We start from the raw sequence: 120370 nt of genomic DNA, 5'->3' as shown, positions 1-120370 counted from the left end.
ATTTTTCTTTTTTTCTAAGAATTTTTCTATAACTTTCCAAAAGTAGCAGTTTGTAGTTACTATAAATCAAGCATGGGAAGTCTAAAAGAGAAAGAGAAAAAAGACAACTACAATTTTCTGGCCACAAGTTCACTGGCATGTGGGTATAAGTTATAGTCGGTCTCCTGTCTCTCCTGTAAAAGGTGCCGTTAGGTAAACCAGGTTTTCTAAATAGTTGCTCTTAAAAAGTCAGGCTTATAAAGTTGATAGTAGAATTGTATTTCAAGGCCTTAGGTATCGATTTTTTTGTATGAGTGCATTAACTTAAAACACATTGGAAAGGAATGCCTGGGTGGCTCAGTGGCTGAGCATCTGCCTTTGGCTCAGGGCATGATCCTGGGGTCTTGGGATCGAGTTCCACATTGGGCTCCCCACAGGGAGCCTGCTTCTCCCTCTGCCTGTGTCTCTGCCACTCTCTGTGTCTCTCATGAATAAATAAATAAAATCTTAAAAACACACACACACACACACATTAGGAAGAGCTGCCATGTAGTCCCACAGTCCCACATGTGATTTTTTTTTTTTTTTAAAGTTAGTAAAGGCAGTCTACTCAATTAGTTGAAGCTGATTAGTTGAAGTTGATTAGTTGAAGTTGGGTCTTTCCCTATGCCGGTGATGCATTTGTGAGCCATGAAGAAAGGGAGGCTAGAAGCAAGTCAGCTGATAACAGTAGTGGTTGCTGATGTTTGAGATTATTACTAAACTGCGATGAGCAATTTGGATGGCAACACCTCGCTCCTTGTTGGAAACTCTCACAGCTGAATTGCTTAAGTGCAATTTATAGAATTTCAGGGCAGTTAATTTCTAATGGCAACTCTGAAACCCTAATTGCAGATTTAAGAGGTACTATACAACCACTGTATCTGTAAATAACTTCACTTAGCACCTCTTTGTCACTTAGAATAGTACGCGCTACTATTGGAGTGAGCTGTTTGGGAAGTAATACCAAGTTCTAGCATTTGCTTTTTTACAGCTCTGTCCTGGATATTTTGGACTAGTCAACTCCATTCTTTTTTTTTTTTTATTAAGATTTTTTTATTTATTCATGAGAGACACAGAGACATAGGCAGAGGAAGAAGCAGGTCCCTGTGGGGAGCCCAGTGGAGGACTTGGTCTGGGATCCCAGATCCCAGGTTCATGCCCTGACCCTAAGGCAGACACCCAACCGTTGAGCCACTCAGGCATCCCAGTTGAATCCATTCCTGTGTCTTATTGTTACTGTGCTCTGTACCACTGGTGAACGGTCCTTGGTTTCCCTACCGGCTCCTACAGAAAGTTCTTGCACATCCCAATGGCTATTGCCAAGACTATAAAAAAGAAAAGTTGTATTTGTGTGCAACACCAACCCTTTGACTGCTAATGTATGTTTCTGCTTGCTGTGCCTTATTACAGCTGCTTTTTTGTGCTAACAAAGTATGTTTGGTGTAAAAAATGAATAAATAAATAAATTGAATTAAATTAAACTGATACCTGGAAAAGCAAAGGAACCAGAATCATTGAAACAGTTTTGAAAACGAGCAAGAGGAGGGGAACCAGTCCACATGATTTATCAAAAACCTGATATATAAAGCGTGTAAGACTTCTTACATTCCTACAGTAAGCAAGGCTGTGTAATATTGGCAGAGCAAGTGACACACAGATCAATGGAAGGAATTAGAGCACCCAGAGACAGACCACACAAATATTTGCGTTACAATAATGCAAACACAGTTAAATGAAGGAAAGACAGACTTTTAAGCAAATAGTGTTGGAGCAATTAAACATCTATAGGTGGGCAGCCCTGGTGGCTCAGCAGTTTAGCGCTGCTTTCAGCCCAGGGTGTGATCCTGGAGCCCCAGGATCGAGTCCCACATCGGGCTTCCTGCATAGAGCCTGCTTCTCCCTCTGTCTGTGTTTATGCCTCTCTCTCTCTCTGTGTGTCTCTCATGAATAAATAAATAAAATCTAAAAAAAAAAAAATAAACATCTATAGGTAAGAAAAAGAAAAACCCATAGAAATAAAGACATCTCAATCTAAGTCTCACACCTTAATTAATTCAAAATGGATCATAAAGTTAAGTGTAAAACTAGAAAACTTTTAGAAAAAAACACAGGAGAAAAAGTTGGGGATCGAGGGCTAAGCAACCAGTGCTCATACCGAGCACCAAAAGCATGAGCTGTAAAAGACTGATAAATTGGACTTACATCAAAATTCAAAATTTTCCCTTGGTGGAAGAGTCTCTTTAAAAAAAAAAAATTATTTATTTAGGGGGAGGGTGCAGAGGGGGAGAGGGAGAAAGAGAGAGAATCTCAAGCAGATTCCTCCCTGAGGGCAGAGCCCACCCCGGGGCTTGATCTCATGACCTTGAGATCATAAACTGAGTTGAAATCAAGAGTCAGATACTTAACTGACTGAAGCACCCAGGCACCCCCATGGAAGAGTCTCTGAAAAAGCTGAAGAGCCAAAAGCTCTTGATTTCAGTTTGGGTCTAGATCTCAGGGTCGTGGGATTGAGCACTGTGATGGTTCGGCACTCTGTGGGCAGTCTGCTTGGGATTCGCTTCCTCTGCCCTTTCCCCTGCACTCTTTCCCTCTCCCTCTCTCTCTCTCTCTCTCTCTCAAATAAGTAAATAAATCTTTTTTAAAAAATGGCTGAAGAGAAATTACAGACTGGGAGGAAATATTTGCAAACCACCTCTCAGACCAAGGACCAGTGTCTAGAACCTACAAAGAACCTTCAAAATTCGGGATCCCTGGGTGGCGCAGCGGTTTGGCGCCTGCCTTTGGCCCAGGGCGTGATCCTGGAGACCCGGGATCGAATCCCACATCGGGCTCCTGGTGCATGGAGCCTGCTTCTCCCTCTGCCTGTGTCTCTGCCTCTCTCTCTCTCTCTCTCTCTCTCTGTGTGACTATCATAAATAAAAAAATAAAAAAAAAAAAAAACCTTCAAAATTCGACATCAAAAAGAAAAAAAAAAAGAAAGAAAAAATCCAGTTAGAAAATGAGCAAAACACAAGAAGAGACATTTCACCAAAGAGGGTATGCAGATGGCAGATAAGCACATGCAAATATGTTCAACATCATTAACCAGGAGTGAAATGCAAATTAAACCCCAATGAGCTATCATTGTACACCGATCAGAATGGCTAAAATTAAAAAATGGTGACAAGACCAAATGTTGGAGAGGGTACAGAGAAACCGAATCACTCACACACTGCTGGTGGGAACATGAAAAGGTACAGCCACTCTGGAAAATGGTTTGGCAGTTTCTTTAAAAATTAAACATGCAAGTGTCATTCAACCCAGCAATTGCACTCCTGGGCATTTGTCCCAGAGAAATGAAGACTTATGTTCACACCAAAACCTGTACGGGGATGCTTATAGCAACTTTATTCATCATAGCCCAAATCTGGAAACAACCCAGATGTCCTTCGACAAATGAATGGCTAAGCAAACTTCGTGTATCTATATCATGGGAAACGACTCAGTAACCGAAAGGAATGAACCGGTGACCTACACAGCAACCTGGCTGGCTGACTCCCCAGGAGTTATGCTGAGTCAGAAAAGCCAATCCCAAAAGGTTACATACAGTATGACTCCATTTATTTTTTATTATTTTTTTTAAAGATTTATTTATTTATGATAGAGAGAGAGAGAGGCAGAGACACAGGAGGGGGGAGAAGCAGGCTTCATGCTGGGAGCCTGACATGGGACTTGATCCTGGGACTCCAGGATCACACCCTGGGCCAAAGGCAGGCGCTAAACCGCTGAGCCACCCAGGGATCCCCCGTATGACTCCATTTATATAATATTCTTGAAACGACAAAAATTACAAAAATGGAAAACAGCGGGGATCCCTGTGTGGCTCAGAGGTTTAGCACCTGCCTTTGGCCCAGGGCATGATCCTGGGGTTCCGGGATCGAGTCCCGCATCAGGCTCCCTGCATGGAGCCTGCTTCTCCCTCTGCCTGTGTCTCTGCCTCTCTGTGTCTCTCATGAATAAATAAATAAAATCTTTAATTAAAAAATATGGAAAACAGCTTAGTGCTTGCTGGGAGTTCAGGTGGGGGCGAGGATTGAGGGGAGTGGGCGTGGCCATAAAGGGGCAACAGGAGGATCCCTGTGGCCTTGGAAACCTGTGGTACCTTGACTGCATCCTGGTTGTGACATTGTCCTACGATATAGTTTTTGTAGGATGCTGTCATCGGGGGAAACCAGGGAAAGGCTGCAGGGGGACTCTCTGCATTATTTCTTTAAACTGCATGTGAATCTACAGTTATCTCAAAATTAAAAAGTTAAATTTGCCAAAGATGTTAGCCAGGATCACCTCCCTGCTCGTCTCCCCAAGCGCCCACTGCATGAGAGGTGGTGGCTGGTGCTCGGTTTCCGGGGACCAAGCTGCCATCAAGAGTTCAGCTGCGGCTGGGGAGCTGGGGCACCAGCACCACAGCCACTGCCACCCAGGGAACTCAGAGAGCAGAGCTGGAGCCAGATGCAGGCAAATGTTGTTTTACACGTTGACACGAAGGGAAGTGTGGCTGCCATAATCCCTGGCAGCCCTCCAGGGTGGCCAAGGACAGAGATGGTGTGCAAGGCCTAAAGAGGAACTGCGAGCTCACAGGAGCCAATGCGGGTGCCCCGAGGAATAGTCGTGTTGGCTGGCCAAGTGTTTGGGTTTGTCCAGACCCCAGCTGGCTGGGGGGGACTCCTGGGGAAAGCCAGGGACCCAACATGTGGAGATGGCACGCAGTGAACGTCCCGCCGAGACATCCTTGTGCTCAGTGGCGCTGGGCTGGGCCGGGCCTCACTGCTGGGGTGGGGGAGTCGGTTCCTAGGTGGTAGGTAGCAGTGCACAGGTGCGGTGGTCTGCGCGGACCGCACACCTGCTTCGGCCGTGGATCGTCACTATGCTTCGTTTGGTCATGTTTTCTTTTTATTTTTCATGAAGATTTTTAAGGATTTATTTATTCATGACAGACACAGAAAGAGAGGCAGAGATATAGGCAAAGAGGGACGATGTGGGACTTGATCCTAGGACCCTGGGATCACACCCTGAGCTGAAGACAGATGCTTAACCACTGAGCCACCCAGGTGCCTGGGATGCTTTGTATTTTTGTATCTCTCTACCCCTTCGGAATCTGTGCCTCCGCATCCCCCTCTCCAACTATTTCCAGAATTCTCCTTTCCCAAACCTTTCCAAAGGAAGAAGGGACATCAAAGTTGTCTGATGCTGCCTTGAGACCTGCAGGTGTCACATGGTGAACCCCTATTCTACAGTCCCAGGTGCTGTCGCTTCGAGATGGGAGCTGCTTGTCCTACCACAGAGGAGGCCGGGATCAGACCTCAGGCATCCGGCTCTCTGCCCAGCTTCACTTGGTCAGGGCTGGGGAAAAAGAAAGCCCCGCCCCGTGCACCTGCAGAAATGATGCCTCAGCGCCTCTCTCCACTCCCACGGCCACGCCACGGCTCCGTCGCAGTCATGCAGCAGTGCACGGTGACAGTCTGCTGTATGTCAGGCACTCCTACAGACTCCGAGAGTGCCGGTGAACAAAACAGACACAGATATCCTTGCCCCCTGAGCTCACATTCACACCTCCACTTCTAGTCCCTCCATCCATCCTCCATCCTTCATCCACAGCCACCTGGAGGCACTCAGGGGACATTGTCACCGGTGGGAGCCTGGAGGCTTTTGAGCTTTGGCTCCATATGCAGGTAAGACCTATATTGACTTTTGAGGTTATTTCCAAATAGATCAGCATACAGTCATTGAATGGTATGTTGTTATGTTAATTTGATCAATGTAAGATATCTAAAATAGCACAAATTTAACTAACCCTATTTAGATCTTTCTTCCTGCTTTCAATATAACCAAAAACCTCAACAAAATGGTAGTTTCTGGGCCTTTCTGGGCATGCATGAGGTTCAGGGACACCAGCCCCCTCCCGATCGGTCCCACAACCTCCCCTGACATAGGCCCCTTTTCCTTCCGTATGGTCCTTTCTGGAATAGGGAGCATAAGAATCTTGCTCCAAAAGTAAGATGGTAAGGGTTCGAGTCCTGATCCCACCAGTTACTCATAAGACTTTGAGTCAGTTCCCTCTCCCTTTGTGGCTTCAGTTTCCCCATCTGTGAAATGGGAGCAGGGGGATGACCTTCAGGGTCCCTTTCAGCACCAATGGCACGATCTCTCCTACTCGACTTCTGCTCCCCAACATCTGTGTCTCTCCCCAACTCACGTTCCTGGTGTGCACATGGTAAATCTTCAGATACAGGACACAGTTTCCAGGTCACCCACGCTGTGGCCATCAGGACCTGGCCATAGAACAAGCTGATTGTCTCCAGGAAGTCTGGCCACCTTCACGGCTGCTGGGCCAGGACCCCTGAACTACAGGCATGGGCTGAGTGACCCCATCACACAGGTCTGGTCCAGGGCCTGCCCAGAAGTTTCACAACTGGCTCAGGACCAGGACCTTTCCTGAGCCGACCCCGAGCTTTTCCTTCCAAACACTCTTCTGTTAGCCTAGAGCTTGTTAAAACACAGAGAACCCGCATTGGCTTTGACAATTTAAGTATTCCTCCTTTAGTCCTCACTGAAGGACACTGTCTGTGTCCTTGTCCACCCTGGAGCTCTGCCAGGGTTTATGTCCAGCTGTCCAGTTTATATTTTCTGGTAGCCACTTTTCCCTTCTTACTAATACACGAAACATTTGCCTGCCATTCGTATCTGGCTCCAATTCCCTAGGAGGTGAGGTCTGTGGTTCTGATGCCCTGGCTGAGCCAGAATAAGTTTTTTTTTTTTTTTAAGACCTCATTTATTTATTCACAAGAAACCAGAGAGAGTGGCAGAGATACAGGAAGAGGGAAAAGCAGGCTCCACGTGGGAAGCCTGATGTGAGACTCGATCCCAGGACCACAAGATCATGACCTGAGTCAAAGGCAGATACTCAACCACTGAGCCACCCAGGCAGCCCCAGAATCGGCATTCTCACAAGATCCCTAGGGTATTTTGCACATTAAGGTTCAAGAAGTTCTCGTAGCCAAGAATCCCAAATTCCCCTACCCAGCCAGATATGCTTCTTCAGTCACTTAATTCATCCATCAGTGATATGTTTGCTAACTGAATTCCAGTACCTTTCACTGCAGGGGTGTCCTACTAGGGAGGAATTTCCTATTCCCAGGTAAGCATCCAAGTAGCCACTGAGCTCCCATGTTCGCAGGGTCAGCCCTCACATGGTCAGCACCTAGAACCCAGGCCCTACCCATCTGTTCCAGGTGACTGTCCCAACCTGGCTGCGACCAAGGGGTCCCATCAGTTGGGGTCTGGCTGCAATGAGCTCAAATTATTATTTTATATTTTTAAATTAAATTTTATTATTATTATTTAAAGATTTTATTTATCCACAAGAAACACACAGAGAGGGGGAGAGAGAGAGAGAGAGAGAGGCAGAGACACGGGCAGAGGGAGAAGCAGGCTCCATGCAGGGAGCCCAACGTGGGACTCGATCCCAGGTCTCCAGGATCACACCCTGGGCTGAAGGCAGCGCTAAACTGCTGAGCCACCCGGGCTGCCCTATTTTATTATTATTATTTTTAAAGATTTTATTTATTTACTCATGAGAGACAGAGAGAGAGGCAGAGACGGGGCAGAGGGAGAAGCAGGTTCCATGCAGGGAGCCCGATGTGGGACTGAATCCAGGGTCCCCGGGATCAAACCCCGGGCTGCAGGCGGCGCTAAACCGCTGCGCCACGGGGGCTGCCCGATTTTATACTTTTTAAAGATTGTATGTATTTATTTGAGAGAGAAGAAGGGAGAGAGAGAGTAGGAGCAGGAGCAGAGGGAGAAGTAGGCTCCCCACTGAGCAGGGAGCCCAAGGCAGGGCCCGATCCCAGGACCCTGGGATCATGACCTGAGCTGAAGGCAGATGCTTAATGGATTGAGCCACCCAGGCACCCTGAGCTCAAACTTTTAAAGGCCAGAAAGCCAAGGCCCACCTCCCCATCTCAGCTCAGGCTCCTCTCCCTAACATAGGAACACACACGTGCACACATTCACACACCAGGCCCTGGCTCTGTCTCCTGTGAGTCATGGGGTGACTCACAGGCATGTCCCTCCTCCCCTGATCGTCAAGGAGGAGATGGGGAAAGTGGGAGGGGGAAAGAGATGTGTCAGAGCCAAACCTGAGAAAAGTGGCTTCAGACCCATCTTGGCTGAGGAACTGCCAGGGCCAGGGTTGGGGGCCTGGGCGCCCTGCCTGTGCGGGTTTGGGAAACAAGGCAAGTCATGGAGTCAGCACATCCTTCCTGGCCCACAAGCCCCACAGGATTGTGTTGGGGAAGTCACTGCAGTGCAGGGCTGGGGTGGGGAGGTGGGGGATGACATCGCCCCAGCTTCACAGGGAATTCTTGGAGTGGGAGCCATTCTGACCGGCAGCCAACCCCCTCCAATAAACCCCTGGGCACCCCCCAACCCTGACCTCAGTTACAGAGTCCTCACATAAGGGCCCATATCCACGCAGGCGGATGTTTGCAGACAGGGCAGGGAGTCTCTGGATCTCATGAGATGAGTGGATGAAGCTTAGACCAGGCCAAGTCCAGACCACACTGGCTGGTTTGGGTGTCATGCTATCTGCCACTTGTCCCTGCCCTACCTCTCCCAGGACGTGGGCTTCCTATGGGACTAGAGCAGGTGAGCAATGCGCTGGGGGAATGTGGGGCCGGGGGATGGGACAGCCAAGCCACCCACACCCTTGAGACCTGGGGCCCACCTCGGTTTTCCAATTTGGGTTATTTCCTGCCATCACTGGTGCTTCTGGGGGTATTAAACTGTGACTCAGAAAAGAAAAGTGGGGGGAGTTACCCTGAGACGGCCCCTGGCAGGGCTAGCTGGAGACAGGGGTCAGGAGGAGGAACCTTGGAGAAATGGACCCTTCCTCTTCCTGCCCACCCCCCAATCTGCTGGGACAGATGCCCAAAGTCCCACTCCTCCACTCCAAATCCCCTCTGGGTTAAACCCTGGACCCCATTCTCACACCTCCCTGGGTGTATTTGGGGAGCAGGTGAGCCGTGCCTGACCAAAGACTCCCGGAGAGGCAGAGGTGGACAGTGGGGTCGCCTGGGTGTGGGAGCTTCTCCCTAGCATTGCCCAACTGTTTCCCAGGCCCCCGACAGGTGGCCACGGCGCAGGGCTGGGGGAGGCCTCAGGCGGCCCCCACGCCCCTGCTTTCCGCTTTGATTAGCAGAAACATTCCTACATCTGTCTCAGGAAGACAGCCTGCTCCCATCGTCAATCACCCAGGAAACGCAAACACATTCCGGCTGCGCCCTGACCTTCTTCCCACAAAGTCATGGGCACCCTCAGGGCTCCCCACCCCCAGCCTGGAGCCAAGGGGACAGGTGTGAGGGAGAAGCCCCCCCAGCTCCCGCCCCACCAGACCTCAGCTTCTGCTACTGCAGAGGAAGGTCTGGATCACAGCCCTCACCACCTCGCCTCCCTCCTTATACACACACACACACACACACACACACACACACTCAGGAAAACACAGAGCTGCCAGTAAAACACGGATACACTCATAACCACACCCACAGACAGCTGTGCACACATGCACACAGACACAGGCCACTGGCCACGAACCAGAGAGCAGGGGACAAATGCACACACACGGTTTGGCCCCTACGAGGCTGAGCGACTAGAGGGCAGAGATCCCAGCTCTCAGCTCACAGTAGGTCTGCAGCACACGGCACTGGTCACCTTGGACCTCCCCTGCGTCACACCTATTTCTTCCATTGTCCTCTCTCCCTACTCGGATATGAGCTCTGCAAGGACAGGATCTTTCTCCCGTTCACAGCTGCACCCCAGCAACCAGCACGGGGCTTGGCACACAGTAGGTGCTCGGTGAACGTTTGTGAATGCCTGGGCAGCCTCCCACCCTGACCCTGTCCTGCAGTCACCACGCTCATCCCCACAGCCAGGCTCCCAGATAGTTGCCCGCTTCCCATGACCTTACCATGTTCCCGGGACCCAGGGGACCCAGGTCCTTCTCCATCGCCTGACTCAGAAGTGCCATCATCTGACCGTATCTCCCCTGCCAGCTCCTGACCCCTGTCCTAGGACGTGATCCTGTCCACCCCACCCCCCGCGCCTGGCCTTACTCACTTCCCTGATCCACCTGCCACAGGCTAGCCTCCCTCAAGTTCAGGTTCAGTCCTCCCTCCCTTTAAGGCATCCTCCAGAATCATCCGGGGCCATGCCAGTCTCTCCTGACCTGTGCGAGGAACAGGATGCCCTCAGTCCCTGTCTTGGGGGCCTAGGGTAAATGTGCAATGAAACACAGGGGACAGATTAGTACTGTGATGGGGGGGCGTGCAGGCGGCTGCGGTGGGGGGACCCAAGGAGGTGACGGCCAGCAGAGTCAGCTCCCTGCAGTTACCTTTGGCTCTTCCGGTGGACTGAGGCCCTGGCATGCCCGGCAGCGTCGCCGCGCCTCCCACCTCTTCGCCAGCCATGCGGAACTCTGTGTTCCCACGTTCAGGCCCGTGAGGGAGAAATCCGTGCTTGTTGTTCTATGCCGCTGAGTTTGGAGTTTGCACCATAGGGTGAGGGGGGCCGTCGCTGACTGAACATCCCTACCGTGTGCTAAGCTCCTCCATGCACTTTTTATATTTGATGCCCTATGATCATTGCCCCCTTTTTTCAAGTGAGGAAACTGAGGCACAGAGAGCCTACCACGTGTCTGAGGGAGAGACAGAGGCATCTGGGCTCCAGGGCTCAAGAGCTTAAGCACCCAGTCACGCTGCTCCTCGGTAATCACACTTCCTTCCCCAGAAATGGGGGCGAGGCCCATCCACCTGCTGGGGCTGGGGCTGGGGCTCTGCTTGCAGGCATGTCCTCTTGCTTTCTTCTCTCTGGCTGCAGTTAACTTGTTCCTCACCTGGGGAGCCCTGGTCTCCAGGAGAGAGGCTCACAACAGCCCCCCCCCCCTTCCCAGCCGAAGCTCTCACGGTCCACAGAGCAATTGCACAGGCTGTCTTTCATTTAATCCTCCCAAGAGCCTGGGGAGACAGTTGTCTCTCCCTCCATCTTATCCATCATGGGACATTCAGAGAGTCGCACATCTTGCCCCCGGGTGGAAAAGCATATGAGGTCAGATAAAAGTTAATATTTATTGGGCTACGTGACATTGTATTCTATAGGAATGCATTCAGTTGCAAGGACAAGAAACAAAAATCTGACTGATATTGGCTGAGGGAAGAAAGATTGAGGTTTAATTTTCTTCCACCCCAAGATTTTAGGAACTATCCTAATTAGGAACAACCCTGGTGTTGTCAGGTGGCTTGACAACGTCAGGGCTGGGGCTTTCTTTAGCATCCTTATCACCTCATGACTTCAAAGTGGCAGCTGATCCTCCAAGCATCATGTCTGCATCCAAAGCAGGAAGAAGGGACAAAAGGGAAGGGCTATGTTCCTGTAAGTATCTGTCTTTTTATTGAGGAGGGGTCTTCACTGTGACCGTCCTTCCATATGCGACAGACCTACATCCCATTAGTCAGAATTAGTCAGAATAGGGTCACATGGCCCTACTTAGACCAACCACAGGTCCAAGGCAATCAGGTCCACGAATGGGTTAGGCCAACCACAGCCCATCCTCTGATGCTAAGATCACAGCATTTCTGCTGGCCCCATGAGCAGAGGGGGGTTCTGTTCATCAGGAAAACAGAGGACAGCCACCGGCCAGGTGAGGCAACGGGCAAGGTGTGCTTCCCCAGATACCATGCCAAGTAGTTTAATACATCATCTTGCTTGGGCCTCACACAACCTTATAAAGTCAGGACTGGGGCAGCCCTGGTGGTGCAGCAGTTTGGTGCTGCCTGCAGCCTGGGGTATGATCCTGGAGACCCGGGACCGAGTCCCACGTCAGGCTCCCTGCGTGGAGCCTGCTTCTCCCTCTGCCTGTGTCTCTGCCTCTCTCTGTATGTTTATGAATAAATAAATAAAATTTAAAAAAATAAAGTCAGGACTATTTTATGCCAACTTTGCGAATGAGGAGACAAAGCTAGTGAGCACGGAGCTGTTTTGCGTTCTTAACCATTATACCAGGGTGCTGGGTCATGAAGGACTCAGATACCCCAAAGCAGGAAACAGTCCAAAGGGACCACTGGCCAGGCCCCGCTCACCATCAACCTCGCCACGCACCTGCCGGCCATGGGCTATGAGGGTGCAGGGCCAGGCTACCTGACGGCGCCACTGTCTGGGGAGGGCAGGCGTGCATTCCCACGGTGCTCACTATGGCTGTTGTGCTCTCAGGGGGCTTTGGCCAGAGGCGAGGGCTGCGCCCCTACTTCTTTTTCCTTCATCCATCCAATGTCTGCCGATGCCAGGCACCCAGTCAGGCCTGGGAGGGAGAGGGTGGGTACACATGGGTGGCTCAGGCACAGATCCTGCCCTCGAAGACAGATCTTGCCACCCAGCGTCTCCTAATTCAGGGAAATCTAGGGTGGGATGTTTGAAGGGGTTCGGAGGACAGAAAGCTCATTTCTGGCCAGGGGAGCTCCAAGGGCAGTCGTTTTTGGCTCCCCCTCTTTCATCGTGGTAAAAAACACATAACATAAAATTTACCATCTTAACCATTTTCAAGTGTACGGTTCAGTAGTCTTAAGTACGTTGATATCTTTGTGCAACCATCACCGCCATCCATTCCAGAACTGTTCATCTTGAGAAACTGAAACTACGCCCATTAAACATGAACTCCCCATTTTTCCCTCCTCCCCCAGCCTCCCGGTGGCCATTCCACTTCCTGTCTCTATGAACAGGACTATTCCAGGGACCTCAGATAAATGAGATCGGACAATACATGTCTTTTTGTGTCTGGCTTATTTCACTGAGCACAATGTTTCCAAGGTTTACCCATGTTGTAACAGGTGTCAGATTTTCCTTCCCTTTTAAGGCTGAATAATATTCCATTATAAGAAAATGCTACATTTTGCTCATTCACTCATCTCTCAGTGCATACTTGGGGTGCTTCCGCTTTTGGCTACTGCAAATAATGCTGCTATGAACGTGGGTGTACAAATAAATCTCTGAGACGTTGATTTCAATTATTTTGTGGATATACCCAGAAGTGGAAGGGCTGGGTCATATGGTAATTCTGTTTAACTTTTTGAGGAACTGCTGAATTGTTGTTCATAGCAGCCACACCATTTTACATTCCTGCTGGGGTGGCTGTAAAGCGAATATGAGTTTGACTTTGAAGAGGGACAGAGACCTGGGAGGTCAACACACTCTGTGTTAGCCTAGAAGAGACGAAAGAAGCATGCTACAGGGGTGCCTGGGTGGCTCTCTTGGTTAAGTGTCTGCCTTTGGCTCAGGTCATGATCTTAGGGTCCTGGGATAGAGCCCTGCATCAGGCTCCTGCTCAGCAAGGAGCCTGCTTCTCCCTCTCCCTCTGCCCTCTGCCCCTGCCCTTGCTTGTGCTTTCTCTCAAATGAATAAATAAAATCTAAAAAAGGTTAAAAATAAAAAAAATTAAAAATAATACAATCTTTTTTTAAAGCATGCTACAGAATGAGACAGGCATTTGGCTTTTGTTTGGGGTCATTATTTTGCCCACCCACTCTCTAAACCCACTTCATGGGTCTCAGACTCATGGATCACCCTCCTGTACAGCAACTAGAAGTGTCAGCCACCCATGTTCTCAGACTTCTTTGCAGATGGGGCCTTCGAAACTCACCAACCCAAGAATTGAAAACAAAACTCAAGCTGGAAGGAAGCAGAGTACTTCCCCGCTGAGCTGCTAGGACGGTGGTGCCCAGGGCTGGGTGTCGGGTGTGGGGCATGCTGGCTGCAGGGTGGCAAGCGTCAGAGTGTTAACCTCACGGGGTGTCTGAGAGTATTGGTTCTGTTTGCAGACCACAAGCCCGGGTCTTCAGCTCTTAGGATTTATGAGTCACCCAACATCCTTTGAATATCTATTCTTTGAACATCCTTTCCTGCCTAAGTTAACCAGAGTTGGTTTCTTTTGCCCACAACGAAAAACAGTGCCTTATATAGAAACTGGTGCCCAGGGTGGTTGTAGGCAACAGATGTTGAAGAAATTCAGAGAAGCTGGGATTGGTTATCTGGACTGCTTGGGACCAAAGACAGTAAAAATTCGCACATCAGAAGTGATCAGCCCTAGAATCCTGCGGCATGTCAAGGGAAATAGGAATTCAGAGTCACCACTAAGAATCACCTGGAATGAAGAGCCTGTCGAAAGCAAGGCTCAGACTGAGGCTCTGTTGCCTTAGAAGAGTGAGGATGAGACTGTGGGTGGAGGCTGCTGCTTCTCACAGGGCTGGACTGCTGAAGAACCAGAAGATAATCTCCTAAATCCTAGATTCATGGTTCAAGATCCAGATAAAAAACTGAGGACTTCTGTCCTAAAAGGAGCACTGGCTTCTTGCAGCCACCAGGCTGAGATAGCAAAAACCAAAACCTAAGGTCTTGAGCCTGCAGAAGGGTGAGCTACCTCAGTGGCTGCTGCCGCGGCCTCACCAGCTGTGCTCTGTGGAGGTCAGACCCTTGCCTGGGAAAGAGTGAACTTGACGTTTGCATGGAGCCACGTGGGAGTGTTTGGGGTGATGCTGAACCCCTGGAGCCCCCGATCCCCACCGAGCCCCCTTGCAGGCTGAAGGAATCTGTCCTCACTGTCTGATAACACTGATCCTGCCTTCACGGGGTCCCTTCAATGACCCTCCCCCCAAGGCCCCCGTGCCCTCATGTTTTCAGACCACAGTCGGGTCCCCAGACTAGGGCAGGACTGAATATTGTCTCCAAATCAAAATCTGAGCAAAACTTTGCTGTTTCATATGATCAAAAATCTGGAGACAATGTGTGAATGGGTCAGTTGAGCTGAGCTTATTAATCTGGCCTTATCGACCAGCAATTCTGGATTCAGGGTGTGGGTCTCAGCTGGAGGTGGTTCTAATTGTTTCCAGGGCTGGTTTGGGGGTTGGCAAGTATGATGCTGAAGGCTGACTCAGGGGTGGCCCATGGTCACTGAGATGGAGGTGACAAACAGCCAGGTATAATAGACAGAGTTGTGAATCAACCATGGATGACCCACCACACCTAACACCTTCACCAAGACAGCACGAACCACCTTGTTGATACAGCCCAACAGCTTTCAGAAGGCCTCAGTGTCCCGGTGGGGATCCTGCCAGTGGCCTGACTCCCGATTTCTGGGGTAGAAACCAAGACCCTGTGGTCTGACCTTTGGGGGACTCATGGGACAAATGGATCACAAGGTCCCTAGAGCAAGAATGGATCAGTGACCCACAAGGACACGTGGCTTTTATAACCAGAGAGACCTGGATCTGGCAAACAGAAGCCCGACCTGAGCCCCTCCTCCCAGCACCCCTCCCACTGCAGACATCCCTTCTCCAGCCTCAGACTGAGTCTGTCCACTGAGATCTCCTTACACTGTCCCAAGGGGACTATAGCCATTTATAGGAGAACCAGGCTCTGGGGAGCAGGGGGAGGGAGTTGGAGCCTGAGTCCTTGTTTCCTCATCTGTGACATGAGGACAATAATATCTGCCTGAAAGGATTGTCGGGTTAATTGAGCAGAATAACGGGACAGTGGCAGGAATATAAACTCGCATTGCCTGCAGCTAAATTTTAATCCCTCTGTGATTTGTGTTCATTCTTTCATTGGTTTCCATCTTCACTCCACTGCACTATCATCAGTCTTGTGCTGCGCACTGAGGGCTCAAAACTAACAGCCCCTACTATTGACTCCAGGTTAAGTATGTGTCAGGGGCAGTGTGCAGCCTCTGTGTCTCTAACCTGGGAAAAAACTCTGCAAGGTCATGCAGCAGGAGGTATCAATGCTGGGCTGGGGACCTAGTTGTGTTGTGTTCTCTCCACTGTGGCACCAGCCTCCTCAGAAGTTAATTAAATGAGGCAGCAAATACAGAACTTGGGACATGGTGAGGGTGATAAATAGAGAAAGAGGGATATGGCTCAATGAGTGGGTGGATGGACAGATGGATAGATGGATGAATGGATGGATGCACAGGTGAGTGCATGGATGGATGGGTAGGGGAGGGATGGATGAGTGGATAGACAAATGGATGGATGAGTGAGTGAGTGGATGGGCGGGGAACGGATGGGTGGCGGTAGGTTGATGGATGGCTGGGTGGTTAAGTGGATGGATGGATGGATGGATGGATGGATGGATGGATGGATGGATGGATGGATAAACATAGACACACAGAGAGATAATGACTAAATAGACTTAGAAGATGGGTTTGACATGACCTTTAACCCTCCAGGATCTTCCAATCAAGGAAGATGCAATGCTAAGCATGGACCTAGCTGAGAAATAGAAAAATCTTATCTGCAGTTAGTGACACTGCCAAAGTCTGCAATTTTCTAGCCCAACATAGTGTGTGATAAAGATCAGCCAGGCAAGCTGTGACTTGAGACAGACACACTTGGCCACCCCAATAACACACTTTTTTGTTCATTTGTTCAACAGGCATTGATTGAGCACCTAGTGCCAGGCAGTATCCTAGGCTCTGGGTATAGCGTCATGCACAAAATACCTCCATGTGACGGTTCCAATATGTGGTGGGAAGGGGGACAAGGATGATGTACGTGTAGAATGAGCCAGATGAGGATAAGCATCATGAAGATGAACAAAGCAAGCAAGAAAGGGGGGCTCTGGAGGCTGGGGGCAATTCCGTCAGAAAGGTTGATACCTACAGGGAGGCCCAAAGGGAGGGAAGCACACAGGGTTGAGGCCCAGATCTGGAGGGAGCAGGGCTTTCCCAGGATCACGCAGCTGAATGAGACTATAACCCAGGCGACGCACGGGTGTTGGGGTTCCTCTGATGCTACAGAATGGTGGAGACACACCAGATATGATGTCAGCAGAGGAAAGTGTTGTTGGGATCCAGCCAGTGAGGAGCTACGTGATCTCAATGCCCTAAGCCCCTTCACCATAATGTCCCTGTTCGTTTTCCCCTCTGCTCGTTAAAACAACCCTGTATTTTCACAGATATTTTACTTTATACGCTGTCAGTGTTCACTATTTTGTTATTTTCTGGAGGCAGTAAACGCTAACCCTTTAAAGAGGGCTCCAGTTTGGCTCTGGCTGAGGGAGGACAGCTGCCGGCTAGGGCAGGGAAGGCTCCTCAGGGGGAAATGAGATCTGAGCAGGCCTCAAATGGAGAAGAGTTCATAAGGTGATGCCAAATGCCCAGACCAGCCTGGTGGCCACATCTTCTCTTTCTCAGAAAGAAGGAGGCTATTATCAGGATTTGATCCTTTTACAGAGGGCAGAAAACTCAAGATAAAAGTAGCTCAAACAGAAAGAAATTTCTTCCTTTTTTTTTTTTTTAATTTCTTCCTTTCTTATGTAAAAACTCCTGGGGTGCCTGGCTGGCCCAGTTAGTATAGCATGTGACTCTTGATCTCAAGGTCATGGGTTCAAGGCCCAAGTTGGGTATAGAGCCTACTTGGAAAAAAAAAAAAAGGAATAAAAACTCCTAATCTAGGTAGTGAGGTGTGTCAGGGACCCAGTCCCTTCCATCTTGCTCCACCAATCTCAGTATTTGGCTTTCACCTCCTGGCTCAACATGGCTGCTGAGTACCAGACGTCATGTCTATATCACAGTCAAGGACAGAGAAAGGGATGAAGAAGGGAATGCCTTCTCACGAGCAGCGGGGTATCTAGAAGAATGCCATTTTAGGTTGGCAGTTCTAAGACCCAGAGAGAGCCCCCCAGGTCCCCGAAAAGCACACAGGGTTGGCACTGTTGCTACTGGAGATGGCATCGGGGAGCGGGGTGGTGTAGGGAAGTTCCGTTCCACATTCCCCGGAGAAGTTCCTGCAGCTGTACGTGGAACAGCATAGCAGTTGGCCGCTTTCAAGATGCCAGCCCTCCAGCGGCCCCCTAACTTCCACCTCCTACCGGATTTATTCCCCCGTCCTTCCAGCCAGAGATTTCTCTGGTGCCCTGGGAACCCAGGACATTGGGGGTTTGGGGGAGAGGGAGGGTCCTACAGAGCTGTGCAGGCAGGCTCAGTCTCCAGCTAAACCCCTCTGACCTGTGCCTCCCACCACCACAGATGGAGTCCAATTTCCCAAGTGTAGGACCAGGAGATTGCTAGAAAAGCCCTTGCTAGAGAAAGACACAAGGCAGGGGCTCAAGAAGGTGAGTGAATGAATGAATGAGTCACTCAGTTAACCAATCACTCAATCAGGTGTCATTCAGTCTAAGCTCAGCCAAGTCGTCACCCAGCTTCCATTTACATACTTCCAGTGACAGGGAGATCACTACTTATGGGGGCAAAATGGTTTCAGTTTTAGATTGTGCTTAGGATGAGTCAGACCCCCCACCTCCTGGGGCTCCCCATCAGCCCCAGTCTGCCCACAAGCGGGACCCAGAATACATTTAGATTCCTTTTCATGGGCTGGTGCCCAAGTCTCTGCAGGCAAGGGAAAGCACAGAATCTGGTCATCTTCTTGTGTTTCAGAGGAAGCTCTGACCAGAGAGGGGCTATGACTCACCCAAGGCCACACAGCTGGGTAAGAGCTGAGCTCAGATCCACCTTTCAGCTATGCTTCCTCTGAAATCCACAGCTCCTCCAGCCTTCCCCACATTGGGGACCCCCTCACCACAGCCGGCCCCACTACCTGCCGAAGATCTGCTGCCCTTATGGGGATCCTCACGCTGGAGAAAACCCATCTTTTGTCACTGCCAGCGACAGGCACAGGGCTGAGACCTGTGGTCTGGTGTGAGGAGCTGCTGCAGGACCAAGATTTATAGGACAAGCTGTATGGCTCTTACCCACCCCCCGACAGGGGCCCACATGTGTATGCACACACGTGTGAGCATGTACATGAGCATGTGCCTGAACTTCCCAGAGCCAGGGGAACACATAATAGGCTGTGGGTAAATCCTGCCAATAAGGGAAGTGTAACTGTCACGCACGAGGCCAACAGACAGAACTCCGGTGGATTCACTTGGTTTTGTTTTGTGGTTATCTTTTTTTTTTACAACTTTAAATACGGAATATAAATAAATTTACATTTAAAAAATAAAAGGAAAGCCCCCAAAAATATAATCACCGACTTTACAAACTGAAGGAAGCAGATTTTGGACGTGGGGTAGGGAGGAAAGTGCAGTAGAAGGTGGGGGGGAAGGTGGGAGCTCAGACCCCACCCCAGGGAGACCTGGGGATCATTTCTCTTTTCTCCCCCACTCCCAGACCATGAGCTGGTTTCCTGGAAGAAGCCACCAGAAGTGGAAATCAAAAGAATCTAATATGGGGGGGGGAGTGTGTAGGGGAAAGCAGGAGCTACCCCCTCCCTTGGAGACTTTCTCCTGGGTTTTTCACACCTGCCTGGAAGGGGAACCGCTTGAGCTGGGGACCCAGGAACACGGAGGCCAGCTGGACAATAGTGTTGCCTCCCCACCCAACATGGGCTCGCTCCCATCCGACCACTCCAAGCCACTGGTTAAGTCAGGGCGCAGCTGGTCCACACAGAGCCTTGCTGTCAGTTAGGAAAAGGATCCCTTTCTCCAGACAGGTTTTCTCCATCTGCCAGAAAACTGTCCTAATAAATACACAAATTGGCCACGTTCTATGGTATGAACAATGATCCCTGTAGGCAGGGCCCTTGTGCAGTGTGCAGCCTGCACAAACCTACATGGCAGTCTTGGCTGGGTTGGGATAGGATGGGCAGCCCCCGTGCTGCCCTGACCCCGGGTCTTCTGCCTAACGGAGCATGAGTGGGGTTATTCATGGCCTCAGAATGGAGTCCAAGAGTCCCTCGGTGGAGCAGACTGAGGGCCAGGACAAGAGGAAGATACAGGGTGGAGGTAGAGAGAAAAAAACAGAGGAAGTGAAGGTCGGGGGTGGGGGGAGTGAAAGGAGGCAGTGAATGCCCAGGTCACCATCCACGGCGGCTCCAGAGCAAACTTCATCTCTAACCCACCTGCGGGGGCACCTGGCTGCCTGGTGCTGAGGCCACGCCCACCCAGAGGAGTCCACGTCTTCAGAGATTTCATAAATGAAAGGAAGCCACTGTGAGTGGACGGGACCGGGGAGAAGTTTCTGGGCCTGGGCGCTGTGGGAGGGCTTCTCTCCAGTCTGCACTCCCCTCCCCGTGGTCTCAGCCACCTGGCCCATCTGCAGGTGTCCCTTCGGAGCTGGCCTGGGGTCCCGGGTCCAGGCAGGCCCTCCATGCCTCGAGGGCCTCGTGGCCACCTGCAAGGCTTTGGGCCAGCCCACGGTACTCAGGTGGGACCCGAGCCGGGAGCTGGGGAGCAGCGAGCCTGTGGGTCTCTCTTGAGCATCTATCCCAGATCCTTGGGGTCAGCGGAGGAAGCCAGCAGTGGAGTTCGGGTCCTCCGTTTCCTTCTCGAGCTTCTGGGCAAGGTGCTGGCGGCCAGTGAGGGGACCCGCTGGTGGGCGGATGGACGCGCGGAAGAGGGGAAGCACCATTGGCCGTCCGAATCAGGCATCGAGACAGACGGACGAGGGGAACAATATTATCACTCCAAGGACCCCATGGGGGCGATACAGCAAATACCATATTAAATAACCCTGTTGGGCAAGCAGAGGGGACACAGGGGGTCAGACACAGCCCAGGGGCTCCATCCCATGCTCACACACCTCCCTTGCCAGGGTCGGGGAGCCGATTTCCATCATCGCTCAGGGCTGGGGAAGTTGAGGGTTTGATTTCCCATTCTCTTAGGGCATGCTGTGACACAGCTGGACTGGGGTCCCCAAAGCCCCTCACACCTGCCCACTCCGTGGGAAAATTCAGTTGAAACTGGGTGGGAGGGGATCCAGGCTTAGAGCCCGGATTCTGTGTTTGTGGGATCACCTGTCCCCAGCCCCTTCATGGCCCAGGCCACAAGCCAGGGAGAAGAAACACCAGGGGCCTGGGCCTCAGGGTCCCCCTCAGGCCTCACCTGCCCTCAATCTCCTCCAGATGCCCCTAGGCTCCGAGGGTCTCCTTCAGTGCCTTCTTGTCATGTGTGTGCTTGAACTTCCGGTGCTTCCCCTTGGGGGGCCGGCGGACTCGCACTGTCCGAATGGTCACCCGAGTTTGGGGTGTCTTGGCTGCTTGAGAGAAAGAAAGGTCTTGTCAGCAGGTGGGCAGCCTCCAGAAAGGGTGTATCGCTCTCCACCAACACCTGCCGGAGACCTCTCCAGACCTCCTGGGCTGAAAGAAGGGGTGGGAGTCTGAGCCAGCCCTCCTGGGGTGCAAATCCCAACTCCACTGCTTACCAGCTGCACGTGCCTTAGGGACCATTATTGAACCACTCTGTGCCTCAGTTTCCCCATTTGTGAAATGCGGGGGATAAGACTGCCTACCCTGTAGGACTGGTAAGATGAACAAATGGCAGTCTACCAGCGTACACACAGGGGAGTAGATTCACTCTGGCTCTAAGTTCCTTGGCCTTACCCCACCGACCTTCCTGATTTCCATTCCCCTTGAGCCTGGCGTGGACTCGGATCTGTTAACCAATAAAATGAGGCAGAGTGGTGCTGTGCCAGTTCCAGGCAAAACCCTTAAGAAGGGTTGGCAGCTCTTAGAGCGCCTGGGTGGCTCATTCAGTTGAGCGGCCGACTCTTGATTTCAGCTTAGGTCATGATCTTGGGGTCCTGGGATCGAGCCCTGCATCAGGCTCTGCATTCAGCAGGGAGTCTGCTTGAGATTCTCTCTCCCTCTCCCTCTGCCCCTCCCCTTGCTGATGTTCTCTCTCTCTCTCTCTCTCTCAAGTAAAACTTCAAAGGGCACTTGGATGGCTCAGTGGTTGAGCATCGGCCTTTGGCTCAGGGCATGATCCCGGGGTCCACATCGGGCTCCCCACAGGGAGCCTGCTTCTCCCTCTGCCTGTGTCTCTGCCTCTCTCTGTCTCTCTCATGAATAAATAAAATCTTCTTAAAAATCAATCAATCAATCTTTAAAAAAGAAGGCAGCGGCTTGGCAGCTCCTCCCACTTTGCTTTGGGGAGCCCCGTGCAGGAGAAGTCTAGCTACTCCTCCAGGGAAGCCACGTGGGGAGGAGACGACGTGGATGGCAGGAGAGGGACCAGGGCCCAGCAGCCCCCGCAGCCCATGGACGGTGACCCCAGGAGACACGGGCAGAACCGCCAGGCGGAGCCCAGTCCCCCCATGAATCAAGGAAGAGGATAAAATCGTGTTGTCTTACGCCAAAGATCAGACTAAGAAGTGATCAGCAGACGGGAGCTCCTCTTACTCACTTTCGTATTTCCTCCCTGGCCCTCCTGTCGAGGTTTCCTCCTGCCAGCCTCTCAGCCCCCTGCCATCCTGCGATGGGGGAGCACTGGGCAGGGGCTGGACCCACGGAACCACACACTTTCACCGTGGGGCGAGGCCCCCCGTCCCCGTGCCTGTCATCGCCCGACCCTCGCCACTCCAAGGAGCAGTTCAGTGGACGGGCCAGAGCTCAAACTGTGGGCCAGACCCCCCGGGGTTCAAAGTTGGGCTCTCCCAGGTGTTAGTGGGGTGCTTTGGGGCAAGTCATATAAACTCTCTGTGCCTCCATTTCTGTATCGTTAAAACTGAGCCAGCAACAGCCCTGGACCTCGGGTTAGATGATAACACATGGAAACAGCCAGAAACCCTTGGCTAGCGCTTCCGTTACACCTGGAATCGTTCTAAGCTCCTTTATTCTCATAGCAGGTACAAGTATCTACATTTAACAGATAAGGAAACTGAGGCAGAGAGACTGGACCTTGAACCTAGGAGTCGGCCTCTGGAGTCCATACTTCCAACCACTGGCCTGTACATCACAGTGCTCGTGAGCCTCAGTCAAGGTTACCACTTAGGTCTCTTCCTCCTGAGCTCCCAGGTGGACATCCTGGCCATGAAAGCTCTCTCTGCCAAGCTCAAGGCCCAGCTCGCCCTGGGAGCCTGCCCTGGCCCCCTCAGCTCTTTGGGGCCAATGCTGACTTCCCACCTTACAGACATAAGCTCCCATGGGGCAGTTAGCTCATCTCTGCAAACGGGCAGTGTAAGGACGCAGGCAGGTCTCAGATCTCCCTCAAGGGAGGACACCTAGAAGGGCCCGCAGTTTGGGCTCCAGAGAAGGGGTCATCAGCAGGACCCCAGGCTGCACAAAGCCTGGGAAAGCTCAAGGTCCTCATGCAGCTCATGAGTGACAGAGCAGAGTCTCGAGCCCAGGAGGTCTGACACTGGCATCACAGAGGCCACAGGAGCAAGCCTTATTAGCCGGGCTGTGGATAGCTGCCCGCGGGACTGTCATGCAGGGCCAAATGGCTGAGCTGACGTGGCAAGCCTTTATGTAATCTACATATTAATCAGTTGACCATGCCTTCCAAAATCTGCTTGGAAAATCACATGAAGCAAAAGCACATAAAAGAACCCTATCTTAAACATAAAGAAGAATATCTGTCCTGACTAGAAATCTGTGTTAATTATTATTACTATTCCATGCTATTCGATTATTCCACGTTGTCTCATGTTAACTTTTTTTATACAATTTTTTAAAGATTTTATTTTATTTATTCATGAGAGACATACAGAGAGAGGCAGAGACACAGGCAGAGGGAGAAACAGGCTCCCTGTGGGGAGCCTGATGTGGGACTCGATCCCGGGACCCGGGGATCCTGACCCGAGTCAAAGGCAGACGCTCAACCACTGAGCCTCCCAGGCACCCATCATGTCAATTACAACAGGTCAGTTTGGAGCTGTCGAATTGTCGACCTTCCCAGGGCATCCATGCTTCAGCTCTGCTCTCAGAACAGGATGAAGAGGCTGAGACAAGCCTGCTTCTAGGATGTTCTGTTCTCTACCACCAGAAAGTTATTGAAAATCAATACATGATTTTTTTTTTCTTTTTCATGATTTTTTTTTTAATGCTCCTCTAATCATACTAACTTAATAAGTGTTGATCCTTGGGGCACCTGGCTGGCTCAGTTGGCAGAACATGAGACTCTCGATCTCAGGGTTGTGAGTTCGAGCCCCATGTTGGGTGTAGAGATCACTTAAAAATAAAATCTTAAAAAAAAATTTTTTTTAAATTCTTGATCCTTACTATAAACATTCGAGGGAGAAAAGGCAGCAGGACGGCCTAAAGAACACAGAACTAGACAGTACAAGACCTGGCTTCTGGGCTAGACTTTGCCACTGTGCCACCTTCATTAAGTCCATTAAGCTCTCTCTGCTCTAGCAGCTCTTCAATGACACTGAACCACTGACTTGTGAGGTCATCTCTCTGGATCATTCTAGCTCTAACAATGTAAAATTCTTTAAAAAAAAAAAAGAAAGAAAGAAAAGAAAAAAGAAAAGAAAAGAAAAGAAAGAAAAGAAAAGCTAGCTCTAACAAAGTAAAATTCTTAAAAAAAAAAGAAAGAAAGAAAAGAAAAAAGAAAAGAAAAGAAAAGAAAAGAAAAGAAAAGAAAAGAAAAGAAAAGAAAAGAAAAGAAAAGAAAAGAAAAGAAAAGGCAGCCCGGGTGGCTCAGTGGATCCTGGAGGCCCAGGATCGAGTCCCACATCGGGTTCCCTGCATGGAGCCTGCTTCTCCTTTTACCTGTGTCTCTGCCTCTCTCTCTGTGTGTGTCTCTCATGAATAGATAAATAAAATCTTTTAAAAAAAAAGAAAAGAAAATGACAAGGCAGGTAAGAGCCAGCGACTGCCGTCTGGGTGAGGGAAGGGCCAGGAGCAGGACTTCAGGATACCGAGACTCTATCTGTACCCCTGCCTGGGACTGGCTGTGTGACCTTGGGCAAGACCTCAGCCTCTCTGAGCCTCATGCACCTCCTCTGTAAAAAGTGGACCCGGCAATTGCATCAGATCATTTTTGGGGTCCCTTTTGACTCAGGTCAAACCACGCCCCAGAAATTGTGACTTTGTGAACTCTAAAAGAGAAAAATGGAACTCTGGTTCCAATCAGCCAACCGATGCTTGAACTCTGTCTGTCCATCACTGCTGCAGGGTTGCCCAGGCTCTACCTACACATCTTCAAGGACAGGAAGCTCACTACCACACAAGGCATATAATTCCCTCTTGGCCCCCTGGCTGATGAACAGCTTTTGGTATATGGAGTTAAAATCTCCCTCCAGTGGCTTTTCCCCCCTGGTCCTAACCCCCCTGAAGACCACAGGGAATTAGTTTGATTTCTCATTCCCAGGACGAGTTGTCAAATATCTGAAGATAATATCCATGGAGTGTCCTCTTGTCTCATGTACTTGTTCGACAAAGTAGGGGGCTTTGGTAGCAAAATGGGGTTGGGAGTTGCACTGGACAAGGTAGTCAGGGCAGACCTCTAGGAGGAGGTGACTTCTGAGCTGAGACCCAAATGAAGACAAGTAGCTTTCTGAAGAGTTGAGAGAAGTGAATTTCAGATAGAAAGCAGCTTATGCAAAGGCCCTGAGGCAGACACATATTTGGACACTTGAGGAGGTCGGGCTGGTTGGGGTGGCATAAATGAGGGGGAATGGCTGGCAGCAAGGCTGGAAGACCAATCAGGGGCTAAAGCCTTTATGTAAAGCCTCGCAGGCAGGGGAGGAATCTGGATTATTCTCAGTGAGACAGAAAGCTTCAGATGAACTTAACCAAGGGCAAGCCTGATCCAATTTCCCCCACAGCTGCCACAAGGGAAGGGAGCTGCCCAGCTAAGCAATTCAGAGACAGACCCTGGACCAGCGGTTACCTCGCAGGTCTTGGGAACTCCCCGGGGTTCGGGTCACGGGTCGAGCAGCCACCACTGTCTCACACTTGCATGCCAGGTGGTCCTCCAGGGTCACCGTGGCCTTCTTAAAGGTTGGCTTCTTCCGTACAATCTCGATTTTTCTCACCTGGAGGACAGAACCATCCAAGTGCCTCTGTAAGACCACACAAGCAGGGGCTGAGGGAGCCCGCCCGCCTGCTCTTCCCACCCCAGTGTCCCCTGCAGGGCTCTTTCCTCGAAAGCCGGGAGTGGACAGCGACATTGGCCTAAACAATGGCAGGACCTTGCCCTCTGCCCTTCTCGTAGCTTTTCCATCAAAACAAGCCCTCCCGACCTGGCCTCCAGCTTGGCCGCAGCCCCCTCGGAGCTCCCAGAGAGGGAGAAAGGCATTTCCGGGTTGTGCGTAGGGCCTGTGGTGTCCTCATTCCCGGAGCGCCAGCCAAGGTCAGGGACTATGGCAGAGGCGGGAGATGGTTGTCTAGAAGGAAGTGGGGGGAGGCTTTATCCAGGAGGGAGGCGGGAAGGGGGAGGTCAGCTGTCAGGTGTCCATCCACAGAGCTGGAAGCGCAGGGGACAGGAGATACCATGACAGTGGGTGGTGCAGGAGAGAGTGACACTTGTGATCTTGGGCACCGGGCCCAGGCCTGGGATGGAGGTGGTGGGCACGGGGCAAAGCCACAGCTGACCTCAGGGAGGGGAGTGTGGCAAAACAGGTGGAGCTGTTGGCAAGAGTGGGGCTCACCAGCCAGGGCTGAGCCCTAGGTGAGCTCGCTGCCCAGCAGCTCTGCCCCGCCTGAGTCAGTGTGGAGGCGAGGCTGACCCAAGGGGCTTTTCCACATGAATCAGAAGGCAGCTGAGGCTTCTCTGGCCCGGCCTGGCCCAGCATGAGACCCAGAGCTCCCCAGGGCCGCCTCTATTCTAGAATGTGCCTTGAGTCAGAGTGCATACCCGATGCTTCCAGAAAGCAGGCAGGATTCAGCTTTCTGACCCGCGCTGGGGGCTTCCCCAGCATTTGCTGTGCCTGTTGCCTGGAGGGTCTCTGCACCCTCCTCGTTAAGGACACAGCAAGGCTTCTGAACAGGTTTGGAGGAAAACCAAGCAGCCCAGAACATTCTGAGTGTCTGATAAATGCTTGCAGACAGCTCTCTTCAAGGAATATTTGGGGATTTTATCCCTGAGAAAGGAGACAGCACCCTTCACATAATGTCCTACACCCCACCCTGCCAGGCGTTGGGGGAGGGGGGTTGCCTGCGGCTTCTGGGTACAGCAGCCTGGGTGGCCTGGAGGGCTCACAGGTGGCCTCGGCACACCTGTCCCAAGAGCCGCCTGCCGCGGCCCTACCTGGACAGAGCCCCCCCCCCAAGGCATGCCTCTCCGCCCCTATGGAGGCTGGAGCCCCCCACCCCCAGACCCCCTCACCGCAGCCCCCAGCCAGGGCCAGCGGGCCGGCGGCGCCCTGCGCACCTGAACGGGCCGCAGCTGCACCTGCGTGGGCCGGCACTGCACGTTGCGGTTGTTGCAGCAGCCGGAGCAGCGCTGCACCTCCACGCACGGCGGCCACACCAGGAAGTTGGCGTTGGTGCGGTCTATGAGGCGCCGTGAGATCTCGAACACCTCGGTGCGGGTCTTGCACTCAGCGATCATGGCCGGCTCGGCGACCGTCGGGGACCCTGAAGGAAGAGGGGGACCATGGTCGGGAGGGTCCGCCCAGCGGGACACCTCGGGGACTGCTCTCCCCCAGAAATGCCCAGCGGGGTCCCACTTCCTTCAACCCCCACCACTCCCCCCACCCCGGGTGGGGGGCGATGGCGCACCCTGGCTGTTATCAGCTGTGGGATTGGGATGGCTTGCTGAGGTGCCCTCAGCCTCAGTTTCCCCATGAGATCTACACCCCAGAACTGCTGCAAGGATAGAGTGAGGTCATTCAGGGAGTGCTGGCCTGGCACGAATGTCCGTGTTCTTCGGCCAGCCCTCAAGTTCATTCTGTGATCTCACACATCTGTGCCCTTGCCTGGCTCCTGGCTCCCGCTCGCTTATTATTTTGTAACCACTCTCATGTTGCCCTTTTACACTGTAATCTATTCTTACATCCTTGCTTCTTTCAAAGTCTGTCTCCCCATCTGTGGCACGGGGATGACAGCGCCCATACTGCACTTGAAGGTGGAAGGAGTGATGTGAGCAGCAGACAGCAAGTGTCCGGTCCAGGCTGGGGCTCTGCAGTCATTCCCATACAGAAACACTGAGGCTTGACTCGCTGCCCAAATTTGGAGTGAGGACCTGAACTCAGACCACCAACTCCTATCTGAATGTTCCCCTAGCCACTATCGACAGTGTTTGGGGACTACAGCTGGGCAGAGAGGAGGAGGAGGGGCTTAGGGCAGTCACTGGCCTCCCCTGGGAGGGCTTCTATGGGACCTAGGCAGGTGCCAAGCTTTGCCTGCTGTCCCAGGCTGCAGCCCTAAGCCATAGAAGAGACACACAGCCCATGAGGATGGCACTGGGTTCAAGTGAGAAGAGCTGCCGGGATCCCAGCCCTATCCCTTGCTCGCTGTGTGACTCTGGCCATGGCTTTACCCTCTCTGGGCCCCAGTTTCCAACTCTATAAAATGGGGTCAGTAATATTTATCTCTAGGGTTGAAGGAATGAACAAATGAGTTTAAAAACGCTGTATTTAGGAAACTGTTGGGTGATGGGGCATGATGACTCAACTCCTCCAGTTCTGCTGTTCTACATGGTTCAACTCAGTCCTCGGGGTGTGATGAATGGGGCAGCCCAGAGCCTTGGGCTGGCTGCACACCCCAGTTCTTCTTGTCCGGCTCCCACTGTGGAGGGGTCAACCATTCTCATCTGCAGCCTCACCTAGGCTCCTTCTCCCTCGGGATAAACTCTCCAGCTCGTCTCCAGAATGGGATCGGGTCAAATTCAGGTCCAACTCGGCCCCGTCTTCGTCTGCAGGAGAAGGCACAGTCAGATGCATTCTGATAACCACTGGCTGATCTGACTGTGGAGTGGGGGCTCCAAGGGGGATATGGGGCAGGCAGGAAGGTGGCCTCTCACCCCTCACTGGTACTCTACTCCAAAGAACAGCTCCCAGTAAACCTGAGGGTCCTAGCTCCATCCCCAGAGTGGCCATGGGGCTCAGGGGGTGGTGGGGCACTGACTGCATCCCTGGCGAGGGGGCCTTCAGCCCCACTCGGGGCTCTTCAGCCACATTTTTGGACAGAACCCATGTCAAAGGAGTTAAAAATAACCCTTCCCTTTTGCTACTGTAAGCGAACCTCCTCAGCCTCCAGGGCAGGGCAAGGACCCAGAGCTCGGAAGGCCAGTTTCCAGTGCCCCTCCGCCCAGCGTTCCCATAGGAAGTGCTGAATGGAGAAATTCCCAGAATCCCCGGGGGGACCAGCATGCCCTGGACACAGCCCTTCTGGAGCCCCGGACAATGGCCCAGCTGAGGCAGAGGGAGGAGGGAAGGAGAGCAGTGGGGGTGGGGAGCCAGTCTGCTGGGATGGGGGTGCCAGTACCTCAAGGCCTTGCAGGCCCAGGTCTTGCTCTAGCTCCCAGTGTCTCATTGGGTTTGCCTCTCCCCTCTAACCTCTGACCTGGTGTCTGCCCTAAACTGTCCGTTTCTCCCTCAGGTCATAGACTATAGCTCCTTTCCACAGCCTGGGAGGTCCTCATCTTGGTGGCATCGGTGCCCCTTGGAGCCATCCATCCCTCTCTGGTGGTGGCCACCACTGCCATGGGAGGTGTCTCCCCTTCCCCCTGGCCCTGCCAACCACAAAGCTCCCCCTCCTCTGTGTGGGCTCCCAGGGGTCCTATTTGGAGGAGCCGGTCCTACAACTGGTGCATTTCCATCCAGCCTACTGCTCCTGCGTCAGCCTGTCTGTCTGTCCCTCTCGCTCCCTTCCTTTCTCCCTGCCATCTCTGGAATGTCCCTGGTGGAGAGGAGATGGGGGAAAAGATGTGCTTTGTGGAAAGGTTAAGTTGATTAGGAAAAAATAGCCACATGGTTGCCTCGAAACAGGCCCGCTATTGAGAACCTCTGTCCCCAATCCCGACCCCCAGCCGGGGTGTGTAGGGGCTGTCCGAGGGTGGGGGCCTAGGGCCTTGGAAAGAAACTGCAGAAAGGCTAAATTTGGAAGTTGCCCCATTGTGTTGGCCAGGGCTGGCCAGTCGGGCATGGGGTGGGGGGTGTGGGAGACGTCGGGTGGGGGGCCCAGCGAACAATAGGTGGGCCCAGCTGGGGCCCCCTCCTGCCTGCCTCGCCAGCCCCCGGCACAGGCGGGTTTGAAAGGGCCCGGGAATGCTTTTGAGAGGGAGCCAGGGGCCCAACGGGGAGAGGAAACAAAGACAGGAAACACTGTCCCCCGTAGATAGGAGTCTGGGCAAGGATTACAAAGTGACAAAGAGACAAAACCCTAGAGGGAAGGGGAGCTGGGGGTGCAGGGGGGTTGCTGACCAGGGCTCTAGGGAACAGGCCAGAGGTTAGAATAGAATGGAATTTGCTCTGAAGACAGCGTTTATAAATACATTCCCGACCCAGCCCGCCAGCCCTGCCACGTGTGTGCCACCAAGCACGTGCCCATTCGCTGAGTGCACTCTTGGGCTAGGGCAGGGCTGCCCGCTGGTCTGGGCCAGGTGTCCCCAGGAGACCTTACAGACTGGGCCCTCGGCCAGAGAGGCAGGGAGATGGCTCCTTCGGCACCACCCCCCTGGCTGAGTCCACACCTGGATCCACATGTGGCATATGCCCTGGGCACCTTTTCCCTGCCCTCCTTCTCCTGGCACCCCACCCCGTGCACCTAGCCAGAGCCACATGTGGGTGCTTCTCCTGCCACACCCCACATCCCAGGTACCAACCCGTCCACCTTCTCGGCCCTGCCCCGCATAGGTGTGGCCGAGCCCTCCCAGGACAGTCACAGGCCTCTAGTTTTCTGAAAGTCGAGGAAGGGAGGATGCCCCTCGCCCTGCCCCTCCCAGTTCCCCAGGACTCAGTGGAGGCCTAGAGCAATGATCAAGGGTTCCATTTACCTACGGAGGCTCCGTGCAGCAGGCGCTGGAGGTCATCAAAGGAGCGGATCGAGTGGTCGCTCAGCATCTCGTAGAGCTCCTCGGGAATGGGGTCCCCCTGCCAGGCAGACACCGTGGGGCCAGGTGAGCTGGGGTTGAGGGTTTTCCAGCCATGGCCCTCTTCATCGCCACACACATACCCTCCCATGGAAAACCCCCCACAGGGGGGGGCCTCTCGGCTGTGGGCAAATGCACAGTCATGCTGGGGGCACAGGCAGGGACCAGATTCCAGGCCAGATGACCAAAAGCACAAAGTTCTGGGAGCCAGAACCTGCTGGAGCCTCTAAGACCCAGCTCAGATGCCCAACCCCACCCCCAATCAAGAGCCCTGCTCTGAGAAGGATTGGGTTATATACCTCTGTCTCCCACATCACACCACAGGTTCCAGAAGACTCCAACCACCTTTCTGCTTTTCCTCCCCACCCGACAGCCAATGATAGCCAGCATTTGTCACTGGAGACTTATTGTTCCCATTTTACAGATTAGAAAACAGAGTCCTCCAGCCAATGATCAGCAGAACCTACATTCAAAGCCAAGGCTTTCTGATGTTAGAGCCTGTGCTCCCAGCTCCCTGGATACATGAGGTGTTTCCTAAATGCTGGAGGTGCTGCCCAGTCTCAGGGGCTCCAGGTACTAATGAATCTATTTAGTCTCTTGCTCAAAAGAGAAGGGAATCCTCAGATACAGACATGAAACCTGAAAGCTTACCCATGCCCCATGCCCAACCAAACCCTATTTTTAGAGCCCCTCTGGCCTGTTACCAAAAACACTTGAAACTTAATAAGTGCTTTAACAGGCCCCACTCGGAGCCCAGCTTCCTCCAGGGAAACCACAGGCCTCACAATGACATGAGAGCAGCCCAATAGGAAGGTCACGGCCATGTCCCTCATGGTCCAAGGAGACCTGAGGGGCTGATGCCAGAAGTCTTGAGAAGGAGCGCCCAATCTGGACACCCAGTGCCTCAGGACAAAGGAAATGCATGGGACGCTGCTTCATGTCCAAACTCACACCCATGCACACACACACATGTGCACATACAGACACAGGATGGCACGGTCCTGTGGAAGGAGCCCTGGGTGGGGAGTCCTGGCAGACTTGACTTATTTAACTCTGTGCCTCAGTTTCTCCATATTTGGGAGCAGGAGCTCCTGCTCTAGTCAGTTCACAGAACACTCCAAGGACTGGAGTTCTGATTGGCTTTGCATAGGCTGAGGTCCTGGCCTGACTAGGGGTGGGAGTGGGGGATGGGGTGGGGTCATCTGCCCTGTGGCCAGCCCCGGGGGACTCACTCCAAAAGCTCTGTTAGGAGCTTGGTGATGGACCAGTTTCTCACTCCCCAAACAGTTATCAGGGTGTCTAGGAACACCTCCTCCAGGGGTTTCACCATGTCCATCCGGCTCCGGCCACCCAGGCCGGCTTTGAAGCCAGGGTAGAGTGTGGGTAAGATCACTTTTAAAACCCATTCCTGGGGATCCCTGGGTGGCTCAGTGGTTTAGCGCCTGCCTTCGGCCCAGGGCGCGATCCTGGAGTCCCACATCGGGCTCCCGGTATGGAGCCTGCTTCTCCCTCTGCCTGTGTCTCTGCCTCTCTCTCTCTCTCTCTCTCTCTGTCTATCATGAATAAATAAATAAAATCTTAAAAAAAAAAAAAAGATAAAACCAATTCCTTGGGACGCCTGGGTGGCTCAGCGGTTGAGCGCCTGCCTTCAGCTCAGGGCATGATCCTGGAGTCCCAGGATCGAGTCCCACACGGGGCTCCCTGCATGGAGCCTGCTTCTCCCTCCCCTGTGTCTGCCTCTCTCTCTCTGTATCTCTAATGAATAGATAAGATAATATAAAATAAATATAATATAATATAATATAATATAATATAATATAATATAATATAATATAATATAAATAAAACGAATTCCTTGAAACCCCTGAGCTGAGTTCTTTCATTTGAATGTGGAGCTTATAATCCTGCGTGGTGTCTAGGGCTGCCGGGAGGCTCCAGGCGGGGAAGGCTGGGGCCCTAGCAGTAAGCCTGGCTGGCAGCCGGGGGCTTTCCTTCAGGGTCCATGGCTACAAAGCTGGGGAGCCAGGGCTACATGAGAAGGCCATCAGCTCAGCTACCTCTCACTCCCCTACCTCTACCGCGCTCCGCCTCCTCCTACTCTAAGAGAGAGACCTGCCTTTGGTATCTCCAAATGTGGACACAGGGCTCTACCCACAGACCGGAAGGCAGGCGGCTGGTCCCCAGTTAAGACCAAGGCAGGCTACTTCCTCTGAGGGTTTTGCCAAGCCCAGAACTGGCAGTCCAGGGAACTAAATTCTACCCTTGTACTGCTACTAACCACCCCGTGACCCCAGGCTGGTCACTGCCCCTCTCTGGTCCTGGCTCTCATCTGTGAATCAAGGGGTCAAAGACATTTGATTCAATTCTAATTCTGCCTGTGGTGGTAGGAGAAGCAGTAGAGGAAAGCCAAGGGTGAGGGCTCCCAGGCTGTCTGTATAGTAATGATTCAATTAACCCCCTACAAAAAAAATAATAAAATTTAACCCCCCAGGAGAGGGTCCAAAGGCCCAGTACCAAATGGCATATAGCGCTCATGCCAAGACCTCTTTGCCCATTGGAGAGGTGGCTGCAGCTGCCAGCCGGGGCAGAGTGGACAGACCCCAAGCAGGGCTAGTGGATGCCCCAGACCCAGCCTACCACCCAAGAGAGGCGATTTTTATGGAAACAGATCCAGACCCTCCCAGGCTGAATGCTGAAGAGCCCAGGACAGACTGGGGAGGTGGGAAAGAGCCCAAGTACACAGTAGGTGCTCAAGAAGCACTCATAAAATGCATGAAGGACTATCCCCCTTCTCACTGGGGTTCTCTCCTGTATGATTCTACCTCCTCCACCAGGAAGACCACTTGGGTTACCCCACCACCACCACCACCACCTATGCAAATTGCCTCCTAAAGAGTCCACTTCATTCCAAGCAGAGAGGCCATCCCTGCCCATGTTTCTAGTAACTTGGCCACTGGATGTCCAGAACTAAGAGCCCCCTGGATTTGATAATAATACCACAGCTAACTTTTAGTAAGTGCTGACTATGAGCCATGCACTGAGCTCAATGCTGTACTAACTACCAATCCTAAGCAGCTGGCTCTATTTACCTATATCTTCCAGATGAGGAAGCTAAAGGCTTAGAGAAGTAAGTAACGGGCTACAGGTCTCCTCGACAATAGCAGAGCCACACCCCACCCCCTTCCAGCCCACTGTGGAGCTTTCTGGAAACAGATGTCTCAGAGCATTGGTTCTCAACCAGGGGCTGGGGAGGTCCTCAGGGGACACTGGCCATGGCTGAGGCGGTCACAACTAGAGAGCGCTACTGGCATCTAGTAGGCTGTGGCCAGTGATCCTGCTAAACATCGTACCATGCACAGGACAACCCTCCACACTAAAGAATCATCTGGCCCAAGATGTCAACGGTGCAGAGGCTGAGAAGCTCGAACACAGAAAAGCAGGGAGGGGCTTCAGCTGCCAAGGAAACCTGGCCTCTCGGATTAAGGCTGTAACAACCTTAGCTTCTTTATCTTTTCAATGAGGCTGGGAACACCTGACTGGTGTTACTGGGAGGCATAATTGCACCTCGCAGAGCAGCCAGCAAATAACGGGTACTTAATGAGCTGTCACTGTGGCCAATTCAGTCCTTCGGGTGGCTCCTTTGAGGGCAGCAGCGAGCAGCACACATGCCCACGGCCAGCAGTGCAGGGCAGTTTTGAGGAAGACAATTGGTGGGCGGAGAGCTGCCTGCCCTGGGAGAGTATGCGGCTTTGCATTATCCCCTGTGCTGGGCCCCAGGAAATGGCACCCTAGCCCCCACTGGCACTGCCCGGGGCCGTGTGGGCTGGCGGGTCCCTTCCGGGGCTGGGGGTGGGTGAGGGATAGGGAGATTCAGCCTGCGGTCAGCTCCAGGATGCAGTGCCCTAGGGGAGACTCACATGGGCACCTGCTCCTCGGGGTCAGAGGCCCCTCCTGGTGTGGGAGGGTGAGCAGCCCGGAGCCCGGGTTTTGTGGGCACAGGTTCTAGAACCCTCCTTAGGTGCACAGGGAAAAAGCCACGGCATCCTCATGCAGCTGCCCCAGATCTCAGGCCTGGGGTTCCTGACAGGGCAAGGGCGTGGTGAGAAGGCAGCTGGGGCACAGCCAGCCGTGGGAGCCAAGGCAAACAGCCGCCTCCCCACCCTGCCCCACCCCCAGCGCCAGCTGCAGAAGGTAGGAAGGGCACGAGCTAGCGTGAGGCCAGGTGAATTACCTGCTCCCAGCCAGGCTGGCAGATCAAAGGGGCTTGGACCCCACCCTCCCCCAGGGCCCCAGCTGCACACACAGATATGCTCCCCAGCCGGCCTGCCGTTCCGCTGAGGGAGATGACACAGGCTCAGCCCAAGCAACCAGGGGCGTTGTCTGTGGCTGGCGGAGGGAGAAGCCGACAAGGCCTTGGAGCGCCTGCCTGCCTGACAGTCTCAGGCCTGATTTAGATTCGATGCCAAAGCCAAGCCCTTTGAAGAAACCTTCTCTGGGCAGACCACAGAAGCCATTTAGAACCAGACTTTCCCACCTAGCATTTCCCTTCCCAATTGCTCCTGGGCCCTCCCGCCCCGCCTGAATGTTAGCCCAGCCCCACACTGGGTTGGCCACCTCTCTCTGGAGCAGAAAAACTGTTAAGGCTGGAAGAGGGGCCAGGGCAGCCCATCACAGTCACTGTCCCCCACTACCACCACCCCGATCCTACCCCCCACATCCCCGGCCGGCCCAACTCCCAGCACTGTGGTGGGGTGCAGCGGGAATCTGCATTTTCCAGAGAGGCTGGGGAATTCTGCTGTTAGAGAACTCTGAGCTAATCCGATCGTCACATGGGGGGGCGGGGGGGGGGGCAGAAACAGAGGCCCAGCTCAATATACACAGAATCTTTGCAGTCTGATTTTCCTTCTGTTTCTTCCTCTGTCCTGTCCAATCTTGGCAGCCCAAGTCCCAAGATGTGGGAAAGAAAGACAGACTTGTCTCTCAAGATGGGGGGGAAGGGCTCAAATGAGAATGCCTGCCTGACGGCAGAGGAGCCTGGCTGCATTGCCCTGAGGGTGAGGACTACTCGAGGACACGTTTATAAAGCACTTAGCAAGCGCTAGACGGATGTCTGGTCCTTCTTTGCCACCACCCACACCACCCAACCCCCATATCCACTGTCCTTTCCCAAATATTTATAGATTATCCACCTTGGACCAGACAATGCTCTAAGAGGGAGACAGTGATGACCAAGACAAACTCTCTAGTGGAGTTTAGACTAGTGAGGGAAACCGGACAATAAATAAACCAGAAAATGGAAGAGCTGTCCTAGAGGAGACATGGGGGCAGGGGGAGGTGGGAGGAGAGACTGAGAGGGACCCAGGAAGCCCAGGGCAAACACCTCTCTACCACTCTTGCTGAATCAATCTCCCCTCAACTCTTCTAGGTTTTGTACCAGAGCCTGTAAATTCTGTTGGGTCCTAAACTTGCAGACGCTTCTAGGGCTGGGGGAACCCAGCAAGTCGGCCCCCCACCACCTAAGGCCATTAACAAACCAGAAAGAAGCTGGATGGTAAAGGGCTGCCAGGCCCCCTTCACTCCTTCCCGGCAGAAGGGTGCTGAGGCGGGAGGCATCACATGACAGTGGGAGTTACCCTCCCCGGAAGCCAGCTCAGCTGATGGAGATGGGACCTCCTAGGCCTGGCGGACCCACTGCTGGGCTCCCCATCAGAGCTCCCACCCCTCCCTCCCAGCTGCTAAGGCCTCTACCTGAGGCTGATGCCAGAGACAAGGCCAGCTCCAAGGCCATGACCAGCAGCAAGCTCTCCTGGAGTCTTCCTTCCTCGACTGACCCCCATGTGGATGGGTTTCCCCTTTATGTCTCCTCCCCCACCCTCCCCAGAGCCTCATGAGAGCATGAGACAGACATAGGCTTAGCATGAAAAGTGCTTCTTTCAGAAAGTGCAAAGCACCACACAATTGTGGGTTCCCGAGGGCCTTGTGTTCCAGGACCCTGTGATTACAGTAAGGAGAGAGGCACCGGCTTCTGTGCCATAGCGTGCCCCCAAACACACATACCCATGGAGTTGTGGGGAAGGAGGAGGAGGTGCTGGAGGAAGGCGGAAATGGGGAGGACAAGCCCCGGAGAGCCTCACCCAGCTGTCACCCAGCCTCTCCAGAACATGCTGGTAGCAGCAAGGAGGAGGCTGAACAGCCAGGTGGGAGCCCCCTCAGCGGCGTGGGTCCTCCAGTCTTGGAGGCTCAAAGAAGGGCCGATTGGAGGGAGAAATGCTCTGGACCGCAGCGCCCCCCAGGCGCATCAACACTATTTTCCGCCTCCTGGGGGTGGTCGGCAAAAAAGCAATTTCAGAGGGTTGTTTACTGTTTGAGGGGAGGCAAGCTGACCCGAGCAAGCAAAAAACAGTGGGTGCTGCGACGCGGGGATCTGATGGGAGGGTCCCTGTTTGCCCTCCCTCCTAGGGCCCAGCAAGGAACCGCGGCCACTACGCGGGTGACGGTGACGAGGCTCCAGGACCCACGGTGCGCCCACCTGTTGCGCGGGGGTGGGCCCCCGGGGCTGGGTGTAGAGGAGCCGTGCGTGCCTGTGTGCGTGCGTGGGTGTGCGCGCACGTGTGTTCAGGCCGCGTGTTCGGGGACCAGGCGTACGTGTGTGTGCGGTGCGCGCGCGTGTGCCCCGCGTGTGCACGGGCGTGGCGGCGGCGGGCGCGCGACCCGGCCGCGGTAGTGCGTGCCCGTCGCTCTGCGCGCCCGCCCGCCGGAGCGCAGCATCGCCTCCGGCCAAGAGTGTGCATGCGTGGGGTGAGTGAGCGAGTCCGGGGGCCGGGCGGGGTGGGCTGCGGAGAGCAGCGGCGGGGGCGCCGCCGTTCCCAGGACGCCCTGGCACCGGGCCCGGCCCCCAGGCCCCGCGGCGAGGCGAGGCGAGGCGCGGCGCGACGAGGCGGCAGCTGGGGCCGGCCGGCGCCCCCCTCCCCAACAGCTGGCCGCGGCCGGGGGCTGCAGACCGGAGAGGAGGGGGCGTCGGGAGGGGCCTGCAGGCTGCCGGGCCGAGCCCTGCGGCCTCCCTCCCGGGTGCGGACCGCGGGGGGTTGGCCGCGGAAGGGCGGGGCCCCAGGGCGGGCGGCCGGCGGCCCTCGAGGAGCCCCGAGAACAAAAGGAGACGGCGACGGCTCCTCTGTGGTCAAAACAACCTGCGCTGGCGGCGGCCCAAGGTCTGGCCGCGGCCGCGGAGCCCTTCACCTTAACCCCTTCGCCGCCGCCGCCGCCGCCGCCTTCCTGCGCCTCGTTAGACGCCAGGAGGGGCCGGCCCTCCTCGGGCGCCGGCGAGGTGCGGGCTCCGGCCGCGGCCGAGCGGAGGCGGGACGGGACCCAGGCTCGCCGCGCTCCCCGCCGCCCTCCCTCCCCTCCACCTCGCGCTTCCTCCCTGCCCCGCCCCCTTTCCCACCTGGATTCCGGGTGGACTTGCCAACTCACTGCTACGTGTGGCTGGGAGGGGTGGGGGCACCGATCCGACCTGATAGCTCCCGCAGACGTTTCTACACCCCACCTGCCTTGCAGCTACGCTTTTACAGGCGCGCTCCGCACCCTGCAAGCGGGGGAGAGAGGCGCTCCCTCTCGCAGGGCGCGGGCGCAGGTTTGGCGGGGCCTGGGGCACACACCGCCCCGAGGGCTGGATTCCTTAAAAGCCGCACTCCTCCCCAATTCCCGAGTGCCCCAAACCTCTCCCCACCTCGATCGCTCGCCCGCCCGCGCTCTCGGCACCCACCGCCCCCAAGACGCAAGCTGCTGCCGGACTGCGCTCTAGGGCCGGGCATGCCCTGCGCTGGCCCGAGGGCGCCCGTCCCGACCCGGAGCCCCAGCCGGGGTGGGGAGGAAACCCCCCGCCGAAGGGTGGCGTGGCTGCCACCGGTGCGCGAGCGCGCACCTCCCGCGCAAGCCGGGTCCTGGACAGAACCTAAGCTGGAACCAAAGTGGGCTCGGAGAACGCGCAGCCTTTTGCGCCCTCGGCACCACCCCCACCCTCTCTCCCTCGGGGCTCCTGAGGGGTGGGGGACGGGGCCACACACACCCTCCCCCGACGCCGAAAGGGCCAGAGATCCAGGATCGGCCCTGGGAAAGAAAGCTACCCCCGCCCCCTCCCCGCACAGCCCGGCACCTCCCGGACCTCGCGTCCCAGCCCTCGGAGGTCACCTAGCGCCCGGCGCTAGGCCCGTGGGCTGCAAGGGTCCAAAGTTCACTGCAGGGAGGGGAGGGGGTGGCGGGGGGGGGGGAGGGGGAGGTAATGAATGAAGCCGACCAGCCCCGGCCGCCGTCGCAACTCACCTCGGCGCTGACCAGACGCAGGTAGCAGCAGAGAGACAGGAAGAGCGCCCAGCAGCGATTCATGCCGACTCCGGGCCCGGCCCCGCGGGGCCCCGGACGCGTGGACCGAGCGCGCCGCCCCCGCGGCCAGGGTGGGGGGCGGGGGCTGGGGAGGGAGGTGGGCTCGGCTCGGGTCTGCGGCGCTCAGGCGCTCAGGCCGCTGCAGCCGCCGCCGCGGCTCACCCGCATGGCCCCCGGGCGCCGCCGCCCCCGGCCCCGGCTCCGTCGTTGAGGGGCTGGGGAGGGCCTGAGCGCGGGACCAGGGTCCGAGGCCGCTACCTGGGCGGATCCCGAGCCCGAGCGAGCATCCACGGCCAGGGGTCTGCGTCGCGAACCAGCCGAGGCGTCTAGCCGTGTGGGGGCGCCCAGGGGACTCCAACCTCCAAGAGGAAAAAGAACACGGCAGTCGATGGTTCGTCTTCACTCGCCGACTAGAGGCGTTTTCCTCTGCCCGCCGGCTTAGCTTTTTTGCAACATTTTCTGGAAAGGCCCCCGAAGTCGGAAAGTGCAGAGCTGGGCACCTCAAGGCCAAAGTCTCCCCAAAAAAACTTTTTCCAAAGTTGGCTTTGCAGCGGCGGCCCGAGTCCCCGGGCGGGGAGAGGTGCAAACTCCCGCCCGGGCCGGGTGGGGGGGCCGGAGCGTGTGCGCCTTGGCGCGGGGCCCGGGCGGCGGGCACGGCTGCTCCGCGCTCGCGGCGTGCCCGCTGCGCGCAGTGCCGGGCGCGGCAGACAGGTGGACGCGGCGCGAGTCCGTCGGTCCGTCAGTCCGCGCGCTCGGCGCTCCGGGCGTCCTCTGCGGGCTGTGAGCTGCGGCTGCTCCGGCTTCTCTTTGCAACGAGGCTGGAGGGTGGGCCTTTTTTTTTTCCTTTCCCTTTTTTGCGCGTGTGTGTCTGTGTGTGTGCGCAAAATATCTCTATCTCGGGAATGAAAGATGGGCGCTGGCGGCCGGAGGGGAGCCCTCAGGGAGGCAGCGGGGGAGGCTGCGGGTGCGCGGGGAGACAGGCGGGCTGCTCCCGGCGGCAGGAGAAGTTGCCACCCTTTCAGCTGTTCCGGCCTTTATAAAGGAGAAGGGAGAGCGCTAGAGGTGGGTGGAGACTGCCTTTCCTCTTCTGGCCGGGAGTCAGCACCGGGAAGGGGGGGGGGGAGCTCCGGGAGGGCCTGAGGCGGGGGCGGGGCGCGCAGGGGTCTCTAAGAGCCCGGCAGCACCCCCAGTCCAGGATCTGGCCCTGGGGAGGGGAGAACTAGGGGCGACCTAGCGCCCCGCCCCTTAGCACAGTGACCGTGGCCTGATTTCTAGCCCACGTGGTTGGGGAGTTGTCTCCAGGGCCACCGCCAGGAGTCCAAGCCTGCAGCCCCAGGACAGCGCTTGCACCCCGACAGGGGCATGGTCTAGCTGTGAAGGACTCAGGCTGGGCAGCTTGGATCCCATCCTGCCCTGGTGCTGAGGAGCTGGGTCACCTTGGCCAAGTCACTTCCTTTCTGTGCTCTTCCATCCAGCCTCAAAGCAGGATAGGGTTCTTGGGAGGACCTAAAAGGGCGGGAAAGGGCAGACAGCACCCAGCCACAAGGAGACCACACAGACCCCTGCCGCCAGTACCATTCAGCAGAAAAGCGGGGTTTATGTCTCCGCCTCCTAGCTGGTTGCCTGGCACACAACAGGCACTGCCAGCATTGGCTGAATTTGAATTTGTTGAACTGCAAAGTCACACAAACCCCCTCAACCCTGCAGCATCCTTGCAGGGCCGCCATCACAATCCTACAGTCATCCTGATGTTTACTACCTACCTCAGCCCCCGGGTTTGAGGCCCGGCCCCCCACACACACACCCAGGCCAGCATTCACACAGTTAACGCCTTCCACCCCCAGCTCCGACAGCGGCTGCGGCCCCTGCCTTCCGCAGCCAGTCACACGGTCACAGTCACAGAGTCACACGCATGCCCGCCCAGCCCAGCACCCACCACGGGACCCGCAGGCTCACTGCATCGCCTGGCTTCTGGCTGTAGGACACCTTTATCTGGTCCCCTTGTACTGTCTGTGTCTTCTGCCCTTGGTACCCAGACATAACCTCTGGGGTGCCAGCTTGCTCCTCATGCCTCAGTCACTGAGACAGGGACAGCGGCTGTCTCTTCATAAGCCATCTTCTTGGACCTGAGCAAAGGTGGCGCAGAGGAGGGGGGACTTCCCAGGTGGGCCTCTTTACAAGCAGCCTCGAGTACCCACCTGTACCCATTACTGCCCAGGCAGCATGGCACAGTGGCCACAAGGCAGGCTGCGGGCAGGTCACCTTGGTTCAGATCCTGGTGTGGCCACTTGCTGGTCAGGTGTCTCTGGGAAGCCTAACCTCTCCAGACCTTGGTTTCCACCCCTATAAACTAGAAATAAGTCTATAACTGGAGGGAGGGAAGGATTTCAAAGAGGCCTGGGAATGTCTTAATGGTGATGGGAATGTTGGTCAGTGTGGCTGGTGATGATGAGTTCCCTGGGTATGTACATATATCAAAACTGACCCATGTATTTTATTGTACCTCATTACGGTTGTAGAATTGGTAACTACCTCAGAGAGTGGTCTAGAGGCTCAGATGAGATAATCCATCTGGAAGGACTGCACAGGATGCCTGGCACATGGAGCGCGTCATCCCTTCAACACAGGGTTTGAGTGTTCCCCAGCAGCTACGTGCTATTCCGGGCCCGAGTGGACAGCACAAGGCTAATACAGGCTCCTGCCCTGGAGGAGCCCCGATCCAGAAGGACAGATGCGTAAACAGATAAATTAGGAGACAGGGTGACAAGGGAGATTGGGGGTGGGAGGGTGGGAAGGTAATCCCAAAACACAAGATTTGAAGTCTAAAGACTTAGAGATAAAAACCACAGGACACCAGGTGATGTTGACCTTGACCTTCTGTGTCCTTATCTATAAAAGAGATGAGATGACGGCTATTGAGGCAACCCTGTGTGTGTAATCAGCAGTGTTCTTCTTACTCCGCAGGTAGCCTCTCGGTGCTCCTGTGAAGTATGTTACTGCTATCTTACAAATGGGGACATTGAAGCACAGAGAGGTTAAGCAACTTGTTCAAGGTCACACAGCCGGTAAGTGGTAGAGACTGGACTGGAACCCAAGCCTTCCAGCTGTGGAGCCCGCACGCTTAAATTAACACCATGCTATGCTGCCTCTTGGCAGGTGCTGACTGATTGACGATGATAATTATGACACATTTTACACTTGTGAGCATCAAACACAACATATGTAAAAGTGCTTTGCCAACTGAAAGTGCTGTACGGACATGAGTTCTGACTTACACACAAAGTGTTGTGGGAGCACAAAGGAGGGAACACACAGCTCAGCCTCCGGGGAGGGAGGCAAAGGGGAGGGAGGCTACTAGGAGCAGCATCATTGAGCACCCACCCATCCTTACTGCAGCCCCGAGGTGGAAATGTAATATAGGAGACCCAGAGCTGGGGTTCTGGGACCTACCAGGCTGCTAAGTGGGATAGACACAAATCATTACAGTCCAGAGGTCTTTGTGCACTGCTTGGAAATGGCAAGATGGGGACAGAAGAGGCAGATGGAACCACAGGGCTCCCAGCCTGAATGCCATGCTAAAGAGACACCCCCCCCCCCCCGTACCCTCTCCTTGTAGACACCATGCCAATGTGGGGGGGTCTTTCTATACGAGCAGTTCTCTAAAGAACACCTCCTTCTTTTCTTCCTAAGACTTAGCACCTCCTCCAGGAAGCCCCCTGGGCTTGGTACTTGCTCTGGGTTTCCACAGCAAGTGGAAACTTGTGTTTCCCTCGTGTTGTCATTGCCCGTTTATCAGTCTAGCACTAGACTGAGATCCAGGTGAACAAGGGCCTGATTCTAGCTCCCAGCAGTTGCTCAATAAATGTCTGCTAGAGGAATGAATAAATGAGTAAATATCTTGCCTATTTCTTCCTCTGAGTCCCGGCCTTTTGCCTTTCGGTGCAAAGATGCCAGGCTCTGCCTCAGGGGTGAAAGGGGTTGGGGAGGGGCTTGTAACAGGAGCCTCTGAACCCAGATGCACAGAGGCACCTCACAGACTTGGAAAGACCCCGGCCCATCTTTGACCCTGGGACCCTTAGGAACCAGGCTTTCCAGTAGGTCTGGGAGCTGGTCCTGTGGGCTGGGGGCCACACCCCATGACTCTCACTCCCCACCCCCTTGATAAAGTCTGAACGCAGCAGAAAGCCAAGTGGCCACAGCCCTCAGCTAATTGCTGAGGGGCCTGCCCAAGGCCAGGGCTTTTTGGACTGTGTGTCTAGAGCAGTCTAAGCTGTCCTCCATCAAAAAGATCTCATACCCTGGGAGTGGGGGCTCAGGGCCAAGGAAGGAGTTGGCTTCCATCCCGGGGACAGACTTGGGCCCTCCAGTGCAGAGTGGGTATCCCTGCTCTCCTAAGAGAGCCCTAGCAGCACCCGTGCCAGGCAAGCCTGCTTTCCCCAGCTTGATGGCCAGAGGAAGTCAGGCTCCAAATTGGGGACAGTCCAAGGCCAAGCGACAAATGGCCTGGGGCCCCAGCCCCAGGCTGTAGGATGGCAAAGTACATATCTGCCCCCACACGGGTAGCTTAGGTCAGCTGGCCCAGGGCCCCTCACTGCCCTGCCCCCGCTGCCCCGGCCTCGAGGCCTGGGCCTGTGTCACCCTCACCCAGGGAGGGAGGTATTGTAACATTGGTGCTCCTTTGGTGGTTGAGGAACTGGAGGTTTGCGGGGTGAGGGGGTGGGGTGGGGGTGGGTCAGGGGACGAGGCTTCCCAGCAAAGACTGCCTGGGGTTCAAGGCCTGCTCTACCATTTACTAGCTCGTGACCTTGAGCGTCACCTTTCTGAGCCTCGGTTTTCTCATCTATAAAATGTGGATAACAAGAGTGATCACCCCAGGGAGTTAACACATCCTCAGCGTCGAAAGCTTGGCTTGGTTGCGGGGCTGAGCGATATAATCGCTCCAGCTGCAGGCGTTTGCGCACGCGCACACACCCACCTGTGCGCTCAGGAGACAGGCCTGGGGGAGGAGCATCCCCAGGCTGCGAAGGCTACAGGCACATCACCTGGAAGGGAGCGGTGGTCGCCACACAGAGCCCCCACCGCTCCTGTTGGAGACGCCCACACACTGGTGAGGCTGTGCCGCTGTGGCTGTGAGTACCGGGAAGGCAGGAGAGACCCCAGGAAGGCAGACAGACAGACAGACAGACACCCAGGCCTGGGGCAGGCTGGGGGAGCCTACTGCGCGGCCTCTGCAGCTTTGGGCCTCGTGTCCTGCGTACAAAGGCAAGGGAAGCTCAGTGTTTGTTTTCCTGGGGCTGAGCAATGCATTTTTAGCTTTTCTAGTCTCCAGACAAGGAAGAGGATGTTTGGACGGGACAGCTCAGATCTACCTGTCCTGGAAGCTGGCTGGAAATGGAGCAGAGCCCCCGCCCCCACCCCCAAACGGGCTGGGAGGTGACCCGTCCCCAGAGCTGGTGCTGGTCGGCTTTCCCTAGAGAAGTTTCATCCTTACTGCACCCTTGGCTGCTCCCAGGCTGGGCCCCTGGTAACCGGGACACCTCCCCTACAGAGCCTTCGTGGGGGGCCAAGCACTCTGCCTGAGGAAAGGGTAGCAATCTCACCACTCCACCACCAAAGGAGCAAGGCCACCTCCTGCGGGGCTGGGGCTCTTCCCTTGTTCATACCTGGGGGCGGGGCATTGAGACTCCGAGAAGGATACTTGCTTGCCCAGCATCACCCAGCGAGGAAGCGGGTGTGTCAAGATTTGAATCCAGAGCCTTGATGCCAAAGCCCCCACTTTTGCCATCTCCCCATTACATGATGACTCCCTGTGTGGCCTGGATCGGAGTTGCCCAGTGTTTCATGTCACTTTCCATGCAGAAAATTAAAGTGGGCTGCATGGAGGAGGCTGGGCAGGGCTGGAGGCGGTGGGCCCCCAAGACCTGTCCACCTCCTCAGGGCGGTAGTGGGGCGGGTCATCTGCAGCCCTGTAGGTGGGAGCTTGTGTACTAGATCTGGGTTAGCGGGCCCTTTCCAAATCAGGGAGTCCTTGCTGCTGTGCTCTGAAGATTCACCTGGGATAGGGCAGGAGGGAGAAAGGGGTGGGCAGGCGGCAGGCAGCCCCTCCTGGTGGGGGTACAGCAGCACCAGGCCCTCACCAGCTCTCCGGAGGAGGATATTCGTGACTGCAGGAAACATGATTTGTCCGTCAGAAGGGTGGGAAGCTAACCACAGTGATAAAGCCACAGATTTGTCCTCAATGTTCCTGAGAGACATGAGCCCAGGCCTTCAGGTATATTCACCCAGTTAGGCCTCACAACCAGCCTATGAGAGAGGAGCTATGTCAACCCCATTTTACAGATGGGAAAACCGAGGCCTGGAGCGGCTTTGGCACTGTCAAGGATGAGTGAGGGCAGAGCTGGAGTTTGAAACTGGGCAGCCTGGTGCTGGCATCACTCTCTGGATGAAACATAGCTGCCCAGTCCTCCTGGGCCCCGCCCTCCCTCAGCCACTGGTTTTGGCCTCACTAGACCCCTGCCTGGTGAGGGCCCTCTGGTGAGCACTGGGCTGGACCCCTGGCTGAAGGAGGCTCCTCCTCTGCCATGAGTGGCACCCCACCCTGGCCGGCTGACCCTGGACAGGGGAGGCTGCTAGAAAGGAGACACAGATGGCAGGTTATGGATGGTCATTACCCCTCCCTTTGCTCAGCTTGCCACCAGGGTCCCCATCTCCTCCCCCAGCCGTTAGGAAGCCCTCCTTTGGGAGAAAGCCTGACACAGCATCGGTGTTCAAGACCCTGACCCTGCAATACAAGCCAACGGGGTTCGGGGGGGACCTCTGAGCCCAAGATCACACAGTGAGTCAGGGACAGAAATGAGCGACAGCTTTGCCAACTGCAGGGACCCCCAGCCCTCTCCTGCTGGGGAGCGGGGACTCTGGGAGTGTGGGGGCGGGGGCGAGGGAGGCAGGTGGGTATGAGGAAAGGTTCTGGGCGAGGCTGTGGATTCACAAGGAGTAGTGGATGACTGATTTCTACCCCAGACCACTTCTACTTGTGGTGATCCCCCTCCCACTGTGCCTTTCACTCTCCTCTCCAACCACATCTCTCCCACTTCCTCACCCTTCCCGACTGCGCTCTGGGGAGCTTTCCCTGGAGTGAGTTCCCAGAAGTAGCAAGTTGTCCCTTCTCAGGCTGCCTAGAGGCCACTTGAGGATGCTTCCATGTCCTGGATGTATCCTAGGTCCCGCTGCCGCTGCTCCACCCCCCCCACCCCCGCCCCAGGCCCATGAGCTTCTCGAGGGCAGGGACTGTAAGCCTGTGCAGGTTTGGGTCCCCGGACAAGAACCCTGGTGGGTAAGCCCCGCGGGCTTGGCTTTGAGACCCTGCTGTGCCGGTTACTGGCTGTGTGTCCTTGGGCAGGACATTGACCTCTCTGAGCCGCCTGTTTCTTCAGCTGTGAACCGGGATCAGTACATTTGCCTCATGTGGCTACTGTGAGGACCAGATGTGAGAAGGGGTGCTGGGGCGCCTGCCCGGGGCCCGGCACAGCGCAGATGCTCAGCACAGGGCACAGCCACTACCTTTTCATCGTCGTCTGATGCACACCATGGCTCCTCGGAGCGTGGTCCACCGATTGGCCTCTGCCGCACCTGGGGGCCTGGAGGAAGCACGCAGGGCCAGGCCCACCCCGGACCTGCCAGGTCAGACTCGGCATTTTAAGAAAACTCCCAGTGACTCACTTGCACAGCAGTTTGAGAAGCACCGGTCGAAAATCGTCGAGCAACGCGATTGCCCATGGATGGAACATTTACACCAAGTCCCTTGAGCCACCCAGCAGGCAGGGAGAGCAAAGTATATTATCCCCATTTTACAGACGAGAAAACTGAGGCCTGGGGAGGTGCCGTGACTTCCCTGATTCACACAATCAGGGGGTTGCCAAGCCAGATTGAACCAGTGCCCTGGGCTGCAGAGCTACAGCTCCTGGAGGGGACGTCCCAGGCCTGTCCAATGTTGAGCCTGGAGGAGGAGAGTCCAGGACCCCAGTTCCTCGTCTGTAGGATGGGGTCCCGACACAATCTGATCGTGGGGAGGATGTGCAGACATGCCCTGCCCGGTACCCCAGACTTGCCCTCACAAAGAAGTGCGTGTTGCATTGCCAGCTCACCTCTCTGGAGCCCCCTACCCTTGAGGGGCATGCAGGCTGAGGCAGGCAGGTGGAAGACAGAAAGACCGAGAACGGTACAAACACCTTCGGGCGGTGCTTACATAAGTCAATAAGCAAACAGGGCAGCCCAGTGGGAGTGACTAATCGTCTGAATGGTAACAGCCACCACAGTGGGCATAATGCTCCTTGGGCACAGGTGCGCCCCCTGGCCACCAGGGCACGACGTCCCTGCTGATGGCACAGCGTTGTCAGTGGTCCCAGATGGGAACATGGAGCCAGAGAAGCTAGATCCTCCTCCTCCTCCTCTTCCTCCTCCTCCTCCTCCTCCTCCTCCTCCTCCTCCTCCTCCTCGGGGCTCTGACGGCACCTCCTCCATTCCTCCTTGGATGCCAACAGTACAGAAGAGCCCAGAGTTCAAAACCAACCTCCACCACACCCCAGCCCTGTAAGCCTGGGGGCGTCCCCGCCCTCTGGGCCGCAGATGAGGATAATTCTAGAATGAGCACATTTGGTGATGGGGTTAATCTAGCAACTGATTGTATATGCTTAGCACATAGAAAGCTCTCAGGAAACGGGAGCCCTGGTTCCGATGCCACTCGCTTGGAACGGGGCTGTTCCCTCCATTTGCCCCCCAGGGAAGCAGCGTGGGAATGAGGGAATGACCGTAGCTTTATCACAGACGAGAAACGGAGGCCCCAGAGAAGAAGTGACTTGCCTAAGGTCATCCTGCTGGTCATTGTTGGAGCAGAGTCAGAGGTGAACTTGAGTTTAGGACTCCCAGGACAGTGCTCAAGGGGAGGGAAAAACAAATAAGTCAGGAAGGCAGACCTCCCAAGTCCCGCCCACCCAGGGTGAGATCTTTTCTCATGTGGGATCTGGTGGGGCATGTGGGGGTGAGCGAGTGTGTCTGTATGATGTGTGATGTGTGTATGAGAGGGATGGGGTAGGGAGGAGGAGGGACACGGGTCTGTGTGCACGTGGACATCTGTGTGTGTCCTACACACAGGCCTGGGAGGGAGGGGATAAAAGTGTCCCTGGGCAGCCAGGGATGGCCACACTGGGGACACCCAGGGCCGGCCGCAGAGCAGTGGGCCCCGTGCGCCGGCGCCCCGGGGTTCCCCTCCCTGAAGACCACCGCAGGGTAGAGGATGCATCTCAGCCTCCACCCGTCATCTCCCCATCCACCCCCCACCTCCCCCAGCTCCTTCCTGTTTTGATGGAAGGAAAAAATTTCAGCTTTTTCCTTCTTTATTTTTCCAGACGGGTGACTCGCTCGGGAAAGGAATTCCCCCCTCCCCAAACCATCATAATACCTATATATCGATGCCATAGATCCAGGCCCATCCTGTTGTGCTGGGATAGTCACGGTTATTTTTGGGTGCTTTACGGGGGTGGTACCCCAGGGGAGGTGATGTGGGGGGGTGCTCAGCTGCCTTCTCCCAGTCCACATCCCCCCTCTCCCGGATTCCTCCCCACCCCCTCCCAGTCTTCCCTGCCTGAGTTCTGGGAGGAGGGAAGGAAGCCTGCTAGGCCAGGGTATAAATAACTCAGGTGGTTACTCAGCTCCTGAGAACATGATAACATGAGTCATGATGTGAAATCAAGAGGAGCAGAGAACAGCCTTGGGCCACCGCCCGGGGCAGGGCAGTGGGCCTCAAGGGAGAGGGGGTCTGGAACCCCGGGCGCTGGCAGTGGGCAGGGCCCAGAAGGACAGGGGAAGCCGCTGCCCCATGTGAGGCATCAGACACACCCCACCCTGGCTCAGATGCCAGGTTCTTACCTGGAGCTGTGGGCCAGGGGAGGGGGCCTGGGCTTCCTTGCCAAGGCCCTCCCTGAGCTGGGAAGAGGAAAGAGGGCAGGACCCCGAGTGAACATCATTGGTCCTCTCCCTGTGCCTGTCACAGGTCAGCGGGAAGATCAGGTCCATTGGAACCTGTCCCCTCCCCCATCTCCAAGGCAGATAGCCCAAGGAGTTCCCAGAGCCTCAGCACAACTTGCAGGAAGGACTTGCAGCACTCAAGGTGGGGGGAAAGCTTCCTTCTCCCTCCCGGGGTGGCTTGGAATCCAGGACAGTCCCCACCCCCTTTTGGCTGCCTGGCCACAGCGTGGGCATGAGGTGTGGGTGCAGAAACAGGACACCACCAGGGAGCCCTGGCCTAGCCCGAGTGAGGAGCCCAGGCTGCAAGGCGGGGCTGCTGGCCCCATCCTGGGCTCTGGCACTTGGGGTCAGAAGCCAGCCCCAGCCCCTGCCCACTCACCCGGGGAAGTCCTCCGCTTCAGGCTCGCCTCCAGAGCGGGCAGGCTCGGACCCTGGGTTGCCATGGCAACGGGTTCTGGAGCCTGCGCGAGCAGAGCCACCTTCTTCTCTGTCCCCCCCTGCAGCCGCCCGGCCTCGCTGGGAGAGGGCCTTTGCCAGGGTGAGGGCCCACGGCACCTGTCCCGGTGAGAGGGCCATGGGCTCGGGCCCAGCTAAGGGCTGCCCACCCAGGCCGGGAATCGGGACATACACAGGGCATCTGGGTGGCCTTGGGCAGCTCGTTGCCTGGGTCTGAGCCTCAGGCCTCTGGCCTGGAAAATGGTAGACTAGGGAGGGGGGCTAATGGCTTCTCTTGGCTGTCCTGAGACAGTCACCCAGCTGAGCAGTTGCCACCCAAGAGCCCCCTTCCTCATCTACGAGGCATCTCTTTCCCATCTTGGGTCTTACTGCCCAGGGCAGCATCCCCAGAGTCTGCACCCACCCCACCTGACTCTGTCCCTAGGACCCTGGGCCTGGCTCACCCCACCCGCCCCCCACCCGCCACCTCTGCTTGCCCAGACAGCTTGGCATGGCTCAGACCCAGCCATTCAATGGACAGCCTGCCCTCTGGCCCCTCACAAACAATGGGGACTCCAGGAATATTGTCCCGCCTGAGCTGAATCAAACGCTCTAAATTTAGCCCATCTGATGCGTCCTCTGCTTCCTGCCCCTGCTGCCCTGCTTTCAAGGCGATGAGGTCACCCCGGAACTGCCTGCCCCAGCAGCCAGACCCAGGGGGTTTCCAGGTCCAAGGCTGCTCCCCTGCCCTTGGGGAACGGGGTGCCAGGGGACCAGGGGCCACGGGTCTTCCCTCCCTGCCTGCCCTGCCTCTCGGGCCTCTGGGCCCAGGGAAGAGTCCCTGTGAATTTTAGCCCCAATCTGGATGGGGACAAGCCAGGGAGGCAGGGGCAGGTGAGCTTCCGGGGGAGAAGCACATGTTGAAGATCCAAGGGCCTGGGGCACGAGGAAGACCCACGAGGGCTCTAGTGGTTCGCTGAGTGCTGGCTGCATGCCGGGCCCAGCGCCGGGTGAAGAGTGGACCTGCCCTCCCGGAGTGGACAGTACAGAGGAGGAAGGACAATCAGCAAGTGAGCAGTAAATGGCCAGGATCGTTTTCGAAGATTCGAACATGACACGTGTTATAAGGGAAATAAATCAGAGAGATACGATCACAAAACTGGGGTGGGGTGGATGGCCCTGATTCAGAGGAAGGGTCAGGGGAGGCCTCTCGGAGAGGTGACATTTGAGCTGGGCCTTGGATGACCAGAAAGAACTATTCGAAGAAGAGCTGGGTGGGGCTGAGGCCTCCAGGCCAGAGGAGGGGCAAGGGCGGACTCCTAGGAGAGAAGAGACTTGCTGAGTTTGGGGAGGGAGTTTGGGGCCTGTCTGGAGGCCAGGATCCCCCCCACCCCAGGAGGGAGAGGGGAGGGCAGGGGTCAGGAGGCAGAAGAAGCCAGGTAGCATTCCCGGAGCCGGAGATGCCCTCTCCGGGGTGACGAGCAGGGGAGCCGCTGCCTCACTCAGGTGGAACAGGGTCTGTGGGCTGCCGCGTGGAGAGGGATCAGGGAGCCCGGGGAGGGGACTGAAGCCACAGCACCTTGGGATAATAAACACTGTTTGCTGGAGGGCGCGTCAAGATCCTCCTGATTCGGCCCTCTCCTGAGCTCGGAGGCCCAGAGAGAGCGTGCTGTCTGCCCAAGGTCACACAGCAAGCGAATAATCTTTTATAGGAGGTAGGAAGGGGAGCTTGGCCAGCTGAGGAGGAAGTGTCTTTTCAAGAACCCGGTGTCTGAGCCCCTGCCCTCGGCCCAGGCTCCTGCTGGGGTGTGGGTGAGCAGGCCAGAGGGGCGGGTGGGGGGCTCTGTCTCTGGCCTGCTTCCTTTCACATCCTGTGGACAGGTGTTCCGACTCTGGCCCCTCCCACCCACAATCCTCCCCAACCGCAGCCCTCCCCCTGCGCTGCCAAGAATCCGAGGTTGGCAGGGAGTCGCGGGGGGCCTCTGGAATGTCGCTTTCCAGTGCCAGCACCGGTGTGCCAGCCTCGACAGAGGCCTGGGGGGCGGACAGGGATCACCGGATCTTGTCTGGAATGGGGAGGCTGGCAGTCCTGAGCCACTGGGAAAGGGCAGGGCCCTGCAGGTCGCATCCCAGGCGGTGGGGTGGCGGTGGGGCTGGGGGGGGGGGGGCATCCTGCAGTGGAACCCACTCGGGCTGCTCCAGCGACTTACCGACTTGACTTACTGTCTCTTCAGGAGTGGGGGAGTGGGGGAGCTGGTTCCCTAGCAACCGTGCCCCCCTCCATCACACTCTTCCCTCCAGCTACCCACACCCTCAGCGCCTCTGGGTTTATACTTGAACCCTGTTGGGGTGGGGGGAGGTGGTGCTCTATGGTGGAGATTCCAATTAACCCTTCAGACACTGAGTGCAAGGAAAACGCTTTGGGCTGAGGCTGCTCTGGGTTCAAATCCCACGTCGACAGTGACTGTCTTTCTGGGCCTCAGTTTCCTAACCGACAAAATGGAGATGATCCCCCTGTGCAAGGGCTTGGTGTAAGAATTTCTTTTTTTTTTTTTTTCTAAGATTTTATTTATTCATGAGGGACACAGAGAGAGAGTCTGAGGGAGAAGCAGGTTCCCTGCGGGGAGCCCAATATGGGACTCGATCCCAGGACCCTAGGATCATGCCCTGAGCCAAGGGCAGATGCTCAACCTCTGGGCCACTCAGGCTCCCCTGGTGTAAGAATTAAAGAGAGTGACACCAAATCAGGCCCCACCCCGGGCCCCTGGCACACTCCAGTGCTCCTCATCTGTTCATTGCCTCCCTCCTGAACCCCCTGGGAGAAATAGACTGCTTCTTGCCTCTGCTGGCCAGAGGGAGAGCCTGGAAATGGAGCCTGGGAGGAGGTGAAGCACTGGAGTGGCAAGGGACAGTGGGGCACCTGGTTGGGATCCTGACTCGGGAGTCACACAGACCTGGGTTTGAGCCCTAGCTCCTCCACTGGCCAGCTATGTGGCCTTGGACAAGTTTTAACCCTCTCTGAGCCTCGATTTTCTCATTTGCTTAATGGTAACAATAGCATCTTCTCCACCGGGGCTGTTGGGACACAGGTATTACTGTGGGTATTATCAGCCGGTGGGGGAAAGAGGGTGCTGTGGGGAGACTTATGTCTCCCCAGTGGTCCCAGGTTGTTGGAAGCTTCTGGCGAGGGCGATGGGCAGCCTTGAGTGGCTGGAGTGAGGGCAGGGCAGCCAGTACCCAGGTACCATCTGCCCACATCTCATTGCAGGAGCTGAGGTGTTGGTGATTCTCTGGGGACCCCCCACACTCCCAACTATGCTGGTGGTGGAGCTGGGCGAGGCCTCCTTTTCCAGCCAGATGCCCTTGAGGCCTGGGGCAGGGCCACCCCCTCCTCCCCTCTGCCAGCAGGGCCCAGGCCAAGATGCCTTTATTTTTAAACCTGCGAACAATGCCTGGCCGGGCACAGCCTCCTACAGAGGACGGAGAGAGGGAGGATGGGCTGGGAGCTGTGCTTCCTGGGCCGACACTCCTCATCCCCAGACAGGTACCCTGCTTAGATTTCCCTCAACCCTGGCCTTGACCCTGCTCTCCCTGGAGTCGTGGAGGGAGCACCCAGATTCTAGGGTCCCGTCCTCTGGTTGGGACAAACCAGCCCCATCAAACAGGATTGGATGCGGCACATCTGCAGGGCCCGGTGCCAAGAGTGGCTTCAGAAGCCAGGACCTTCTGGTCCCTTGGGCTCCCCCTCTGCCTCCATAACTCCCCCAAACCCAGGCTGGATCTTCTGTCTCCTTTGGAAGGTTCCCCGTCCTTCCCAGTGATGCACTCCTGCCTTCTCACGACTCCTCTTGCTTGCTCACGGCTCTCCAGCAAATTCCTGAGTCTGTGTGGCAAGAGGGTGGTGCCCCTGGCAGTCCTGGAGGGCAGGGCGAGATCGAGAGCCCAGGAGGCAGGGACATGGGGTCTGGTCCTGCTTCTGCCATCAACCCCTGTGTGACCTTGAGTAAGACCCAACATGTCCCGTCTCAGGATGGGAGAGGGCTTGGTAGACTCTCAGGTGCTATGCACACATGGGGCACAGGGTCTCCCGATGAGCAGGACACACTGAGAACGGGTGTCCCTGACATATGGGGGGTCTCTCTGGAGAGCCGCAAACACCAGACCCCAGAGCCAGATGGCCTGGCTTCAGATCTGGCTCTCCACTGTCAGGTGCAGATTTGAGGCAAGATAACTACCCTTCCCCCCAGGACCTCTGTTTCCCCATCGGTAAATTCCGGTCATGAGCCACGCCTGGGTGGCTTAGTGGTTGAGCATCTGCAATGGGCTCAGGGCGTGATCCTGGGGTCCTGGGATTGAGTCCCAAACCGGGCTCCCCACAGGGAGTCTGCTTCTCTCTCTGCCTGTGTCTCTGCCTCTCTCATGAATAATTAATTAAAATAAGTGCGGTCATGATCGTACCTGCCTCTTAGGGCTGTCTGGTAGAGACAGGATACATACATGAAGAGTGAGCACTGAGCACCAACCCCTACCACAAGTGCGGCAGAGCCAAGGTGTAACACGTGGGTGTGTGCACCAACGCGTGTGTGCCCCGTGAGCGTGCTCCCAAAGAATGTGGAAGCCACAGAATGTGATTGAAAGAGAACAGGCAGCAAAGTCGGGCTGTGGGCTCCCACCCGCAGGCGAGCCCAGTGTTTGCGTGTGCTCACCGATGTCCGAGGGGAATGTGCGTGCCCAAGCCTGTGTGTGCCGAGGATGTGCTCATGAGGACCTGAAAGAGCTTATGTCCCCTTGTCTGGCCATTGAGGTGGCAGCACAGGGGCACATGTCTCATCCCGCTGTCCTCCCCTGGTGAGACAGGAAGCACAGCCCATCAGGTTACCCCCTTCTCCCAGAGACCGGCCCCCACCAGGGCTGCTGGGGACCAGACTCCAAGGGAGACCTCTGGGAGGTGTTGGTGGAGAGGGGACAGGTGGCTGATGGCCTGCAAATGAGCTCAGGCCCTCCTGGCTCCCAGGCTGTTCTGATTCTCCCCTGGCATCACTGCTGGCAACATATCCCATAGTTATGACCCATGTGCCCCCCCCCCCCCCCCCGTGAAGACAGGGATTTTGTCTGCTTTGCCCACAGCTTTGTGGCCCAGTGCCTAAAACAGTGCCAGGCACACAGCAGGGGCTCAACAAGCACTTGAATAGATGAGGAACCGGGAAGGTTTTGTTGTTGTTGTTGTTGTTGTCATTGTCAACTTAGCAAGGTATAAAAGTCAGCGGGAGACAGACCTCAAACATACAGCCATGTAACCACCCCCTCAAGCAGGACAAAGGACATGTTCTTTGCCCTAAAAGTTCCTTGGTGCCCCTTGCGCTTGCCTTGGTGATCACCGACCCAACTTCTGGTTCTAGAACGCTGCCCTTCCTAGAATTCCACACCTGCATCAGGAATGACTCTGCTGCCCCGTGGACCCTGGAGAAGGAGGCCCGAGGAGGATCAGGGGACCAAGCAGGGTGGAGGAGACCATGACAGGCCTGGCCTGAGAGAGGTCAAGGGGGGCCATCCTGATCCCTGGCTTTGAGAAGAATTCTTAGCCCCAAGGAGCGTCTGGCTGTGGCAGACAAGGTGAGGTGTCCTGTGGGAGCTGCTGGGCCAGAGGCCGAGATGCCCCTCACAGCCTGGTTGGGAGAAAGATGCGCTCACAGGCACCAAGCACATGGGTGCACACACACGAGCAAACCTGTACAGACACACACACGAGGAGGGCAGCCCGGGCCCAGGCAGGTGGCAGGTGGTTGACAGACCGCCACCTTCTCTGTGGAAGAGAACCCCCGGGGCTGCAGAGAGCGTAGCAAATGTGGGCAGGGGCAGCTCAGTTCCCCTGGCCCGTCCCTGGGAGATGCGTGGCTTGTGTGGAATCCCAACCTTGCGATGTAGCCGGTATCTGCTCCCCCTTATGGATGAGGAAACGGAGGCGTGAAGGGGCTGAGCCATTTGTTCTCATCACCCAGTGACAGCACTCGGATTCTGCTTTTTCAGTCTGTGACAGGTTGCGTTTTCCAGAGAGAACCACAGCGTCTCCCATCCCACACACTCTTACGGCGGCGCAACACCGATGCTCCTCTTCTTTTGGATCTGGATAGACTTGCATTTGCAGAAGCGATGCTCTGTGGCTTCCAAGCTAGGTCAGAAAATGCAACGTAGCTTCTGCTTGGTTCTCTTGGGACCCTCATCATGGGAGCTCTGGGCCGCCATGCTCTGGGGAAGCCCAATAAGCCCACAGCCCAAATGGAGAGGCTGTACTGAAGGAGGGGAAAGACACCCAGCCAGCACACACCGCCCCCGCCTTGCCCTTCCGGCTCTCACCACTGGCTGCAAACGCACGCGAGACCCCAAGCCAGACCGTGAGCCCAGCCCAAATTCCTGAGCTGCAGAAACCACGAGAAATAATGAAATGATTTGGATTGTTTTAAGGTGCTATGTTTGGGGTTTGTTTGTTACGCAGCAGCAGTAGCTCATTGGAACACAACCCATGGAGAATCCTGTTGGGTGGAGGTTCAAAATAATCCAGGTCCAACGGCTTCTCACACCTCCACAAACCACCCTAATCCGGGCTGCTGTGATCTCTTGCCTGGATGCCTGCAGTGCCTTTGGCTCAGGACGTGATCCCGGGGTCCTGGGATGGAGTCCCGCATCGGGCTCCCCTCAGGGAGCCTGCTTCTCCCTCTACCTGTGTCTCTGCCTCTCTCTGTGTCTCTCATGGATAAATAAATAAAATCTTAAAAAAAAGGGGGAGGGGGCTGCCCTCCCGCCCATTCAGGGTACCTCCCTATGCTCTAAACAGGGGAAACTGAGGCCCAGAGAAGGTAAAGCATTTGTTGGAAGCTAACCAGTCATTCACATATTCAACAGATGTAAAAGCTTTATAGCATCCAAGCTTTGCAGAGTCTTTGAACTTGAAGGCCCAGCACCCCTCACGTGCATAGCCATTCCCAGGCACATGTAAGGTCCATATTTTATTTTCCTAATCATGTATGTTTTCCTTAAAGGTCCCAAGATGAATTCAGCTTCAGGCCTCACCAACCCAGGAATGGCCCCTGCCCACAGGATTTTCAGAATTAAATAAACTACTGCCACAGAGTGGTGCCTAGTACCTAGTGAGTGCTCAGTGCCATGTTGTTGAGGCCCCATTGTGCCCCGGGCGCTGTCCCCAGGAGCTGGGGATTCAGTGATGAGCCAGATCAACCAAGCCCCTGTCCTCTTCAGCTTATGTCCTGAGATGGGGAATAGATGGTGAATAGGTAAACAAGCGGGCATGAAATGGCACATAGGGATAAGGGCAATAATGAACGAGTGGTGTTGGGGGAGGGAAGATGGATGGGGAGGGGGCAGTGTAGTTTAGAAGTGTCAGGAGACTTCTCTGAGGAGGTACCATTTGAAGAGGCAAATGATTAAAAGAAGAGAGTCCTATCAGACAGAGGGAATAGCAGGTACAAAGGGCCTGTGGCAGGAAGGAGCTGGATACATTCGAGAAACAAAGCCAGTGAGGAAGTGAGTGAGGAAGAGAACAGGGAGATGAGGTCAGAGAACCCCAGAGGTGAGGTCTGCTTCCCTCTCCCCCTTCCTGCCTCTGAGTAAGGAGCACTTGCAGAGCTGCCCCCCAGGCCACCACAGGGGTGCTGCTCTGCCATTGTTACTCCTGCCTTGTGACCTCAGCCCCACCCAGCCCGGCCCCAACCCCCACTTCCCCTTCCAGTTGTGACCCAAGAAGTCAGGAACCACATCCTTTCCTAAACTGGGTCCCCCCTCCCTGCACCCCTTCTAGGGGGTGGGGCTCAGACTCCCAGCGTTGGACTCTCAGTCTCTGGCTGACTCCTTTGGGCTCCCCATTTGCCTTCCCCCTCCACCACCCACCACTAGCCCCAGTAGTGTCAGACCCTAGCAGCCTCCTCTCCTTCCCCTTCACCAACCTCCCAGAAGCCATGGGGTTTCCTCCCCTGCGAATGCATCAGCCGTTCCCTAAACTCAGAACACCCTTTCTTCCCTCCTCCCTCTGACCAAATCTCAGCTGTTCCCTCCTCCTGGAAGTCCCTGCGTTATGAGCAGCAGATGGGTCTTGCTCATCTCTATCCCCCAGGGCCAGGCAGAGGCCTTTGCACCCAGAAGGATCTCAGTGGATGGGCGAATGAATGAAGAATTAGTTGGATCCAATCAGCCCATTGTCCACCGGCCTGTGTGGCAAACACCCTGCTGGGCCCAGAAGCTGGGGATGACACAGCCACTCGCATCCCTGTGCAAAGAGCTCTTTCCCCAAGTCCAGGAGTCTGAAGCAGGTCTGGGCTCTGCACTAATTTGCTGTGTGACCTTGGGAAGCCACTGACCTGTGCTGAGCTTCTCATTTGGCAAAACAGCAGCTGGAAGAGGCTAAATGATCTCAGAGCATCATGGTCACAAGTGTGGACTCGGGCCAGATGGCCTGGGCTCAAATCCTGGTCCTGCCACCTTGCCAACTGTGTGACCTTGGACGAGATTTTTAACCTCTCTGAGCCTCCGATCCCCCATCTGTAAGTGCTGCAGAGCATTAGGGCCCATCTCACAAAACAGTTGTGAAGATTCATGTTTGCAATGACTCCGTGGAAAGCCCAGCCTGGGGGACGTAACCGTATGGCTAATTAGATCATAATTAGGTCTGAGGTCTGCGATGTGCATCTTATGGGGACATGACCGGTTCATGTGAACACATCTACTATGCATCAGAGCAGAAGGCCGGGAATGTCCAGGTCTGAGGTTTGGAGGGTCCTTGAGGCACCAGCACAGGGCGGCTGTCACCCCCAGGCTGGGAGAGTGGTGTGCACTCCTCCAGGCTGCGTGCACACGGGGGCTCTTTCCGGTGTACACACTACCTGCCCTGAAGCAGCTCACCCTTCCCCCAATGCCAGACCCTCTCAGGAGTCAAATGCAACAGAGGAGGCCGAGGGAAACTGAGGACAATCCCATCACGGCCGACTGAGCTTCCGGAGACCAGCCGGTGAATGTCCTTCCACCCCCCACTCTCCTGGGAAATGATGACAAGGAATGAGGTCAGAGGTCACCCATGGGACATTCTGGGGACCCCAGGCTATCAGGGGCTGCCTCTCAGACTACAGGGTCCCTGCTTCTAAGGCCTGGGTTCAAGAGAGAGTTCAAGGAATTTTAGCGCTGAGTCCAGAGCCCATGACAGAGGAAGCTGAGGCCAGGAGTGCTGAGTGACTCGCCCAAGGTCACACAGCTGTGGGGGGAAGGGCTGGGACCAGATCTCAGGCCTCTAACCACCTGCCCCCCAAACCTCCGCAGTGCTTCTCCCCCGCTTGGTGATACATTTCTGGAAATCACCCCAGTTCTACTTTCCAAAATGAGTCAGGAACATCTGTACCTCTGGGGGCTGCAAAGACTCCCTGGGGCTCCCTGGCAAGAATGCTGACAACTTTCTGAGGGGTCTGAAAGCAGAACTGGCCTTCCCAGGAATTGAGAAGAAAGGTATCATTTCTGTTCATTTGGTGAGAATTCCAGAAAGCCTTACAGGGCCCTGATGTCCTGTTCTTGCCCCACTCATGTGATATAGGGGACCAGGCCCTATTTGACAGGGGATGCCATTGAGGTGCCAAAGGGTGGAGAGATTTGCCCAGGGTCACACAGGCGGCCCTGGTTCTGACACTCAGGCTGCTAACTCCAAGCCCAGAAGCTTCCCTGACACCCAGGAGGCGAGTCTGACCTTCCTTGTCAGAGGCCTGGGCGGATCTTAGACAGCATCGACTCCCACCCCTGAGCTCTGAATTCTTTCTCATTTTTAATGCCCTTACTATAAAAGCAACAATACATGTTCACTTGCGAAAATCTGAAAAATGCAGAAAAGTCAAAATAAGGAAGAAAAATCACCACCCACAGCCCCGCCACCCAGAGACAATCATTGTTAAGGTTTGATGTATTTCCTTCTATAGTTTTTTGTTTGGGGACTTTTTTTAAACATGGCTGAGATCATACAGTATATTAAAAGAAGAAAAAAAACAAAACGGTAGTATCCTGCCCTTTTGACTTGCCATTATAGCGTGGGCACTCCTCTGGCTAGTTGGCCCTCTCTCTCTCACCTCGTTTCTGTTTCCTCTTGTGTGAACTTCATTTTTATTGGCCGCCTAATATTTTGTCCAGTGGAAGTTCCATAGTTTATTTAGCCATTCCCTTATTGTTGGACATCTCTGTGATTTCCAGTTTTTCAACATTATCAATCATGTATTTTGGGAGATCTTTGCACAGGAAGTTTTTCTTTTTCCATATTTAGGGATCTCTCCTTGGCTGGAATGGAATTACTGGGTCAGTGAGTCACACACGTTTCTGGCACACTTGGTCAAAGTGCTTGCCAAAGGACCCGAGCTGTGCCCCCTCTCCAGGTGAGCAAAGAGAGGCCCCAAGAGCTGGGCCCAGTCACTGAGCCCCCCAGTGAGATCCACCATCCTTCCTCTCTATATCATCTACCCCTCTAATCATGCCCTTGTTCATTCCACAGATAATGGGCACCCACTGTGTGCCAGGGGGCAGGCGAAGTTACTGGAGATGGATCCCTCAATGAACAAAACAGACAAAACCCCCTCCCCTCAAGACCACTCCCTCCCAAAGAGGGAGAGAAGGAGCAAGCTGGAGGACACTGTGTTCTCCTATGCCTCTGCCCTGGGCTGTATGCAAATCCAGGCACTTATTTGCATATCCTTGATTTGCATACCTGAGCAGGTAAGAAAGCAGAGAGGGGTGCCGTCTGGCAGCCCCACCAGCCCTGTTTTCCTTGATTCCCCCACCCCCAGTCATTTTCTAGAATTTGGCCTTCCCTTAAAATTTGGGAGATTTCACAAGTCTGGATTTCTGGCATCTCCTGAACCCTCTGCAGACCTGGCCAGTTCCCAGATGGTCCCCAGGGCCACAGCTCAGCCTAGGGACGCCCACTACCCAGCTCCCACCTGGCCACCCCACTCCGTACTAATCTCAGTGCCTTGGCCATGCTTCCCGCACACACTCAGTCCATGAACCTTTTGTGATGTGAGTCTGGCCGGAAAGAGTCAGCAATAAGACCAACGACCGTGGTGACACTGAGACGAGTAACAAGAAGTGACTTGGGCCAGGTGACAGTGGCAAGTGACAGAGGCAGATCTGAGCAGGGCAGCCAGGCTCCTGAGTCGGGGGCCTTAACCACACGTGCCTGACAGTCCAGTGGGGTAGACAGGTACAAAAAGGCGCCCCCGCAGGTGAACAGACAGCCCTGCCAGAGGAAATTCAGGCCCCCCACCGCACCCCCATTCCCACCCCATCCCCACCCGAGGAAAGCACCCCCAGGCTTAAGCAGCCCTGAGAAAATACAGCTGGGAGCTGGAAGTGAAAAGTCAAGCTAGAGATTTTCCATTCTTTGTGGGTTTTTTGTTTTTTGTTTTGGGATTTTGTTGTTGTTTTTTTAGATGTATTTTTTTAAAGATTTTGTTTATTCACGAGAGGCAGAGAGAGAGAGAGGCGGAGACACCGGCAGAGGGAGAAGCAGGCTCCATACAGGTTGCCGACGTGGGACTCGATCCCAGGACTCCAGGATCATGCTCTGGGCTGAAGGCAGGTGCTAAACCACTGAGGCACCCAGGGATCCGATTGTTTTAGATTTTATTTATTTATTCATGAGAGACACAGAGAAAGAGACAGAGACACAGGCAGAGGGAGAAGCAGTCTCCATGCAGGGAGCCTAATGCGGGACTTGATCCCAGGACCCCAGGATCACACCTGAGCCGAAAGCAGGTGCTCAACCACTGAGCCACCCAGGCTCCCCTGTTTGGGGACTTTTTGTTGTTTTTGTAAAGTAGGCTCCACGCCCAGCATGGAGCTCAGTGCAAGCCTTGAACTCACAACCCTGAGATCCAGACCCGAGCTGAGATCAAGAGTCGGACACTTAACCAACTGAGCCACCCAGGCGCCCCTCCGTTTCTTTCGACCTGGGCTTGCCCTTCCCAGAATGCCCTCTCCCCCTTCCTTTACCTGCTTATGCTCACTCTCGCTCCACTGAGATGCTACCCCTTTCCGAGAAGCCCTCCCTAACCTGGGGGACAGTCTGCAGCCCTGGTCCAGGCGGGGAGATGGGGAGACTAGAGCACCAGCAACACCCATGTTCTCAACTCCCACAGGAAGACCATCACTCCCCAAGCCCGATCCCTAATCCAGTCCCACCCTTCTGCTGCTGGGGGTCGGGAAGATGGGAAGGGCAGAAAGAGGGAGTGAGCCCTGATACAGGACAGTGGGTGTGGCTGCTGGTCTTGGAGGGCCCAGCAGTCTGACTCCCGGGCATGTATCCCAGCTGAATGCTCACAGGCTGGGTGACCTTAACCTCTCTCTGCCTCGTCTTCCTTGCCTCCAGAACATACAGGAGCAGACCCGGCCTGGATGCCCCAATAAGCATCGCTGTGGATGAACAGGGGAGCACCTGCCCATGGGGTCGTAGGCTCGCAGAACCCTGGGAGCCCAGGGGAGCCCCTGCCCACTCTCACGTTACAGCAAAGAAAACCACTGAGCCCAGAGAGAGAGGAGGCCAGGCCTTAAGCCAGAACCCCTTACCCCCGCCCCAGTTGCTGACACCAGCTGCCCTGGGTCCAGGGTCCACCTCTACCCCTCCCAGAAAATGTTTCTCATAAGGAAAACTCGGTGCACAGCCCACACCCCAGCTCCTTGTCAAAGGACCGGCTTGTGTCTTCTGTCCTGGGCCCAGCCAGAGCCTGCTCCCTGGGCCTTCATCTTTCTGGGAAGGAACTTCCTCCCAAGACCGCCTCCCCTGGCCATCAAGGGAGGGGGTGGCTTCCTGGCCTGAACAATGGGGCTGGTATGTCCCTTGGCTTCTGCCATGTGGGGGTGCTGGGACATCTGAAGATGCCATTCCCATTTGGGAGCATGGAGAATGTGGACCTGAGGGCAGGAGAGGGGCCCAGGCCCCAGCAGCAGCTTTGGAGAACACTCTCCAGCATTTTCCTTGTCCCCACCTCATTGGGTCTCAGTTTCCTTGCCTGTAAGATGGAGAATGATGAGAACATCTAGCTTATAGGGTATGAAGTTAACCAAATCCTCTGTGCAAAGGGCTTATCACGGACAGCCTAGGGTCAGAATTTGCACACAAGGTGAAGCTGGGTGGTGAGGGCATTGGCTAAACACACACACAGTAGCCACTTGCCCAGCTGAGAGTCCCACTTCCAGCTGTGTGGCCTTGGGGAAGTTACTTAAACTCCCTGTGTCTTAGTTTCTTCATCTAAAATGGGAGTAATAGGGACACCTGAGTGGCTCAGTGGTTGAGTGTCTGTCTGGCTCAGGTCGTGATCCCGGGGTCCTAGGATCGAGTCCCGCATAGAGCTCCCTGCATGGAGCCTGCTTCTCCCTCTGCCTGTGTCTCTGCCTCTCTCTGTGTGTCTCTCATGAATAAATAAATAAAATCTTTAAAAAAATAAATAATAAAATGAGAGCAGTAATAGTCCTTCAGCAGAGGGGTTTCTGAAAATTAACTGAGTTACTGCATGTAAAGTGCTTAAAGAAGGCCATCAGAGACGCCTGCGTGGCTCAGCGGTTGAGCATCTGTCTGCCTTTGGCTCAGGGTGTGATCCCGGGGACTTAACACAATTTTTTTTACCTTCCACTTTGGAGATCCAGATGGTGGCAGGGTTGTGTCCCTTCTGGAGGATCTAGGGGACAGTCTGTTCCCCTGCCTCTTTCAGATCCTAGAGACCCCTGCATTCCTTGGCTTGTGGCCCCTTCCTCCATCTTCAGAGCCGGCAACGTGGCAGGTTCCGACCTCCTTCTGATCTCTGTTTCTGTTGTCACCTCTCTCTGACTTTGGCCCTCTTCCCTCCCTCCTATTTTTTTCTACCTTTTTATTTAGAACTCATTTTAGGGGGGAAAAAAAAAGAACTCATTTTAGGCTTATAGAAGTCATAAGGATGACTCAGCTCCCACGTGCTCTCCACCCAGATTCTCCTACTATTAACATCCAACACGACTGGGCTGCATTTACCAGATTGAAGACATTCACAGGGATACAACCTTGCAAACCACAGTCTTTATTCCGATGTCACCGATGTCCTTTCCCTGTTTCAGAAGCCGTCTAGGCTCCCCATGGCATCTGGCCTTCAGGTCACCTCAGTCTTTCCCGACCTTGACACTTGAGGATGCTACTTGGCTGTTTTATAGAATGGCTCTGTTTTGTTTTTTGGAACAGCTTTATTGAGATACCATACAGATACCGCTGTACAATTCCTCACGTTTAAAGTGTGCAAGTCACCGATGTGGGGTTTAAGGCATTGTTAAACTTCTCAAATTGTAATAAACTATATCTAACATAAAATTTGTCATTTTTTCTTTTTTTTTAACATTCTGTTTATTCATGAGAGAGACAGAGACACAGGCAGAGGGAGAAGCAGGCTTCGGGCAGGGAGCTCGATGCGGGACTCGATCCCGATCTTTTAAAAAAAAAAGATTTTATTTATTTATTCATGAGAGACACAGAGAGTGAGGGAGAAGCAGGTTCCCTGCAGGGAGCCTGATGCAGGATTGGATCCCAGGACCCCAGGATCACTCCCTGAGCCAAAGGCAGATGCTCAACTACTAAGACACCCAGGTGCTCCTCATTTTAACTACTTTTAAGTGGACAGTTCAGTGTGTTTCCCCCTTATAAAGATGCTGTGATGACATGGGGCCCACATGGATTATGCATGCTAACAGCTTGTCTCGAGATCCTCCACTTACACCTACAAAGTCCCTCTTGCCCCGTAAGGTGACAGTCACGAGTTCCAGGGCTCAGGACATGACCATCCGGGGGGGGGGGGGGAGGTGCTATTCCGTGTGCCACACTTCGGTGGAGCCATCAGGTGCCACGTGCCAGCGGTCCCCTGTCTTCCCACTGGGCCTAGTGCGGCGGCCAGCCCCCACGTACTGCTGGGTCCTCATCACCTAGAGGGGCTTGGGAAACCGAATTCCTGCATTCATCACACTCACTGCAGCTGAGAATGCTAAAGGGCCACTTTTGTCAAAGGCAAATAGTAACATTTGCATTGGGTCACCCTAAGCTAGCAGGGCTGGGCCGTGTAGCCTGCAGCAGGAAGCACGAAGGACCTTGCTTCCACCTCAACGGTCTGTGCAGAACGAGCCCCTCCCAGACCCATTTTGCAGACAAGAGCTGCAGGTGCCTCTGCCCCTGGGGCTCCTCACCATGACTCCGCAGCCTGGGAGGCATCAGGACCTACAGGTTGCTAAAATCCTGAAATACACCCAAATCAACATATCCAGCCTCTGCCCGGACCTCCCAAAGCCCCCCACCTGCCCGAACCCTCCCTGAGAACCCCCAGACCTCCTAGTAACTAGTGTACCCCATGTTCCAGAAGGGGATCCCTGCCCCTCAGTCACCTGATTGGCCAGTGCCTGGGCTACACTCTCCCCGCTGCTCCGGCACATAGGTGCTCAGCGAGTATAGAGAAGAGAGAGACTTGAAAACCCTCCAGGCCCCCTGCTCCCCGCCCGGTGCTCAGTCCCCCAGCCTCACTTCTTCCCCTTGCCCCAGCCATGGCCCCAGTGCTGCCTTGGTGCCTCCCCACTTTCCCGGGGGCCGGTGGGTGTGAGTGGGGCGGAACAAGAGGGCTTTGAGGCGGCCCTATCTCCGGAGGGAAGTGGAGGAGATAACACAGCTTCTCACTTTCCCAGCCTGGCCCGAACCAGAGATAACCCAGGGGAGACGGGGTGCCAGAGCCCTACTAGCAGCGGGGCCACCCACCTGCCCCCCGGGTCTCCCACCATCCCACTATCACAAACTCCAGGCTGAAATCTGAGGAGCCACTCGGAAGAGCCGCCTGAGACAGGCAGATGATAAGCCGGCCAGAGCTGCTGGGGAGGGAGGACGAGTCTCCAGTGTCCCCTGGAAAATGACCCAAAGGCGGCAGCTACCCTTCCCCAAGCTCATTCTACCCAGACCTCACCAGGGAGCCCACCCTAACCCAGCCCATGCTCTCCAGAGCTCCCCTAAGACATGGCCCCTCCAAAAGCACCCAGTCCATCCCTCTTGCTGACTGATGAAGAACCAGAGAAGTGGGGGTCTTGCCCAAGTCACATTGAGGGCTTGACCCCAGACCCCCCAGCTGCTGCAAGTTTCTCTTCAGCACACAGGAAGGCTGTCCCAAACAATGGTCAGATCCTGTGAGGTAGGGGGCAAGGAGGGGGTGCAAAGCATCAGGTCTGAGTTCTAGGGGGTGGGGTGGGGAAGAGAGGAAAGGGCTTCAGGGTGGGGAGGGGACCTAGAGCTGGGAGCAGGATATCTGGTTCTACCCCCAGCTCTGCAACTAATTCACTGGGGCCCCATGACCTACTCCCTGCTCCTCTCCTAGACTCAGTTTCCCCATCTATAAACAGAGATGATGATGTTTTTGGCCATGAAAGTGCCGCACAGTGAATTAAATGACTGCACTTGTCCGAGTGCCTTGGGCACTGCTTGGCCCCTGGCAAACACCCAAAGGAACAGCTGCGATTCTGCATTTCTTCTCTTTCCATCTGTCCAGCTCCACCAGAGCTCCGTGGGGCCGGGCCGGGGCGTGTGCCCCTCACAGCACGGGTCGCAGGCTTGCGGGGTCCACCCCCTCCGCGCATCCCCGCGACCATGACCATCCGGTGCTCAGCATCTAGAAGGCCCAGGGCCGAGGAGGGCCGGCACCCAGGGCTGAATGAACAGCTGATGAGTGAGCGAGCCAGTGGCTGAGTCAAGCTACTCAGTTTCTTCCTCCCCAGCCTGACCCTCCTCTTCTCCCTTTGCAGCTTCCTGCCTCACCCCCCGCCCCCAGGTGGAAGCAGCAGGTGGACAGTGGGGAGGACCCTCAGCCAAGGGACAAATGTGCTGCTTCCCACAGACCAGCAGTCCAGGCACTGACCAGCTGCTCTCCGCTCACCACCAGCCCGAGCAAGGCCTTCCCCGTGGACCCCAACCTCCCAGCATGGGACGCCCAAGATCACACGTGTTAGCCCAAGACCCAGAACAGAGGCCCCTGCACACAGCCAGCCAGGCAGGCCAGGAACAAGGGGGAGCCGCCTGGGGCTTGGAACCACCAAGCCCCTCGTCTGTCAGTGAATTCACCTGTAGCACCAAATCTGGTTCCCATAGCAGAGTAAATGTTAGATAGGGAAACTGAGACCCGGAGCAGGAGGTGTCTTGTCCAAAGTCACAGAATGAGGAGCACATGGGTGGCTCAGTGGTTGAGCATCTGCCTTCGGCTCAGCGCATGATCCTGAGGTAGCAGGGTCCTGGGGTCCCAGGATCGAGTCCCACATCAGCACCCGCAGGGAGCCTGCTTCTCCCTCTGCCTGTGTCTCTGCCTCTCTCTCTCTCTCTCTGTGTCTCTCATGAATAAATAAATAAAATCTTAAAAATAAAAAAAGTCACAGAATGAAACAGAGGCAGACAGAAATAGAATAGGCCCCAGGGTTGGGAGATGGGGGGTCCTAATACCGCCCTATCCCCACCACAGCAATGGCCTTCCCTCTGAAGACTTTGTAATACATGAGATCCACTTCCCCAGACTCGGTGCCCAGCATTGTGGCCCAGAGCTCGTCGGCCCTGTCCCCACCACCTCTCATGAGCTCCTCTGAATCTCAATTTTCTCCTTTGTCAGTGGAGCTGACGATAGTACAAATCTTGTGATGTCGCTGTGAGGGTTAAATGCGACCCTGCCATTTGGATAGACATTTCTCCAAAAACTACATATGAAAGACGATCGCCATGGTTCATTGGTTAGAGAAGCCAAAATCAAATTCAGGGGGCGCCTGGGTGGCTCAGTCCATTGAGCATCTGCCTCTTGATCTCGGCTCGGGTCTTGGTCTCAGCATCGTGGGTTCGGGTCCCATGTTGGGCTCTGCACTGGGTGTGGTGCTTACCTAAAAAAAAAAACAAAAACAAAATCAAACCCACACCGAGGTGCCTGTTCACACCGACTAGGATGGCTGTAATCAGGAGGACAGACTAGACACCAGTGTTGGTGAGGATGCAGAGAAATGGGAGTCCTCGTGCATGGCTGGTGGGAACGTAAAATGATTCAGCGGCTTTGGAACATGATTTGACAGTTCCTCAAAATGTTAAACACAGTTGCCATCTGAGCCAGCAGCTCTCTGCCTAGGCATACACCCAAGAGAAACGAAAACATATGTCCACACAAAGACTCGTGCAGGGATGTTCATAGAAGCATTCTAGCCAAAAAAGAGGGAACAGCCCAAGAGTCCACCAGGGATGAATGGATAAATCAGATGTGGTAAATCCATGCAATGAAATATTATTTAGCCATTAAAAAAAAAGGGAATGAAGTGCTGATTCATGCTACAACATGATGCTCTGTGAAAGAAGCCAGTCGCAAAAGACCTTCCACTGTGTGTGGGTTTCGTTGATCTGAAAAGTCCTGAAGAGCCACATCCATAGAGTATGCAGGTGACAACGGGCAGCTGGGGAAGGGGAACAGGGCGTAGTGCGGATTGGGTTTCTTTAAGGGACGATCTAAAATTAGATGATGGTGATGCTTGTACAACTCCATAAACATACTAAAAACCATTGAATCACACACTTTTTAAAAAAGATTTTGTTTATTTATTCACGAGAGACACACACAGAGAGAGGCAGAGGGAGAAGCAGGCTCCCCACAGGGAGCCCCATGTGGGTCTAGATCCCAGGACCCCAGGATCACACCCTGAGCTGAAGGCAGACACTGAACCACTGAGCCACCCAGGTGTGCCCCAAATCACACACTTTAAATGAGTGAGTTTTTAGGGATGCAAGTTAGATCTTAATAAAGCTGTTTTAACAAATGAGACGCAGCGTCTGGTTGGCGCTCAGGGAGGGGTAATGGCTGGGGTTAGTATTCGTGTTATTTGCATTTGTATCCCATTCACCGCTCACAACAACCCTGCGGGGTGGGCATTTGGCAGATGCTGCACAGGGGCTGTTGGAGAAATGGGGTGTCCGACATAGGAAGTGATAGAGCCCCAACACCTCCCTGGCCTTCTGGACAAATGAGAGAGCAAGGCTGGGGGACCCTCAGGGCAGGCTTCCCAGGGGAGGTGGGCCGGGGCACCACACACTGCATTTTCACGTGCCAGGCTCTGTTGTAGACTGGGGGTTGGGGCGCCTGCATGGTCCCCAGGGTCCGACCTTCCCACCCTTCCTCACCCCAGACCCCTGTTTTCCATTTGTCAAAAGGGCTCCATCAGTGGTTTTCGAACTATGTTTCAAGGCACCCTGGAGCCAAGAAGAGAAAGGATGCCACTGAGGTCCCCCATGGGAGCCCACCCACGTCCTGTCTCCCCTTTAGGCCCTGCCCAACCTACAGGATGTGGCTGCCAAACGTAGGTGGGGAAGAGGAAGGCGTGGGGGTGGCGTACAGGAATCTGCATCCTGGGGACCAGGAGATGGGAACTCCAGGTGCCTGTAGCCTCGCTTCCGGCTCCAGACTAGGGAAGAAGACTTAGCCGCTGCCACTTGGGACACAGCTGCCTGGCTCAGAGCCCGGAGCCCTTCCCAGACGTGGTGCCAGCACTTCCTCTTCCCTTCTGGGAGAGGAGACGCTCTGGAGCCTCCTGCTTAGGGCCTGGGTCCCCAGGCCTACACGAGCCATGGCTCCAGCCACCCAACCCCAGACACTTTGGAGGGTGAAGCTGGACCTGTGAAGGATCCCCCGACTTTGGAGAGTTCACAAAGCCCCCATTATGCTTGCACAACTCTAACAGCAGCAGCCAAAGGCACACGCACACAGACAAGGCTGACAGGATCAGGCAAGAGAGAATGCAAGTGGCCAATGGGGCGTGGTGGGGCATGTGGCCAAGCGGAGCACCCTTGCCTCATCCAAAGGGCTCCAGCCGCCTATTGCCAGGCTTGAATTTCCAAAAGCCAGGATTTTAATGTGGAATCTCCAGATTTTGGGAAACATAGGGGAGCAAAACACATTCATGAACAGGGTCCAGCCAGTGGGTCACCAATCAGCAAATTATCTCAGTACCGGATACAACCTCCATCTCCGCAGGCCAGAGAACGGAGGCCAAGAGAGGAGAAGCAAGTCGCCAGCACCCCACCCAGTGTGGTTTGTGGCGGAGTCCACACTCAAAGCCGGGGCCCCCGTGGCAGACACAAGGAAGGACACTCTCAGTAAGCCCTTCTCTTGTATTCCTAAATAAATAAATAAATGACACATCCATCCGCAGTCTCGTGAAAGAGACGATGGGCCCCCACACAGCTCGGCGGTGGAGAGGGACGAGGGAGCCCCGTGTCTGTTGGTGTGGGCCGCGCTCCAAGGTGCGAGGAAGAACCTGCCACTTACGGTTGTGGGCTTAAGGTGGAGAACAAAAAGATAATATATATTTGAGTCTATCTGCATAGGCCGTCTCTAGGAGAAGCCTCCAGAAGACGACTGAAGGGGTGGGAGGGGGACGTTTCCACTCCACACCCTTTGATGTATTTTGATTGTTGGACATGCGTGAGCCTGTTAGCAAGTATATAGGGTGTTTGCTTTCATTGTCCCCTCTTCCCCTCTTTGTGTCATTCTCTGAGCCTGGGACTGAGCAAGGATTTGCAGGTGTCCTGGGGTCTGGGAGGCAGAGAGGATGGGGGAGGGGAGGTGCCCCAGATGAGGCCTACTGTTTACCAGGCCTCTGTGTGCTTGAGCCACTCGGTACCCCCAACAACTCTGTGATGTGAGGCAGTTATAACCACATTTTACAGTTGAGGAAACTGAGTCATGCGACCAGAATGTGGGGAAGCTGGCTCAGAGCTCAGGAGCCAGGCCAAGGAGTCCTTGCTCCTCTTTTCATGCCTCCCCTTTCTCAGCTGAGGATCCACAGCCTGGGGTCTGTCATAACCCTACACATGCCCCAGGCCAGGGCCCCTTCCTTCATGAGCTAGTGGGGCAGCTCCCGGTCCCTTAGCCATACCCTCACACTCCGGTCCATCCAGCTGGAGCAGCTGGATTCCTTCCGGGAATGGCTCAGCCCCAGGTCCAGAGACCATCTGGGTTCCAGCCAGAAGCTGGTTTCCACCCCTGAACTTCCGGTCCAGCTGGGGGCTGCACAGCCCCCCATAGAGCCTGTGTCGGGGGATCCCCGGGTATATCCTGCCCCAGGTGGGATTTGCAGGATGCCTCAAGAATTCCAGGTGTCCCCTTACACAACACACAGCATCACCAGATTAGTGCTCCCTCCATCCCTCCTGGAAGGAGACCAGAGAGGTTAGGCCAGTAGCCTAAAGTCACACAATAAATGAGGACTTGGGGCCAGTGACATCCCTTGGCTTCTCCCCGTAGAGGAGGACGGAATGACACCTCCTCCCAGGCTGTGATGGACAAGGACTGAAGGACCACAGTGTCAACACGGAGGTGAAAAAGACACGCTTCCCTGTGGAGAGTGAGGGGCTCTGGGGAGAGAGCTAGAAGCTCAGCAGGTGCCTGGGACAGCTGGGGAGGGGTGGTCAGGGAGGACTTGGAGGGGGTGTATGGAAGCCCCTGGGGCAGGGCAGCTGAGCCAGGAGGCGCCCTCTGTGGATGCCAAGGGGTATGAGCAGACGGGGCAGGAAGCCCACTGGGGGCCCGAGAGGGGCTTTCTGGGTGGAAGCGGAGGCGGTGTTCCTCAAGACGGAGAGCGAGGTCAAGGCTTGGCAGGTGATTCCTTGGCCAGTTCCTGCCGCGCCGGGGAGGAGAGCCCACCCCCGGGCCTCCTCTGCCGCCAGCCAGTGGTCAGGTCTGGGCTGCCCGATGCCCCCTGTGCTGACTCATGTCCGCCGGCTGGCCCTGGCGGGGAGCAAGGGGGCGGACCCCACTCCACGCTTGACCTTATCAGGCCTTGCTTGGGTCCAGCCGCCCGGACAGGGGCAGGGCCTCGGCACCTCCCCACCTCCTCCCTGCCCTGGCTGAGCAGGCCCTGCGTGAGCTCATGGGAGCCTGCGGCGGGGACAGGCAAGGAGGATGGTGGCCCGAGAAGGGCGGAGGGCGACAGCCTGGCTCGGGTGCCCTGTGGGGCTGCCCGTCGGCCCCCTGCCCGCTGGGCCAGAGCTGGACACGGCTATTTTTAGTTCTCAAATGAGGAACGGTGGGACCTGGGTGTAGCAGCTGCTATGGGGAGGCTTCTCATGGCAGCAGCCTGGCCCTGGAAGCACGCTCACACACACACACACACACACACACACACGATGCAAACACATGAACGCATGTGAATGAACACAGTCACCCACAGCAGCAGAGACGGGCCCACATGCACCTGCAGACACGCACGCATTCACGTGCACATGTGTACACACGCACACCACGCGGGCCTGCCAAAACACACAGAGGCCTGCACCCAAGACCCATCCAAGCATACACCCCAGCTGCACTCAACTACACAAGCACCCCAGGGCCCCCACCTGTGCGTACACACCTTGCCCTTACTTTGGACACTTCACCCACTTGCTGGCCCTTCTAGTGAGGCCCTTGAGGAGCTCCCAGCCGGTAGCTATAAACAGGCCGTGGCCACACAGTGGGCCTCACGCTGTGGTGAGCGTGGAACAGAGGGCTATAGCTGCACAGAGGAGGTGGTGGCCCAACCTGGGGCGATCAGGGAAGGCTTCCTGGAGGGGGAGGCCCCTGCAGGAACAAGCAGTGAAGAACCTACCTGTTTTAATAAAGCCTGGAGTAATTTTCTAGTGCCTACGAAAATAACCACAGCAGCCAATAGTCATAACAGCTCCCGCTTGCTCGCCCTATGCTCATGTCATGCCGGGCCCCTCCCTGCATCGTCCCGTCTCACCCTCTCAGGGCCCTGTGGGGCAAGTACCAGTACGATCACTATCTGCAGAGAGAGCACATGGCTGCTGGGTGTGACACCCAAGCCTATTCTGAGACACTGGCAGTGACTCTCTTGGCCATGGGGGCTTCCTTACGACCTAGTGGCTGAGTTCCAAGAGCAAGTGTCCCAAGAGGTGGGCCATGGAAGCTGCCATTTCTCACGGCCTGGGTCTAGGCTCCGACATAGCATTATTTCCTCCATATTGTGCAAGAATCCACAAGAGTCAGATGCAAGGGAAGGAGGCGTAGACCCCTACCTCTCAATAAAAGGAGGGTGAATAACCAGGGGGAACCGGGACGGTGTGTTCTAAAACTGCCAGAGTGAGGATGGAGGGGGCCCAAGGCAGGCAGCTAGCCAGTCTAGCCCAGAGCCCCCTGCCCTGCCCCGACCCCAGACCTCCAGCTGAGGCTATCAGGTCAGCCTGAGACCAAGTGGCCCCACCTCCTCTACCCCCATCTGGCCCTTTCCATGCACATGTTTTGAGTGGCACATAGAGGGGCCATTGTGTGTGGCTCCCGAAGCCCAACTGGCCTGGTACCTCAGCTAGAAAGGAGCAGCCTATGTGGGGCAGAGGAGCTGGGTGCCCAGGCTGGGGAGGTACTTCACTCCATGCCAGTCTCCCCAGCCCCCCCCTCACCAGGGTCCTAAGGCCCCAGTCCTATCTCCTCTGCTTTCTTCTGCACACCCCAGAGGGACAGAGACCCACAGAGGGTTTGCAAGAGGTTACTCAAGGCTCCCCCTGAGTGAGACCCCAGCACAGATGTCCTTTCCAGGGCCCTTCACCCAATGCCTTTGAGTCTCCTGGCTCTGGGGTTGAAAGTCTCCAACACTATAAAATCCAGAAGTCCATTTCCATGCTTCTCTCTTTCTCAAGAGTCTACAGTTTCTCATACATATTGACTCCATCTGACGAAACCAATCAAATTGCAAACCAGCTCACGCTTTGACCCAGGAATTCCCTTTCTAAGGAAATTTCTATGCATCACCAACCACCAAGCAGATGCCAAAGGGCTGGAGCAAAGACGCTCGTCGTGGCATTGCGTCTGATGGCGAGGAGCAGGAAACGACCTGCATGCCCATCAGCCAGGGCTCCTTGAAGGAGGGACCGCAGGTCACACAGGGACTAGTAGAAGGGATGAAGGCAGCTGTAGAGGGAGAACCTGGACCTTCTCCCAGACACACGTGGGTGGGTGGGTGGGTGGGCGGGCGAGAGCCTTTGACAGAACATCCCGAGGGGTGTGCACAGATTTGAGCTTTTTAAGAGCACAGTCTCTGTACGATGTAGTCACGTGCGGAGAGCAAAGAGAAGCCCCTGGGGGGACAGAGGGCAGACTGTGAGGGGCGGGGGACCCGGGTGTGTACCCTGTGGCTGCTGTAACAAATCACCACAGACTTGGTGGCCAAAGACGACACATAAGGACTGATTCTCTTAGTCCCGGAGGCCTCATTACATGAAGGTGTAATGAGGGCCACGCTCCCTCCAAAGGCTCCAGGGGAGGATCCCTCCTGCCTCTTCCAGCTCCTGGTGGCTCCGGTCTGTGGGGCTGGTGGCTGGTCCCCCCAGTCTCTGCCTGTGTCCCAGATGGGTCCTTCACTCCCAGGGCTTCATTTTCAAATATTCCTCTCCTGTCTCGTGCTGGGTTTAGGACCTACTCAATCCAGTTATGATCTTATTTTGAAATCCTTATTCTAATTACACCTGCAAAAGAACTTTATTCCACATAAGGTCACGTTTGGAGGTTCTGGGTGGACATGAATTCTGCGGGGACTCGATTGAACCCTGACAGGGCGGGAAGGCCCGTATGCCTTCCTACAATGAGAGCATGCTTATGCATTTATGGATTACTTGTGTTATTTCCTTTTAATTTCCCAAACTTCTAAAACCCCAGAAGACCATGTGTCTTCAAAGACCCCTCCTCGCCTTCTAGGGTTCAGGTCTCAGGCTCTCTAGGAGGCCAGGTCCTCAGAAATGAGGTAAAAATGGTCACCATGGGCAGGGCTGACATTCACAGCCCAGCACGTCCTGGGAGGGTGAGCTCATCCTGGGGACAGGGGAGAGGAAAGGAGAGTCGGGGGGGGGGGGCTCTTCGTGGCATCAACGACCCATTCGCCACTAGGGATCCCCCCAATATCCTGGACATTCACTGATCCCAGCCCCTCGTCCCCCAGATGAGAAAAGAAAGGATTTGGCCCAGGTCACTGCCTGAATTAGGAGTCCCGTGTCCCCTCCTTACTGCTTCTCAGCAAGTACCTTGCCCCCAAATCTCCTCCATGCCACCAGCTGCAGTGCCCAGCATTCCCACTACAGAATCATTCTGCTGGGTTCACCCTGGGAGGCAAGCAGGACAGCCAGGCAAATGAGGGAAACTGAGGCTCAGGCTGGTGACAGAGTAGAAGGGTCAGAACCCACCCCGGGCCCGTCCTGTCCAGTCAGCAGACACTTGCTGGGCTTAGACAGTCCTTGGTGCTGGACACCAGGGAAGCTTGCCGTGGGCCCTGAGGAGCCCAGCAGAGCCCGTGTAACTGAGGCCGGGAGGAAGCCCCAGAGCCCTCCTCACCCCACCTGGCCTCTTGGGCTCTGTCTCCCTTCCTCTGGTGGCCCTTGCCCTGCCTCTTGCCCTGTCCCCTGCCATCCCCAGGCTACACTGTGGCCAGGGCCAAGGGCAGAGCAGGGCTTGCCCACAGCAGTGACATAGCTGCCCTGTCTGCATCTGCCTCCGTGTGGCGGGCCTCACCTGTGGGTCTCTCTGCCCACACTGGTGGCTGGGGAACCGGGGGCTGGGGAGAGGGCACCCTGGTCTCAGACCCACTCTACCAAGCCCCCATGGGTCTTAGTAATTAATTAATCATCAGGCTGTTTAAAGATTAACAACAGTATGATGTTGGGGGGAAAGTCTTAACCCGTGATGGGGGCACAGAGGAGGAGCTCACCCCCTCCCTGGCGACCCCTGGACCTTGCGACACACACGGGTGGGGGTGGGGGTGAGAAGGGATCTGGCTCTGCACCGCCCCTGCCCCTCCCTGCCTCGCTTGGTCTCTAAGGAGTTAGGGCTGAACTCAGAGCGGGGGCTGGGGATATAAGGTGAGGCAAGAAAGCTCCTCCCAAAACAAAAGTCCCAGGCTTGGGTCAGATCCCCGTCCACAGGCATTCACCTGGGCGGCATGACCTCAGGTGAGTGACACCCCGCACTGAGCCCCCGTCTCCTTATCTGCTAACAGAGGGTATTACCTGACAGGGTGGCCTGAGGATTCTCTAAGATAGTGTCTGCCAAGTGGACGCCGCGAGCCTGGCGTTTAGGAGGTGCTTGGCGTCTTCCTCCAGGGACCTGACACCCTAAGTCTGTGCGTTGTGTCTGCCCACCCCCGCCCCCGCCGCCACTGCCCCAAGTGTCAGAGTCACTCCCTTCTGCAAGTAACAGTCAAGTTCAAGTTTGATTCCAACCCCCAGGGAAGGGAAAGTGGCCCTTTCTCCAGGGCCAGGTGGGAAGGTGAGTCAGCTTCCTCACCTGGGCTGATTCACACCTGTGTTGGGGGCGGAGCGGGGAAGAACCAGACAGGGACACTTTCATCCCTTCTTTGTGGGGCAGCCACATCCACAGGCCCAAGCCGGAACGGGGAGGGGGGTACTCAGATGCACCCCGCCCCAGTGGTGATGTTGTCCCTGAGGCCCCGAGAGGGGCAGAGAGGCCCCACACAGCGCCCTGGAGGCATCACGCCGCCCACCTCCCCCGCCTCCCCCTGCACCGTTAGGTAACAGCCCTGCCCTGCCCACCAGCCCAGCCACCGACTCTCCTCCCTCAGGAGGTGCCCAAGGGGTCAGCGAGCGTGACTCAGGAGTGGGAAAGGCCCATGAAGTCATCCAGCGGCCACCTCGGGAGCTCAGGAGCCTGTCTGGACCCCGGGCTCACCGGCCGGTCGGGGAGTTCCCCAGGGAGGGGCCATCTGCTCCCCTGGCTGCGGGACAGAGCTGGCCCCGGGACAGATGGACACCGTCCGGAGCCCGCAGCGCTCGACTCCACCTGCCCCAGGCGTCCCCTGGCCCACGCAGCCGCCCTTCCCTGCAGCCCTGGGGGGGCGGGGGGGGACGCCTCCAAGAGGCCGCTGGCCCGGAGCCCGGGGCCTGGCCAGACTGACTTAGAGAACAGGACCGATGGCTTTCATCGCCTGCTGGGCGCGCCACCTGAGCATCCCAAGCTTTTAATACCGTGACCGTCAGAAAAACTGAAGATCAAGTGTTACCGAGACCCAAGGGCCCAGACAGGAGAGTAACAGACCCGGGTTCTGGCCGCAGCTGTGGAGCCGATCCCAGCACCTCCTGGGCCTCGGTTTGCTCCTCTGTAAAGTGGGGATCATGAAAGCCACCGAGCCGCTGGTCCAGTGGCTGGGAGGATAAAACGAGCCCACGGGGCAGCGTCCTGGCAGAAAGCAGACGGGAGGGGCTTTAGAACAAGCGATCTTGGACAAGGAGCCACTCTGAGCTGGACAGATGAACTGTGCAGAGGTGCAGGGGAGGAGCCGGGAGCGTCCCCAGAGCTGAGGGGCAAGGAGGGGCTGAGGGCAGAGCCGGGGAGAGGGGCGGCAGGGAGGAAGGCCACACACACAGGAGCTTGGGTTGGGGGGAAGGCTGGCTGGATGGAGGAGAGCAGGGGTGAGACACCCCTCGGGTCCTGCACCCCCATCTGCTAGCGCCTCCCGTTGGCTGAACCCACTAGAAGCTGCTGAGAGGGAAGCCCGCTGCCCTGAAAACCCCCTGATCAAGGCAACCAAGAGGCAGGATGAGAAGTGTAGCAAAGGGACCAGGGGGCAGCAAGCAGAATGTGATCCGAAAGATACTGAAAACATCTTCATTCAGCAAAGGTTTACTGAGCAGAGCCTTGACCAGGCTTTGTTCTGGGCCCAGGGACAGCGGGGTTGACCCAGACAGACCAAGTCCCCGCTCCGTGGACAGAGCGGCCCCAGCAAGAGGGAGGTGATGGGGCCTTGTGAGATATTTTAACCCAAAGAAGTCCCTACAGGACCATCAGAGACCCTTTATACAGACAGGGAAACTGAGGCCAGGAAGGAGGCAGGGCCTCGCCCTAGGCCACCCAGCGAGCCAGCGGCACGGGGCAGCTCAGGGCGCCCGCCCCCATCATTCCTCCAAGGCCCAGGAGGTTGCTCAGGCTTGCAGGGAGCAGGGACCCAGGAATTCCCGGTGTGCCCGTGCCTCCCGAGGCCCTTCCGGGCTCCGCCGAACCACGTGCGGCAGGGTGGGCGCGAGGCCACCGTCGGCGAGCAGGCCACGAGGGGAGTGATGTGCTCACATTCCCAGACAGGCCAGCGCATTCCTGCTGGGGTGCCACCATGCCACCCACGCCGCCCCACCCCGCTCCCCCGCACACAGTGCCCATTGTCTGCCCCAGACACTTTGAGCTGCCGCTGCCCCGGCCTCCGACACCGCCCCACACCCCCCTGTTGCCACGTGGGGCTCCACAAGCTGAAGCACCCCTGCGCCTGCCCCCAGCCCCAAAGGGCAGCGGTGCCAGCTATCTCAGAACCAAGCAGTGATCAATCAGAGAAGGAGGGCGCCTTGCCCCAAGTCACCCAGACCAAAATCCAAATCCCTGGACACCACCTCCATCCCCCCCTATTCATTTCTCTTCCCTAAGAACTCGTCTTCCAAAGCCCTAGCCCCAGGGAGCCGCTGGATGCTCCTCCCAGGGGCCTGGCCGGGCTGGACCCCTGCGCCCTCTGGCGCACGTCACCCTGCCGGGCTGTGAATATCCCCATTTTACAGTCCAGGGGCCCAACTCAGGAAGGATGGAGCTTGCCAAGGCCACCCAGCGAGGAGCAAGGGAGATGAGATCTAGCCCGGGTCGTGAGTCCCAGCCCACGCCCTCCACCTCCTGCGGGGAGCAGCTCGGATCAGAGCAGGCCCGGTGGGCGGTGCAAGGAGAACATCCAGGGGGAAACCGTGTCCAAACCACCCTCACAGCCGGGTGTGTTCACTGTGCGCAAAGGCTGGGCCGTCTGGCAACGTCCGTTCACTTGTCCATCGCCCCTAAAATGACAACTGCCCATCTCTGTTTCGTGCCTTCTGTTTCTCCTGAGCCCTCGTGGTGACCTCACAGTGCCCACAGTCCATATCTGTACACCTGTCCTCAGTTCCCTCCCCAGGACACCTTCTCTCGCTGGCTGCAGGGCTCGCCTCTCTGGCCACGTCCTTTTGCTTCCTTCCTACCTCCTCCTGCTCTCTGCTTTACAACAGGCTGTTCTCCTGTTCCTCGGCGGCCCCCCACCCCCGCCCCGCCTTGTGGACTGGAAGGTGTGTGCCAGTGGGGATTTCGGTCTCCTGCTGCACGAGGTAGATGAGGGAAGAGAAGAATCGAGACTGATGATTAGATTTTTTTAACTCAACGTACCTGTAAAACAGGCTCCCGGATCGAGAGCCAGACCATTTCTGGCTTCCCTTCTTCTCCTTCTGGTCAGTACCCAGCCACCCACCTGACCACCAAGGGGGACCACCCTCCGGCTCTGACCCTTCTTGACCTGCGCGTACACGCAGCCAGGGCCCATTCGTCTGTGGGCTGTGACTTTCGTGGCCGACGGGGGATTTGCCAGTGGTGTTGTGTGCAGCCAGGAGGATCTGTGGGCTTTTGGCTGAAGAAACTAGGTGAGCAGTGGTGCCATCTACTGAACTGGGGGTGGCCAGGGAGGAGCAGTTTCGGGGTGGGGGATCAGGTGTTCCGTTTGGGGCCGTGGAAGAGGCAGCAGGACTGGGGTGGTGACCAAAGGCAACATCAGCTTCTTGGTGCCTTTAAAGCTTGGTGCTGTTAAAGGGAGTGTTGGAATTATCTGACCTACTGAGGGAGTTCTCTTCCGTAGGCTCAGGGCCACCTGCTCGGGGTCAGGCCCCCCCAACCTGCTCTCCACCGGAGGACCCTGCTTGGACCCTGACCTGTATTTCAGGACAGGAGTTGAGGCCCAGCAAGAGAGAGTGACTTGCCCAAGGTCACAATTGGTTAGGGTTGAGCCACAATTTGCTCTGCCGAGAAAAACCTCTGCCCTGGCCTCTGGGTGTGCCACTGTGGCTTGGAGGGACCCGACTCGTGTCCAGATGAGGGCCTGGCCCTCGGTTGAGGGTCCAGGTTCAGAGTAGCACAGTAAGCCATGAAGGCTCCCCATGGGATGCAGGCCTGGCGATGGGCCAGAGGAGCCTGGAGCGGGATAACCCCCACCTGAGGTCACCGTCTCCCCCGCAGTGACATCACTGCTCTGGGCCGCACAGCTGGAGGACCACGCAAGCTGAGGCGGGCCAGGTAGGCAGCTGGAAGCACGTCACCAACCCCGGGGCAGCCCCCATCACCCGCCAAAGCCCCCTGGGGATGACTGGCCTCCGTGTGCCTTGGAAACCAGAAGGCACCCATCACCTCTGGTCCGAGTGCCTCATCTCACAGAGAGGGACACTAAGCAGAGCCTCTCCCAAGGTTAGCAAGAGAACAGTAAAGCCTGGGAGGAGCCCAGCACAGGGCACTGTCCGCAGCCAAGGGCCGTGGTCCCCAGCACCCTGCTGCGTGAGGGCCCGGGGAGAAGCGTGAGCAGTGGAGGAGGGCTGTGCTCGAGAGAGATGACACCCAGGGCCCCCCGAAGGCCAGGTGGCTCCTGCCCCCAGGAACTCACAGGAACACAGCTCAGACGGTGTCCATGTTTATCGCCTGTCCTCGCACAGAATGTAAGCAGCCTCTCCCCACTCGCAGCTGTGTCCCCAGAACCTAGCGCAATGCCTGGCGTGTAGTAAGTGCTCAGCAAACCTTTGAATCAACAAACGAATCTCTATAGAAGGGCAGAGAAGGATGCTAACACTGTCATCACCGGTGCACACGATGGGACCACAGACAAGATTGGAGGTTGTGGTCAGAACTCACCCACATCCTGCCCTCTTGCCCCACCTGCCTGTCCTACCTTGGGTGTCCATAGACCAGGGCTCCTTCCCAACCCCACTCCCCCACTCAGTCCTGACTTCCAGTATGTTCCCTGCCCCTTCCCACAGCTCCTCCTTCCCCGGGGGCTTTTTGGGAGCAAGCGGGAGGAATTCCTGGCCTCTAGTCAGGGGAGATGCCCCGGCAGGCGGGAGGCAGTGCACACACGCCAGGGACCGCTCCAAATTCCAGCTCCCACGGGCCGGCTGGGAACATGCCAGAGCGAGGCCAGGGAGGGGCAGGGAGCCCCTTCGCAGGAGCCAGGAGGGCACAGGGGGGTCTGGGAGGAGGGCTGGTGCATGGGTGGGGGGTGCTGAAGAAGCAGACCGTCAGAGTGGACGTGGTCAGGGCCCCAAGGGCAGAGAGCTCACCACCTCCAGTGCCCAGACGGGAAGACTGGGGCCCCCTGGTGTCAAACTCTGAGCTCCTGACTCTTGGCAGGTCAAAGATCTGGGACGGTGGGTGTTACAAGGGCATGAGGTGGGCGCTCCATCTGTGGCCAGACACCATACGCCCACAGAAGAAGAGGGGCGTCTGAGAGGCTGGTTCGCATGAGACCCTGTAGAAAGAGCCCTGCACCGGCAGTGGGAGGTGGGGGGTGTCTTGGGCTGCCCCTGCCCTCACTGGGGCCAGGTGAGCCCCTCCCTCCCCAGCTGTGTCTGGGACCTCCCCTCATTGATAAGGGGCTGCCCTGGGTGGGCTTGGCACCCTCAGCCCCTGTGAGTTCAGGCGGCAACAGGTGGGGGACCAGGGAGGGAAGGTAGCAAAGCCTGTGGAAGGCTCTTGGCCTGACCTCTTCTGGGTCCCCCTCCTGTCCCGTCCCCTGCTGGTTCTGGGTCAAGGACCTGAGCCATGAGCCCAGGCAGTGGCCCCTGCCAGGCTGTTAGTGCCGGGGCTGCCGCCAAGGCCCACAGCAGTGCACCAGGCCGGCCACCGCGCCCCCCGCCACCCTCCAGCTCCCACAGCACTCTCAACCCACAGAGCGGTGTTGGGACTGCGGACAGCTGGATGCAGACTTTCAGAACCACAGAGGCTTTGAGCTAGAAAATTCTAGCACCCCAGGTTCTTACAACCAGAAAATTCCAAGACCATCGAATATTGGAACATTTTCCACTCCAGGCCCAAGGTTCTTATAACCAAATAATTTCAGAAATGCAGCATCTTGCAACCAAAGATCATAACCATGGAAATGGATTTAGGGAATAATGGGAGCGGGCTCTGAGTAGCAGCAAATTCCCAAACAAAAATCCCATTGTCCCAGAGGACACCAGCTTGCAATCTTCCCATCGGCCAGGCAGCCAGACAGCCAGACCGAAAGCCATCCTGGAGCAGAAGGAGCCAGCCCCCGGTGGGGGGGTCATTCCACAAGCCCCTGCCTTGGGGCTGTGTCTCTGGGCCTGAATAGCAAAGGCGGGAAGAGAGAGGGCGCTTCTGAGCAAACAAAAGGAGCTGAGGGCCTGTCCTCTGGGTCCTGGGCAGGTACCTTTGCCAAGAGAGGAGAAAAGAAAGAAAGCCGTTGATGCCACAGGTTTGGGTGGCGGGTATGTGGTCACGGGGGGTGGTGGCAGGATCTACCCCTCCCTGGGTGCAGGAGCTCAGAATTTTCTCCTGGCAGGAAGGGCCCACCCTCCTAAGAATGGAAAACAATCCTTGGCATCTGGCCCCTGAGGCGTGCAAGGTCCTTGACAATCAAGCATTATTATCCTTTCTGCCTCACCCAGTGCAGAGGGGAAACCGAGGCAGGTGGGGTCTCTGTCTAAACCAAGAACCTGAATCGGCCCCTGGCAGATTCCAGCGGTCCTCGTGTCTAGTGCAGGAATGTCAGTGCTAGTGCAGGAATGTCAGTGCAGCGACAGCCACCAGGGCGGAGCCTGGGTCAGCCCTGGCAGGGCAGGCGGGAGCGGAGACCAGGACCAGAGAGCGCAGTGGTTTGCCCAAAGCCACCCAGTGCGCCGCGGCAGAGCCTCTTAATGCCTCTACAGACTCATCTCTAGGGCCCCCTCTTCTAGGAAGGCTCACGCCCCCCTGAGACCCTGTGCCCCTTAAGACTTTACCACTCCATGCCAAGCTCTGTGCTCTAACTACTGTGTTTTTATGGGTTATGTTGTCTAAGTAATTTGTAGAGAAATGTCTCATCTTTCCAGCCTATGCTGGGGTGCTTTCCCCGTACCGACCTGGAACCAGAAGCCTTGGGTCGAAGCTTCCACACCCCTGCTCAAACACCTACAATGGCTCCCCACTGCCCCGGGTAAATGCAGGCAGGCACTTCCGGGACCGGGTCCTGTGGCTGCACTGTAGTTCCTTGGTGCCCCTGGCCATAGGTCCCACCAGGTTCCTGCAGCTGCCACAAGGCCGGCTCTCTCCCTCACTCCCTGCTCCCTGTAGCCCCTTGCCCTCCTCCCTCCTTCTGGGGCCAGAGCATCCTCACCCACCCCCCTCAGCTGAGACCACCTGCTGGGGGCAGCTACCTCCTCCAGCCTCCTTGGATTTCCCTCTGCTACTCTTGCCCCTGGGCAGGTGGTGGCCGCCACCTGGGTGCCTGGTACCTGAGGCTGGGCTGGGTCTCACCCAGGCTGGATCTGAGACCAGTAGCAATTGTGCCTCTTTACTGAGGTCCCACTGCTGGCTTCAGCCCCTCATGTGCTTTCGCTCATCAAATCCTGCAACAACAATAGGAGGTGGGTTGTTGTCCCATCATCCCCATTTTTCAGATTCCAAGGCTCAGGCAGTGTGGCTACATTGCTTCCTCAAGGTGACACCATTAATCGGGCAGAGTGACCCTGAAAGTCTGACTCCAGAGCCCACATGCTCCTCCATCAGGTCACAGCGCCCAGGGAGGGGGACGACAGAGCACTGAGCCCCACAGTGCCAGGGAGCTGTGGGGCATCTGGGACCAGGGACTGCTGAGCCAGGACCTCTTCGCTCAACCTCTGAGGCCCCAAGAGGGCGGGCCCCTTGTTCCTGGACCCCCACGGACACCTGCACACAGAGACACACCATCTCTCATCCTCTCTCTCACACCCACACACAAGCACGCGGACATGCACACACAGCTCACCTATGCGCACACACACACATGCACGCATGTGTGTAGACATGCACAAAGAGCACATGTGCACACATCTGCAGGCACAGATTTGGACACATAGCTCATGCATGCAGACACGTGCTCACGGAACACACATGTGCACACATATGCACACATAGGCACATATGCACCAGTGCACACATCCATGTGGACACCCATATGCGGTGCACACATGGAGACACATATGCACACACATGCACAGATGCACATGTGCATGTGGACATGCACACAGCTCACGCGTGCAGACACCCGCAGAGAACACAATTGAACACACATGCGCTGACTCGCACACAGATGCACACATGTGCATGCATGCACACGCACACACACGTACCCCGGGCCGCTGGAACCGGCTGCAGGAAGCCCTCAGCTGCTCAAGCCTTTTTCACTTCAGCTTTTCCTAAATTTGCTTTGAGGAAGTTGCGGCCGCCTCCGGGTTCTCCTCTCTCTCTCACGCGCTCCAGACCACATCCCTTCCCTCCCCAGCTTCTCTGGAACCTGGAGCACAACGACCAAAATAAGGGAACAGGGAAGACAGTCAACGTGATGAGTAAGGCCATTCTACCTAAGGGTGGCAAGCGATAGGGCTGGAAAAGAGAAGAGGTGGGCCGGGGAACATCAGGAGAGTGGGTTGCGGTTTTCGCCGGGGTGGTCAGGAGAGGCCAGGCTGGGAAAGCAGCATTTCTGCAAACTTCTAGAGGAGGAGCATTCCAGGACACGGGGAGAGCTGGTGCAAAGGTCCTGAGGCAGCCATGCATCTGCCACAAGAGAGGAACAGAGAGGAGGCCATGCCACACAGATGAGTACAGGGAGGGAGGGAGGTGAGGTCAGGGACCGGGCACTGCGGTGACTGGGGCTGGTACTCTGCATTCGATGGTACTCTGCTAGCAGGGTTTGGGGCAGAGAAAGGAAGCACATTTTTTTTATTACTGTGGTAAAATCCACATAACGTAAAATTTACCATCTTGAGGATGTTTAAGTGTACACTGTAATGGAATTAAATTCATTCACAACGTGGAGCCAGCACCTCCAGCACCCCACAACTCTATTCCTCTTCTGAAGGAAGAGACTCTGCACGGAGGGGGCGCAGCTCGACTCAGGCTTTAACAGGAGCACTGTGGCTGCCAAGGGGAGAATAGACATGAGCCTCCAGCATGGAAGCCTGGAAGCCAGACGGAGGGCAAGAGAGAGTAGGGCACCGACCAGAGGCAGGACCCCCGGGTTCCACCACGGCCATGCCTCCCTGACCATCTGGGGAACCCCGACAAAATCACCTCATTCTCCAATTCAATACCTTCAGCCAGCTGGCTCTTGGGCAGGTATTTACTGTATTGAACACCTACTATGTGCTCAGCACCTGCTGGGTGTGCAGAGCATAAGAATCGCAGGACAGACACAGACACGGCCCCTGACTTGAGGAGGTTGCCATCTGCCTGGGAAGTTGGACGCGGAGCCTAAATCAGCAAGAATAGATAACGTGATGGCTGATGGCCACCGTGAGTGGCGAAGGAGAAGCTGAGACAGCAGGAAGAGCCGACATTAGGTCACTCTGATAGGAGGCGGGTGTCTCGGAAGGCTTCCAGGAGGAGGTGACATTGGAGCCCAGCCCAGAAGGGCAAGCCGCCACTGCCCACGGCAGAAAAGAGAGGAAAGCATTCCCGGCAGGGGACAGCCTATGCAGAAGCCACCTGCCTCTATGAAAGCCTTCCTCCCCGTTCCCTCTTCCAGGTAAAGGGGTCCGGGGGGCCCGTGGGTCAAGTCCAAGTTCCTCTTCTGTGAAATGGGGGTCCTTTTAGTGCCCGTCTCCCCTAGATAGGAAGAGTAAATGAGCCAATGCTTGGCAAGTGCCAGATGCGGCGTCCGGCACACAGCGCGTGGACAGACCACAGGGGTCAACTTCCCTGCCCTCACCCACCCCACGGTGGTCTGGAGAACTGGGGCCCCCCTGGCTCGATGGAAGGTCTCAGGAAAGACCTTCCAAAACCCACCCCCAAATCTCTCCCCAGCTTGCTTCCTGCTGTGCCTGAAATTTCTCTATTAGAAGCTCATTCCTTTGAATTGTGCTTCCCCACTCTTCCAGAACCACCCATCCCATTCAGGTTAGCCGTGGGCAAGGTATTGCTCAGCCTTCCCAGCTCATGCCAAGCCTCCCTCTTTCAGAAACTCTTCCCCGATTGCCGCAGCCCATGGAGTCTCTCTCCTCGCTCTGCGCTGGCCTTTGGCCTTCAGAGTCCCAGCCTCAGAGCTGAAAGGGCCCCAAGAAATCGTCCAACCCAGCCCTCCCTGACACCCCATGCTTCGGATGAGGAGTGGGAGCCCATGCCGAGTCCTTGGAGGAGGAGCAGGGACGGGAGCCAGGCCGTCCGGATAGCCAGCCTGGTCACTGTCCAGGACGCCGCGCACCAGTGCAGATCAGATTTACCATTTGCTTTTTTAAAACGGATTCTAAAATATCTCACACGGTCCCAAAGGAAATGCGAAAGCGCCTCCCGCATCACAGGACTCCTCCGGGGTGGCTCTTCTGCTGGGCGACCCATGTACACCTGGAGCTCCTTCACCTGCCTGCCGAATGGAACTCCCAGGGCCAGGGAGGCCACGATTCCCTCGAACACCTCTCGGGCCGCTGGACCTCTGGGTCGCTTCCAGGTTTGTGCTATTGATCAGGACTTTAAAGATAAAAGCGAAGCTGTGAACTCCAGGCTCCGAAGCCTCACGTGAAGCACGCTCACCCTGAGGGCCAAACCAAACAGCTGTGGGCCGAGTTGGCCCCTGGGCAGGGCTCAGCGGGCCTTGGGTCCCAGACCAGGCACGGAGCCGCGTGCTGGCTGTGTGAGCCCGGTGGGCCAGCTGCCCTCTCTGAGTCCTGGTTTTACCATCTGTGAAATGGGAGTAATATTGCCTATTCGCTGCGGTGTCCACACATTCAGTATTTGCTGATGGGGAGTGGGGGCCAGACGTTGAGCCAGGACTCTGCGCCAGGAGCCAAGCGGGCCACATCGTCCACCTGATCCTGTGGAACCTCCACTGTGGCCCTCAGAGGGCTGTCACCACCCTGGGAAGAAAGAGCCAGGATCCGGCCCCAGCCAGCTCTTCCCCAGGTCCCACGCGGGGCCATCCCAGCTCAGCCAAGAGGCCTGGGTCACGTGACTCTGGTGGTCCCGCGTGGCTGAGACACAGCGGCCTGCGACAAGCTGGAAGGCAGACGGGGACCAAAGAGCGAGGAGTCCTGAATGCCACACCAAGGTGCCCGCCGCGTGGTGCTTGATGAACGATTTGGACATATGAATAAGCGAATGTGCCGTGTGGAGCCATCGAAGGCTCTTGAGCAGGGGAGGGCCTGCCTTTGACTGAACACAAACGTTCAGGGCTTTAGCCAGTGCTGGTCCCAGGGAGCAAAGTGCTCGGCGCAGCGCCCGATCCCTGGGCTTGTCCCTCCGGAACCTCTGTCCACCCTCCACCCCTGCTCTGGGGTCGGATGGCCTCAATCCAGCTTCTTTGCTGGCTTCTGGGGTTCGGCCGGCAGGAGACCCACATGTTGAGGACGGTGGTGTGCTGGTGAATGTTTGTGTTGTCATGCCAGCGTGGTCACGGGCCCCGGCCGTGATGGGAACGGTGCGGTCGTGTCAGTGTGGAGGTGTGCCTATGGTTCAAGTGGGGTGACGACAGCACTCGTGCCTCCTTGAAGGGTATTGTGTGAGTGGCACGAGGCACATCCCTGCCTGGCCCGGCGTCCGTGCCCGGAGAGTCTTCCCATAGTGACCATTGCCTGAGTCCCCATGTTGTGCCTCCGGCCTGGTGACAGGGCTCTGAAGACTGCCCTGGCATGGGGCGGGGGCCTGCTGGGAGCCATCGGGGACGAGGTGGTGGCTGGTGAGGATGGGGAAGTGGCAAGCTGGCTATCTTTAGCGCCTTCTCTCATAGCCCTTTCCTCTGCCTGTTGCTGGGGCCAGGCGGCAGCCAGCGTGGAGGGCCACTTCTCCATAGTCATGTGAAGCCTGGTTGGCCTGGAGGCCGGCTGTGGGGCCAGGGCCCCCACCTGTCTGCCGCAGCCCTGCAGGCAGCATCCCCCACAGCACCCATCTGTCAAGGACCATGCTGGGAGCCTGCGAAGGGCAGGGGGCAAAGGGACTGGGTGCGCTGCAGGCGCTGCTGGGAAAAGCCGCCCCTCCCCTGGCGCACCTGCAGCCTCCAGGCACCTACTCCGGGAGGGCAGCGCGGTGTAGGGCTTGGCGCTCAGTTTCTGGCACCTGGATTTTTTTTTTTTTAAGATTTCATTTATTTGTTCATGAGAGACACAGAGAGCGAGAGGCAGAGACACAGGCAGAGGGAGAAGCAGGCTCCGTGCAGGGAGCCCGATGTGGGACTCGATCCCAGGTCTCCAGGATCACGCCCTGGGCTGAAGGCGGCGTTAAATCGCTGAGCCACCCAGGCTGCCCTGGCACCTGGATTTGAATCCCTGCTTCAGCATCTGGAGAGTCCCGTGCAAGGGGCCACTACCCAACTTGTACATTTTCATTGTGAAGACAGGGGTGACAACAGGAGCACCGGCTCCTGGGGCTGTGATGAGCCCTCAGGGAGACAGCATACAAGACGCCTGGCAGGGGCGCCTGGGTGGCTCAGCAGTTGAGCATCTGCCTTAGGCTCAGGGCGTGATTCCGGGGTCCTGGGATCGAGTCCCGCATGGGCTTCCCACAGGGAGCCTGCTTCTCCCTCTGCTTGTGTCTCTGCCTCTCGCTCTGTGTCTCATGAATAAATAAACAAAATCCTAAAAAAAAAAAAAAAAAAGATGCCTGGCCTAACATAGTCCAGCTCTGTGCCCTCGCAGGATTCTCTGCATCTCTCTCTGGACCCCCAGTTTCCCATCTGTAAAATGGGAATCATGGTTGTGAGGATTGAAGTAACCTGAGGGGGTGTCTACCACCAACAGGCCTCGGCAAGAGTAGGTGCTCAACAAATGGGCACTCCATGCCTTCTCTGAAGCCAAAATGCTTGACAGGCTCCTAGTGGCCTAGGGGCAGGACAAAGAGATGCCAGGCCTCAAGTCCCCCCACCCCCTCCACCACCCACCTCCAGTTATCCACTGTGTGCCCATGGACAGACTGCACATCCTCTCTGAGTCTCAGTTTCTCCTCTGCAAAATGGGGTAAGAAGAGGGGCCGCCGCAAGGGGGTCCTGGAGCCTGGGACGGCGCATCAAGTACTCAGGAGGTGCCTGGAGGAGGAAGGTACGCACAGCTCCTCCACCTGCCTGCTGGCCAGTGCCCTCTGCAGGCGGCCTCACCAGGCCAAGGGTGGCGGGCTCGGGCCTGGGCAGCGTGGCGGGCAGACCCCGGGGACTGGCGGACGAGACATGTTCTTAGTTCCGATGTATCAGTAGGCCCTGGAAGGTTCCAGAGAGGATGCTGCCTCCCCGACTTCCAAGCCCAGGGCTGTTATTTCCTGCCCCTCTGGAGTCTGAGGACAGCCCCAGCCCGGGCTTCTGAGCCTGCTGCTGAAAGAGCAGGGAAAGCTCCCTGGGCTCCTGGGAACAGGCCAGGAGCCTGGCCCCGGGGGAGGGGACGTGATGCTGGAGGGGTTGGCAGGCCCTGAGCACCTCTGCGGTGCGACACCGCATGGAGGGCGGGCTCGGAGCTTCAGACAAGTAGCTGCGTGCTGAGAGCCCATGGGAGGAGGGCGAGGCCCTGGGAGCGCAGGGCTGGGCTCCCTGGGCTGGGGTCGGGGCTTGGGGACAAGAGGCCGCAGGGCCTGGCAGTGCGGGAGCCAGGGAGGGGGGCAGAGTCCACTGGGGGTGGGCGTGGGAGGTGCAGCCAGCTACCCCCCCCTCCAAGGCCATCCCCAGGTGAGCTCAGCCAAGCCACTGGTTCTGTCATGCCTTTTAAGGCAATGGTGGCTCCCGCCACCTCCTTGTTCCCACTTGCTCAGAAATTCCCAGCAGGTATTTTTTCTTTTTCTTTTCTTTTTTTTTTTTTTCATGAGGATTGGAATGAGACTCCTTGTTCTGTCACCGCAGGATTCCAGGGAGGCCTGTCTGAGGGTTCTGGTGACAGGAAGCGCACAGCGACAGGCAGTCAGAGAAGCACCCTCAGTGACATGTGCAGGCACAGATGGCGGGAGGCAGAGATGGCTGCCCCACCCACCAGGGGCCCACAGCAATGCCTGGGGACCCCGAGACACAGGGAACGTTTACTGAGCACCTACCATATCCCACGCCTGTGGGGTCCCGCCTTCACAGACCCACCTCCTTTGGGAGTTCAGATCGGAGCATGGAAGCCCCCTCCATCTCAGGGCCTTTATACCTGCTGTTCTGCTCTGGGGGGGCGGGGATCTCTCTGCAGGGGTCTCTCTGCAGCGCTTGCTGTGCAGCACTCGCTCACTCAGGCTGGATCCTTTATGCTCTCAGAGCAGCCTCCCCCATGCCCATCACTGTAGCCCATTGGCCTGTTTTAGTTCCTCACAGCCTCCATCACTTATTATTTTATTTTATTTTATTTGACAGAGAGAGAGAGCTGGCACCGAGCAGGGAGGAGGATCAGAAAGGGACAAGCAGACTCCCCACTGAGCAGCCTGACACGGGGCTCAATCCCAGGATCATTACCTGAGCCGGAGGCAGATTGAGCCACCCAGGCGCCCTGCACCCTCACTTCTGAAACTGTCTTGTTTATTGGTGTTTGCTGTCTGCACACCCACCTGGATCAGCTTCTGGAGAGAAGGCTGTTGTGTCCGCCCTGCTCCCTCAGGGCCTGGAGGAGGGCTGTGTCCATAGTAGGTGCTCAGGATTTCAGTGAGTGCCTCTGACCCCACACATGGGTGGTTGGCCTTTCCCACTGCCCCCCAGGAAGCCCTATTATTTGTCCTAACAACCCCAGCTGTTCTGTGCAACCACTGAAGCGGTCTTGCTCACTTGGTCCCACTGTCATCACTGAGGAGGAGAGTCCCCAGCCGATGAGGCTGAGGCCTGGAACTGCTGTGGGATGTGCTCAAGGTCACTCACCGGCCAGGGGCAGGCAGAGATCAAGAGGATGGGAATGGGAGGGGATGGCCAACAGCCAAGGGCTCAGCACCTATCAGGAAAGCCTGTCCCTGAAAAGGGCTTTCTGTGTGTCACATGTGCGGGGACACAGAGGGTGTGGTGACCCCCATCACCTGGAGGTGTATCTGTGATGCCAGATACCTGTGTACACGTCCTCAGCCGCAGAGCACACAGAGTATTCTTTCCGGGCCTTAGGGGCGAGCCTTTGTTCGCTGGACCCCACATCCCATCATTCTGGCCATGCCCACAACTGAGCAGAGCCCTGGACAGGGAGCCAGGCCCAGCCAGGCCGTCTCAGGCCAGCAAAACCCTTCCTACCGGGGCTGGGGGCAGCTGGGCTCCAGGGCTGGTATAAGGGTAGTGGGGAGGCCCCCAGCTGAGAGGCCAAGGCATGAGGGTGCGGCTCCTGCCCAGCACAGCGTCCTCTCCAGAATCTGAAGAGAATCCCCCAGAGACAGAGCCCAGATCCCATGGCAGGCCCAGCTGGAGAGGCCTGGTGGCCTTGGACCAGGTCCTGACCTTCTGTGGGCTTGACCCCCCCAAAGGCCATGGGGAACCCTGGAGAGGAGACCCCATAGGAAGAGGGAGAGGCGTCCCTGCCCTCAGAAGCTGAGAATGAAACCCTGGGGCGTCCAGCAGGATGCGGTCCACTCACCCCCTGGCGGCCCGGGCCTGAAGTGCAGCTCCAGCCACCCGGGAGCCAGGACCCGGAGAACCCCACGCCAGAAGGTCCCGGGCAGCCAACAGGGTCTTTGAGGCCTGCTCCCCCAGGGCTCAGATGGGCCTCCAGAAATGCTTGGCAGACGTCACAGGAGGGCCCCAGGCTTGGAACTCGTCTGTGCACCCCAAACCTGTCAACTCTTATAGAACTTCAGCCACCTGTTCTGGCCTCCCACCTGGGAATTTGGGGACCTCACCCCACTCGTGTGGACACCATGCTAACTAGGAACCAGAGGGGCATGGGCCATCTCAAATGCACTTGGCATAGCACCACACACATGGCACCAGGCCGTCCCCAGCTAGCACTACCAGTTCCCAGAGGTCACTAGAAACCAGGTGGACAGCAGGGAGCACCCAGAGCTGCCCCAGCTGGGCTCCAGGGGCCTCAAGAGGTCAGAGGCAAAAATCTACTTGGCCCAAGGCTGTGCAGCAGCTCTGGGAGGGAAGGAGCCTATCAGTGAGCCCAGGAGAGCACTAGCACACCCCGAACGCCAGGGTCAAGGCCTAGTCAATCAGTGGGGTCAGTCAGAAACCAGAGGCCTGGAAGCTCAAGAGCTTGGAGTGGCTGAGCTGCTCAGCAGTGTTACAGGTGCCCAGGGTGGAGGCTGAACCACACAACTCCAGAATAAAGGGGCCCAATGGCTTCACCACCTGAGCTCAGTGTGTGTTCACAGGAGTGATGAAGCAGCGCCTTCCTCAGTGTAAATACTGTGTCCCACAGATCCAGGTGCTTCTGCATGGCACCCACCCCCTAATGTGTTGATGGTGGCTAAGGGTTAGAAAAGAACCTGAACAGGCCACAACTGGAACCCAATCCTATGTGGATTAGTGACATTATTCTTACACTCAATACTGCCAGGGTCGGCCCTGCCATGCCCATCAGCAACTCCAAAGACAACAGGGAACATCAAATCCTCACAGCCTCCTTCCTACTGTGCTACCACCCAAGCTGTGCAAACACAACTGACGACCTCTACAGCAGAGAGCCAGCTGCCTCACCTGGGTGACACAGCTGCCAAGCCTGCTGCCCTGGGGTGTACTCTGACAGCCATGGGGCAGACCCCAGCTCAGTTTTTAGCTCCCGGCGCACCCAATCTGCTCCAGGCACAGAACCAGACAAGTGCTATGGGAAAAAGGAAACCCTTAGCTAAGCCCAGAGGCCAAGAGCAACATCTCAGTAAATACAGGCTCCTGTGGTCACAGTGAAAGCAAACAGAACTGGGAAGCAAATCAGAGGCAGAAGTCACTGGAAAATAATTTTTATTGAGATCCCACCAGCTGCACAATCTGGTCCTGACATTAAGCTCCTTCTTCCTTTGCAATTCGATCTTTCTTAAGTGGTCCCTGCAGAGAAAGGACAGTGGGCAAGGTCAGAGGGAGAGAGCACCTGGGCACAAATACCCCACCCCTAATTGGCTCCCCGGTGCAGACACAAGCTCAGGAGCCAGCCCAGCTGTGCCTTCTGCACTAGCAACCATATGGGCAGGTGGCAAGCTGATGGGGCCCATCGCCCAGGAGTCATCCCAACCCCAGGCCAAGGGTGACAAGGGAGAGGTGTGTACCATGAATGCTTTCTTCTCCTCCACAGTCTGGAATCGGCCATGGCCAAACTTGGAGGTGGTGTCAATGAATTTCAGGTCAATCTTCTCTAGGGCACGCCGTTTGGTCTGCACCAGCAAGGACTATGGGCCAAAAAAGCAAAGCTTAATTACGAAGTGCCAGGCCTTCCTTCCCCACACATCTTGGCTTGCAGGCCCCTCAACAGAGCTCAGAGAGGACCAACGGTCGGTCTCCATCGGGCCCTCCAAAGCCTAGAGCAACCCCCTCCCGCAACACCTCTAGGCCAGCTGGTTTGCCCAAGATGACCCCTGCCTGACGACTGAGCAGGAAACACGAAAAACCAGAGGCAGACAGCTATGCCAAGCCAGACTGGGAACTTCCTCCTCCCAGGACTTCAAAGCTGCTTTCTGAGGAATGGCAAATCCCCTTTTCCTTTGAACTCCCCTCCCGAGTGTGGTGCTATGCTCCATGTCTGGGAACGGTCAATGCTCCCTCTTCAGGAAGGCTGAGCACCGCATGCCTACACCCCACCCACCAGGAAGGGGCCCCAGCCTCACCTTGCGCAGAGTCAGCACTCGCTTCTTGGTGCCCACCACACAGCCTTTCAGCATCACAAAGTCATTGGTCACTTCACCGTAGTGGACAAAGCCACCCTGGAGAAACCAAGGCATCAGGTCAGGTCATGCACAGGGGTAGAGGTCAGTCCGACACTACACATGCCGCCCCTGACGACCATGGGGCTGTTCTCAGAAGGAAGGCAGCAAGGAATGTTTCCGCAGTCTGACTCGGGCGCTGCGCCCAGCGCTCATTCCAGAGCCTCATCACCGAACAGCTGGGTCAGAGACCTCCCTCAACCAGTTGACCCAAGTCTTGCCGTTTACAAGGGACTAACAGCTGGAAGCGATCTGCGCACAGGACCAGGGATCAGTTAACACAGCCTCCATGCGCTAACCAGGACCTGAGAGCACCAGGGTTGCACCGCACAGGTGAGACCCAGAGCAGATTAGTCCCTAGGAATGAGGGGGAATTCCCCCACAAGAGCCAGGGCTTTGGGGGCTCAGAAGACCTCGCAGGCTACTCACCAGGGGGTTGATGCTCTTGTCAGACAGATCGTAATCAGTGGAAGCGTTGTTCTTGATCAGCTTGCCATCCTTGATGAGATAGCCCTGGCCAATCTTGTATATCTAAATGAAAGGAACGTTTTCACACTGCAAGGGGGAATACTCAGGTGTCCCTAGGCAGGCTAGCTGCAGGAAGGACAACCAATGCAGACAAGTGGCATCAAACCCAGCAGCAGGCTAATCTGCCAAGGACTCTGGAAAAAATAGCTACCAGTCCTAATGACGGGGTACCCCAGGCTTGGGGCAGAGAGCAAATCAGCTGGGCTGAGACACTACCATCTGATGGAAACAAAGCCCAGGGGCCTCCCCAAACCCCCGAGGCAAAGGCTCTCTACCCAGGGCACTCTGGGGGTCAGCTACACCAGAGCCACCTTCAATAAACTACACCTTACAGATCACACCCAGGAACCAAAAACCATGCCCATCAGAAAAGATGAGCAGCTCAAGTGCATATGCATTCCAGAAGCTCCCCTACCAACTGAGGAGTGCTACTCCCAACACCGGCCTAGTCTTTCCCTTCTCAGCGTCAAGGGGAACTCCCTCCTTGGCACCTCACCTTCTTGTTGATCTCAGTGCGGTGATGGTAGCCTTTCTGCCCAGCCCGAGCCACAGAGAAGGCCACTCGGGCAGGATGCCAGGCTCCAATACAGGCAACCTTGCGCAGGCCCCGGTGGGTTTTGCGGGGTAGCTTCTTGGTGTGCCAGCGGCTGGTGACCCCTGAAAAAAACACAAGCTTGTTTCAGGCTGTCTGGCACTTGCGCCATTGGCCTCTTTCCTGTCATAAACACCCAATGTGAGTTCATGCATTTGTGGTGCTTGTATATGAACATTCAACAGCTACTAACTAGATCAGTTTGAGGGACAGGTGGGTTTAACATACGTTACCCTCAAATACCCATGTCCTCCCCCTCCTCTCACGTTTCCTCAGGTTTATTACCTGCCTAGACATAAACCTGTTCTCAAACCTGTAACAAAAAGTCTTGGGAGAATCAGCCCAGAACTAGAATGGGAACACATGCACTTCACAGCATTCACCAAGTTCCTCACTGGCAGAAGCCAGTGAGGAGGGACTCAATTTCCAGGTCCCCTCTGCCTCCTGCAGTGGGCTGCATGTGGCAAAAGGGTTCTTAAGTATGGCCAGAATTCTCTCCCAGCCCTCCATATTTCCCTCCCACCTGGCCACAAGGCTGTTCTCAGAAGTCAGGCAAGGAGACAAATTCCTGCACAATCTTACTCCAGCCACGTGCCAGTGCTTATTCCAGAGCCTCATCACCAAAGCTCCAGACATGGAAGCCCTGAGTTTTATGGCAACCTGGGCCATCGCAAACTCACCTTTGTAGCCTTTGCCCTTGGTGACACCGATGACATCAATCATCTCATCTTGCCCAAACACCTGGTTCACAGGCACCTGCTGCTCCAGCCTCTCACGGGCCCAGTCGAGCTTCTCGGCCACTGTGCCTCCGTTCACCTGGATCTCCATGAGGTGGGCCTTCTTCTGGCGCAGAGGAAGCAGGCGCATCTAGGAGGGAACCAATACAGCTCAGATCCCTGAGCTTCGAGATCTTCCATGGGAAGGAAGTCAGGGTGGGCAGAACAGTTTGGCAACCTTGAACCTCATGTTTCCCCATTGGCAAAAATGAAGCCGCCTTCCTGTGTTAACTCCCCACTGGGTACAAGTCCCCTTTCCAACTCATACACTGTGGGAAAGTGGAATAGCACCTCGGTCGGAATAGAAGCTGCAAAGATTAAGGGAAAAATATTCAAGCCTAAAGCTTTTCATTAAAGGTGGCCCAGTGCTGTTCTATAGAATTTTCTTCAGAAATGGTCAGATTACAAATCTGAGCTGATCCAGTCATTGCTAACCCCAGGGAAACTGAACCCTTGGGAATAAGATGTAAACCTAGAATGACAGCTCGGATCAACTGTAGAGAAGAAATAGTCATTCTAACCCAGTCAGGCAAAGACTTATTCAGTTCATAGCAAATAAGATTTTCAGGGTAAATGACAAGGGTCCTCCTCCAGACTCCTCTCAGCTATGCATTTTACAGTTAAGGAGTTCTGCGTTCCTTCAGCCCCTTTTCCTAAAATGGGGCACGGCTTCAATAAAGACTAGAGACACACTGCCCTCTGCTGGCATCAGAAAAACCAACCCACAAGCCTAGAGGCACCACAGGCTTCCTTCTCAGACCAACTGTCTTAACCTGGCCCCAGAAATCAGGGGCAGGGCAGGCGCTGCACTGTGCTGCTGTGGAACTTTGAGCAACCCCCAGGCTGCTTACTGGCCCATGCATCCAGACTTTAAATCCTGAGACCACACAAGGTCAGTGTGAGAAAAGGGATCAATTCACAGCAGGTAACAAGGTGCCATCTGATACCCCAAGCTGTGGGGCAGTCACCTTCCTTTTGTGCACCTTGTGGGGTGCTCACCTGGGTGTGGGCGATGACACGGATCACCTGGCAATACTTCTTCATGCTGTTGAAGTCCTTCTCCAGCTGCTTCTTGCCATCGTCATCCTGCCACTTCTTGCAATATTTGGTGAAGGCCTTCTTCTTAGACTTATGCCTTCAGGAGCAGAGCAGAGTTGGGGACGGGGCCAGGTGCAGGCCTTCATCACCCCTCCAAAGGGGCGAGCGGAAGGCACACTGGCACCACATGGGGATGGGGCTCATTGCCGGCTTCTAAGGAGCCTTTTCCACCGGCAAGCGGAGCCTGGATGGAGCTCATCGGGCAGAGCCGAGCGGAGCTGAGCAGAGGTCCACAAAATTAATGCAAGTCACAAGCATTCAAATACACACTAATTCTTGCTCCGGCTTAGCCATTAACCCAACCACACTCCTGGACAGAAGGACTGGGGAGTGTTACACTGCACCCCTCAGTTTCTAAACACCTCCCAGCAACTAAGAACACTGAATACCAAGAGTCCTCACCCAACACCTAACACTAAGCTGAACGTGAAGGTCTAGAGGTGCTGCTCAAGGTCTGCCCTCACAATTTGTTCTGGCAACTAAACCAGACACCAGAGCAGCTCTTCCCCACCAGAGTGAAGCCCAGCACAGGGTACTTGCTCTCCTCATCCAGAGTGCACGGCCTCCTTGTCCCTTACCAGTTCTTATAGAAGCGCCTTTTGCATTCGTCACTGATGTGCTCAGCAAAGATGGTCTTAAAGGTACGGAGGCCTCGAGGGGTTTCCACATAGCCAACGATGCCCACAACCACCATGGGTGGGGTCTCCACAATGGTCACAGCCTCCACCACTTCCTTCTTGTTCACCTCTGCCAAAAAGAGTGGTCAGACTTGAGTGGGACAGCTAAATCCCCAATAAGGAATAAGCGTTTTTGCAGAAGTGTGAAATCCCCATCTGGGTCAAGAGTGCAACCAGCTTCAGCTAGCAGGGGACTTTTCAGAAATGGGGTCCTTACAGGCCGTCTAGACTCCCAGGCTTGTCCTTACTCCATACATTAGAATTCTAACTCAACAAAACTCTTTCGCTGGCTCGTTTTAATTCTCATCTATCACAAATCTCTGGGGCACTTGCGTGGCTCAGTTGGTTAAGCATCTGCCTTTACCTCAGGTCATGATCCCAGGGTCCGGGGATTGGGCTCCCTGGTCAGTGGGGAGTCTGCTTTCTCTCTCCCCCTGCTCACTCTGAGCACTCTTAGAAAAAGTTAAAAAATTTACTCGTAACGCTGACTTCAGTACATCCCCCCACCTAAAGCAACACCAGCCACCCGCAGTCTTTAGTGTTAATCAAACCCCATGGGGATTCCCACCCCGTCAAGTCTGCCCTCTCGGGACTACCGTCCAGGCCACCCCCAACCAGCGTGAAGGATCCCGCTTGTACTCACTGGATCCTGGCCGGTCCACCTCCCGCACGATGTGAGTCATGCCGGCCTTGTAGCCCAGGAAGGCTGTGAGGTGGACAGGCTTGGAAGAGTCATCCTTGGGGAAGCTCTTCACCTTCCCACGGTGGCGGCTGCTGCGTTTCCGAGGCAAGAAGCCCAGGGACCCATGCCTGGGAGCGGAGAACTTCCTGTGGGACTGGGAGAAAAGATAACATGAGCACTCCCAACCCCTCTTATGTAGCTCACTCCTGATGCCGGGCTTGCCTCAGTGGCGAAGGATTCTCCACAATGCCGAGCCCGCGCCAGAGGCCCTGCGCCCCAGCTAACAAGTGTGCTTACGGGCTGGACTGGGTTCACCTTGCACAAGGCCCTGCGGCCTAAACTGAATCTTTACCTCAAAACCTCATTTTGTAACTTTAAGATGGAACCTCCCCTTCTCCAAATGGGCCAAAAGCACACCAGGTGAGGTCATTAAATCACAGGTGCCTCTGCCGTCCAGTCAGCCCAGATCCTGACAAGGGGGCTGCGGGGACCAAGGGGCTCCCCGCCGGCCCCAGACACGAAGGCCACCACAGAGCCAAATCAGAACGTGACAATCAGCACAGAGGATCTGTCCGCCCGTCAGAAAGTTCATCATCTGTGGCTCCTAGGACTCGAGGCCTCACCTCACGGGTGGTACCGGCCTCCCACGCAGATCAGCGCGGGGCCTCGGCAACCCCAGCCCGGGCTCCCCTCCCACGTGCCGGCACAAGCCCAGCGCCCCGACTCAAGGTCCTCCCGGCCCACGTACCTACGAACTCCAGCTTACACTAGCACCAACTCAGTGAGCTCGAGCCCCAGGTATTATCCGGGACTCGAGACCTCCATACCGGAGCCCGCCCCGCGGGCGTTCGCCAGCCGCCTGGCGGGCCCCAAACCAACCACAAGCCTCACGCGTTTTCAGAAAATAGGCCTCACTGCGGATCGCGCTAAGCGCCCCGCGCTCTTGGAGCAGGCCCCCGGCCCCCGCCGAGGTGAGATGGCGGCGCCGCGCCGCGGATTGAGCCCCACCGCCGCGCCAACGAGGAGGAAACCGCCATGATACGTACCATCGTGCCGCCCAGTACAGCCGGTAGAGGTCGGGCCACGAGCGACCAGTCATTTATATAGCCCGGCCTGGGCCCGCCCCTTCCGGCGTACGAGCGCGCGCCCGCGGGGGACGCTGGGTCGGGGGGCGGGTGCAGGCCGCCATTTCCACGCTCGCTCGTCCTCGCCTAGCGTTTGCTTCGGAGCGGGACGCCGTCCACGGGGGGCGGGGACTAGAAACTACGGCAAGCGGCTGGGTTCAAACTTCGCGAAGCGTCGCGGAAACGCTGGCAGAGCTTTGGAGCGCGACGACTGTAGGGGTTTGGGTAGCTGCCAAATTTGGTCGAAGACGCCGTTACGCTGAAGCTACGCGGCTGCGTCTTTTTCCTGTGAGATGCAGTCACCTCTAGGATTGGATAACCCGGCTGCGGGTTTCAGTGCCGAAGCGCCCGTACACGCCTCTCCGGGTTCCGTCCCACGCAGCGGATCTGCGGTGTTGCCGTTTGGCGGGCACGCTGAGCTGGGACGAGTTGCCCCGCTGCCACCTGCTCAAAGTTGGAAAGAAAAGAGCGAAAGCCCGGTTTCCTGGCTCCCAGCCCAAAGCTGCTTCCCCGACACCCAACCTGCCTTCAGTGCGTTCTGATTTCCGACGTGCGCCCCCGGAGCCCCATCTCGGCCGCTGCTCCCGGTGTCCAGCTGCTGTGGTCCTGCTTCTGGGGTCGCTGTGGCGCCTAAACGACCTCAGGACCTGCGGGGACGGGTCCGGCTGCCCAGCCCCGGAGCCTGGCCCTGCAGCCCCAGGGACCCTCGCAGATGTCGCTTGCGCACCCGCCCCCACGCTCTCCCACCCCCGGGGCCCAGGAGGCTCCTAAGCGTTCTCCCTACCTCCAGGCTTGCCTTTCCAAATCTTTTTAAGAATCAAATGTCATCTTGTTACTTCGCATGGCTCCCTGTCGTTTCCTTGGGATGAGGCATTAACTCCTGAGGCCGCCACCCTGGGCTCTTTTTTTTTTTTTTTTTTTAATTATTTATTCATGAGAGAGAGCGAGAGAGGCAGAGACACAGGCAGAGGGAGAAGCAGGCTCCCTGCGGAGAGCCCGACGTGGGACTCGATCCCGGGTCTCCAGGATCACCTGGGCTCTGTCCTAACTGGCTACCCCTCCACCCTTTTTCATGTAGGAGAGCACGCGTGCACACAATCTTTCCCATCTATCACCTTGCACCTCCATCCCCCCCTTTTTATTGATTCTTGAGCCTGGCCGTTGCTCACATCGTTCTTTTTAAAAAAAAAAAAAATTTCATTTAATCTTCACACCATCCCTTGAGGGGCAGCGCTGACAGGTCTTCAGTCCCTTATTGGAACTTTTTGGGGCCAGATGTGTTTCCAAACTCAGCATTTTTTCATGTTTTAAATAAATCACGCAATATGGTGCACACTTATGTAATCCTCCCCAAACTCTTTAATGAAACACATTAATTCTGTTTTAAAAAAGAGAGAATATTCTCATGGAGTGGGATAAATATAAATGTCTTCACATCAGTTCAAGGCTGACTTTGCTGCCTAAAGAATTCAGATCAGTTTGGTTTTTGCTATCCGATGACTTAAGAAGTTTTTAATTTCAGAATTGCAAACAAGGGATCATGACCCATATTGTCTGTCCCCTCTCACAGAGAAAACTAAGTTTTAGGCCAAGAGGAAATAATCTGACGAAAGTCACACAATCAGTGAAGGACAGAGGAACAAGACAGCCACCATCACATGCCAAATAAGACTATTTAAAACCATGAGGAGAGTTTTTAAAAGGTTTGACATCGCTGAAGGTGCTAGACAGACTATTCTCCCTAAAAGAAACTCCCTCTTTACCATCAAAAGAGGGCTGCCTGGGTGGCTTAGTGGGTTAAGCATCAGGTTATGATCTTAGGGTCCTGCAATCGAGCCCCACGTCAGGCTCCATGTTCAGCAGGAGCCTGGTTGAGATCCTCTCTTCCTCTCCCTCCGCCCCTCCCTAGCTTGTGTACACACGTGCTCTCTCTAAGATCTTTTAAAAAATGAAAAAAATAAAATAGAACTTCTAGTAAGGAGCAAAACAGGGTCCTAGGCTTTGCTCAGGTACCTAAAGAGCAGATATTCTCTACAGCCAGGTAAAACCCTAGGTGTGGAAGGTTAAGAGGACCTGAGGAGGAGCTGAATGGGGAATGACATGAGAACGTTTCAGCATTCATCTCTCTTACTAGACTGAAAGCTTCCTGTAGGCAGAGACCATGTCGTTTCCTACATGCTCAACACCCAGTACAGGGCCTAGCACAGAGGTCTGGGTCACATTTGTCATGAGGGCATGAACACAGGGGACCCAAACTGGAACATCACAGTTTTACTTTCAAAGGCTGCCTCCCTTTGTCCCTTTGAAGCAGTAATGCTCCCTCTTTGACATGAGCTCACATCTTGATCTTTTGTGCTGTCATTGATTGTTGCAAAACCACCTGGCCCAGATAACAGAGTATCAGTTAATGTGGAGCTTGTGGCATGAGCACAGCCCAATGCCCCTGGGGCAGGAGCCTGGGCACAGAGCCTCTGGGTCATGAAGGCACCCCATCCCTGCTCCTCCACTACCAGCTACCAGGATGATGCCCCACAGAACAGGAGCCGACAGGCCAGGGGTGCACAGCAGCTCTTGCTCCTGCTCCTGTGTGGCCCAGGCCTGGTGAAATTCTCTGCCCCTCTGTTGGGGTTACAGGCGACCATAGCAAATATGGCCTCCCTCCCATTGCCTCTCAGTCTACATGCTGGGCCTCTGTATCCTGTGGTGCAGCAGTCTGCAGGTAGGCAGGGGGCTCACCCTCATCCTGGCCAGGAAGCCGTGCATGGAGATGCTGCTGCCCATCCAACGGGTCTTGTGGCAGCCGCTGACCATCGCATGGGGCTGGGGTCTTCAGCAGCTCGCCACCCTGATGCATGGAGCCCACTACTGCATCCTGCAGCTCCTGCGGCACATGAAGTGGGAGGCAAACCTATTCTTGCTCTCCACGGCCCAGTGGGCCTACTGCAGCCCATCCAGCTTCCACCACGAGAACAGCAAGACAGTGGAGCTGCTGCTGCGAGCCATACTGAAGCAGGTGGCAGTGTCCCTCCTGCTCCGCTGGCTGGATAAGCTGTGGATGGCCATGTGACGGGTAGCCCAGGCCATGCAGGGCAATGGCCTAAAACCCCTGGAGTGGGCCAAGCTGTGCTGGGCAGACTCCAAAGACCTAGATGCAGTCACCACCACCCTTCCAGCCACTGCTGTCCCTTTTAGCCAGTGCCTCCCTGGACCTGACTCAGCCACCCTGAGCAGGCTCACACCAGCCTCTATCAGCCTGTGCCTCGTAGTTAGGAATAAGGATGCCAGGAAGCAAGAAGGAGGCTGTGGCTTTGGGGCCACCAAGGTGCCCATTAGTGCCAGGTTCCAGAGCAGCAGGACAAGCAAGATGGCCTTCAGGTGTTCATCCAAGCAGGCCCTCGCCCAGCAAGTCAAGGCCATCTGTGTTCTCATCATTCTTCTCTATATCTATGCCACGTCTCTCTTCGTGCAGATCTTAAATGATCAAGTGGGAGCCAGCCTCTGGTATGTCCCCAGGTTTGCTTTGTCAGTGAGAGATCGAATGGTATCAGATCTGTCCACCTAGACCTTTGCTAGGCTGGGGGCAAGGGTGGGTGGTAAGCCACATGCATACTAGGGACTAGGCTGGGGGACCTGGTCTCAGCTCTGTCACCACTGTGTGTCCCTGGGGAGGTTCCTTTAATCTTTCTTAGCCTCAGTTTCCTTTTTTGTAATTTGTATATAATAGGACTTCAGGGAGAGGGGAAATATATAATTGTGCCATTTGTAAATGGTAGAGTGCTCTTCCTTCTGTAATTACCCTAAGAGAGTATATAAGACCTCCTTGGAGAGCCCATTCATATTCTATTAAAGGGTATAAAAAGAAGACCTGAATAAATGGAGGGACATAGTCAATTCATGAATTGACTGACCTTAATGTCTAAGAAATGTCAATTGTCTCCAAGTTAATCTATAAAGTCATTAGGATTCCAGCTACTATCCCAAGGGATTATGGCAGGACATACTCAGAAACTGATTCTAAGATATATATAGAAAATCAAGGTCCTTGAAAACTTAAGATATTTTTTTAAAAAATGGAGTCAAGGTGGGGACTTACTCTACCAAATATTAAGACATATTACAAAAGCCCAGCAGTAAAAACAATGTGGTAGTGGCAAGAGAAACATGCAGATGAATAAATAGAATGCAGAACCCTGGACATAGGCTGGCTACAGATAGAAACAATACAGGAAAAAAAGTGGCATCCCAAACCAGGGTGAGAGCATGGACTTATTAGCAGATGGGGTTGGAGAAATTGATTCACGACATGAGAAAATAAATACATATGGGTGCTGTAGTGGATTGAAGGTGTTCCCTAAAGATATGTCCACCTAGAACCTGTCAAAGTGGCCTTATTTGGGGGAAAAGACCTTTGCAAAGGATTCTTTGAACCAAGGATCTTGAGATTAGATCATCCTGAATTAGGATGAGCTCTAAACCCAGTGACAAATGTCTTTATTTTTTTTTAAGATTTTATTTATGTATTTGAGAGAGAGAGAGAGAGAGAAAACGAGCTGGGTGAGGGACAGAGGGAGAAGCAGACTCCCCGCTGAGCAGGGAGCCCAATGTGGGGCTTGATCCTGGGACTCGATCCTGGGATTCCATCCCAGGACTCTGGGATCATGACTCGAGCTGAAGGCAGACGCTTAACCGACTAAGCGACTCAGGCGCCCCCAATGACAAATGTCTTTCTAAGAGACACTTAGCGGAAGAGAAACACAGAGAAGGCCATGTGAAGAGGGACACAGATTAGCCAAGGATTGCTAGCAGCCACCAGAAGATATTCCTTGGAGAGAAGCATGAACAGTTTTTCCCTCAGAGCCTCCGTAAGGAACCAACCCTGCCAACACACTGATTTCATACTTCTGAACTGTGAGAGAGAAAAATCTCTGTTGTTTGAGGCCACCAAACTTTTGGTAATTTGCTACAGCAGCCACAAGAAACGAATACAGATCTTACTTAATGTCTCAGCTCTATCCCTAAGGTCCAAAAACATTTGAAGTGCTATACCAATGCAGATTGGTGTTATTTATATTATTACAATGATCTGTATGTGCCCCATGCATTTATTATTCTTTGGGAAATAATCTTAGCTGCCCTTTATTGAGGGCAGACAATCTTTTATTTCATTCAATCGTCTAATCAACGCTTTGAAGAAAGCACTCTTTTATCAACTCCATTTTATAGCTAAAGAAACTCTCAAAAGAATTGAGTAACTTCCTGAGGTCACACCACAGAATTCACGCCTTCAACCACCAGCCCTCACGTCCCTGCTCAGAATGAGCTCTTTCCAGGATTTCTCTGGCACCTCCTTCACTGGCCCCACTAGCACGGAGGTGTCAGAAAGACAGGCCCTGCTGAATTCCCTGTTGTGTCCCCAGGCCAGAGCATATATAGATCCTATGAATGACATCAGATGTCAGTGTCCCCTTTTAGACTTTTGCCTGTGCTATCCCCATTTGTTTGCCGTTCATAGGGACTTTTTGCCTCCTCAACCCACAAGCCAAGGCAACAGTCCCCTCCTGCCTGGATTGCTGAAGCAGCCTCCAAAAGCATTCTTTTGTCCCTGTCCTGCTCTTGAGATCCATTCTCCACCTGGCGGCAGGGTAAGATCTCAAACCATGAATTAGACCCAAGTTATTCCACTGACTAAGACCTCCCTCCAATGGCTTCCTATAGTATGAGGCTCTGAGGGAACTGCAAGCAGGGTCCCAGCATATTCCTGGGTCCCCCAGGGGACCCTCCATGAAGACCCCTCTTCTTCCACGTGGAGCTCTCCCTGTGGCAGAGCCTTTGCACCTGCTTCTCTCCCTGCCTAGACCACGGGCTGACTTCTACTTGTTCTTGTTAAAGCATAAATGTTGAGAGATGATAAAAATCACAACTCTTGTATAGATAACAAATGAACATATGTCAAAGATTTTATTTAGCTCATTAATTAATGGGGGAACCAGACAGTTGCCACAGCTGGTTCAAAAGAAAATATACAGAGCCACACATTTATATGGAGTAAAGAAACGTCAAAATGAATTTACAAATAGATATAAAACTGGCTTTTTCCTTTGTGGTGGAATGTGTCCTTCCACTAGACAGGATTTATTTGCATATGTATAGATTAGGATTATTTATGTAGCTACACTTTATCTATAATCCAGCAAGCTGTAAAACAGTTTAAGGGCAAAGAAGAACCTTTTAAACTACATCAAACCAGATAATCCCCAAGGCTCCAGCATGTCAGCAAAAGGACAACCAGAGGGCTCTTTTCCTTCTTCCAAAATCTTTAAATTTTTCTTCCTTAAACTTCCTTATTCTTCCGTCCCAAAACCTTATATATTACCTCTTGGAGAAGACTTCCTCAATCACATAATAGTGCAAACTGGTCTCCCTCCCCTCCTCAGACCTTATCCCCCATTGGGATTTTATGTATGCATGTACATATATATGTATGTATGTCAGCATTATGTCCAAGGTGAGAACTCATAGCCCAGAAACCAAAAGTTGCATACTCTACTGGCTGAGCCAGCCAGGCGCCCCCTCTTCCCCACTGTGGGTTTGATTTGATTTTTAAAGATTTTATTTATTTATTCCTGAGAGACACAAAGAGAAGCAGAGACACAGAGGGAGAAGCAGACTCCTCACAGGGAGCCCAATGTGGGACTCCAGAACTCGATCCTGGGACTCCAGGATCACACCCTGTGCCACCCAGGCGTCCCCCCATTGTGGATTTTAAATTGTCAATGTCAATTGCTTTAAAGAAGGGACAACTCCATTTTACATGGCACTAAGCACATAGGCAGGTTTCATAAATATTTGTGGATGAATATGAGGGTAAACCTGTTTATTTGGGGGATATGTAAAAGTTGTCAGTGGAGACTCAGGGTTAGACCTCCTGGGTCTCTCTAACCAAAATGTGTTTCTCTTCCCTGAGGGAATATGAAGATGAAAAGCCCCTCCTCCCAGAACCAAAGGTGCAATTCGGTGTCTTGGACTTCATGTCCCTGGGAACCTTCTCCTCTTGCTGTCCCTGCAAACACCCTGCTCAGAACCCTCAGCATTTTCCTAGTTTGACCAGCTGACATAATAGCCACCTGAGCCTTTGTTTCCTTAGGTGTAAAGTAACAATCACATCTGAATCAAGGGGTCACTCATTCATTCACTCAGTGAATGTGTAGGATTGCCTGTCACACACAAGACTGTTATGTCAACGCAAATCAAACAAACCTTTTAAAATCTCTAAAAGTAAGAATTTTATTTGAGCCCAAGTTAGGACAGCTGCCAAGGAAACAGGCTTCTCACAGGGAAGAGAATGTTTCAGAGAATGAACAGTTTTTACAGGGTTACATACATCTTGTAAAAGCTCAAAAGATTATAGATTAGCATATAGGCAGGAATCACGAATTTTATCAGAAAGGAATTCAGGGAGTAGGGGAACATTGATGGATATCTCAAGGGTAAGATGGTTTTCCTTCAGGCTATTCATTCACAATGCAGATGTACAATGCATGTGTGGTGGACCATAAATCAGGCTTCTGGTCTGAACAAAGTTTATATACAGTCATGTTGGCTTAGAAGGAAAGTTAAAATAACTTGTCTCATATTTCAGGCCTTCAGACAGTTTTTCTCTCATCAGTTATAGTCTTGACATATAATTCATTATGTAATTACATATGCTAATGAACTATAATATTATCTCAGTCGATTTTCAAACAAATCACCAGGCAGCTTATCAGAATGTGGGTCCAGATTCATGAAGACTGGATCTGCTGCTGGTCCACGGAGTACCCGTTAAACAGCAAGGCCCTAAACACATTTTTTTTTTTCCTAAACCATCTTATTAACCACCCATTTTATAGCCCAGATGACTGAGGCTCTGAGAGACTGAGGGTCCCAAAGCTGGCAGACTTTGAGAGGGGTTTCAGGGACAGAGTAAAGCAGAGGTTCTTCAGCATTGGCTGGGCATTCGAACCACCCTGGGGGCGGTTTCAGAAATCCTGACTCCCAGGCTGAATCTCAGAACTGTTAAAAACAAAAAAACAAAACAAAAAACAAAACAAAAAAAAAAACACACCATAGTTCCAAAATGGTGTCCTTAGGCCCATCAAACTGGAGCTTAATACCTAACCTCATGCAGTTTCAACCTCCCCCAGAAATGCAGTCTTCACTAGTCAGGGATTTTCTGATCAGCATCAAGGAAGTGACCTTGCCTGGAACAATCCTTCCATTTCTTTTGCTAGTAATTTCCTTGCCTTCCCACCTTCCTATAAAACCCTTCCACTTTGTACAGCTCCTTGGAGTTCCCTTCTGCTTGCTGCCCGTTTCATGAATTGTTTAATAAAACCAATTAGATCCTCAAATTTACTCAGTTGAATTTTTGGTTTTTTAAAACAATAAATTGCAATTTCTGGGAGTGAAACCCAGACATCAAACATTTTGAAAAGTTCTCCAGATGACTCAAATGTAGCCAAAATTGAGAGCTACAGAACTAAAGAATTCTATATGAGAGTCGAGTTGGTAGGTTTCAATGTTCACTCACCCAACCAATCTCTTCTAGGTTTACAGTGTGTGCCAGGTTCTGCCCTGGGGGTTGGGAATTTGGAGATGAGTCCATTTGGTGTTCATTCAAGGTACCTGGAAAGGTGAGAGAGGGCTGGAGATGGAAGAGAAGGTGAGGCATGTCTTCTAGAAGGAGGCAGCTCTCCTCTGAAGTGAGAAGCTTTCTCTGGCCTGCCCTACAGACTCCTGGGCTGGGGCACTTCTGTTGGGGTAGGTCTCTTGGACGTAGGGTGACCCCCGTGTGTTTCTTGAGCACAGAATCTCCCGAAAAATAATAAATGCACATTAGTCATGACTCACTTTATCTGACATTAAAACATTCCAGAGTCATTCATTCACTACATATTTGTTGTGTATCTGCTGCTTGCTGGGCACCACTGTTCTAGGCATGTGGTATACATCAGTGAATAAAACAATGTTTCCTGCCCTCTGGAAGCTTACATTCCAGCCTTAGTGAGAAAAATAGCATGGAAAAGAGGCTGGCACAGACAAATAAACCAAAGAAACTAAAGAACACAGAAGCAGATTTCCATACACACCAGGACCTGATCCGTGATTGAAGAGCCACAAGGCCATGGGGCAGTTGGGTTGATGAGAGTGTGGGGAGAACCAACTTACTCTAGGGGGGGAAAATTGCATCTCCTACACACACCAGATATGAAGGCAGATTCTAGGTAATTTAAGACTATAAAGATAATGTAAAAATATAGGAGAAAAATCTCTGACCTACAGATGCTGAAAATCTTAAAATAAGGCCGCAGAAACACAAAACAAGGTCATGTCAAAATTAAGGACTGCTTTTCAGTCGAGGATAGTATCACTAATTAACCCTCAGAGGGTACTCGCTAGGTGCCTGGCGCTGTTCTCTGTGTTTGCAAGGGAGAACAGAGCTACAGAAAAAAGGTACACTTGAAAGTGGTGAGAATGATTCAAGCTCAAGCAGTCAGCGACCAAAGTCCAAGCTCTTAACCAAGGGGCCACAGTTTCTGCTGTCTGTAAAGGGCCAGAAAGTACATATTTTGGCTCTGTGGACTATACAATGATAGGGATCCAAAGTCCACTTCAATGGCATTGGGGCTGTTTTAAGCTAAAAACACCTAAGCAGACATCAGCCACAAAAAAGAAAAAAACTTGCCGGGCAGCCCAGATGGTTCAGCGGCTTAGCGCCACCTTCAGCCCAGGGTGTGATCCTGGAGACCCGGGATCAAGTCCCGCGTCAGGCTCCCTGCATGGGGCCTGCTTCTCCCTCTGCCTGTGTCTCTACCTCTCTCTCTGTGTGTGTTTCTTGTGAATAAATAAATAAGTAAATAAGCAAACAAACAAATAAATCTTAGAAAAAAAAGAAAGAAAGAAAAAACTTGGCTAAACCACTTTGCTGCCTTACAAAGGACTTCCTGAAAGATACAGCTACCATAAATCCCCAGTCTGGGTGACTCACAGCCAAAAAGGAGATAACCATTGTAATCTGAATAATTACTCAAACCAGCTTTATCTGAAACTGTCACACCTTCTATTTGCTCTTCCCTAGGAGCCCTTTCTTCCTGCTCCTTAACCCCTTAACAGGTGGATATGGAAATACTTATATTTTTTCCCTTTAATTTGGTGGTTCTTGAAGCAAATTAGAACAGTGGGAATGGAGCAGGAATTAGCTCATGTCCATCATCCTTGGGATGGGTAATAAGATGTGGGCATGTGTCCGATGGGCACCATTGGGCATGAACAAGCAAGATGTTCCTGTCAACGTGAATAAGTTTTAACACTGTAGTGTTGAGTTGAGAAAAGGAAGACACAGCAATGTTTATAGCCCAATGCCATTCATGCTATTTACAAACACAAATAGGGCACCTGGCTGGCTCAGTCAATAGAGCATGTGACTCTTTATCTTGGGGTCATGAGTTTCAGCTCTATGTTGGGTAGAAAGGTTACTTAAATGTATTTTTTTTTTTTTTTGAGAGAGAGAAAGAGAGTCTATGAACAAAGGAAGTGGGGCAGAGGGAGAGGGAGAAAATCTGAAGCAGACACTGCACTGAGCATGGAGCCTGGTGCTGGGCTTGATCTCACGATTCTGAGATCAGGACCTGAGCTGAAATCAAGAGTCAGACACTCAACTGACTGAGCCACTCAGGCAACCCCAGAGATTACTTAAATAAATAAATAAATCTTAAGAAGTAAATGTATTAAAAAATAACGCCAACACAAAGGCATACATAATTTACAAGGGTGTGTGTACATTCAGACAGACCTATGTATGCTATATTAGAGCAATGGGCAGCGGAATCAGGTGGGGAGCATGGCAGGAACACAAATGGGGCCTGCGGGGCCCCACCTGTTATCATACTGGGCCTCCATGTTCTTTCTGAGCTGTCTCTGGGAGGCTGATGAACACCAAGTGTGTGAACCTCTGCTTTCAAAACTGTCGTGAGGAGGGGCCTGGGAATGAGGGGCAAGGGAGAAGGAAGACAGAAAAGAAGACAAGAGAGAGCGTTTGACCCAGTCGGAAGATCATTAACGGGTTTCAAGCTGAGGAGGCCGATAAACTCAGCCATTTGCACTTGTGCACAAAAACAATAATATTACCATGATAGGGGCACCTGGGTGGCTCAGTTGCTTAAATGCCTTCGACTCAGGTCATGATCCCAGGGTCCTGGGACTGAGCCCTGCATCAGACTCCCTGCTCAGTGGGGAGTCTGCTTCTCCCTCTGCCTTTCTCCTACTTATGCTCTCTCTCTCTCTGTCAAATAAATAAGTAAAATATTTAAAAATAAATAAATAAAATTTAAATATATATAACCATAATAATTGTAGGGGAAAAGATCATTTTTCCTTCTATCTACGCTTTTAAGTTCTCAGCTGGATCTCTGTAAGAAATGACAAATTAACCAGAGAAAAACAAACAGAAGTCTGTTAACACTGTATATCTCATATACACATGGGAGAAATCCAGGGATGAGTGGCTCAAAGGGGTGGCTAAAACTTGGGCTTATTTGGCATCTTCAGCAAAGAACAACACATTTGTAGAGAATGACAGGGCAAAGGAAACTGTTTTAGACTTCCAAGGGTGGCAAACTGTGGGAAAGTAAATATATGGAGGAAACTAACAAAATGCAGTTTGTTTTCAGATTCCTCTGCTGCTGCCACTGGGCTCATAAGAGTCTAGAGTGGTCTCCAGCAAAGGAAAATTTAAACCCTAGAAAAGGAGAAGGGAAAGAGAGCTTTTCCTGCATTTGCTATTTTAATTGCCTTTGGCTCGAAATAATTCTTATGTCAAAGAAGCATATTTTGGGGTGTCATATTCTGGTTTCCTTCAATGATATTTCTGTACAGTGAAATAGTTTGCAGTCTGTTAACCAGAATTAGGTAGGTCTATATATAGCGACATGAAAAAACTTTCAAGACACGTCGTCAAGTAAAAAAAGCAAGTCATGGAACAACACAAATGCTTTAATCCTATTTATTTAAAAATTAGATACATGTCCGCACATGCAAAATGAGTAAATTCATAGACAGCCAACCAGAAGGTGGCTTAAACTGTGGATACTTTTGAGGAGTGTGGTGGGCCTAAGGGCTGGGTGTGCAGGCGGCTTTCCCAGATGGTTCAGTATAGCCTGCTGTGTTCTTCACAAGAATGTACTCATTGTTAATTACTTGGGCAATTTTTAAAAATAAAAAAGTGAACTTCTGAGAAGAAACAAAACAGGAATCATCTGGACTTTTTCAAAATATAGATACCACCCTGGGGCCTGCTGAATCAGAGACTGGGGGAAGGGGAAGCACAGCCATTCCAGAAATGAACCCCAGATAATTCTGATGGGCACACCCCCTTAAGCACCACTCAGCTGGGCTGAGTTCAGGCAAATCACTTAAACTTGAAATCCAAGTAATTGTAAAAATCTTTTCTGTGTGCCGAAAAGCTTCTCTGGGTCATTACAAAGCTCATGTTGGAAGGCTCTGAGCAAATCCCTTTCCATCTCTAGGTCTGAGTCTCTTCTTTTGGAAAATGAGGAGGTTGGACCAGAATCTCTTTAATGGATGGTCTCAGGTCCCTTCCACTTACCTTTTAGGATTCCAGGTGGGCCGTGTTTCTAATCCAACCAACCAAGATCTACTACTGTGCTGTGAAAAACAAAACACCAGATAACTGTCCTGCTAAAGAATATAGAATAAAAGTAGAAAATCACCCCTTTGTCATCCCTAATTGAGCCAGGCAGGGATCTCCAAGAGATGTTAAAAGCATTGGGTGAAACATAGAGAACAGCATAGTCATGCAAAGTAACACATACAGATTAATTATTAGTCCCAAAGAGAAAATGTACTTCAACAATGGGGAGACTAAGCAAGCAGCAACACTCAGAGAGGGACACCCTGGCATGGTGTCCCTCCCGATGGGGCACACTCTGAAGTACACGACATCATCGCGAACTACTAAGGTCCCAATGTTCAGTTTAAGTACAATCATGAAAAAACAGACCAATCAGGTCTCTCTGGCCTCTACTTTCACCCTGTCCCTCCTCCAACTGTCCCTTTCAGCCCCTCTTGATTTATTGCAACTCCCACAGCTGGGGTTTCCAGGGTACATACAACTACAACATAAAGCAGGAGGGTGCAGGGAGATTTCGTTTTCCACTGTATGTCAGGGCTCTCCAGAGAAACAGAACCAGCAGAACCAGTGTGTGTGTGTGTGTGTGTGTGTGTGTGTGATATGATTTAAGAATTTAGTTCATGTAATTGTGGGGGTTGGCAAGTCTGAAATCCATAGGGCATGCCAGCAAGTCTGAAACTCAGGCAAGAGTTGATGTTGCAGGGATGCCTGGGTGGCTCAGTGGCTGAGCCACCTTTGGCTTAGGTCGTGACCCCGGAGTCCTGGGGTTGAGTCCCCCATCGGGCTCCCAGTGGGGAGCCTGCTTCTCCTTCTGCCTATGTCTTTGCCTCTTTCTCTGAATTTCTCATGAATAAATAAAATCTTTTTAAAAGGAAAAAAAAAGAGTTGATGTTGGAGTCTTGGGTCCAAAATCTGCAGGGCACACTGACAGACTGGAAACTCAGAAAGGAGTTGATGTCATTGTAGTCTGGAATCCAAATTCTCTCCGTTCTGAGAAGACTCCATTTTCTGTCTTAAAGCCTTCAACTGGTCAGGTGAGGCCCACCCACATTCCTGCAAGTCATCTCCTTTATTTAGTAAATAGATTGTGCACATCGAACACTTCTACAAAGTGCTTTCACAGCAATATCTAAACCAGTGTTTGATGGAACAGCTGGGCACCATACCCATCAATAAACTGTACCAAGGCATGTACTCACTCTGACCATCCATCTAATTCATTTTTTAGCTATATCCCCACTTCTGTTTTCTCCACCTTTATTTCAAAATTTATATTTTTCATTTCTAATACTTCTGCTTGATTCACTTTCCTTATTTCTTGTTCCTCTTTGATATTGTGAATATCGTCCCTTATGTCCACGTCATGCTTATTTAAAATTCTTGGTTTGTTTGTCCTAATACACCTTCATCAAATGGCAGTTTATTAACTTTATTTTCAGGGAGATGTGGGCTCCTTTCGCCTCTGCACAAGGATCTCAATTATTCAGTCTGGTGTGTGTATTGAGAGAGGAAAAAGGCCAGTTCCTGGTGTGTGTTAGTCCCAAGAAATTTGACTAGAGGGGAGGATGAAAGCTCTAGGGTCCACCACACAGCTGCAAGTGCTCCCTCTGGCTGACACTGTCTCCAGCTAATCATGGTTTCACCTTGAACCAGCTTTAGCAGTCTCCTAGTTGGCATCCTAAGTCCTGCTACTTTGGAGGGGCAGGTGCGTGAATGAATCCTGAGCGCCACTGTCTTTGATTTCCAACCAGCACATGGAATTAATTTGCATGAATGGTGTGAGGTAGGAACCCAACCTCATTTCTTTCCCCATATGGATAGCCAATGTTCCTGGCACTGCTCACTTACTAAATGGCCCATCCTTCCGTTTGCAATGTCACTTCTATATATCACATTTCCAAATGTTCCCTTTCTAATTCTGGGCTCTGCATTCTGTTCCATTGTTCTTTTTGTCTATCATCTGATTTACTACAGCTTTATAATGAACCTTTACATCTGCTACGTCTATCTGGTAGAACTTGCTCTTCTTCCTCAAAATTGGATTGACAATTCTTGGCCCTTTCCTTTTCCATTATAATTTTAGAATCAGCTTCTAAGCGAGATCAGTCAGTCAGAGAAAGACAGATACCATATGATTTCACTCATATGTGGAACTTAAGAAATCAAACAAAAGAACATGGGAGGATAAAAGAGAGAAAAACCAAGAAATGGACTCCTAACTATAGAGAACAAACTGATAGTTACAGGAGGAGAGGTGGGTGAGGGATGGGGGTTATGGGTGATGGGGATTAAGGAGGCACTTGCCCAGATGAGCACTGGGTGTTGTATGGAAGTGTTGAATCACTGAATACACCTGAAACTACTATTATGCTGTATGTTAACTAACTGGAATTTAAATTAAAGCTTTAAATAATAATAATAGGGAATCCCTGGGTGGCTCAGTGGTGTAGCGTCTACCTTCGGCCCAGGGTGTGATCCTGGAGTCCCTGGATCAAGTCCCACGTCAGGTTCCCTGCATGGAGCCTGCTTCTCCCTCTGCCTGTGTCTCTGCCTCTCTCTCTCTCTCTCTCTCTCTCTCTCTCTGTGTCTTTCATGAATAATTAAATAAAATCTTAAAAAGAAATAAATACATATTTGTTTTAAAAAAGAATTTAAAAAAATAAAAAAATAAAATAAAAAATTTAAAATTTTCAAATTCCATTGAAAATCTTAATATTTGGATTGAAATGCACTGACTCTACAGATCAATTTGGGAAGAATTGAGATCTTTACACACAGTTATCTCAGATTATCTCTCCCATTTCTTTAGGTCTTCCTTGTCTGTTTGTTTAAGATTTTATTTATTTATTTGAGAGAGAGTGAGAGCCAGAGCAATCACAGAGGAAGGGGCAAAGGGAGAAGCAGAATCACTGCTGAGCAGAGAGCCTGATGTGGGGCTCAATCCCAGGATGCTGAGACTGTGACTTGAGCCGAAGGCAGATGCTTAATCCGCTGAGCCACCCAGGAGCCCTTCTTTGTTGCCTTAAATTTTAGAGTTTTCTTTATTTTTTTAAAAAAATTTTATTTCTTTATTTTTGAGAGAAAGAGAGAAGCAGATTCCCCACCAAGCAGGGAGCTGGATGTGGGGCTCGATACCAGCACTCTGGGATCACCACCTGAGCTGAAAGCAGACTCTTAACCAACAGAGTCACCCAGGCACCCTAGAGTTTTCTTTCTAAAGATTTGCCCACCCCCTCCTTTTAAAGTTTTATTTATTTATTTATTTATTTATTTATTTATTTATTTATTTATTTATGTAATATCTACACCCAACCTGGGGCTAAAACTCACGACCCCAAGATCAAGAGTGGCATGCACTTCCAACGAGCCAGCCAAGCACCCCTCTCTCCTTTTAAATTATTCCTAGTTACTTTTTAAAAAATGTATTATAGACGGCACCCTTTTTATATTTACATTATCTAAGTACTGGCTATGGGAATATAAAAGGACAATTGCTGGAATCCCTTGGTGGCGCAATGGTTTGGTGCCTGCCTTTGGCCCAGGATGTGATCCTGGAGACCCGGGATCGAATCCCATGTCGGGCTCCCGGTGCATGGAGTCTGCTTCTCCCTCTGCCTCTCTCTCTCTCTGTGTGACTATCATAAGTAAAAATGAAAAAAAAAAGTACAATTGCTTTTGGCATATTGATACTCTGATCAGTGAACTTACAAAACTCTTATCAATTCTGATAATTTGTGTACTCTTTAGAGTTTTTTTTAAACAGACTCTTTTTTTTAATTTTTTAAAATTTATTTATGATAGTCACAGAGAGAGAGAGAGAGGCAGAGACACAGGCAGAGGGCGAAGCAGGCTCCATGCACCGGGAGCCCGACCTGGGATTCGATCCCGGGTCTCCAAGATCCTGCCCTGGGCCAAAGGCAAGCGCCAAACCGCTGCACCACCCAGGGGTCCCTCTTTAGAGTTTTCTATGTAGAGCAATTATATCATATGAAAATAATAAATATTTGTTTTTTCCTTTCCAATCTTCATACCTTATATAACTTGTTTTTCTTGTCTTACTATGCTGGCTGGGACCTCCAGAGCCATATTGAATGTAGTGATTGCTGGCATTCTTGTTATTCTCCAGTTTTTAAAAGGAATGCTTTTTTTTCTACATTTTTTTTAAGTAGGCTTTGTGCCCAACATGGGGCTTGAACTCATGACCCTGAGATCAAGAGTCGCATGCTCTATAGACTGAGCCAGCCACGCGCCTCTAAAATGAATGCTTTTAATGTTTCATCCATGAAATTTACCCATCCTGTAGGATTTTTGTAGATAATTTTTATTAAGTTAAGGACATTCTATTTTTAGGTTGGTAAGAGATTTTATATTGAATGGGTGTTGGTTTTATTGGCTGGTTTCACTGTATCTCTGAAGATGACCTTGTGGTTTTAATCTGCTAATATGAAAAAATCACATTCCTCAATTTTCTAATAATAAACCGAGTCTGCATTCCTAGGATAAACCCATCTTGTTTGCGTATTATCTTATGAATTGCAAGATTAAGTTTGCTACCAGTTTTTCAATGTTGTTTGCAACGATATTCCTGAGTGAAATTGGCCAAAACTTTTCCTTTCTTGTAATATCTTTGATTTTGATGTTTAATCCATCTTAGTAAGTTATATTTTTCTATAACTATGAGAGGAGTTGCCCATGTGTGTTTATTTCAAATTTACTGGTATAAAGTTGTTTATAATATTCTCTTGCTATCTTTTTATTATAATTATTTAAAATATCTGCTTCATCTGTAGATATGAGCTTCAATCCCTAATATTGTTATTCCAGTCTTCAATTTTATTGACCAGTGTTGCAAAAAATATGTTAGGTTTTTGGTCTTTTTAGAGAACCAATTTTTGGCTTCATGGATTATTTTTATCATAATGGTTTCTATTCATTAATTTCTGGGGTTTTTAAAAAATAATTTCTTTGGTTCCAAGGTGCAGGGCTCATCCTGTTGATCTTTATCTGATTTCCTAAGTTGGTTGCCTAGTTCATTAATTGCCAGACTTCTAAATTAAGCATTTAAAATTTTAAAACATTTCCTCTTGCACACTACTTTATCTGCAGCCCCCCAAATTTTCACTTTAGTTACTTTGCAGTCTTAAGTATTTCCTAATTTTCATTATAAATTTTTTCCTTGCTCCATGGGTTATTTAGTAGTATGTTTTAAAATTTTAATATATAATGTTTTAAGTAGTTTTTGTTGTTAATTATTTCTTGGGTTTTTTTAAGTTTTTTTTTTTTTTTTTTTTTTTTTTTAAGAGACAGAGAGAGCACATGTACAGGGGCAGAGGGAGGAGAGAGGATCCTAAGCAAGCTCCATGCCTAGCACAGAGCCCCACATGGGACTCAATCTTATGCCCCTGAGATCATGACCTGAGCCAAAATCAAGAGTCAGATGCTTGACCTACTGAGCCACTAGCCACTCCTATTACTAATTATTTCTAACTCAATTGTATTGTCAGGAAAAATGATCTATATGTTACTGATTCTTAGAAATTGGACAAGATGAGGCACCTGAGTCGCTCAGCGGTTGAGCTTCTGCCTTCAGCTCAGGGTGTGATTCTGGAGACCCAGGATTGAGTCCTGCATCAGGCTCCCTGCATGGAGCCTGCTTCTCTCTCTGCCTGTGTCTCTGCCTTTCTCTCTGTGTCTCTCATGAATAAATAAATAAAATCTTAAAAAAAAGAAATTGGATGAGAAGTGTTTGAAAGTCACTTTGGTATAAAATAATTTTTATTTATTCATTTTTTTAAGATTTTATTTATTTATTCATGGGAGACACAGAGAGAGAGAGAGGCAGAGACACAGGCAGAGGGAGAAGCAGGCTCCATGCAGGGAGCCTGACATGGCACTCGATCCCTGGTCTCCGGGATCAGGCTTTGGGCTGAAGGCAGCGCTAAACTGCTGAGCCACCCAGGCTGCCCTAAAATAATTTTTATTTTCCAATTTTTGAGTACATTGTTCTGTACATGTCCATCAAATAAAGTTGGTTCATTGTATGTTTATATCTTTTCTAAATTTAGTGACATTTTTCTCTTTGATTTATCCATTTCAATGAGAGATATGTACATTTACTATGATGCAAAATGTGTCAGTATCTCCTAATGGTTCTTTTTAAATTGAATATGGTTCGTGCCTATTTTATTTTATATGTATGAATGATATACACAACTTTAGACTTGTATTTTCTTGGTGAATTGAACTTTATATTGCATTATGTAGTCATGCTCTTTATCACTAGGAATACTTTTCCCCTTACATTCTATTTTGTCTAATATTCCCATAGATATGCTAGCCATCTTTTTCTTTTTTTTTTTTTAAGATTTTATTTATTCATGAGAGACACACAGAGAGAGGCAGAGACATAGGCAGAGAGAGAAGCAGCCTGACATGGAATTCAATCCTAGAACCCTGGGACCGCGACCTGAGCCAAAGGCAGACGCTCAACCACTGAGCCACCCAGGTGCCACAAGCCATTTTTTTCTTAATATTTTATTTTTAAGTAAACTACATCCAACGTGGGGCTCAAACCCACAACCCCGAGACCAAGAGTAACATGCTCTACTTACTGAGCCAGCCAGGTACCCTCCTTAGCCACCTTTTGGTTAATATTTGCCTGCTATATATTTTCCCTTCCTTTTGGCTTTGAAATTTTTATTTGGTTCCTTATTATATCTGTCTGATTGTTTTTGATAATCCCCTATCTCTTTCTCATACATTTGATACTTTCTTTAGTTTTTTTTTTTTTTTTTTAAGGATTTTATTTCTTTCTCTGAGAGAGAGAGCATGAGTGGGGAGAGAGGCAGAGGGAGAGGGAGAAGCAGGCTCCTCACTGAATAGGGAGTCCAATTCAGGGCTTGATCCCAGGACCCTGGGATAATGACCCCAGCCAAAGGCAGACGCCTAACTGACTGAGCCACCCAGGTGCCCCTCTTCTTTAGTTTTTAAATACATGAAATATTCCCATTTTATATCATGATCATTCAATGTCCCAAAGCTGAACCCTTAGCTGGTCTGATTCTGCTGTCTATTATTTCAGTTGACTTTATCTCGCTTTTTTAAAAAATATTTTATTTGTTTATTCATGAGAGACACAGAGAGAGAGGGAGAGACATAGGCAGAGGGAGAAGCAGGCTCCCCATGGAGAGCCCAATGTGGCACTCGATTCCAGGACCCCAGGATAACGAACTGAGCCAAAGGCAGATGTTCAACCATGGAGCCACCCAGGCACCCTATCTTGCTATCTTATGTATTCATGTGTTTTGTGAGTCTTGCTTCTGAGTTCTTATTTAGTGGTATTTTATCTGCAGGAGTTCTCTGAGGCTTGGATTGAGAAGATGTGCATCTTCCTGGTGCCTGATGGTGCCACCGACCCAGCACCATTAGAAACTAAATGTTCAATTTGGGATTCTTCAGACAATGAGGAAAGAGTGAATTTAGGCAGGAGGGCCAACTGGGTAATGTCAGGGTCCTACTGGCAATCCCTCTCTGTCCTGTACCTGTGGGAAGCCCCCAACAGCCAGCCTACAACCCTCTGCCCTCTGGTTTACCCTTCCAGAGAGAGGACATCCCTCTGAGCATCAGAGCTTCATGTGGGATCCAAATCAATCTTCCACTCTCCCGGTCTCCAGTGCCCCCCTCAAGCCTGTTAAAACTTCAGGGTGCCAGAGCTGTGTTAGGGAAGCTCTGACTTCAGACCTGCTCATCACTCTGGGTTCAACCTTCCTTCTTTTTTGTGTTTTTAATGATCTATTCCTGTTGTTTATTGTTTGTTCATTTGTTTCTTTTCTTTCATTTTAAGTTTTTGACGGTCCAGACTTCCATATTGCTAGTCTTGCTCTTTTTAAAATTTTTTATTATTTATTTTTTAAATTTTTTATTATTTAAATAAAGATTCTTTCTTTGAGGATTCCAAGCACTCATTTTATTTATTTATTTTTTAGGATTTTATTTATTCGAGAGTGACCAAGAGAGAGTACAAGCAAGGGGAGGAGTAGAGGGAGAGGGAGGAGCAGATTCCCGCAGAACTGCAAGCCAGATAAGGGGCTCCATCCCAGGATCCTGGAATCATGATGATGTGAGCTGAAGGCAGATGCTTAACCAACTGAGCCACCCAGGTGCCCCCCAAACACTCATTTTAAAGATAAAGTCTTTCATCTTTCCATAAATCTTTCTCATCTTCAGTGACTTCATTTTCTGCCGGGGAGCGGTGAATTTGTTGCCTGCCGGATTTCAGCCAGGCTTCTGGATTTTTGGTTTGCAGCCTCATTTGGAGTGGGAGGGTTTTGTTTTCTTTATCCTGCCTTTTTTCTTTTCCTTTCTTACCCTCTGGGACCCAGAGAGTTGCTGTTGCCTCTACCAGGCTTCCGGATGCACAATCCAGAAGCAGATCTCATGATATTTTAGGGCTCCTTCTATAGACATATTGGGGAGACACTGAAACCACAGTTGAGGCACCAGTGGGGGGCTTGCTTTGGCATATAGGGGGGTAAACTAAATCTTCATCCTCCCTCTCTGGACCGTCCACTTTCTCTAAGTCAGAGTCCCATGCCAGGATCCTCCCAGTTAGAGCTTTTGCTTCCTTTCCTGGTGGCAGAGGGTCACCC

At 53.9% G+C, this 120370-nt stretch overlaps 2 protein-coding genes, 2 long non-coding RNA genes and 5 other non-coding genes across 21 annotated transcripts; 3 read left to right on the top strand and 6 right to left on the bottom strand.

Annotated features, from left to right (window-relative positions):
* Positions 1-19016: 19016 nt before the first annotated feature.
* Positions 19017-40275, bottom strand: PDGFB (platelet derived growth factor subunit B). 4 transcript variants are annotated; one of them, XM_077914477.1, is made up of 7 exons: positions 39181-40275; positions 30766-30862; positions 28594-28683; positions 27199-27404; positions 25717-25888; positions 20983-21136; positions 19017-20611 (listed from the first exon to the last, which is right to left on the bottom strand). In XM_077914477.1, the coding sequence occupies exons 1-6, from the start codon at positions 39241-39243 to the stop codon at positions 21009-21011; spliced, it is 756 nt and encodes a 251-aa protein (XP_077770603.1). In that variant the 5' UTR covers positions 39244-40275; the 3' UTR covers positions 19017-20611; positions 20983-21008. The 4 variants fall into 4 exon arrangements, with proteins under 4 accessions (XP_077770603.1, XP_077770604.1, XP_077770605.1 ...); XM_077914478.1 differs by having other exon boundaries at positions 25717-25861; positions 39181-40271; XM_077914479.1 differs by having other exon boundaries at positions 20983-21133; positions 25717-25861; positions 39181-40269.
* Positions 23966-24038, top strand: TRNAE-CUC (transfer RNA glutamic acid (anticodon CUC)). The gene has a single exon. It is a non-coding gene; the product is annotated as a tRNA-Glu (tRNA).
* On the top strand, positions 37546-64066 carry LOC144323696 (uncharacterized). Of its 10 annotated transcripts, XR_013389067.1 has the most exons (11): positions 37546-37659; positions 42205-42305; positions 55098-55311; positions 55726-55871; positions 56736-56987; positions 58626-58766; positions 59020-59202; positions 59534-59640; positions 60002-60110; positions 60227-60447; positions 63694-64066. It is a non-coding gene; the product is annotated as an uncharacterized LOC144323696 (long non-coding RNA). The 10 variants fall into 10 exon arrangements; XR_013389073.1 differs by lacking the exon at positions 59534-59640 and having other exon boundaries at positions 63820-64066; XR_013389066.1 differs by lacking the exon at positions 59534-59640.
* Positions 64067-75650: 11584 nt separating this feature from the next.
* LOC144323694 (uncharacterized) lies at positions 75651-118225 on the top strand. The gene is made up of 3 exons (XR_013389065.1): positions 75651-75721; positions 90091-102535; positions 118087-118225. It is a non-coding gene; the product is annotated as an uncharacterized LOC144323694 (long non-coding RNA).
* On the bottom strand, positions 92575-99114 carry RPL3 (ribosomal protein L3). Its single transcript, XM_077914475.1, has 10 exons — positions 98957-99114; positions 97872-98064; positions 97130-97298; positions 96453-96588; positions 95358-95544; positions 94582-94742; positions 93987-94088; positions 93462-93557; positions 92907-93026; positions 92575-92688 (listed from the first exon to the last, which is right to left on the bottom strand). Exons 1-10 carry the CDS (start codon positions 98957-98959, stop codon positions 92644-92646), a joined length of 1212 nt encoding a protein of 403 aa, XP_077770601.1. The 5' UTR covers positions 98960-99114; the 3' UTR covers positions 92575-92643.
* LOC144324424 (small nucleolar RNA U83B) lies at positions 93644-93737 on the bottom strand. Its single transcript, XR_013389942.1, has one exon. It is a non-coding gene; the product is annotated as a small nucleolar RNA U83B (small nucleolar RNA).
* On the bottom strand, positions 95212-95304 carry LOC144324425 (small nucleolar RNA U83B). Its single transcript, XR_013389943.1, has one exon. It is a non-coding gene; the product is annotated as a small nucleolar RNA U83B (small nucleolar RNA).
* LOC144324428 (small nucleolar RNA U82P) lies at positions 96589-96643 on the bottom strand. Its single transcript, XR_013389946.1, has one exon. It is a non-coding gene; the product is annotated as a small nucleolar RNA U82P (small nucleolar RNA).
* On the bottom strand, positions 98447-98510 carry LOC144324473 (small nucleolar RNA SNORD43). The gene has a single exon (XR_013389973.1). It is a non-coding gene; the product is annotated as a small nucleolar RNA SNORD43 (small nucleolar RNA).
* Positions 118226-120370: the final 2145 nt, after the last annotated feature.

The sequence above is a fragment of the Canis aureus genome, chromosome 11 (genome assembly GCF_053574225.1).
Source record: "Canis aureus isolate CA01 chromosome 11, VMU_Caureus_v.1.0, whole genome shotgun sequence".
Lineage (NCBI taxonomy): Eukaryota > Metazoa > Chordata > Mammalia > Carnivora > Canidae > Canis > Canis aureus.
The sequence above is the reverse complement of the archived record's forward strand: the minus strand, read 5'-3'. Positions and strand labels throughout refer to the sequence as shown.

Bases quoted from the DNA above. Each gene is read 5' to 3' on its own strand.
- PDGFB (XM_077914476.1), bottom strand. From the start codon at position 36,750: ATGAGGCTCTGGGGAGGGTGGGGGAGGAGACATAAAGGGGAAACCCAT. The intron at 28,684-30,765 runs GTAAATGGAACC...CTTCTCCTGCAG, and splicing joins GCTGCACGGAGCCTCCGTAG to ACGAAGACGGGGCCGAGTTG. The intron at 21,134-25,716 runs GTAACCGCTGGT...TCTCTCAAGCAG, and splicing joins GAGTTCCCAAGACCTGCGAG to CCAAGACACCCCAAACTCGG.
- RPL3 (XM_077914475.1), bottom strand. The intron at 96,589-97,129 runs GTAAGGGACAAG...CTGCTCCTGAAG, and splicing joins AGGCGCTTCTATAAGAACTG to GCATAAGTCTAAGAAGAAGG. The intron at 93,558-93,986 runs GTGAGTAGCCTG...TGGTTTCTCCAG, and splicing joins ACAAGAGCATCAACCCCCTG to GGTGGCTTTGTCCACTACGG.